This window comes from Gymnogyps californianus, chromosome 3 (genome assembly GCF_018139145.2).
Source record: "Gymnogyps californianus isolate 813 chromosome 3, ASM1813914v2, whole genome shotgun sequence".
Taxonomy (NCBI): domain Eukaryota; kingdom Metazoa; phylum Chordata; class Aves; order Accipitriformes; family Cathartidae; genus Gymnogyps; species Gymnogyps californianus.
This window is the reverse complement of record NC_059473.1, coordinates 74325647-74469825: the sequence shown is the minus strand read 5'-3', so window position 1 is coordinate 74469825 and position 144179 is coordinate 74325647. Positions and strand designations below refer to the sequence as shown.

General features: G+C 39.8%; 1 protein-coding gene across 1 annotated transcript; it reads right to left on the bottom strand.

Annotated features, from left to right (window-relative positions):
* Nucleotides 1-43996: 43996 nt before the first annotated feature.
* On the bottom strand, nucleotides 43997-140306 carry HS3ST5 (heparan sulfate-glucosamine 3-sulfotransferase 5). The gene is made up of 3 exons (XM_050894481.1): nucleotides 140280-140306; nucleotides 49652-49790; nucleotides 43997-45028 (listed from the first exon to the last, which is right to left on the bottom strand). The coding sequence occupies exons 2-3, from the start codon at nucleotides 49756-49758 to the stop codon at nucleotides 44098-44100; spliced, it is 1038 nt and encodes a 345-aa protein (XP_050750438.1). The 5' UTR covers nucleotides 49759-49790; nucleotides 140280-140306; the 3' UTR covers nucleotides 43997-44097.
* Between the last annotated feature and the right edge of the window lie 3873 nt (nucleotides 140307-144179).

Here is a 144179-nt window from a genome sequence, read left to right as displayed (position 1 = left end):
ACAGCCATAAACTTGTAATCACACACACATAAATGTAAGGAGAAAGTCACAGACAATACTATTGACTTGTCCCATTTTCTAGTAATGCTAACAATCTCTTGACAGCACAGAAGAGAGTTAACATGGAAAAAGTAGTTTTCTCAAGACATTCATCGACCTTACAAGAGTTCTAGAAAGCATAAGAGTAAATAGGGATTTGGGGCTGCTTTCCTGAGAAGGAAACACAGGTTTTATTATGCAGATACCTTGCTAATGAAATCACTTTGTGCAGAATGTCAAAGTCATTAAAGAACAAATAGATAAAGAGAACTAAATAGAAAATTAACTGTGAGGTTCAGATTTTCTCCCTTGCTTATTTGGGCAATAAGCAATGGCAATATTGCTATCTACTAATTGCTTTTGAACTTCAAGAGGGTAGACTGCTGAATATTCTTCTTAATCATTGCTGGAAAGTGCTAAGACTCATAGTGGTTTTGTATTAATGCTATACAATAGTCGTTACTGTCGATCTGGGACCTAAGGGAACTTGCCCTGCTCCTGAATGCTCATGTCAATAGTAAAACATGGCAGTGATTTCAGTTTAAGTGACAGGCCAGTATATTCTCTTACATGCCTATCATTTCTCTGTGTAGCGTCTTCGTCTCTGTGTGTCGTGTGTAAACATAATGCATCAGTAGTATATTCTGCCTGGGGCAGCTGTACCCACCCATTGAATCTCTTCTGTAATTGCCTGAAACTGGTTCCCTGTGCAGTTGTGTGCCTGGCAGTCCGATAGCCAGGAAAAGTCTGTCTTCAGTGCACGTAAACACAGATGCAGTTTTTATGCAAAGTGGCATGATATAATGCAATAGCTCTAATGTTTGTCTTTAAAAAAATGGCTATGTAATGTTTTTAAAGCACATAATCATCAATATTCAAATATTTTCTTTTAAAAACTTACTTTTTTAAACAGGGAAACTTGTACCCTGGTAGTGGGAAACAGTCTGTTGGTAGGAAGTCCCCAGATGAGGAGCATATCAAGATGCAGATGAGCAGTGTGCAGAGCACCACTGTTCTCCAGCAACTCCTGAAGAGTGAGTCCTGAACTGCTATAACCTATAAATCACTTCCTTATTTCTTCTCTGTCTCAGGGGCTGAACAGGTCACAGCTGATAAGACATTCTGGTCCCTGCATGATTCACTCTCCCTCATGATTCCTTGATTAACCCTTGATATCTCAAGCAAACAAAAACCAGTGAGCCACTAGCCATCTATGCAAACACCCTGCCAGTGCTAGTTTTTGCATATCAGGTGTACCATGTGAAGTGTTCTTAAAATAAAGCTGTACCTGCATAAGGAAAATGCACCAATTTCTCTTAAATCGAATTTAAAACAAATTTATACTGTAGTGAGGCACTGTATAAGCACCATTTCAATTTGACAGTGGTGGGTTAGCTTCAATATAAATAGGTTCTAATCTTTGCAGACTAATCTGATATAAAGCAGCATCCACATAGTTATTTGTCTCAATTAGAAAACAATTTAAGGTAAACAGGGGCAAACTTCTCATATAACTGGCGCCTATCAGTTTGAATTTCCTATCTGATTGAGTCTTGGCAATGAATAAATTGCCAATGAATAAAAACAGACAAAATAAATGGAATTCTGGAGTGTGTAGACCATTCACTGCTCAGAGGACAAGACTGCTCGCTACTCCGTTAGCCATACCAGTGCAAGGTTAAAAAGCAAAAAGGGTGACCTGAGGATGGATGTGTCTGAGGAGACGTGCAGTTGGCAGCATGCAGATGAGATCCTTGGCAATTCTCTTTGGCTTTATTTCCGCTGTGCAGGAATTACCAGCAGGCTGTGGATCAGCAATCTCATTATTGCAAAGTCATGAATGTTCCTTCTCTCCTCTTCTGTTCTTAGCGTGGATCTATCACAGGTGCAATGTACCACAACGTTTCTTTGCAGCACTGCAAACCCAAGTGTCAAAGAACAGAAGCAAAGGCAAGCAAAAGCATTTTTACAAAATGGGTCCCAAAGAAAGATTTTGTTGTTACTTCTCATAAACCTAGTCAAAAAAGGTTGTCATTTAGAAGTTTTTAAGCAACTATGATTTTTTTCAGGAAGCCCACTGCAAAAAAAATCATTATCTCTCCCAAATACCAAAATACCCATTCTACCCCACTGACCTAGCTTAATATTACATTCTACAAACCATATTAATTTTGCATTTTAGGACCTGTGATTTATTGGTAGCTGTCTGCAATAATGTATCATATTGTACCCAGATGAAAATACTGCATTGTGTATACTGTGCATATTTTGTCCTTTTACTAGTAACACTGCCTTTAGTAAAGGAAGCAAGTTCTTCTCTACACCTTTCTGCCATCATTCTTCCTGGAGGCACTGATGTTGATGTGCTGGCTGTACTCTCACTTCTCTGCCAAGATTCCTGTTTCCTCACCTCACCACACTTGATAAGCAGATTTCTTCAGGAATATCACATTCATGCAGGTGGTGGTTGGGAGATCAAAACATTTGAAGGGCAGGCTGAAGCATGTTTCTTGGCACTGAAGTGATAGAGGAGCAAACTAAAACAGAGGTGTCTGTTTAGACATCTTAGAAATAACAGACATCTTAGAAAGCTGTCTGAGGGCTGGCATGGCTGCTTCTGTCTTACTGGCCCCTACAGCACTTTCCTGTTTCCAGATTTGGCTGTGCACCCCAACAGCAGGCCAACTGGACCAAGAAAAGTGTCTCCTTCATGTACCGTCCTTATCTCCTCAGTCCCTTGCTTGGTTTCTGTGCAGGTCAGTGGGTCCCTTGGCACATCCATCCGAATGCCATTCTGGGCAAAGATCAGACAGGCAGGGGTGTGAGAAGTGCCGCAGGGTGCTTCACCAGTCAGAAGTCTGTGGGGACCAGTGTTCTCCAAAGGGAAGAGCAATACAGTGAGTCAGATCTGCTGCGTACTCATATGGTATTACAATAAGATGTAGTGTCCATTAGGCTGAAAGCTAAGAAAAAGAGAAATATGAAATGTGATGGCATAAGACAGCATAATAGAAGGGTTGCCCTCTAAAATGACCAGAAGGAATGACAAGGAAGCATTCTGCTTTAGCAAGATCATAGCTGAGAGTCTGTGACTAGTTACGTTTTACATATACTCTGACTCTACAGCTAGCCTGATTCTTTCATATCTTCGACCCCAAATGGGGTCTGTCACCCTTCCCAGCATCACAAATTTCAAAGTCTCCAGGTAGGCAGTCACTTCTGTATTTTAGGTTTTCCGTGATACTTTCTGCCTGAAGAGATGAGGCAAGTCAAAAAGATGCATTGATCTGATGAGAGATGCGGAGGGAGAAAGCTGGTTCAGGGCCTGAGAATGAATTCTTAAATTCTAAGCTTTAGCTAGCTTCTATCAAGCATTTTTTTTCTCCTTTTCTTCAGATGTGATTTACTTAAGCCTAAATGTCTACGCAGATAGATGGTTTAGCACCTGAGCTAATTATACGAGCTGAGGATCTGGACAAGTTACATTCCAAGTGTTTCCCAAACTACCTACTTTCACGGCAGTTTACTTAAATAGCCAAACCTATTTTGAGAGCACTGAGTACTTATTTCTGCTACTGTACTTATGTCAAAAGTTTTAACAGTTCTAAATATATCTTCAGTCTCCCAAGAGACCTAGGTTTTAAAAGCAAAATATAGCAGAAACCAAAGGCTCTAGTTCTGACATGAAAAGCAAATAACAGAACTAAACCTCATATCTTTTTTCAACTCAGGTATTTAATATTCTGTCATGGACAATATGAAAACTTGAGGTTACTTTGTCATATATAACCTGATGGCCTAATTCTCCTTTACTCTTTATGGAGTGCTGAATTAAAGCAGGATTTAATACTGTCCATGAAGTGTCCCTTGATTCAGATTTTTAGATGGCAATGATTAAACATCCTGAGGTATTGATATGTAGCCTTCACACTGTCGTGAACCATATTTTTGAACCATAGGATAAACACATGAAGCTGCATCTGCCTACCTTCTATTCCAGGAGTGGGAAAGAAGTAGCTACAGATTTGTTTAGCAAGAAGCTAAGGAAACAAGTGTTTTCAGATTCGGCACTTAAAAAGAGGAGACAGTGAATTTACCAGTTAGGAGAATCCACCCAATGCAGTTGCTGCACTTTGGGCAAGTGACAGATTCTCTACATTGTCTAATGTTCAAGGAGTTTCCAAACACTCACAAAGACTTATGCCAAAACATGACATTTTTCAAGAGAAGAAAAAAAAAATCAATTCACATTTCTTGGTGCTTTTTCAGAAGAAAAATATTGACTTCCATTGCATCTGAAGACAAGTCCAGTCTTATTTTAAGCTGTTACTCTAAGCTTTGAAGTGACTTTCTCAGGGGGCTATATTTCACAGCAAGTGGATATATATAACTGAAACTTTATCGGTGGGAAGTGTTGGGTTTTTTAATTATTGTGGTGTTTTTAGCCATGGCAAAGTCTGTTTCAGCGTTCAGTGTGCATTCTGGAGTACAGGAAGAACTCGCTGTACTTCTGTCCCTGCCGACTCTTGAAGCAGTACAGACAACTAGCTGAGTCATCTTCCAAAAAAGAGAAAATGCAGTCACCAATTGGATGCCACTAACCAAATTCAATAGATGTTTCCCCCAAGTCTGCAGCTGAAAAAGCAGAGAGAAGGAAACCAACGGTAAAGACTATTGCAGTTTCTCAGAGTCAGAAAATAGGATGAAAGGCCAATAGGTTTCATGAAGATTATCCACTCCACTAACCTTCTTCTTTCTATTTAGGGAGATTTGGAAAATTATATTTTGTGTTAGAATTTGCCCAAGAAGCCATGTGAACTAGTTCTTTCATTTTTTCAAATCCTTACCTTTTTTTTTACTCTGATGAGTAAAAAGTGGTTGTTGTGATATAGTCTCTACAAATTATGTTTCCTCTCACTTAATACTGTAACATCATGAGCAGATAAAACACTGACACATTTGGACTGCTTTGCTAGATTACTTCTGGGGTGTGTCCAAATGAGAGGGCTACAGGCCGTAAAACCTTGCTTGCATCCATGTTCTAGCCCCAAGGGATGATACAAAACACTTAATTTATGAGTAGGTAACTTAGCATACAGGGTATCCTGAGAGAGGAACTCTATCAGTGTGTCTGGAAAGACTTTCCTCAGCCCTTTTTTTCTTTTACCATGCATGCTCTGTGACCCCTCTATTTAGTGCCACCCCCTCATGCAGCTCCTCAGCACCTACTCCAGTCTCAATGCATCAGTATCTTCTAGCAAGCACACCGATATGGTATATGTTGTAGCACATGATGATGGGAAAGATGAGAAAGGAACAGAAGATTTCAAAAACCTCAAATGAGGGAGCAACATACTCACACCCAAACTACTTAAGCTCATTTCGAGGTCCATGTCACCCTGTCAGGTACCAGTCATGATCTCAGGTCAACTGCTCTGACATAACAAGAGTATAATCAAGTCTTTGCTGTCAAGACTTGGTTCACCATCTTTGACATTTCTGGAAGCATGTATTGTGTGATGACCAACAAGAGTTGATTTCTGGATGGTCGTGACTCACTGCTAAGTGAAGGAGCCTGGCTGGTAAGTGGGTGGGAGGAGATGGTGGAGGACAGCTGGTGGCAGGAAGCAGTGTTGCCTGCTGACTCCCATGGAGAAGAGCTTGGAGAACTGGACTCTCTGGGGAAAGGGATCTCACTGCTTGCGCCCTGTTGTCATCTTTAAGGTTTCTGTGGTCAAGGCTATGGCTAGGGAAGGTCTCTGCTGCACAAGTTTAGTGCCCCATCCGCTGCTCTGTGGATACTCTAAATTATTTTCTCTGCCACCCAGCCCGGAGTTTGTCACTGACTTTTTTTTTCTTTTTCCCTGCTCCCATGCTCGTACATAGGCTGCACAAATTGCCCTCTGCTGTGGATCTCCTGAAACACTTCATCTGAAGTAGGAAAGCCCCCTTACCCTGAGCAGTTATTTTTGTCCTTAGTCTCATTACAGCCTTTTTCTCCTTCCATGAGCACTACCTCCATGTTTGTGTATATCTGACTGGGACATCTACACATCAATAAACTCAGGAATGAACCACCTCAGGTCTACCTTGGCAAAGCTAGGTCCTTACAAAAATCTCCTCTAGAAAGAAGCTTTTATTAGAGCATTTTAGTCTGATTAGCAGGCTGAAGAGCCACTTCCCGCACATGTGGCTCAGTGCCAAGTGAGTTGTGGGGGTTTTTAAAAACAATGTCTCATGCTTGCAGTGGAGCTTGGTCTGAAAATGCAGTGACCATATTACAGCGCCTTGTGAGATGTATAATGGTGAATTTGAACCCTTTCTGGAGAAGGAGACTACACTTTCAGAACATATCTAGGGGTTTCTGGAAGCACTGTGAGGACTAGGTGACCATCAGGTTTGCCCTGCAGATAATAAACAGATAATAAAGAAAATAAAAGATAATAAAGAACCACTCTATGATGTTCCCAAATAGTTTTCCAAAAGTTAGGTATTTCATCTTGAAGCCATCATAAGGGAACTTTTACATAGCTGTATTCATCATTAGGTTAACCACCACAACTCTCCTGTCTAACATAGTTTCTTGATTTAGATAATGTCCTTGGAGTAGGAGGGAAAAGCTCTGAAAGAAGCTATTGCAAGAGAGTCTTTGAAGTACGCTTCTGGCAGTACTTTTGCTGTTAACAGACATGTAGAATAGAAACAAAGGACTTCTGTTTGTGTTTCATACAAATCCTGAGGTTGCAACTTTATTGGATGCCTAGTTCTTCAGAGAGAGAGAGAAAGAGGGAAGAAAAAAGGAAGAAAAGTGGAAAATACCCCCAAATTAAAAAATAATTTAAAAAAAACCCCAAAATCAAAAAACTCGGTATTTTTTCTTCCACCCGTAACAACAGTTGCTAAATATTTGCCTCCACAGCTCTACTTGAGAGAATTTGTCCTTATGTGTGAAGTAGTTATGTTAATAATTGATAGCATTTGTTATTTATAACACAAAAAAACCTTTCGTAAAAAATATTTCCCCAGACACAGTAGTGTCATACGAGCAGATGACCAGGCATGTGAACGACACATGCATGGTCTCGTGAATATGCCCCCCACCGTCCAAATTAATGTTGGGGTTTCTGAGCCCAGTCCTGCTGTCTGAGCTTCATGTGTCCTTGGCTCAACCTCAGCTTGCAAAGGCGGAATATCATTGATAAGTATTTTAAGGTTCTTTTCGGACTGGAAGTTGGGGAAATTTGATGGTATATTGCAGTCATTCCTCTTCTGTCTCTGATAAGCAGTGATAGAAGGGTGTTGACATTTAAAGCATTATCAATGGGTAGCTAAGTTGGTGCTCACTGAGAAGGATGCGGGAAATTGTTCCTCAGAACATTTTTAGTTAAGGTTCTGAAAGTGCAAGCAGATGCCACTACATCTGTTACATCCTCTTCCCGTGTTTGAGTGCATCTCTCCAACCACGTTAGCTGGAGATTTCATTCTGAGGGAAGGAGAAACAAACAAGATATTTCCCCTCACCTCCCAAGTCTTTAGGATCTGGAGAACAAAGAAATAACATTTAAAAGATGCCAATATGTCTTACTGCTGACTTGCTAAATCTAAACTGTCCATATGTTAACTATTAATATTTATGCATGTGGTGTAGGAGAAACTTATTTTAATACATTTTGGGTAAATGGCTAAAAATGTGTGTGCTAACAACAAGGTGGCTGAGAGACCTAGGAATCTAAAGAAATAGCTTTTCTCCTACGTGACAAACATAAGGGACAAAATGCATTACATGGTTTATATGGCCAGTTTCACAAAGAGAATAGCAAAGCACACAAACAGTAAATGACTAAGTAGGAAGCAGCATTTCTTCATAATACTGCTTGCAATTATGGAATAGTTATAGGTCATTCATAATAAGAAATGTTATGTGTGCTTTGTTATTTATTTTGTAGAAACAATTAAACCAATTTTTATGTATATTTGTTTAGCATGTTGAATTAGTTTTCCTGGCTTTGAAATATTTCTGTGTATCTATTAGTAGCATTTTTCTCCTCATCACATGTTTAGACCATACAGAATTAGGGCCTAAGAGCTGTGAATCATAATTTAAAATAATATTTAAGTTCTGTTGCTGATGTTGATTTATCAAGGCAATAATTTTCAAAGGCTGCACAAGTTCTCTTTTTTTCCTTTTGTAGCATTGATACTACAGTAAATCCCAATGGAATAAATTCTGTGTTGCAGCCAATGGAATAAAACCAGCACAGTATTTACAGTTATTTAAGTGCCAAATATCAGGGAATCTGTTATAAAAGTCCCCAAGAAGCTCTGTTAGGCGTCAGGAGGATAGATACATGATAAAAGAGAGCCTGGGGAAGGGAACACTTATTTCATAGTTACACACTGAGCAATACCTCCCTGTTTAATTCCTTTAAAGCAAGGTATGCACACCAAGAAAACAAGCAATTAAATCTAAAAAAGGGAGACTGGACTAAAGAGACAAAAATAGGCCCAGCATAGGGCTCCTCCTTATACTCGCTCTTTCAGGTTCAGGAAATCCTGAGTCCCTTTCTGCAGAGCTGCAACAAAAGACTTGAACAACGTTGCTTTTCTCTCCTCCAGACCCTTCCTGTGTCTATAATTTAGGTGGCTTCTGGTGGCTGGGAAGACGTGGGAGAGTCTCGGAGGAAGAGGAAGGAAGCCTCTGCTTCCTACAGGTGCAGTTCCAAAGACAGATCACCCCTGCCAAAGGCCACAGCCGCCACCTCCTCCTCGCGGCCTCGGGGCATGCTGATTGTCTTGAGCTGCCACTGGACTCCTCCACAAGCTGATTCACATCACTTAGCAGAAAAGTAGGCTTGCAAAGGCAGCAGGTAATTTTAGGTTGGATTTATGAATAGAATTCGCTCATAGGAGAATCCTGTGTGCAGGAGAATTGACACAAAAGATGGGGTCACGCTGTGTGCCTGAGAACGGGGAGCGCAGCATGGTCAGGTAGCATGAAGAGAACAGAGTAATGGAGGAGATCAGGGGATAGAGGAGGAGGGAAGAGGAGGGGAGAGGAGGAGAGGTCATGAGACCTAATGACAAGCAGCTGTTAGTGTGATAACTACTAAGCAGGTCACCACTGGTGAGAAGACCATCAAGATAATCAGAAATGCGACTTTACTGCCTTTGCTTATCAGTGTCTCCAGTATCCCAAGTGTTCTCTCACCTTTACTAATTTCAGGACTGGTCACACACCTGTATAACTGTCTTGCATAGGAAAAGTGTTATGTCTCAGGATTTGAGCCAGGCACCCTCTTTTGGTGGCGTGAGAGCCTTCTCTGCCTGTCCACATGCAGTGAATTATAGCTTCCCAGCGAGGAGATTAATACCTTGTGTCACAGCTCACCACCAACCATGACTGGCTGCTGCAGAATCTGTTTTTAATTTCACCACTTCTAGGATGAAGGAAGAAATCACAAAGCTTAACTCTGGCAGAGAGCATTGTAGGGCAAGCAATCAGGGACAAGAGCTGCTTACATTTCCATTGCCATCAAAAATTTGCTCCCCCATAAACGTTCTACCTGCTAAGCTGTCATACAGATGGAGAAAGGCAGCTCCAGACATGCCGTAGAGGAAAGGTTCAGGAGAAGCTACAGTCAGCACCAGCTTTCAAGAGAAGGCTGTGGCTGTGGGTTCCAACCAGGCAGAGGCACTTTCTTGGAGATCCTTCTGAGCATAAGGTCATATTTCAGGCAAAGCTCTTATTATTTTTATATTTCTTATTAGCTGGCTGTAGGTGGCTTCCCATCAAACTGGTTTCCTGCAGACAGCCCCCGTTCACCATACAACCCAATATTAATCCCAGTCCCAGCTACCCTGTTTCTCTGACTCACAGTGAAGGAAGTCTTACTCAAGGTTCTGGTTTTCAGAAGCTTTTCTGAGCTTCTGAGCTGTCATAAACACACCAAGATTGCATGGCAAGCCTTTTGTGTTTCCTGTAGGATCGATGTCTGCAAAGTCTGTGTCTATAGCAGCAAACCAAACAGTTCCAGGGTGTGTTCCCAGACACTGCAGCTCAAGTGTCTGTGCTGTACAACTGCCAGTGGTTGCAGTTTTGACCCAGCCTGGTCATCAGTCATCCAAACATTGGCCTTGGGGATGGGTCAGAAGTTAGTATGGTTATGGACCATTTCCAATAGGCAGTTTGGATGAAGCCATCCAGTTTTGAAGAGTAAGGTAATTTTATGTTATGAACGTGGGCTGTATACTTCCAGTTGACTTCAATGCCACAGAGCTGTCCTGGGCTTGTTTAACTTCTAGCAGAGACACAGGAAAAGAACTGGTTGTATTTTGGGCTTCCTGTCTTGATGCACAGTGTTTAGTATTAGTGCTTAACTTGGACAGAACCAAGCCTAAATAAAGGTCTCTCATGCATAAAGTCTGTCTCTGCAGGTTTTGTTTCAGAAGAGTCACAGCAAGAGTTTATTATGTTGCTGCCTCATGCATTACAAGGGACATTTTTTAATTCACTTGACAACACAATTAAGCAAAAACTTTCATGCCAGTGGGGCACAAAATGGTGTATTTTGTGTTTCTTTTTTTTTGAAAGCCGTTCAAAACAGAAAAAGCTAAAGCTCTCCTTCTTTCTTTGTCATTAGGAGGAAGAAACATTGTTTCATTATTTTTTATTCTCTTTGTTGTCCTTAGTGTCAATTCTGAGTTTAAAGTCAATGTCTTCCATAAGACTTTGCTAATGATTTTTTTCCCTAGACCATGCAACCACTTCTTTAGACTGTACTTCTTTTTAATTGACTTGCTAAGCTTTCTTCCAAAAGCTTCTTTTCTTTTCTTCTCCCTTTCTTTTGGAATTCAGAGGAGGCAATTTCGACTGATTTCAGTCTCTTATAGATTTTGGAAAGATTCCAGAGGCAAAGATAGGACTAAAACAAACTGGCAAAATCGATTATTTTAAAGTTTTAGCTTTTAGTTTAGACAATTTTGACAATAATGCTGAAAGGATGTTGGAAAATGTCACAGTTCGGTCAGGAAACTGCAGTATAATGTGTGGTGAATAAATAACACACCAAGTGACACTGATAAAGGAGTTCTGGGGAAAATGATACCCTCAAAAATGTTGTGAAATTATTATACCCCAATTTCTACTCCCACTTACATCGAACTAAATCTGCAGCAATTTCACTGACTTAACATTAAGATTGGATTCTTTATTCCCATACACAATTTTTTCACAAAAGGTGAGCCTCATTGGAGTTATTTCAGTGAGAAATAGAGATAGCTCAAGCTTTTAGTGAAGGAAGGGACACCAGAAGCTGAGGGATCACTGTGACTGTGTTTCGCCTAAGCAGTGGGTGCATGGCACAGACTGCTGGCACATCTCCCCTCGTGGCAGCCAGCAGCATGATCCCAGGTATCGGAGGTCTGGGTGTTTGGGCGTCTTTCCTGTGAGAGCTATAGGGAGGGGAGAAAGTGGGCTGAGGCATTTTGACATCCTCTGATACCCATATATTTACTAGTAAATATATTTACTAGTGCTTTGAAAGATAAAAAAGTAATTAATCAGCTCAGACTAAGCATTTTACGTACATCTTGCATGAAAAGAAAAGGATTCAAGTATGAACCTTAATCCTGAGGGTTTGGATGTAGTCCTGAGATTACCACTTTGTCTGTAACCTACATCATCACTGTTCTCTGCCTGTGTAATACCTTTCAGCTTCATGAGCGATGTAGTGCAGCTGTGAATCAGATGCAATGTTCTCCCATCACCCAACTATTCCCTGGGACAACCAGGGAATCAGTCAGTCCGGGGAATCAATCAATCAACAGACAGTCAGTTCTCCTGGGAGGGAGGCCAAATTAATACCCTTCAAAGATGATAATGTTCAAAGACTGTCCTATCCAGTAGTATTTGGGATAATTACGAAACATAAAATTACATTTTAACAGACTTTCTGTAAAGGAAGGTGGAGTGGCATTTCAGTTTACCTGCATGCTTCCCAAGAGATGTGTCATTTCTTCTTACCTCTGACTTTGCTGTGAATTTCTTCAAGCATCACCTCCCAATCAAATAAACAAAGAAAAGCCCAGGCCTCAGTCCCTGATTTTCTGTTCCTTAATGCATGAATATGCTAGAATACATTGCCGGACATTTGTAAAGCCAGGAAAATAGAAATAAAATGGCTTGCATTAATCCCAGGTGAAATGTTGTTGGCTGGCATGAGAACTGAGTTTTGTCAAAGGCAAACCTTGGACCAACAGGATAAATTACTGAATATCCATAACTGGCCAATTCCATAGCAGAAATATGTCATTACTTTGTAATAAACCTAATTTGATCATACTTGAATCCTTTTCTTTCCATGCAAGGTGTACATAAAATGCTCAGTCTGAGCTGATGAGTTACTTCTATATCTTTTGCAGCACTAATAAACGCAGCAGCTCTTTTTCTTTCTGTGTTTGCCCCCTAAAAGGTTCCCTATCACTACATGCTTTCCTTTATTCTCTGAAGATGAAACAAGTATTTGATTCACACTGGCTGAGGCAGCAATCCTAAGCCTAACATTTTTCCCAATATAGGCTAACCCTGCATTGATGGTACTAAGTAACAAAAACCTCTGATAACATAAAGTGCAGACAGCAAAAAATGGTAAAGGCAACACTTCCTCCCCAGCTTTTGAGGAGGGCAGTGGGTGCTGTTTTCTTGCCTTTGTCTCCTCATTGTTCACAAGCTCCGAGTTTGTCGCCTGTTGTCTTTCACGGGGCACGAGCTTGGCAGAGTCCAAATGCCACACACCGCTATTTTCGCCAGCAGGAGAACTCCTGGGTCTCTGAATGGATATCTAGAAAAATTGCTTTTTATGATATTTTTGTTCAGCTGGCTCTGCGGTGGAGGCCTGCTGCAATTGTTTGAACAGTTTGCAATGAAGAGCGCATAAGGAATAAATGTTCACTGTCTCCCCTGGGAATGTAAGGAATGCATCTGCCTGTTAAATGTCTCAGAGTTTAATTCAAAAAGTGAAGCGATCCGCCCAACAGTATGCACCTTATCCCCAGAATTTAAAATACATAGTCCCTTAGGTTGTTCAGGTTATGCATTTACTTTTGCTTGTTGTTCGCTCTTGACTCTCCAAGGATTGTTCACCATCCAAATGAACTCCTGAAAGAGGTGTAATATAATATCTCCTTCTCTCTCCCTGGTAAGTGGTTTGGACAGTTTATGCATTGATTAGCCTTCCAGCACCATTGGGATTCTGTGGGAGATGGCTGAGTTCAGCTACACAGGGCTAAGGGAGCCCATTGGATTATTTTGGGTGACTTCAGCCTTCACATGGCCGTATGGTTAGCTCAAGCAGCACCAATACTTTCCTACTTGGTTTATGGCTTGGCATTCTAATAGAGCAATGAGGCAAATCCTTGACTCATCCTTAGCTGGCACAGCCCCTTTGATTTTAGTAAAATAATGGTAAAGTGACAAACTGTCCAATACTTACCCTACCTTGAAGCTGCCTGTGTAGCTCCAAATTACATTTTCTCACTCTATCAATATTCCAATCTAATGGATTTGAAAGAACTAAGCACAATTCTAGTGCTAAGCATAAAACTGATTTTTCAGGGTTTTTTTTTAGATTAATGACTATTTGGATGTAAAATGTTACAAGTACATCTCTGCAACTTCTTGCTGGAAGAGGTACAATTAATAGGCCTGCCACACATTTAGATCTAGAAAAAAATACCATTCTGTATCCAAAATAAAACACTGTTACCAGTGGCAACCTCATTGGCTGTTTTAGCAAACAGACCAGGTGCTGGAGGAGCAAACCACTCTCTCAACATGGGAGAGGACTCTTCTTTGTCAGGACAATGTAGGAAGGATGCTCAAGCTATACTTGCTTTGTGCAAAATTGCAGAGCCACAGCTTCTAACGCAGATTATTCTATAGTATATTACTTTTAAAGCAAGCCAGAAATAATCAGAACAAAGCAGGCTATAGCTGCTGTCACCTGCTTTCACGCCTCCAATGGGAACTAAATTCACTAAAATGGACTGTAAGAAATAGCAGAGGTGGCTCTGTTCCTTTTCACCTATGTCTAAATAGCTGGCTTCACCCTTCAGCTGGGTTCAGGCAAATTAGCCTGTTGAGGGCAACAGCCATCTTCCCTTCAGGCTACTGGGAAAAACTTTAAATCCCTTTTGTTTAGAAGTAGTGAAAACAGCAGAGGCCATTCACTGCCAAAGCAGTTCTGTGGGGGCTAAAGGACTGGGAAATAGGCTAACAAATGATAAGAGGGAAGCATTGTCCAATGGAGCTCTTTTTGTCCCCAAAATGCCTCTGGCCTGAATTCAGAAGAAGGAAATGCAGGATATCCTGAGTGCAGCCCTCTGGGTTCACCTGGATGCTAGCACAGGAGACAAAGCACACTGGATGGAGATGCCTGTGTTCATCCCATGTACGCTAGTGCGACTAATCCACATGCACAACGGCCAGACTGCAAGCTGAAACATGCAAAGGGAAGGAGCAGCAGCACTAGGCTGGAGGTCCGCAGGTCCAGCAGGACCCTCTGAACTGGCCAGTAGCCAACACTAGAGCAGGAGGCTTTAGGTGTCAAGTACTGAGCATCACCTGAAGCCGAGGAGAAGCCAGGCACTGCAGCTACAGGAGGGATCATGGGGGCAAAAGCAGGAACACCACGGCAATGAGCCCTGAGAAGTCAGTGTGTCACCACAGCCATCGCACATCTGCCCAGCCCAGTCCAGGATGGACTTGGACTTTGCTGCCAGCACAGACTGCAGTGAGGAGTTGTGCTGGTGCTCAAGAGACCAATGGCCACTGGAGAGCTGCAATTGCCGCAACTGCTCCTCCCTCAACACCCCCCCCCTTCACCCACCACAGACACGCTAATCCTGAGTAGCCCCAGGCCTTCAGGCACCTGCTCGTGCTACATGCACCCAGGCAGAATTTCTTGGTCATTACTGCCATTACTTTCTTTCCATCCTTGTCCACCTCTGGTCTGACATGTGAGCCAAAATCTAAACACGCTTCCTGCAGCACAACATTCCATATCTTTTTTTTCCCCTTCTTTCTTTGGTCTTTGCCACTGGAAAGAATGGCAAGTTTCTCTTCAACAGCATTTTGCATTATTGTTGCACTCTACCTACAATTGTCTGTATTTATTGTCTGTATTTTATCTTTTCTCTGCTGTGTCTCAGAAACACATGCCTGAGAGGTCATCATTTACTCAAGACAATGATAAAATATTTTATTGTGTTTTATTTTAAAATTATAATGAAGAAATGGTGCCTCAGTCCAGACGTGCTGGAAGCTTATAAACCATGGATTATTTAGTGCAGTAGTTGATGCAGTAAATTATTTACCTCTGAAGATTCCAGAATGGATGAGGGATCGTTTTCTGGGTTTATAGTAGGATGGCATCAATCAATGGGAAAAAGTCATTTCATTGACAAGCAATTACTTAGCAGGTCTTTGACTAAAAGACAGGGTGAGTGAGAAAAGATAACAGCAAATTTCTTCCCCCGAGGAAGCTTATTAATATGAAAACATTTCAAGTAAAATAAAGCAGATGGGAGTGGCATAGGTAGGATGCTGAGCTAGGCTCACCTGTCACGGGCATAGCCACCCTTGTCTGAGACAACTGACCATCAAGTACTGAATCACATACCGACCAGACCCAAAGTCTTTTTTAAGTATTCTGTACTTGCTACAACCACAGGTTGTTCAGGAATTGTACAAAAGAAGGACATTCATACACAGTATTTGCTAATGTTACGTATGCCTGTACCTGCAGACATTGCTCAATCTGCAAACTTGATTTTGAATAAATTATTTAGCAGTAACCAGTCACATTCAATCAAGAATAAATCACTGGTTACATATTTAATTTTACTGTCATAGTTCATCTTGGATTATAGATAATCCAAAGGCTGAGGTACAGTCACATTTCCTCCTCAACGGAAGCAAAGACCACTTCACTGCATTTAATATTCATAAGGGAGAAAAATCCTCTCACTTTTGTGGAAATTTCACTCATAAAGTAAAAAAAGACTAATGGCAGCTCTCACCACATGACAATACTGTAACTAGGGGGCAATCTCTGAAATTAGGAAGAGATTGTTTTAAAACAAATAAAAGAAGTAGTTTTTACACAGTGGATAGAAAAAAATATAAGAGGAAGGTTGACAAACTGGAGTGAGGAAAGGGAAACGAGAAATTCCAAATAGGAAAATATTTTTCACAAAGGCCGTGGTTAAATCCAGGAACACGTTGCCCAGAGAGGCTGCAGAATCTCCATCCTTGGAGATTTCCAAAGTTCAGGTGGACAAGGGCCTGAGCATCCTCATCTAACATTGAAGTTAACCCTACAATGAGCAGGGTGTTGGACTAAGTGACCTCCCGGCCAACATGCAATAATCTATGATTTTGCATACTTCTGGAATTTGTTGCTGAAAGGGGTTGAGGGATGCAGACCACATCAGCAAGTTCAAAAGGGGATTAGACAAATCCATTGACAACGTGTCCATAAACAGATAGTAAGGAAACAGGCAGGGATGTGCCTCTGACATCCCTGATGGTTATGGATGCTGAGGGTGGACAAAGGTGTAGTGGATAACACTATGCTCACAATGTCTCCCTAAGTAGCACCTCCTATTGACATAGCCAAGGGGAAAATACTTGGCAAATGATCAGTTGGTCAGATCCACAGGATATATCTTTTTATCATTAATTCTTCTTATTTAACTTACTTCTTGGCTGCAACATTACTGCTGCTGTGTCTCTGATACATTTCCTGGATCCTTCACTGTAGTCCTTCCACTCATATGACCTGTCTCAAGTCCTTTGATCCCTCTGTTTCCTAAGTCTTTTCTGGTTTTCCGGAAAAACTCTAATGAAAACTAGACCCAAGTGTCTTAAAAAGCCTGTCAAGTCTGACTATATTGAGTACACAATGAAATTCGTCACAGAAAAAGAACAGCTGATGGATTCACCTGTGTTGTCTTTGATCTCATGATAATCTAGCTGCTTTTTTTTTTAAACTAGCCTCTCCTTGCATTGAATAAGTACCACTTACTGCCCTCTGCTAGTGCCTTGGAAATAGTATTGGTTGTGACTCTGAGGATGATTTTGAATCATGGACTCATCTGACATCACACCAAATTATCCAAGGTACTTCACTATGGGCCTCTGCTGCTTATCAGTGTACTCAGATATGGAGCTGCCAGAAAGCTACATATATGCTGTTTGAATGCAGAAATGGAGGGGGCCCTATGCAATAAAGAGCTACAATATGAACTCATCACATATAGAATTACAAAAGACGTTCAGTGCAGAAGATATGAGCATGGAGATACAGGCTCTGGTAGACTGGAATTTACTGGGGGACATCAGAGCTCTGTATTTTGGGATTAAGCCTGTTTCCATTTTACTAAGAGAATAGTTTGCAGTCTCAGTTAAGAAGAAATCTGGACTGTACCTCAGAAAACAGGATCAAATTCAATGTACATTTAAAACTTTGCAAAAGATTTTTCATACTTTGATGGATTGAGCTAAAAATTGAATGAAAATCTCAGGTGGCAAAGAAATACCTATAAGCATATCTCAGCATACATTTAGTAAGAAAAGCCTATAAGCAAATGTTTATATTTAAACTTGTGTGTTAGTCAAGCTGACTTAACTATTCAGCAGGCCTGAAGTGCCCTCCCTAAGAGGCATTCTTTCTTGAGCTGGGATCTAAAGCCTGCACTCTTTTAAAGAGTTTGGTCATACCCAGGTTCCTCCTGCCCTGTCGGAGACATTGCAGTTATCCAAGCTATGAACGCCTCCTGGAACTTCTGCTAGGCTAGCATGCAATCACAGCCTCTCTGGAGTAGTCCCATCTGTCTATAGCATAATGATTCACACATTATTCCTTAGTAAAGGGTAGGGAAAGTCATCACTCTGGGAATTTACAATCCCCTTTGGTCGTCCACTGTGCCAGAACCATAACAACAGCTTTCATTATTGTGCTCTAGTTTTAATGGATTATCCTTTTATTGCTGGCTGCAGTTGCAGTTCTCAGAAATAAACCAAAAATTATTCATTATATTAAAAAATTCTCCAATATTCATTAATGTTGCTCTCTTTAGTGTTATTTATTGAATGATTAAATTACCATTAGCAGATGGAAACTGAAGTATATAAAATGCAAATGCCTACAATATCAAGCAAGCATATTTTACTGACAAAATTTAATATAAGTGCACATCATGATTGCTCTTTTTTGTGCATAGAATGGAAGATAATGGGGATGCGTACCATGTCTCTCTTAGATTAATTAATCTATTTATTCAACAAATCAAGCTGATGCCAGTAGTTTAGCTAACAATACGGAAAGATAGGTGATACTGGAGCATATGGTATGCAGTTAAAATGAACTTTGTTGCTCTATAATAGAACTTTTTCCATGTGTTTCTTAATTTTAATGGTACACCACCAGAAGCTTAAGGCATATTAGAGAACAAGGTTGTAAATTGTTTTTCAGTCTTATTCTGAAGCTTAGATAATCCCATTTTATAGACGAGACTCAAAGCACTGAGATACGGACTCTAAATACTTGAATAATACAGAAAATGTTCTTTTTCCGGTCACCAGGGTCCTCCAGATTCCCCATGAAGTTTGTTTGAACTTGTACCCCAAACTGCCATTGAATTCAGTGGGAATTAGACAAGTAACATATATTCAGAGCTGTAGCCTTTGCAGACTATAATATGAAGGTAATGGCAATCATACAGAATATCCCCATTGTCTCATTTCCTGATTCAGCAGGATTCGTTCTTCCTTTATGCATCTAATTCAGCAGGAGCTATCTGAAGCATCCTGAAAACATTAGGGTAACCGCACAGTGGGGACCCCCCATGCACACATTCTTTCTTAATGTACCGGGGGCTCGGGAAGGCTCCCTCTCATTACAGAGACAAATGAAAAGTGCTCGCTTTGGTGGGGGTAGCAGTAGCAAAACCAACCGCATTTTCTGCATTCTTCCTTTCTTCTCTAATCAGCCCATGATACTACAGCCTTTGCAAACCACAAACCCAGCTGACACAGGGCACAGAATTATTTCTTCTTGCGTGAATAGAAATTTGTGATGCAGCCTGGATGTTACAAGCTTGCATTTGCTTAGTCACACATTGTTTGTGACAAATCAGAGGCTAGCAGTAATGAGAAGACGGAGTATAAATATAATGATAGCATAACTGAACTGTTTGCAAAGTCTGTATGTTGCATACCCATGGGAATAAAGCTGTAGGTGAGGAAGAAAGGGATTTAGTTAGCTAACAGGAAGACAGTAAGAAGAACCAGAGCAAACATTCTCTAGAAAAAATATATATATACATATATATAGTGTTGCTGTGTATAGGCTATTTCTACTGTTTTAAGGCCAGACATGGATCCCTTTACTTGAGGGAATTCATTTACATTTTTAAAAAAACCCTACTGCAATTGCACTGCTTTCAAGGTATGAAGTATGGCTTTCTGTGGCTGTGAGTAGAGACATGCCTGGCTGCTGAGCATTCCCTCCAGCTCTCCTTGCATCGGTTGAAGCATTTGGACTTCTCAGGTCATATCCCAGAGTCCATAGCATTGAGAAAAGATGGGCAACACTGATTTTTTCTCAAAAAAAGTGTGGGTGGGCAGGAAAGGACTATCAGCTGTGGAGAGGTATAGATTCTGCTGTCCCCTCGAAGTGGTATATTTGCCACTTGAAATTTAGCCAAGAGCCTGAGGGTCCATACTGCCACAAGGAAAAAGAGCTGCTGAAGAACTGCGGAACAGGTTTTTGTGCTGGGTGATTATAGAAAAGGGGTAACATTACAGCTGGAAAGCAGACTGAGGCCTTGACTTTGGTGGAGAGTCATATTAAACATTAAGGTAATTCTTGGGAGAGTTGGGAAATGTAAGTATTTACTTTAAGTTCTACAGGGTTTGTTGTAGTATGATAGAACAGTAGCTTTGTTTGCACCAGCTGAACAATAATTAACTATATTTGACATAATTAAGTCAATTAAATCCCTTCTGTCCATTTAACTGCAGCTTGTTTCACTTTCAAACATTTGCTACTCATGTTCTTTTAAACTGAGCAAAAGCAACTTTTCTGTCTCAGCAGACTCTACAGCTGTATGTATCATACCTACAGGTAGGTAGGTACAGCAGGTCCCAGGAAACCCTCGGGTTACACTGGCTCTGTCTTCCCTGCAGTTTCAGTTGAGTAAATAAGCATAATTTACCAAGATTAACTATTAGATCTCTGGCAACCTGGCTCCTGAATGACTGAACATTCACTCTGGCTGCTTAGGAGGAATAAGGGGCAATACCCTATAGCAGAGGTTCAGTGTTGAGCAACCAGTGCAGGGGCAGATGGTTACCTCTCTCACAGCATGGCTGTATGTGCAGCACCTGCTGTAGGCTGCAGCAAAACTGTGAGGGCCTGCAAAATACAAAATCTAATTATTGTGCAAGAAAAGTAACATGGCACTGTAGCTTTTAAGGGGTTTGCTGGATGAACGGCAGAGTGACGTTATTGGGGCCAATAGTGTGTGGTGTTTTGCTCTCTATCTACTGTACAACATTAAAAAGAAAACCAAGTGATAGATACCGTGTCAGGTTAAGCTTTGTGACTTCATCCACTTTCTGGAAGAAGTGAAATTAAAACCAGCTTCTGGTGCAGCTAATCATGCCATGCTGAGCTGTAACATGGAGTGCTAAGAGTGGGACCGGGTCCCTGGAGAACCTGAAAAATGGTATTTCCTAAGGTGTTCTCGTAGATCTGGGGACTCCAAGTGCATAATAATGTACAGGTCAGACGTAAGCTTTATTAACTATGATCATAGTGAGCGAACATTCGGCCAGTATCTCCCCCTCTGCTTCCGTGTTCTCTGCCAAGTGATTGGAGAGACCCAGCCTATATGCTGTTTCAGAAAAAAAAAGAAAGAGGTGAGGAAAAACAATCATTTCAATGTTAACAAAACCAGGTATCCATCTGTCATGGTTTGACCCCATCCAGCAACTAAGCACCACGCAGCCGCTCACCCCTTCCTCCTCCCAGTGGGATGGCGAGGAGGATCAGGAAAAAAAAAAAAGTAAAACTCATGAGTTGAGATAAGAACAATTTAATAACTAAAGTAAAATAAAATATAATACTAACTAATAATAATAAAAATATAATAATAACAACAATTGTAATTAAAATGAATATAACAAAAAAAGGAGAAATAAAACCCAAGAAAAGACAAGTGATGCACAATGCAATTGCTCACCACCCGCTGACTGATGCCCAAGCAGCGATCCACCTCTCCTGGCCAACTCCCCCCCATTTATATACTGAGCATGATGTTCTATGGTATGGAATATCCCTTTGGCTTGTTCGGGTCAGCTGTCCTGGCTGTGCTCCTTCCCAGCTTCTTGCTCACCTGCTTGCTGGCAGAGCATGGGAAACTGAAAAGTCCTTGGCTTAAGATAAGCGCTACTTAGCAACAACTAAAACATCAGCATGTTATCAAAAGTATTCTCACACTAAATCCAAAACACAGCACTGTACCAGCTACTAAGAAGAAAATTAACTCTATCCGAGCTGAAACCAGGACACCATCCCTGGGAGGGATGGACTCCTTAAGTATCTTTTCTAACTGCCACAATTCGAAGAAGAGATCAAACAGTAAATAATGTGACAATATGGAGAGACAGCTGTAGATGAAGCCTATAGGAGTGGCACACCCAGTATTATCTTAGCTCAGAGCGGGGAGGTGGAAACAGTCATAGACTGTTGGCTTTTAGTTGACAGGAATGTTCTTTTAGTTAGGATAAACTTCTTAGCCTCTCAATCTTAAATATTAATAATTGTACCACCACAGTGTGACTGAATGTGGACAGGCAGAGAAAGCTCTAATGCCACCAAAACTATTGCAGAGGGTATCTTGGTCAAATCCTAAGAGTCATGGACATCTTTTCCCATCTAAGATAGTTTTATAGGTGTGTGACTGCTCCTATCATGAGTCAAGGTGAAGGGACACTGGGGATACTAGAGGCACTGAGAAGGGAATAAAGTAAAGTCCCGTTCCTGATGATACTGATGATCTTCTCACTCACACTTACCTGCTTAGTAGTAAGACACTAGTAGCTGTTTGGTACTGGGTATTCATTCTTCTCTTCCTCAGCCCTCCCTGCTTGGGTGTCATCACACTATATAATGATGCTGCAGTAATGAATTCAGCCAGGTGACTAACATTTGTCATATATGACTCATTCCTCTCCTCCACCCCAAAATAATTATGTGCTGTGTTTTGTTTGATATATACTGTTGTTTTGATAGGATTTGGGTTTCTTTATCTGCACTGCAACGTGTCTGTATCAGAAAAGTCAAGGCTGAAGAAATGCAAAACTTAAGGCTGTAAGATTTATGAGGGTCTTCATGTCTTGGGAAGAATTACTTCCACAGTTTTGACCAAACCTAGAGAATATTTCGGGACATCATGGCCTAGACCTCCCTGACAGAGTGTGGGTGTCTTGTCCTCCTGTGTCCTCCCTTTTTGCCACTGGATATTTTCTGGCCCATCATCTCTTCTGCATGTACTGCCTTGGCAGACAGTGGGCAGTGGGGCTGTTGGAGAGGTGCTCTGCTAAGAGCTCCATGCTGTGACCCATCTAGCAGGTCTCATTTAAGTTTTGCTGAAGTGTGAGGGACAAGGCTGAGCCAAAACATAGGCTTTTTGTACTACAGCAGAGTGTGGCTATCAGCCATTTTATGGTACAAGAATTGTAGTTTGAGTAAAATCATACTTAAGTCCCCAAAGTTACCGGATCAACGTTCTAATCTTTTCTGGCCTAGGTTTCTTTATTTAAGAACAGCCTCACTTCTGCATGAAATTGTTTAGCAAACTATATATCAGCCGTAAGCGAGGAAATAAGCTGAAGAAAATATCTAAGATTTTGTAGGTTAGGATATCGGGTTTGTTTTAGTCAAAATGAGAAATCTGTCTCTTTTATTGCAAAACTAGTTTCCCATTGTATTCCTTGAGGGGGAGCTCCAGTTAATGAAAACGACTCAGAGTGAAATCCACTGAAGAAAAAACCTACAAAGTAAAGGAATGTTTTCTAGAGATGCTAATAATCCAATTGATGGAACGAATCTCTCACTCATATGTAACTAGCTTAATTTTCTAGCGGATACACTGTTTTTCCAGCTGTCCCCCTTCAATTAGTACACAGTAAAGTTTTGTAACCAGGATTTTTGTGTCATCTTCAGGGGAGCAAAATGGTCCAACTGTCTCCCGTCCTTTCAGGTCGTGCTCCTTGTGTGCACAGAATTTCTCAGCCTCTCCCAGCCCAGAGCAAATATATTACTTGTTGGTGAGTTCCCAGCTACTCTCCAGGGAATAAATTTTTCCATTAAGTTAAATTTATAAAAATTATTATTTTATGACACACAAAGAAAAATCAGTTAAATCTTTTATATTTTAAGGAATGTTATTCATCTCAGCCTTTGAGAAAAAGGTACAAAAGTGCTACAAATTCTGTATGGAGTACTAACCCTGGTATTTTTGAATGTACTACTGCATTTTAAGCTGCAGGATCAGAGGTTCTCACAGTAAGATAGAATCTTCAAGCTGTAATTTTTCTTCCTGGAACATCTTTCTCTTTTACTGAGAGAGATTGCCCTGCCCCGCCCCCCCCCCCCTTTTTTTTTTCCCCCTACTTTAAGGTTCATTTTAACATGGAATTATAATTGCTCTCTAAGAGTTAACTGCTGCAAATTTATTGACATGCAAGATTATTAAAAAAAAACTTACTGCATTTGAAATGGAAATACATTACCCTCACAGGTGTGCCTGGGCATCAGTTTTGCCTTTTATGCTTGGGAACAGGATAATTTGCTAAAAATTGAGACCTCAAGGATTCCCATCCTGGTTATCCTATATTTCAAAATAACAAAAAATCCTAGTATTTGGATAAGAAAGTAATGAACCATCATACTATTGACTTGCCTCTACATCCTCTGCGATACAGAATCAACAAGTATTTAAATAATTTTACAGCCTTTGTTAGTCACATGGTTGCTGAAATACTGGACAGGCTTTAGGCATCAATGAGCTTCAGTAAAGCTGGAAAGAAAGGAATCTTTATTTCTTTAAGACATACCTATTCCTATGTGAATAAAAGCAACAAGATTAACTTACCTTATGACAACCTGAGTATGCTCTATTACTCCTTTATCCGTTTTCACTTGCTTTCCATATGCAAACATAAGGGAGTTGTGCAGTGATAAGGCAGTCATTAGTCTTAAGATGCGCTTTACCACCATTCTTCCATTGCGGAGCATATAGTCAAACACAGTCATCGTTCACTGTAATGAGGAATGCTTTATCACAAAGGGCAGAGGAAGGTTGTTGGGCTGAAACAGGCCAGACTTACAGGACTACCTAGCATCATGAATCTTCCCACTCGGGCAAGTGTGCCCAAAATGAGGAGCAAAAGAAAAGCAAAATGCTCATTTGCCTATGCACAAATCAAAAGCTACCCACCTGCTCAATGGCAGCCTTTCACAGGCACCATGTATAGCTGGGGCAGCAGTTTCCAGCTCCTACTGGATTCATGAAGTTCATCACGGAGCAAGCTGCCCCCTACTACAGAAAGAATTTCCCCTCTGGGCAATGCTGCAGTTCACTCCCTCCTGCCCACCAAAGCTCAGCGGGAGCAGAAGCTGCTGCCTGAAGGAGAACAGCTCATCATCAGCTGCTTGCTGCAGTGGTGGCAATGGTCACTGCCAAGGTCCTGCAAGTGCTTTGAATGCAGCCGTTTCCTTTCAGAAAGTGAGTCGTGGTGATAGTCATTGCTGTCAGTTGTACCCATGCAGCTAAGGGACAGGATACACTCCAAGTGTGGCGGATATTGCCAGTGTTGACAAGAAGAGGGACAGCACAGCGTTAATTGAAATGAAAACCTTGAAGACAGCTTTGTGTAGACTTTATAGCCCCAGACTGATCTGAAGCTGTCTGGACTTGACGTTTTGCATTGAGTAATAAATAGCAGCATGTTTCTAGGCTTTATTTATGTCTCAGTAAAGTGCTGAGGCTCATGAGCTGGGACAAAGTGGCTCACACAGGTCTGTGAATATACCTGGTTTTGAATGAAGGTAGCCTTATTGCTGCTTATCCCAGTTTTTCAGCACAGGATGGCTCCACCAAGGGATTCTTGGTTTTCCATCTCCAAAGCAGCTCCTTCCATTAGCTCTGCCATCTGTTTTATGTTGAACTACTCTTAGTTACAAAGAGGCTTCTGGTGTTCCACTTGGGCACGGCCAACAGACTCTCGTGTCTGGAGTGTGGGAGAAGGCTGAGATCTCTCTACTTCATCTGTTAGGGAATGTAAAGTGGCAAAGTTACAGTTAGCAAAAGTGAAGGGAGAATCCATTTGGCTTAGACCTGAGAAAAAAGGCTGAGTGTCCTTAGTTGTATATGTGACATACATCTTAACTTAAGCATATTCTAGGTTTTCTGTATGCTTCACACCCTGGTATTATAGGCTACATATATACTAATAAATAAGACATCTGGAGAGTGCTTGTTGCCACAAATCACTGCCTTGCCATGAGGAGTGCTAGCAATATGGACCATGGTTAAGCAGTGCTCTAGACTAAGACCTGACCCTGATTAGTTTACTGATAGAGATGTAGCCATAGTGCTCAACAGGTTGTTTTCCTTCTAACGAATTCTTGATACACCTATTATTGTATCAATACCCTTGTTTAAATGAGGCATTCTAGTTCTCCAGTCTTATTCTTTAGACTTACAGAATCTAAATAAAATTAAGTATAAATGTATAATGGTTTATTATTTCCTTAAACTGTATTTAAATGGTACTTAGTCTGTATTGGTTGTTTTTCACCTTTTCCTGTACAACTTTTTCTGATTTCTGCCCTTTATGTCACACAAGGATAGGATGTTGCCTGTAAAGGATGTATCTTGCTGAACCTGGTGCTCTTCCACATTTGCCAGTATTTCCTGGCATCAGTTGTTTCCTTGACAAATGACTCAGAAATGATAAATTGCTTGTCTCGCTTGCTCTATAACTATCATCTTAAGTAGGTGCGTGATCCAACTCTTGAAGACTTTATTTTCAGTTAACTTAAACCTTTTTGTGTTCCTCACCCATGAAGCTCTTTGAGACTTTTCATTTCACTACTAGGCTGTAAAAAATGGCAAGTGAGTCTTCAACCTCAAAATCCTGAATGTCTTTTGTGCAAGATATTGGAAATTAACATAAGCTCCGTTGAAAGTATCAAGTTTTAATGAAAGATCTTGACAACCATGCCCTTGAGAGCAGTTATACTGGGGATACATTTTACAGGCCTAGGACATTTCTTTCCACAACTATAACAGGACAGAAAAGTTTCCTGACAACACTCTCTAAGTAAAAGCATGAAATGATTCTGTGATGACAGCATTACAGTTCTTGCAATGCAAAGCTGGACCTAGTCAGGTCCTGGCTGTCTGTGGTGAAGGCTGGAAGACAGAATAACATGTTAATGCTGACTAAGTGCTCACTGTAGTAGGGCTGGTTACAGCATTCAGAAATCTGGGAGCTTTTATCCTATGGTACATATGCAGCATGGACAAGGTTTCTGCTTCATTTCTATGGTTCTGTATAATTACACCTTGATAACCCCACCTGTGAGACCTTTGAGCACCTTCAGTCCCAGAGTGCTAGGCGTACCTAGGATCTGGCCCTACCTCCTTGATATTTCACTGACTTTGATGAAAAAAGTCCCTGTGTACAGTTCTCACTGCACAGTTAGTAAAGATCTCTGGACCATGAATTCCTGTATGTATGTAGAGCCCAATAATAGTAAAAATCAATAAACAATAAACCTGGCAATTGGGAATCTAGCATCACTTACAAACAAACATAAATCAAAAAGAAACAAAAGGCAGCAGACAGAGCTGAATTGTTCCTTTTCTCTGCAGATGTATGGTTCATTAGGCATACTGTACAAATTAGATTTAAATGTGCAAATATGAAAAATGTAAATATTTCTTTGCTTTTACTTTCAGTATAAATGTATATTCTTTCTGTGGATTAATACTTTCCTCATAAAAATATGCACTGGTTACATCGCAAAAGACTTCTAAAAAATATTTGAGCTGTTTTTCCATGTGTTATGACTGCTGCCAATCTTCAGATTTAGGTATTAGCATGCTGTTCAAAGATGAGCAGAAACAGCTGGTTACATAATGGTACATAGCATAGAGTGGAACCACTTAGCTTGATTTTCCTGATACTTCTGGATGTGTTGTTGTGGTTCAGGTAGGTGATGCCCGTATATTCAGACAGGATTCATTCAATAAAAAATTACTTATTTTTCAGAATATATGTGTAACTTCCTTGATAGTATGTGTTAGTTATTTCTTCCCAGACTGTCTTTGCAGAGATTACTTAAGTTATAGTTCAAGGTAGAACACTTCTGGTTTGGATTTTTTGTTATTGTGGGGGTTTTTTTAATGCAAATCTGTTTGTGACAAAACCTTTTTTTAGAATAAAACATTTTGACCAGTTCTACTGTTGATTTTTGTCAACATTTGACTTTGGTATCATTTTATCCAGACATTAGTACCTTTACTCTTATATTTCCCACAGTTTGGTCCACAGAATGTTTTCCAGACATTTTCCTTCATTCCTTTCATTAAGAAAGAAAATGTAAGGACCCACAACTGCAACTGCTAAAATGTTATTGCTGTATCAGAGCAACGCTTAGCATTCTGCATGTTCTTTTGCTAATAATTATATTCTGTTCTCCAAATTTCCCTTCATTCATGTTTTTTTATATATCACCTTGATCATTGCTTTGGTTCAAGTTATCTGCTTTAAATGGCACAATAATGACTAAATCATCTTTGCTTGGGGGAGCCGTAAAACCTTTGGTATCCCAAAGAATTTTCAAGTTCTTAGTTGCAAACACGAAAACTTTATATTCTCATTCTTTACTGTCCCCAACTACTGATGTGGTAGTAGAGTTACCATAGAAAGAAACTCTATTGCATTTGCAATTACACATGGAAAAGGAGCCTGATGGGAAAGAGACCCTTAAGCACCAATGGAGTCTCTCTTGACCCTGATACTCTTCAAATCTCATTCTTCTAAAGCACTGACCACTGTGACTGAGAATACAACGATATGTTCCTAAATTCATAAAATAGAGCCACCTGCAGAGGGGACCATGACACTTGGGTAGTTTATGGCACGCTACCTCAGGGAAGCCAGATGTGTTTGATAAACAAGTGACTGAAAAGTTGACATATTGGTAAAACAAGCTGATGAGAGGAAAGTTGAGATTACTACAAAGTTAGCAGGAGTGTAAATCCTCAGCTAAAAATTAAAAGTGTTATCATCTCCATTCCGAGGTATGAGCTGTCCCAGTCAGTCACGCCCACTAGCTCAATCAATGCTATTGACTAGAGCCAGTTGTAGTCTGGGACCAATAAGAACAGAAAGCAGAAGATATCAGTGACAGATCGTTATCTCTTTCCTATCCCTTTTGCAAAGTAGCAGAAGTACTCCTGTGTATTTCTTTTTGTGGTGACACTTTCTGACCTAATGTGACATTTTGGCATTTCAACCATATGTCTGTTTGACCTTATGAACTTTTCAGTTTATAATATTTCACCATCTGGCTCCAATTCATTTATACAAACATGAGCTTTCTGTTACTGCCTTATCCACCAGTTTCTTGAGGGAAAAAAAAAAATGTATCTATGAATCTATAGATTCACACAGAAACAGATGCACACACACTTGTAGACACACACACACACACACATTTCATTGAGGAGGTATACTTTGCTGTAAATTCATTCAACACACTCTCACTGCCTCCATGAGTAGCTCAAGATGTTGACAGAGGTAATGGTTTGACTTTTAGGGGTTGCATATCTAAGTTGTTTTGCACATAATTACCTAATGCGGGAAGGGTGCAGAACAGGTGCCTTCTCTCATGTGGCATCTGCTACTTTATCAGGCTGAAGCTAAGCTACTGAAGCTCGAAGGCGTTTTGCAGTTTGGTAAAAGTCCAGCAACTCTAAATGTCAAGGGGAAAAAAAATCATAAAACATATTTGTGAAATTGTTTTTCTGTCACACTAACACAGATTTTTGTAGCCACGGACATCTCTGATACATGTCTAATTTATTTGCTCCTTATTGCTGTGCATTGTCAGGCTCAGATGTTAATGAATTTACCTGATATAACCTCTACACAGCACAGAAACATGATTCCCACTTTGTTGAGAAGAAACTGAGACACAAGTGACCTGCCAAAGGTCATACAGGGGGAGTGAGGCAGAGCCAGAAATTCAACCCATAGCGCCTGCATTTTCAGGCAGAGCCTTAATAGTAAGATGAGCCTTCGTTTTTATCAGATCCTATATGTTTCTTAAAAGCCACTAATTTCTAGCTTGAATGCCTAAGGTTAGAAACATAAATCCCTATTTGTGTGTACTTTCATAAATATCTTGCTTTTCAGCTGCTTTTTCAGCTGCTGACTCGCTGCTGCTTTCGAGATTTTTGTTGATGTTTTCTCTAAGTTGTAAAATATATTCTTGAAAGTGGGAAAGCCACCTGTAAAAATAGTCTTCCTATATTTTCATTTGCAGTTTAGAAACTGGCACTAATATTAATCTTGTGGAACAGTTTGTTTTCTAGCTTTAAACAGGCAAACCCATATAGATATTCATAGAAGTATCATTGTTGCCAAAAGCTTATACTACGTTAATGCCAGACAAATTTCTTCCATTTTTCTCACAACTCTTAGCCCTTCACAACCACTGTGAAACTTTGTTATGCACTCACTGAAATTTTAATTATGCTATCTGTATCCTTTTGATCTACTCAAGATTAATGGGAGTCAACTGCCTCTTACTACCTTTCTCAGTGAAACATGATTATGCTTCTCTTCAGGAAGGCTGCCTAACCTTACATCAAGACATTTTCCTTTTTTTAAAGTGTTCCCATCTGATCTCTAAAAAATGGTACCTAATGCTTTACTAAAAAATAAGTTAGACTAACTGTTCTATAATCTCTGGAATACTCATATGATTTTGTCTTAATTATGACATTAAACTGGTCCATTTTCAGTCTTCAGGGATCTCTGTTGAACTTTTATTCAGTGATCTTTGTTTAAAAACTACCACTAAAATTTTCACCAGTTAATAACTACTATTACCTTTAGAAACCTTGGCTATGACAGCTTATGCCCTTATTCCTGGCTCATTTTACTGAAATAAAATGTTTGAGAATCTAAAGTCTTATTCTCTATGAATAGGAGACCCTGTCACATAAATCAGCTGAAAAGCGAAGGACTGAAAGGGGCATGAAGACTAGATCAGTCTCTCTCATCTTGTCCTGCTTTGTCCTGCACTTATTGGTAACTAAAGAGAAATTCATGCTGCTCTTGCCTATTTGGTGCTATTCACAGCAGCTTTCAGTCACTGGGGCTGTCAAACAAACCTCTTTCATGGGCTCTGTGGGATAAGTTCTGAGGCTTCTTCATGAAATAGATGAACTTGCTATTCTCCTAGAGGATGTGCACTTTTTTTTGGCCTAGAAATTTCAACCCAGTACAAGCAGTTTTGACCCAGCCATGATTTAAGGGTCCTGGCCGTTGGGTTGGGGTTTCTGGATGTCCAGCATGTCAAGTGGAGCTGTTGTGCCTAAGCCAGTTGAGCCACCAGATGTTTGGAAATCCTAGCCTTTTCAGCATAACTGCTGTGCACAATGGAGATATCTCATATGCTGAAGACATTTGCAAAAGAACAGAAATATAGTAACCCCCAGACAGCTATGAAAACTGCCTTGCATCCTGATAACTCATCCTGCAGATGACACAAAAGGGACTTGTGCACTATCGGGTAACAAAATTGGAAGGAGGGACGGTGATACTGAAGGAGACATAATGTAAGTGGTCTTGACACTGATGGAGCAATTCTGCATAGAAACTGATCTTGATCATCTCTTTTTGTCAGGTTCAATAAACCAATGATGTATTTTTGGTCAAAATGACAATAAAATACAATCATTGGGTAACAGTAGCTGACTTCCTGATTATTTATTCTCTCACCAATTTTTATGTTATCTGGAAACAGCTGGGGAAAGACTTTTATGCTCATCAGTGTTGGTAAAACATTAAATATCACAGAGCCATTGAAATTTCTGTGTTTAAAAATGTAATTAATTATTAAATAATAATGTATTTAAAATATCATATTAAAAAGATGCACCACTGAAGTTATGTTCAATTTGATGAGCTTTCCAGCAGAAATACCCTTGGACAAAATCTTAAGCTGCGGTGCTACTTGGCCTTATAATTTTTGGACAGATTTTTAAGGAGACATCCATCCTTTTCTACAGGGAGATTTGGTGGCTTGAAGCAGATACACAGCAGTACCCCATCACAGCTACTATTATTAGGATTTATGTTGCAAACTGAAATTCTAACTTTCAAAGTATTCAAGTTTGCTGGACAAGGAATGATCTGAAGCTCTGTGGCACGTAATGGGTCAAACAAGTTTCTCTCAATCCTAGAGTATTACATGGCACTTCTGCAGTGGAGTTTGAGGATAAGATCATAGTTTGAAGTCTTAATGGTTTTTATTTTTTAGTTTATGGGTTATGCTCTCTTGCTCCATAACTTGTCCTATTGCTTACGGATTTTCATCTTAGTTATAATTCTGGCCTTTGAATAGAAAACTAACATCTCTGCTTCAGAGTGATGAGCTGATAGCTCTCCCCACTGGTTTTGTTGGATAATCCAGCTCTCACACTATTATTATTATTATTATTATTATTATTATTATTATTATCATTATCATTATTACTATTATTATCATTATTACTATTATTATCATTATTAACATTACAGCTGCATTAATTCTTCAGAATTAGGACTACCTGCCTTTGTAACAGCTTAAAGTGACCCAATTATGAATCCAGTTTGCCAGGCACTAAGAGCAGAGAAGCAAGAGGCAGGTGCTATTCCAAAGAGACCTGGGTTCAGCACTGCCACACTTACCTTTTCTATGAAACACTGATGGTGAGAGCTGCAGGTGGAGACAGAGACTTCAGATTCCGCAAGCTGAGGAAATTCAAGCCTCAGTATCCAGCTGGTGGAAGATGCTTTTTGGTCTCTCTGCTGGAGGTGGGCTGAGGGCGGGAAGGTTTGGGAGGTTGCTGGGAGCAGGGGAGGAAGCCCAGCTCTCACATCTGAACTGGGGCACTCAGCTGAGCAAGTGGATCCCTTGAAAGTTTGGCTTATAGAGGGAAAATAGAAAAAAATATCTGGTATTAAACAGAACATGTCCACTTCAGGTAGGTCGTTCTTATTTGCAATAGGAAGGAATGAGACTTTCGTAGACTGCTGTATTCTTAAATGGGAAAGCAGAATAGTTGTGCTGGTGGGCCTCTGCCCTCACTCACACAAACACAAGGGTGCAGAATTCAGCTGGTCTCATCAGATAGCACAAACCTGGCACACATACTCAGAATTATGTAGGGGTGCATGACCTACATGGCAAAGGTATATACATGGAGAAAAAGCTCTCAGAAAATGCAAGCTACAATATGTGTCTTCAGTTTATTTTAGTTCTTATTTTTCATATTAAGTTTCACTTTCAAATCTTTCTTTGGTATTTTTCCATTCATTGGGGAATACATGTCCTGGTTTGTTTATCAAGTTATTTTCTCTATTATTTTCTTTCTCCAATATACCTGTAAAAGCCTTTTTGATTCCTCTTAAATACTTTGACTGGCATTAAATGGTTTTGCTTATTTCCATCTCTTATATTGTGCCCTCACATACAGCAACTGATTTGTTTTATTCTCTTTTCCTGTGTTCAATGTAATTTTTTTTTCATACTTACAGCCACAGTTTTTTATTCCTATTTCTTGTCAAATTACATCTGTGTTTGCTTCTATGTATTCTTTCTTTCCAAAGAAACTAGTGCCTTTTGTCTATCACTTTTATTTTCTCCAAGGTTTTTTTGTGCAGCTTTTATTCTGAGATACAGAAGCTGTTTATGCTTTCAAGATGCAAGCTGCAGGGTTATAGCAATGATTCATTTGGACAATTCAAGTTGGCTAGCTCAGTGTATAAAATTTCTCGTCCACAACTTCTACAGATTCCTTTGCATCCTGCAGCCTAATGGCATTCCCTGTCTTGGAGAAATAACATAATCCTTGCCTGAAAGCTGTGCATGAACTGTCCCTGAGTAAAATTAATGTGGGTCAGGAGTCACAGCTTGGCCATGCCTGCTTTAGAGTAGCTCAAAACATATGCAGACATCTCCCTTCATTTGAAACATTGAGATGTCAACTGGAATTAGCTCCTTTTTAAGTAAAAGTGGTTAATTTATCCTATATTTTGGTTAGGAGAGTAATAACCTTTGTCAGTCATGCTCATAGTACCTTTGGCTTGACATACAGAGCTGCCCTTTCTGCCCCCCTGGAAATTTGGTGAGTCATCAAGCAAGAAACCCAGCAAAAGGGCAAGATTTCTCTCATGTGAGAAATCTGAGCAATTACATATCTATTGCTTTACAAAAGGACATAAACCTAGCACACAAAAGTCACCGAGTCCCTTCCCTAATGCAAAACCACAACAATATATGTGAACAAACAAAGTCTCACCAAAGCAAGAGATTTTTTAAACAGCCTTAGGGAGAGACTGAGAGAAGACCCATGCCAGATGTCTGTTTCCCAAGTGGAAAGAGCTCAGATATGATGGAGATGAGCTCTGGAGACTAGGAAAGAGCAGGTATATATGAAAGATTTAGAATAAGGCTTGCTCTGCATGTACATATACAGAAAGGTTGTGTAGCAAGGGAGAGACCTGCCTTATATCCCCAAGGAGAAGATGAGAGCAGCCCCCCCAAGAAGCACACCTCTTTACTGAGTGATCGGCCATGGCGCATCCGCAAACAAACCTGCTTTCCCCCTGCCCTCCCACCACTGCAGATTCGGGTTCCAGCAGCAAAGCCAAGCATCCCTGCCACCTGGCAAGCGTAGCCCAACCCTGGGCTACTGAGGCTTCTCATGAGCTGTACGTGGCTCAGGAGCTTCCCTGCTTTCATCCGTTTGGTATGAGTCAGCACCATCCACAACCGCCTGCACGGGAGACATTGGATTAGTCATTATTCTGGATTTGTGTTTCCTTTTGGTAGAGATTATGGGGAGCCTAACGATGTGAGACTCAGAGTGGGAAGGTAAGGGGATAGGTAAGGCAGAGGAGGAAGAGGAGAACGGGTGCACACGTGCTCCCAGGGGTGCTATGTCAGTCCCCCAGAGAGGTTGCTGTCGATTACCTGACCATACTGAGGGCATGGCAGTGTAACACCAATGGAGTTTTCCCAATCTGCGTGCAAGCAGAAAATATGCTGGAATACACTGGCTGGATATGCTAGGACCAATATCAATATAGACAAAGCATATTTACTACACAGCCCTGGCCTGTCTTTGAGGATACATTATTTTGAACAACGCCTCCAGCAGCTGTGATGCTCCCCTCTTTTTCACACCTGAAACTTCCCTCTTCTCTCTACAGGATCATAAAGTTAGGTTTAACAGAGCTATCTCCCACTGATTTTACTGTAGGTGTGGCAGACAGGGTCTCTTAAATTAAAGGCAGTGGTATTTCATTCCTGTGGGCTCTGGTTCTATCTTGCATTTGACTTTTATTTCTGTGGGAGAAAATGAGCTCCTAGATTCTCAGAATGCACTTCCCAAAAGCTGCAGCAGAAAAACTGGAATTAATTGAATATAAAGTGCTACTGCACCTTCAGCTTGATTACACAAAAAGCTGTGCAAGTTAAAAGGACGTCAGATCTGCTGAATTGTAACTAACAAAGAGCTGTAAAGGAAATGAAATGAGATCACCAGTGTTACTCAAATGAACTCCGATGCTGTTTTCATAATGCATTACTAGGTTGGAAGATTGCTTGGTGGCTAATAGAGCAGCTCTACCACTCGACCATTTGACAAAACTAGTCAGAGTAATTAAGTTTCCCCATCCCGTGTGAACAGCTACAATGTCAGCCCTCTAGTTCACTATTCAAAGATGAAATATTGCAAAGTACCTGGTCTCATCTTTCTTCTGGAAACAGTGATAGTGTTAGTTTCACTGTGCAGGCTGCTATGGTGTTCGTAAGCTTAGATGGTTTTAAGCTGGCTGCTAACTTGCAGACCTAGAGCCTGGTTTCACATATGAGATTTTCTAGTTCAAGTGTGTCACTCCAAGACATTTGGGGTAACTGGAGATCATTTTTTGCAATGTCTAAACTTTGTAACCACCTTGCAGAACTTGAAACCCAGAAGTAGGTGCTAGGTTACCCTTACCATGAGTAAGGACAGTGCCTTCTAACGACTGAGCAACCAACACAGTCCACGCCAGAAATATCAGTATAGCCTCTTACATGTCCAAGACTTCATGGCATCCATCCATTAGGCTTCCTGAGGAGGTTGTACAAGATCAGCTGGTGCTGAGCAAGCCTAGAAAACATTCATAGCACACAACTCTGCTTCTCCAGCAGTTCTGTTTTGTACTTGCCCCCCAAAATGGCTACCTTACATTACAGAGTTTCCTCAGCTTGGGGGAATTTGAATGCTTGCCTCATATATTCAAAGAATATCCTAGCCACGGTGCAAGTAGAAACAGCCTTTGGATGTAGCTCAGTGTACTTTTGGGGTTGAACAAGAAAGCTGGCAAGAAGAGTCTTGTAGGCTAACACTTAGGGACAACTAGGAAGAGAAGGTACCTACAATTTTAGCCTACTCCTCTGATTGTTTCTACTCTTATGCAATATAAAAATGCATTGCTACTACTTTTATTTATCAAATAACTTAACATTTTGTGTCATTGTTGTTATTCTAATCCATTAAAATCGAGTAAAAATAGAAATCTGGAGTGTTTAGGTAGCTCCAAGACTTGATAAGATGTCTGAGTAGCTATATTCTGGATTTCTTTCAATGTCTAAGTGTCAAAAGTGGAAGTGAACATGACAGGTGTGAAATACTCAATGTCAATTTACAATATTTTAAAATAAGGCCTGTGTGGTTTTGCAAAAGGAAATTTTACTGGATCTTAAATATAAATGAACTTGTATAAGTAGCTGTACTTGTTCCCCTTTTGTTATCAGTGGATAGAATGGCAGGCCACTGTACAAGGGCAGATCACATGCATGCAGGTGGCAGTTTTAGACTCCAGGATGGAAACACAGTCAGACTTTTTCCCTAATCAGCACTGAGTGCAAGTTTCTCCTCCATTTAATCCTGTGGGCTTCAGAGCAAATTGATTTAAATGAGCCTGAAGGTGTAACAGTAACTGCCCATTGTATAGGATATGCATTGCTAATTACTACTGATGGCAATGATAATTACATGTGGCTACCTCTTAGAAGACTGGCCTTACCATTCACTTAAAAAAGGAAAAAAAAAACCAACCCCACTATTATTTCCTTTATCTCCTTGATGCAGGCTGGCCCTTTCAATGCATAGCAAATGTGGCACTTTTTTAAGACAAATGATGGTTTTGCTTCACCAGCCCTATAGGTCTGGGCTGCTTCTTTGCAAGGCACTGTGATGCGCCACAGCCATCCAAAGTAAAAAGGCTTTTTTCTGTTCCTGTAAAGCTGTATTACTAGTGGAGCTACACTGAGGAGCTTGTAACAGCTGGAGCAATTTTGTGAAGATGAAGTTAGTAATAGTGCTGCTGCTAGTCCCACCTCTTATGAAATGCCTATCACTTTTTTCATATAGTAGGGAACTGTAAATTAATTCTGCTATCTATCTCCATGGTTCTGGAATAGAAACGATGCCTTCACAGTTCAACGAAGTGGAAAGTCTTTCATCAGTAGAAAATCAGCCACGAAATTGGATGGCAAAGGCCTCATACATTACAAAACAGTTGTTTGCAATTAAGGCCAGGAGTAAGATGTGCATGAGTCTGTCATGTTTCTTTTTGTTTATTTAATCAGCCTGAGGCATAACATTAGATGGTTTGAAGTGGCATTGTTTCCTTGTCATGTCCTATGATTTGCTGTGTGTTATGTGTACAGTATATGTACTGTATCAAAGGACTGCAATCTGTTCAAAATAGACACATTTCATATTTTGCCTGAATGCTGCTCAATAATCAGGATATTTTCACAGAAGCATTAACCTTCTAAATAGTGACCACTGCTGCTGGGGGGAGATTATTTTGAAAGTCGTTAGAGGGAATCAGCTAAATACAAGGACATCAGCAGATTGAAATTGGTGTGCCACAATCTTTCTCTGCAGTCACAGGGGCAAAGACTGTGACAGCCTCTGCTGATGTTTCTTTTTCTGTCTCAAAAGACATGCATTTCAGGGAAAGCTGTGGATCACTATGCACGGTGACAGAGAACTTTGTAACTGATATGAAGTTGAATGGAGTCAAAGCTGAACTGAAAGTAACCCAGATATAAGCTAAAAAGAGTCAGGTAGCTTGATCAACATCAGCTCCTAAAGTCATGCTACTGCCAGTTTTAATAGGGATCTCAAAACAGCAGGTAATCTTATTTACCATATGCTAAGCACGGTGCAGCAGATGGACGATGGCATTCTAGTCTTTTCTGTGCTTTCCTTGCACTTGTCAATTCAAGCCCTGGGAAAAAGACTGGTATCCAGATTGATAACACATGGATGCTCTCTAAGGGCTTGACTCTTTCATTGGTGCACTATTGCAGAAAGAATTGAAAATCCTTTCTCTATAAATGTAAATGCAGTTAGCGATAGCTGGTAGTTCTGAAGATGGGTTTATTATGTCTGTCTCAAAGTTGTCAGAAGGTAAATCAGGCTTTAAAGAACAGATTAGCCAGAGCTGATCTGCTGGTAGAAGTGTACTATGGAATATCAGACACAGAGATCTCCTCAAAGAAACTCGTAAACAAAGGAAAAATCAGCTCATAGGTAGTAATGATGATTAGCTTGGGCATATCACTATTTCAGTGACATGCATGAGCCTTTGGTAACAAAATTAAGTCCTTATATGGCAATCTGAGAGTCACTAGATCTATGTTGCCATGCTTTTTAAATAATGGTTTTTTTCTCCTCTATGAAATAAATCTTACAGGATAGACTCTAAACCGTGACACTGAAGTAGAAGACTAACAGCACTGTGACCCAGTAGCCAGTCGGTCTCCTTGGAGTTGACAGGTACAATAAAAAAAAATGTTTGAGATTACTAGTAAAAATGTCTTTAAAGCATTTACCTGAAGTCCTTTTCTCTGCAAACAAGCTCTTTAAAAAGTAAAATTTACCATAATTTAGTCTGTTTCTGCAGTCTTTTACAAATCTGAGGACCAAATCTGTTCAGGGATCTGCAATAAGTTTAAAGTAGCGTGGCAAGTATTTTTTTTTGAGAAACTAGTAAAACAAGCCATAGCATTTTCAAAGTGAGTTGGGAAGGAAAATAAAATTTCTATTACCATATCAGTATATTCATTATTAGATTTTAAAGGTACTACCCAAACTTCTCTGATTCATTTTATATGTCTGTTCTTGCAAATTGATAACATACGAGGGTTTAGAGTGCAGCTCTGGAACACCTTGTCAGTGGGTTCAAGGAATTTCTGGGTAAGTACACAGAAGAGGAGGGCACTCAGTGCTGCTACATCTGAAAATTGTGCTGTCCCCCTGGAGACATCCAATGACTGCAAACTATTGGAGCCTGAAAGTGTCTTCGTGCTTTCCTTGTCTTTATGTCCTTCCTGAGACATTAGCTATTGGCCACTTCTAGGGACAGATCCTGGTTTGAAAAGACCTTTGCTCTGACCCAGTACAGTTTTAGTAGCATTACTCACCTTTTTAGGTCAGGTTAGTCTTCTGTTTGCGTAGTGAACTGAAGCAGCTCCATGTGGAAGGAGCATGAGAGTCAGTGCAAAGAAGAGGGAAAGAGCACATTGTGTGGGCAAGGAGGTTGGGACCTTGGCAGGCATCAGCTGGGTTGACTTAAACTGCCATGGGATTGTAGGCTCCTTCTGTAAACCTGGTTTCTTTTTTTACACAGAAGAGAAATAGCATTTTATCCTATTTTAAATGAAAGCAGAGATACATTCAGGTCCTGACCTCTTCTTCATCAAGAAGGGTAATTCGTGAACTTCCTGCTTACTGCAGGCATTGTACCAAAAGTAGCAGCAGTGATTTGTTAGACTGTCATTAACAAACGAAGCTTCTGCATGATCCTTGCTCCAACATTAGCTGTCTTAGGAGAAGCTGAGCCTTGAACTTTTTCTAGTGGGTGTTAAAAATCCCTTCCAGTGATGGCTCTATCTTTGGCCTTCTCCAAGGATGCAGATAATTCATTTCAGTGATATGCTATTGCTGGAACAGTCTCTAGCACTGCTGAAACTTCAGTGAGATATATCAGTTAAACTGCAAGCAAACACCTTTAGCTAGAGCACTCAACCCTACCTCATGGGAGATAAATCAGTTGCATGTGTGAAATCATGTCTGCAAAATAACTGGATGCAATGACTTCAGCATGGGATTTAGGTACCCCAGGTTAACAATAAGTGTATTCCATCAAACTGAAAATGCCTGGAAACAGAATTGTGGAATTCAGAAAAGCCTAAAACTCATGAAATTTCTGAGCTTACCACCTTGGACAGGTACACGAGCATTTAAGTAGTAAAGTCTCATCTGTAACAAAAGCATCATTTGAAATCCTCACACAAACCAGCTCCCAGTAATTTCAGAGGAGCTTTATTCTCTCACTATTGCTAACATTTGATTGTTTAGAGTAAAATAGATCTAGCTTGCTAAATAATGATTTCAACAAGTCTCATTAGTATCAAGGAGCCTATATGGAGGACAGGGAAAGGAAGTTTCTCCAAAACTTTATTATCATGTGTTTGTGGGTTGATTGAACTTTTGCTTTTGTTTTCTTCAAATTATGATCTACACTTTGGTCTTACATAAAACTCAAATCAAAACAGAGAAGCCATATAAGTTAAACCTTTTCCACATGTATTCAGACATGAATCTTTTGCATTCACTCAGCAGCCCACACATTCTGTATATATCCCTATATGTCCAGTATAAGTAGCTGCTAATAGAATTTGGAACTGCAGAGAGATTAAATAACATGTATCTATGAAAAATTTTAATGGCTTTAATGTCCTAAGTTTATGGGTATACCTCAGTGTCTTGCTCTAGAGAATGCCATGCAAGAAACATTGCTCACTGTGAGCTTCTTGAAAAGAGCTTCACTAAACTCTCTTTTCTGGAAGTTTACCTGCTATGGACCTTGTATTACTATATCCTCTGTCACTCAACATCACTGCTGAGGTCATCCAGGATCTGAAAAAGAAACTTTTCTCTAAGTTACTTCCTTATCTTCTCCAATCAGAGGTTCCAATAAGTTGAACAGGCTCCCAATATGAGTTAGGTCAGCTAGCCAGGGAATAAACGTGTGCACAGTAGTGCTTCCACAGCTTGGGTTTGAAAAGTGATTGGACTGGCTTGTGAGACTGGGCTTGGACCTTCTCTGAGGTCTGTGTAACACTGAACTGATGGGCAATATTTAAGAAGAACCTTAATGATAGAGGGAGGTCTTCACAGAATGGTTGAGGTTGGAAGGGGAGGTCCAACCCCTTGATCAAGCAGGGACACCTAAAGCCAGTTGCCCAGGACCGTGTCCAGATGGCTTTTGAATATCTCCAATGATGAAGACTCTGCAACCTCTCTGGACAACTTGTGCCAGTGCTTAGCTTCACAGTAAAAAAGTTTTTCCTGATGTTCAGACGGTGCTTCCTATGTTTCTGTTTGTGCCCATTGCCTCTTAAAAACCTTAGACTAGGATATTCAAATATGTGGCTAAAAATGTTGTCTCTCTTGTATTCTTAGACATCATGGCAAAAAAAAAAATTCCATTAAAATAGGGCAAATACATTTTCATCATGCTTATTCTCCTTTTCTTAAGAAAAGGCAGTACAGTGGGTTAATGGTAAATGAATTACTGATCTCCAAATGTCAGTCCTTTATCTACCTATATACTGATTTCTGAAAATACAATTTCAAATTCACCTCTGATATTCTTTTATGCTGCAAATTGTTGTTCTATGTAGTTTAAATAGCAGCTGGGACAATCTGATAAAAATGCACAGAAATATTAGCAGTTTTAATCCAAACATTTATCAGAGCTGTGAAGCCTGCAATTTTACGGTACAGAAAATATGAAAGATGCAATGTCTTTAGAGAACTTGAATGCCATAAGTTAACAGCTGCAACTTCATATAGCTGTGCATCACTCTGCAATCATAAACTCAAGCTATGAGCGCTCTTCCCAGTTTGAACACTCATGATCAATTTGAATAGAAATGATTCACTCAGGATTTGGGAAGCAAAGCAAAGAGGCTGAAATGAATTATTCACAAATTGCTCCTGAAGAGGTAAATACCATAAGGTCAGAACTTCTCAAACTGGTTATGAATACTGCAGCAAAATCCCCATTAACCTAGGAGTGTGCTTTGGGTGGTGTGTTGGATCTATGTATTAGGAGCCAGTTTTGAAATTTTCTCTTCACTAGGTAATGTCAAAAAGACTTGAGGATGTTGCACTGAAGGATCAGTGAAAGTGAATCAGTGTCCTGCTCTTTTAGGCTTCTTAATACATTACAATGCCTCTGAACCCTCTTTCCTCCCTTGCTATTCCTGACTATTCATCTGTGCTTTTTTGAACCAGATTTGTCTAAGATATCGCCTAAATTTATCCATGTGTCTCCAAAATTGCAAATGATAAGCTGGAGTTAAGCCAGCTGACTTTAACAGGAATGTGCGTAGTCGTGCCTGTTAGATCACATTCTCTGTGATTTTTCTAATCAATGCAGAGAGCTATTAATTTCAAATGCATATTTCATGCTTAGAGGTAGCTTTGGCCTAATTTGTCCCTTTCATTGAAAATACATCTCAGCCTTTAGTCGTAGTTTGTAACCAGGACTGTATGAAGCCAGTAAGTATCACCCAAAGCTGTCTGGAATCTGTCTGCTCACCTGAAGATTGTGAAAATGTTAAATTGGATAAAATCTCCTCATTGAACACTATTAGGTGAGTTAAATATCTCAGCCTTTATGTCTGGAAGTGAGCAGGATAAATGGCTCTCATACAGGAAAACAGTGAGTAGTATTGTAGCTACTGCGGAAAATTTTGCATATGCTCTACCGCGTTGTGTTGGCAAGGCTCGGAAGCAGCATGAAGAAAGGGCACATTGCTCACAGTGCTAGCACATATGATTAAAGATACAGCAAGACAAGTAGCAATCTCTCACAAGAGTTTTAAAAATCACTTATTTAGAAAACCAATGCTTCCAAATCACTGAGCAAGATAAACAGCCCACAGGGAAAACTTGATCTTATTATAAACTGAACTACCAGCTACTCTGCTACCGTAGCTCAGAATATTCAGATGTTCTGGGTACCTTCCAAAATCTGTGTCCCCATCAATCTTTAGATGTTGGTTTTAAAGTGGTTCTTTTTTCTTTTTTTCTTTCTTTCTTTTTTCTTATTTTAAAAGACATTTTCCAATTGCTTTTATTCTTTTGCTTATGAATCTTTAAGAGCCATACAATGTATAAAGCATGAAAATACTCATTTCCTGAGCTAATTTGTTGTCACTTACTGAATGGAAACATGAGCTAAATGTTTATAGCAGTAATAACAACACTGTGGTTGGTTGTTTGGAGCAGGTGCCTACGTTACCAGATAAAAGCAGAGGTATCACAACTATTTTCTTTGACTTCTGAAACATCACCAGCTTTCAGTGATGAAATCTCTATAACTCTTCTTCTAATCTTGTTTGTCTGTCTGTTGTTTTGGTTTTAATGGCTGCTCTGCTTTTTTGATATACCTGGTTACACTAAGCTTTTACAGTCATTCTTTAGCCTCACGGGCTACTGCAACTGAATTAATTATAGCAAAGTGCTGCAACAGAACAGCAATAATGTTCTTTGAGGTGTGCATTACACCAGATTCCCAGATGGATGAGTTTTTTAATAAACTCAGCTTCACTGCATGTATCCGTTTTCTCAACTGTCTAGTAACCAAGTTTACACGTGCAGCTCTCTTTCACACACATGCACATGATCTGTCTGGGCTAAGGGACTACACTGATGTACATCAAGCAAAGGTGAAAAGCCGTTACACATATAGGTGATTTTAATCCATTCCATTTTTAAATACCACAATAAATTTAATTTTCACAATAAATTAAATAGCCATATTCAGTTTACAAAATAGAATTACTTAGTGTGAAACCAGTATTTACAAACATTGTACACTATGTACACGATGCTTAGCTTTGTCGACACACAAGCATAGAAGAAAAAATTATTTGACCTTTTTTTGACACATGATTGACATGCTACAAGTGACACTATGGTCCATACAATAAAACAATAGTGCAAACTCACCACAGGAACTCTGAAGCAATGTAGTTTGTATGAGATAAGATATTAATTTCAAATAATAAGAAAATAGTACTATCCACTCTCATTGTAAAAATTCAGCACTGTGTTTAAAGTGTCAGTATTCCTTTAGCAATATACATACCAAATATAGCCTGAAGATTATGCTTTCTCACAGCTTCACAGACTCTTGACATGAATTTTTATGGCATAAACTAACGTTCTGCTTAGATCAATAAGTATGTCACATAAACACTTCACTAAGCGAGAGGAACACTGACCCTTTTAACGGTGTCTGACTTTATTTCCCTAAATACCTCCTTTCCCTTTATTATTATATCTTAAAAGATGCAACTATGCTGACAGTAAATTTATGTTAGTTACTACTCTGTAGAAAAAATTGATCCCAGCGTATATTTGGTCACACACTGCATATGTACACGTATGCATGAAAAAAAGTTACTTTGATAGCCGTGTCTATGAAAAGTGCATATTTTAGCAGAGACATTTATTGCATGTCTCAGGTGCAACAGAAAGTGTTGTATGAAGTTTAGTTTAGGGCCAGTTAAATGTCCTCCCAGTGATCTGGTAGAATTTTTGATTAAAAGGATGAAAAAACTTGCGCAATTTGGTAATGACAGAGGTATCCACCTCTGGATGGATGCGTCCCTTGCTACCTGCCAGGCACTTGTTGAAGACAATGTTAAATCGCAAGCAGTAAAACCCTCTGGTGGCATTGAAGTATAAATTGTACTGACTTATCCTCGGAGGAAGATTTAGGAACTTCTCGACCAGCTGGAGTTCTGGCAGTGGTTCTGTGATGAGCCGGTCTCCGTCCACGATATGAAACTGCTCGATTGGGAAGTATTTTAACCATCTCTCCAGATGTTTTGTGTAGATGCTGGTTCTCACTGCCTTATACTTAGTGTTCACTTCGCAGGTATTAGGATCAATAGCCAGCTTCTCAAATTTGTAGTAAGTTTTGTTCTTTCTTTCCTTACCTTCCAGCACCTGAGTGTAATCAGAAATAGCTCTTGTGGTAGGTTCCCTGACAATGATCAATAATTTGATAGATGAGTTCATTTTGTAAATCCTTTCAGGTACTTCCTCAGTGATAAAATATGCGGGGCTTTTCTCAATTGTTATTTGATGAGGGTAAGAAAAAGGCATTTTTTTCCGGTACCACTCAATCCCCTTGGCATAGTTCTCGTCATTGTCAAAGAAGTGAATTTCTTGAGAAGCTTTGACCACTGCGGGGTGAAGGTTCAGCATCTCCAGTAGTGCTCGAGTGCCTCCTTTCCGCACCCCAATGATAATGGCCTTGGGAAGCTGCTGAACCAGATTGTGCAGTCGTATTTGTTCCTTGGTGGCATTGCCCTTTCGGAATTCATGGAGCAGCCCTCGCTTGAACTGCAGAGCTCGCAGCGGGATTTCGTCCTGGCCGCGGGGTCCAAATCGACCGTCGATGGGGCAGAGGGGCTGCAGTCTGCAAGCAAAATAAGAGGTATTTGTAAAAAGAGGATCTCTCTTATGGCAAGTTTTCTGTATAAGGTAATCATGCTCTTGGAAGCCTTTTGCAATGTAATATGTGATGTGCCCATCTTTCAACTTTTATTTTATTCTGCCAGTGATTAAATTGTTTGGAAATAGTTTGATTATTTATTCTGGTATTTTGCTGTGATTTAGCTGAGTAACTCCTAACTCCACCCTTCTGCTCTTTGCAAGCATAGGCACTATGATTACTGTTCTCGGGGCTTCTTGAACCTTGCCTCATCTCCCACATTCCTCATTACTTTGTGATTGCTTTGGCAGCTTTTAAAGCATTCTAAGATGAATTTTATTTGGTCATTTTGATCTGAAAATCCAGTTCATTTAAGCTGTCTCTTTCCAACACTTTTCCTGTTCTAGCCTGAATTCTTTCCTGTGCTTCCCATTGTGTTGACTTTATTAGCTGCTGATCCAGAGTTGGTCTTTTTAGCAAAGAGGAGCAAAAGGGATGAAAAATAGCTTTCTAGGCATCAGCTTTCAATACTTTTCCTCCTCTTCAGAAGATGCCCGGTGTTTTCCTTGCGAATCAGAATCAGAAAGACCAAGGTTCTGAATCAGACATGATTAGCAAGGCACAGAAAGAACGGCAAGAAAAGTTTTTAAAAATGCATTTATTGCATCATTACATCAATGATTTTCTTATCATCACTTATGTATCCTCCCACCGAACCTCATTTTGTGCCTTACTGTTTCTTCTTTTGCCCCTGCATTTTTGTGTTAGTCTTTTATGTTCACCTGCAATTATTTCACCTATTCTCCACTTTTCTAATGCTTGCTTCCTTCTTGTATTGGATGCCACTGAACGCAAGAAATGATTCATTAAGAAAAATGTTAAAATTTTGCTACTACACAACCTTGAATAAGCCCTCACCTCCACTCCCAAATCAGTGCTTTGGTCATTATACAGGCCAATATTGCACTGAAGATGAAATCGGTGTGTAGAGAGAGCTTCCAAAGTCCTACAAAAAAAATGTTATTAATAATTTTGTGGAGCCATGCTCTCCAAAATTAAGGATATGTAAGAACAAAGGTTGCCTAGGCAATTTTAATATGAGCTCACTGTGCATATATATTATGATACAGTTCTTAAATTACACGGCCACATGCTATTATTTTTCACAGGACCCCTGCCTCAGCCAGTACACCAGATGGGCAATGTTCATTAATAGCTGTTTAGGTATTCAGTATTTATTCTGGTTTCTCAGCATGTGGCCCCTCACTCATTTACTGTATATTGTTCAAACCCTGCTTTCAGGACATAATTATTTATTTCTTTATGGCTTTTCCATCCATCACTGCTTGTTGGGGTCTCTAATTTGACACTGATGCTAGGACAATGGATGGTTGGGACAAAGTGAGTTTGATCCCCCTGGCTGACCTGCTAGCTGTTTCCTTGATTATCCAGATGCTGAGAGATATAACCTGTCCAGGCAGAGCCAAAGAAACAACCCAGATGACATTGCTGGGTTCACATGAGCTCTAGCTAAGTCCTGCAGACTAAATAGAAGGTGTGATGAGAAGTGAGTTGCTGTTGTTATTTCTTTTCTCAAGTTTCTAGTCTCTTCTTTTCGTTTACTCTCTACCACCTACTGAATAAGAGCCTGACTTGGTGGCAAAGACTGAATCATTGAAATGCTGATGCAAAAAAACCCAAACAAGCGGAAAGAAATGTCTTGACTTAACAATGGTACAGTTTGGACAGACTGTGGTGTGGCTGGTAAGACACTCTTTCTGCAGCAGTGAGGTGGCAGTTAAAAGCATAAGAAACAGAAGCTGCAATTGCTGTCTCTGTTCTTCTCTTCCCTCTCCTTCTGTGTATTTGTTATTTGTTTTCAAGCAAAGAGGATTCCACAACAGCAGTTCCAGACCCATCTCAACTAATTTTATCTCTTTTGCTCAAAAAGACAGTTAGCACTGCCTTCAGTGTAACACAACAGCTTGTCAAACAGGGTGGTTTCCTTTAAAAGTAAATAAATACTCAAGATATCCTCTAGCCTAAGGGAAAAGATTGGATGTTGCTAAAAGTCCTTCCTCCACACTTTACATTTCATTTTTTTTACTCTTTCCCCTTTCTTCTCCTCTCTCTAAACAATAAAAGATATCCTTTAAAAGATCTTGGCAGTGGTGGTATTAAGCAGGCTGTCAGATCTTGGTAGTTGAATCCCCAGATGTAACTATTTACTGTTATATTGCAACATGTTAATATTTTTGATTCTCTGAGTCATTTTTTCCATTAAAATAACAATCCTTTGCAAAGAAAGAGTATATGACAGTCATTATATCACTGAAGTTGCTCTCCCAAAACAGGCAATTTCTCAAACCACTACAGTAAAACTCCACAAATATTCTCCTTGAGAAAACCCACCATAAAACAATTCGTCTCAGGGAACTGTATTATTTTTGACAAATTTCGGAACAGCTAAAATAAGGCTGGGCAATCTTAATGACAAGTAGCAGTGCTGTCTCTCCTGATCCAGAATACTTGCTAATTTTCTTCCAATGGAGGTGTCACAGTGGCAAAAGATTGTAAGCCTAGTTCCAGCAGGAGCAGTTTGGAGCATGGAAATCAGGTGCAGAGGCTCCCCGTACTGCCAGTGAGGGAGTCAGGCAACTCAAAGACTGATCCAGACCTTCTCAAAATTGCCAGGCACAGAATCTGTTTGAGCTTCCACATGTGAAGCAGCTCCATGCACTCAGGATCTGAAGGACGGTGGCCGCCTCTGGAGGGAAGTGCATAGTTTATTGGACTTTATGACTCAATGAATCAGATAAGCTAGTGGTAATTTCCCTTCGGGCCTAAGAAAACTCAAAACATTCCCGCTGAAGAGCCTAATCTGAGGCTATTAAATGTGGGTCATCCCCCGCTCTTGTTCAAATTAGATCAGCATAAATGACGCATAAATGAATCTGGATTTCTTCCTGAAGAATTAGTTATTCCAAAGTCTATTGAAGCCACTCCGTGTCCTTTTACTGACAGATTCAACAAGTTTGGATTGTGCCCTAGTGCTGAGGAAGAAGAACATTTCCCGTTAATTCATCTGTGTCTTATCCTTTCTAGTGCTTCTTTCTCTCTCTCTTTCATAACAAATCCAAATAAAGGACTACTTTTTAGCAGTGTGGTATTTTTCACACTGGGTAATGCAAGAGAATGAAACTGAATTTTACTGCCATTGGCAACATTATATATGAAACCGGTGGAATTCACTGCCGCAGGAGGTCAGCGAGTCAAATACTGTGGCAAGATAATTTTATAGCCATCAGTAAATTCTGTAGATGTGCAAGTGTAGATAATAGCATAAGGTTAATTAGATTTCATGCCTCTGAGCATAAAATATACTTTTGCAGGGACCAGTAAGGATTTCTGCCTCCATTTACAGAACCACATTAGTCTCAGTGAAATTTTCACCTCTGAAGCATCAGAGATGCTTTGACCACCAGGGGAAAGAAAATGTAAATTCTGGGGCTTAATTTACAATGCATGTGGTCCTAGCTGAGTACACGGTCTCCCTCTTCTTCTGGAGTGGATTTAAGCAGCTGAACAAGGCACCCAGTGACCTCAGATGGAGCTCAACATTACCTAGCAATGGACACTAGGTAGCTCTGTTTTCAATTCATTTTCCATGCACTGCATATTCACACAGCATTGTGTCACAATTTTGAACTCAACTGATATTTTCTATCATTTAAAAGGACACTAATAGACCATTAGCACTGGCAAGCTGTCTACCAGCTTCTGGAAATCTTGAAGTCTTGTTTCATTCATTCTTTTGGAACAGCTTTTTTTACCCTGTCTTTGTGTAGCACCTACCAGAGCAAACCCAGGCCATTTTGAAGGTGACAGAAACAGCAGTGTCAGTGCAGGTAGCACTACTGTTGCACTGTCAATAACCAGTCAAAACTCAGCCTAGTCAAAAGCGCCAAATACTCTTTGATTTCCTCTGCTGGGTTTTCTACTGCTCTCCAGGAAATCACTTGCAGAGAAAACCCACTTATTTAGCACATTCAGCTCCAGAAAATACTGGCTAATTAACATAGTTAAAAATTCTCAAACCCTGAAGCAATCTTTCAAGTGAAATAGTATTCAAAACTTGACGAGCTACTCTGCAGGCTCATACTTAATTTTAACTACCACTGTAGCACATTAATTGCTTGCTCATAAATTTAGAAAAGATGATATATAAATACATCATAACTGTTTTGCTGAAACTAGAGGTCAATACACAGATGCACACAGACAAAAATGAGCTACTGTAATGACATTTTTACTGGATGCTGTTTTATTTCTTCTCTGAAAACAAGTGTCAATGTCTGTGCTTAGAATACAAATGGACAGACAGAAATACTTTGACAAGGATGACTTGTGACTCTATTTTCCTTCTGTCTTCTCCAAAGGGAAGAAAAGAACAATGAAAACCACTACTAGAATAGAGAGTCTTTCTGTCTTTGTATACATGAGTAGACACTAAAAAACCCCCCAAAACCAGAAATCAGACCCTTGAAGCAAAAACTCAGACAATCTTAGCCCATTTATAATTAAGAGAGCAGCTTCTTAATGACTTACCTATCCAAGCTCCCAACTCTGGCAACTAGATATAGGAGACTTCCAATAGCAAGGCTGCCTAGCACAAAGAGCTTCTGTCTCAGCAACGCCTGCTGTTTGAATAGCATGGCCCTCCATCAATCTTCAGGACTTCTTCAGTCTGCAGAGACAAGAACACATAAAACACTAATCAGAAAGCAATGTGCAGGGTAATGTTTAATCAGCTGTTGCAAGTGATTAAGCCACACTTGCAAAATCTTTTCAAAATATAAAATGAGTAGTTAAAACTTTTTTGTTTGCTACTGTTTTTCTGTCCCACATGGTAACACCAGGCAATGTATCTGGGATAGGGTGATAATTCTGGAAGTGACAGTTCAGCTACACCCACCATTACTAGGGCTGTCTGATAACCACACTGTGGGTTTTGACTGTGTAGAGGCTTATATTGTAATAGGATCTCTTGTTAGGTAAATACGTTTAGACTTTAAGCCCTTCAGAATCAGCCTGGGCTAGATTTCAACAGAGATTTAAATGCTCTGCTGCCAAGTGAGGCAGCAGTAACCGGGAGTTAGGCTTGCAGGTCCTGTGCACACAGTGTATGGGGGCATGTTTACTGTGTCTCTATTATTATTAGAGTGTAAGGTGGAGAGAAATCTAAAACCGTGTATTTCCTGATCTGTGCCAGCAAGCCCATGATGACAGACCTGAGAAGCATGTAGGTGGGGTGGGTACAATGATGATTTTTCAACACCAACGCATCCTATCAGCTCTCCCTGTGCTGAGCGTCAGCTTGGGCTGTTCTGTGGAGAACCTCTTAAGCACCTCATCTGCCTGGCACCAGCCTTGGCTGTCATGTCAAGACCTGATGGGACACAAACTGGCATCCTTGAATTGAGCATGCCTATATCCCCAGATTTCAGCAGCAGCAAAGCATAGACTTAAATTTCCCTTTCTGATGTGCTCCAGAGACCATCTAAAGCCCCCAAATGAGCTTTGATTCAAATACTTTAGATATGAGGCAGGCAGAAGTCAAAAGATGTGACCTTGTGCCAAGAAGATTCAATGAGAATAACCAGGAGGTCCCTAGGTAAGATAGAACGAAGTGCTGAGTAAAACTGTTTGTCTTTAGCCTGACTCTTCCCTAGGCATCAGGTTTGTGTTCAGGACTGCAGACCTGTTTAGGAGACTCAGAGCTGCATGCCTAATACCTTCTTACAAGAACTGAGGAGAAAGATCAGGAATCACCTGAACTACTCATCCATAGTCTCACTCCCTTGACCAAGGAATGTTTAATGTATTATGGAGTAGTTTCAACAGAAACAGCTTTTTTTCTGAATTTTGGCCGGACTTTGAACAATCTTTGATGTCAAGTATCTTATGTTTTACTACTAGCAAAGCTCCTTTTGCAGCTCACTTTCTTCTTTTCCAGCCTTAGGATTTGTATCAAGCAAGACTGGGATAGATTATTATACGCATATGACTATATACAGAAGCAGAATGGGTAGTGACAGTGCAAGGTTTGACTGGCCACTGTTAAACAGAGCCTGCAAATCTTTCTTTGTCCTGCCCATACTGTTAAATTTTTGTCCCAGAAAGCTCTCATGAGACTCCAGGATACAGTTTGGGAGCTACTACAAGCCAGAGATCATTCCCAATAGACAGCAGGCATGCAGCCTGCCTGCCTTAGAGCTGGCTGAGTTTAATGCTATGGATGCGGGTCACTCCATAGTAGTTGTCTCAAGGGTGGTAGAATAGTCATTCCCAAGCACATTTATTTTACTGCTATAGAGAAAGCCTTTGTAAGACCAGCCCATCATCTCTTGATAAAAGAGCCATGCAACATTGAAGCTCTGAGTCTAACTGAGTCTCTAACACACTTCTGGTGGGCTAATAATAATAGTAACTCTTTATACAGCCAGGTCATAGCTCAGAATAACCTATCATACAGAATATGTTGCTTTTTACATAGATAAAAGCAACTCTATAATAAGAATTCTTATCTAAGATCCTTATTGCAACAAGACTCATATAAAACACAGAGTAAAAGGAGTTTGCAATGTAAAACAGAGACAGAAGTATTATCATCCTTTAAAAAATAAATGAGGAGCAAAGGTACAGAGAGAATAAGTAAGTGATTTGCTCAAGGTCACAGAGAAAACCTGTAGCACCAGTGGGGTTCAGTGTGAAATGTTTGAATTCCTGTCTAGTGCCTTAACTACATGATAAACTTTTGCCTTTTTTGTAGTATACTTTTTCTTAACGTTGAAAAATAAACATGAAAATGACATATAAATGAGGAATTCTAGACATTGAGCAAGGCAGAAAACCCATAGCTGAAGCTTAATTATTAAGAAAAATGCACAAATATTATATCTCTATGTTGATATGCTACTGCTAATTACTCTTTTAATTAAGTTGTTTAATTAAAAAAGAGGAAAGAGAAGGACATGGTGATGATGATGTTGATGTTGATGATGATGATGATGATAGCAAATTTTCATAGGTTTCCATTTTTAAATCCTTCAGTGCTGCTCTCTATCACTTCAGCATTACAACAATTGGTTCTGAACTTCATCTCTCAGAAAACATATACATATGCAGCCCACTGTACATGAAACTAAAGTGCTGTCCACATGTTCTACCTTATACAGGCTCTTGGACCCCAGTTAAGTCCTACCTGCAGGCCTCACTAAGGCTGTGGAGGTCATCAGGCCATAATGAAATCAAATTAATGACAAGCTGTTTCCTGAAATAGATTCCACAAGGGCTCATGACCTCAATATTAATGTTTGCAATAAGATTCAACGCAAAAAAACCAAACCAAACCAACCAACCCACCAAACAAAAACCCCCAAAACCCAAACCAGTTCCATTTGCTCTTTGTTTGTATGTACCTGAGTACAGAAAAGTTTTCCACAGAATGACAAGTACTAAACACCCACTAGAAATGCAAATATATCATTATTTATTTGCTTTTTTCAGTTTTGCTATCACTTTCAGGATCTAATTTAAAGTCCATGGAAGGAGCTTTATTCCAGAGAGGCTGTGACCTCTATAATACTTTCCTCAGATGTTAGTTTTTTTCATGAAAAAAATGTAGAGAAATAATATCTCGGCTTCAGAAAAGGCTACATCTTGCAATGGATGTACTGAGATAGCTCTGTGTGACAGAGGAGAGGACTGAAGAAATATTTCTATTTAAGCCACAGAGTTAATACAACCAGAATGTGATTAAGGTGAAGGTCCCTAAGGCAGAAATGTTGCTGGGGGCTAACATGGCAATACTTAAATGAAATGTAAAGAAGAAATGAAAAGGAAGAAATAAAAATTCTGGGACATATTACAAGCTGCACAAAGTTTTCTATAAGGAACGCATACTTTTAAACTTAACAAGAAGCTGGAAGGCAAGATAAAATGTAATCCAAAGTGACAAGATTTTAGCAGCTATTTGAGGCAAATAGGGGTGTTTTTTAAAAATTTTTTCTCTCTGTTAGGGACGACAGCTGAACTGGCACACAGTAGGAGGAGGGTTGGGAAAGCTGCAGGCAGAACTTTCCCAGTAGCTGGCTGCTGAAAGTGGAACCTCACACCGAAAGAGATGACAGTATACTGTTGCACATCTCCAGTGGGCTTACGTCAGAAATATCTATCTTGAACAATCTAGTTAAGTATGTATATAAGGAAAGTCCCTTCCTAAATATCCAAGAGAGTCACAATGCACAAAGAACACCACAAACAATTCACAATGTGGAACGCATAATTTCTAGAAATGAAAGTGTGTGCAACATCATGTAGAGAAAAAAATGTAATGTGCTTTGTGATTTCAGATGCACACCTGATCTAACTTGTTAGATTGACGTGGTAAAGTTAAATAAAGAAGCTTCATTTAGCACTAGAAAGTAGCCTTATCAGCGTATTGATGTGAATGCCTCACCCAGCCCCATTCTCCATGTTCACATCCTTGCTGGTGAGAGGACTGGGGTTATTGAGTGAATTGCCAAGGCAAGACAGTACAACTGTGTAGAACTCTGATTATAACACCAATTGAAAAACAGATGGACTGTTCCTGACAAGATGAAATGATCATGGGTGAAGGAAGATATTGCATGTGCTGGCCAAATAATGTGAATTTTTGGTGAACTCTTGTAAAAGTTAGTTTTAGGTTCAAGTTAGGTCAAAGTCAAATGAGTAGGATAAAACCAGAAAAAAACGTACCAATAATGACGGTATTACTGATAAAAGTCTGAATTTGATAAGACCACAAATTGTGCAGAAGCACTGAAAACAGAAGCTGTTGCTATAGTGACCTATTCCAAATAAACAGACAATGAGACAAGAAAATTGCCAGGAACTTGTTTGAAAATGATCAGAGGGAAATTTTTGGACACATGGAGCAGAGATGAGAAGATGCTATTGATAAATGAATAGCATGTGGTTGATTATGGAGAGAAGTGTAAGAAAGGAAGGCAACATATAATCCTTTGGTAAACAGACTGAAGAGATACAGTCTTGATGGAGTGATGTGATTAATCAAAGTGAAGTACAAATCACAGGCAAATATGCATAAAGGAGGCTGGAAAAAATAATAAATAGGAGGTGTTTTTTTAGTTGAATTTGTCAATCAGTTGGGATAGATTTTTTTTTTATTTTGCACACCAGCAGGGGTCATCTGTTGACCAACAAATATTTGTTTTTGTACACTGCAAAAAGATCTTTGAGTTTATGTGGAATTTAAATACAGTGACTGAGAAAACAAATCAGAGAACTGATCACTTGGCACGTTTCCATTTCTCTTGATTTTGCATTGTTTCTTGAATGTTGACTACAGCTTCTTGCATTTGTCACTGTGAGTAAAATTCATACAAATCAAGCACTTAGACTTCTTCTGGGGTGGGAAATCACATGCCGTTTGGAAAAGGAGGGAATTGTGTGCATTATCTCATCAGCTCATGACCTTCTTCATGATCTGGCTGGAATAGCCAGTCATGCTCCTACTCCTTCTTTAGCCTCCTCCAGGTCCTCCCCTTCCCTTTGTGCTGTCTCACCACTAATGAAAGTCTAGGCTAGTGGCAAGGAAAAGATACAGCCCCGCTGTAGTTTTTCCCCAGTACCCTTCGCTTCGATGGGTTAATTGCAACAGTACTACTGCACCATGTGGACTGTATTAAAGAGCTAGAATAATCATGATTTTTCATTAGAGAAAGGATTTTTCATTCCTAATAGCATTGAATAGCTTAAGAACAGACAAAATTCTTCCCCTTTTTGACACAGTAAAATGAAATGGATAATGGGAATTGAAAGCTTTGAAAATACCATTTTTCTGAAGGAATGGTGAAGTGCTGAGCCTGCAGAAATGGAATTTGGATTTTTTTTTTTTTATTTTCCTTAATGGTTCCTGTTTTCAATATCAAAAAGAAATTTAATTCTCATGAGCAATTACAGGGTTTCAATTTTTTCTTTCTAGCATAAGAGTGAGACGGGATGAAATAAGATTAATGCACACTTGCTCAATTCAGGTTATGAAGGAAGAAAAGAAGGAAATATGTTCACAACATGGAACAAGTTCATAGATTCAGGTAAATATCCCTGTGTACTAAACATGTCCTTTTCTCCTCGTGACTCATATTGACTGAAACAGTGGAGAAGAAAATGTTAGCAAAGCTGATGGAAAACAGTAAATAGTGCAGATAAACTCCAACATAAAGATTTCCTATAATCTTATGCCACAGCTGCAACAATAACTTAAAAATACCTTTTTTTGTCTGCTATTATAGAGTTTTGACATTTAGGACTGCCTTTAAGCTGCCCTTGAAGCCAGTTCTTTGTGAAGTGGTAAGACTCTTTCTCCAGAAAGGCTGCTTTACTCTGGGAGACCATCCACAAAATCAGCATCTGTATGTGGATACTAGATAAGAAAACATATGTTCATTTCACAGAAGCCAGCACACTGTCAGTGCTGAAAGAGCATTTGTGATTCGTAATCCCAAGCCCATCATGGCTGGCTTGAGTGGTACACCCAGATATCTGGGTTCTCTCAAGCCTATAGAGAGTGGTAATAGCTATTTATTTAGTCCACTGCCCACAGGACATTTAACTCCAGACACCCTCAAGACTCATCTATCCGTAGTTTTACTATCTCTAGATAGCTGCTGTGTCAAGTGACAACAGTACAGAAGGCCATAACCAGCTCTTTATCACATTCCTTTCTCAGCCTGACCCCTTCTGGTTTTTTTGCATCTTACTGAAAGACATTGAGCAAGATGGTGTTGGGAAGAGAGAAACAACTCCAAAGCTTGCTATTGCCTTTGCGGTGCCCTGTGCCAAACAGATCTGCTGCCAGATTGTCAGAGTAGTTAGGAATCTCAGATGCTTTGATGCCCTTGAGGTCTCAGACACATCTGCTTAGGAAAACTGCTTTATTGCATCTGAGCCGGCGAGGCAGGCGGCCACGTTCTGCTGAATGATGACTAGGTTGCCATGATCCACGCTTAGCTACAGTGCTCTAGGAACACTTCCAAGCACATAGATCTTAATAGGACTTCATTAGTCCAAAATACAGATGCCTGTTTCCTTGCCAGCATCCTGAGTATATTACCCTGCACTGCTCTTCATAGAGCATGAGATTAATCTGATAGGGTTGGCCCTTTTCTTTTAATTAATGGTGTTTCCCCAGCTACTTCCCTCCTTTTCTTCTGAAATAATCACCTTTCTTGTCTGCTCCATTTCTCAGGAACGGTGGAGCTGATGACCCTAAGATAGAAAACCTGTGGAAGAGCAATTCTGACTGTAGAAAGTTTATAATAGATACTAATTTCACAGTTTTCAAAAGAGAATACCAGCCTCATTTCTTCCAGCCGGCATTACAACAGCTGCAACCAAAAAAAGCAATCTAAAAGGAAAAAGGAGGTTGAGGACCAAAATGCAGTGAAATGGAAGAGAAGGGAGGAATGACTGCAAAAGTGAAAAGAGAAATCATAAAGGGAGGCCAATAGCACTGTCACATTAGGAATAAACAGTTTGTTTTTCAGCTCTGGGAAAGACTTAAACAAGAAGATTATGACTCCTCAGAGAGAAAGGTAAGCAAGTAGATATCCAGAGCTTTCTTCTTCTGTCCTTCATTTAGAGTCCAATCTTTGTCATGAACAGTTTCACTGCATTGAGTAGGGAAGTGCATGAAGGCAGGAGGTATTTCTTAATATGATTCAGCGTGAAATAAAATTACATCTTTTCACATACTTGTAATTTTAAAATGTTCTTTTCCACTACTTCGAGTCATGCCTGCAGACTACTGCTCTTTGGTTTTTTTCCTGGAAAAAGTTGCCCTTTCCCAAACAATATCACACCTGAAATAAGACATATGAAAGACTGTTTGAAGGTTCTTTAATTAATTAAAACTGGCAGACAATTTAAGTTAATTCTCCTCTTAGCTATTATGGTGGCAAAATCTAGATGGCCTCCTGCAGCTCCTTACAGCTTTGTTTTCTGTGACTTTCTTTTAGAAAAGTAGCAAAACTGACTTAAATGTAAAATATTACCAGGAGTCAAAAGCATTGATGGGAAAACTAACAGCAAAAACTTAACCAAGCTGCAAATATATTTTGCTGGTACACTGCATTTACCGTGAAAAACACCTAAGTAGATTTTTGCTCATGGCTTTCACTCCCCAGTGGGAAAAAATTCCAATGTATGAGTTAACCTTCCCCCCCCCCCCCCCCCGTATATGGACATGTTATAAAAAAAATAATTTGGGTGATTCTAAACATTTTTTTGCAGCCTAATCTTAGTCCTTGCTCCTCAGGGCAGATACACTGGCCTAGCTACACTGCTGCCATCCACCATGCTATGTGTGGTGCAGTAATACCTACTGCCTGCACAGCTGTGTCTTGCTCTGGCTGCTAAACTGGAGTAAGCAGCAGTGATAAAAGTCCTTTTTCCTATTATTGATGCAAATGACCAGGTGCAGTGAGATGATATTGCAAAATACTGCAAGACAACTAAATATGATGATGTCTTCTTCTGGTCCTGTTCTCCTTCAGCTTCTGTGACTCTGTGATCTGCTTCTTACACAGCCTCAGCTTTTCCTGAGTGTCCTGTGGAGCAGGCAACTCTCTCTTGCCCACCTGCATATCTTTATGTAGTACACTTGCTCATCTCTTTTCTCTTGTCCAAACTCGTATTCTGGACTGCCCCATTACTGATGAGTAGACATCACACTGTCTAATACGGGGCACCTACATTCGTTCTGGATCAGTAGCATCTCTGTCTTTTACTCAGACCCTTAATCTGAGACGTATTCAACTCAGACTACTCTCTGAAACCTCATATGGAGGCTAAATTTCATAGCTTCTTTCTGCATAAATGTTCCAAAGATACAGTCTGTTACATACCTATATATCTAAAATTTTCCCATGGGTTCCCTTCACCATTTTATCCGAACTACTGCAGTGGTCTTTGCTCTGGCCTTGACCAATATAACTGTGCTCCATTCACATCCATGCTGAACAGTGCTGCAAAGAGCATTCTTCCAGCCTGTCTCTCTGACTACACCACATCTGTCTAGGCACCATTTTATTACCTTCCCATTTTCTCTGTCATATCTTTCTGTATATTTCTATGTCTTGGTATTCCATGGGGTTTCTACTGGGGGAACAGCGAGAAAGGGAGTTTAAAATCTGGACGCCAAAGACCACTCAGTCATTTTTCAGAATGCAAAGTCTAGGTGCTTCCCCTCTAAGTCCTGACCACAACACTTCCTATTTTAATGTGGAAATTAAATAGTGCTGCCTATTTTAATGTGGAAATTTAAGTGAAAATATCAATGCCAGTTTAACCAGGAACTTGTTACAATGGTTCCATGAGAGAGGGAGACCTATTAACAGTTTTCTCTGAAAATGAGAGAGCTGTGATTTTATGCTGTGCATGTGTTTTAAAGGCCAATATTACACTGCTATACTGGCTGGAGTGACAGCTCACAGCCCCCATCTGGGTGGAAAAGAAAGGGGAAACAAGGACAGACAGCTCATGTCCGCAGCAGCCAGGTGTTAGAGAGCTGCACGGTGCCAGAGAGTTCCCCATAAATGAGCTCTCTGCTTGCTAAGCAGTCCTGCTTCTCTTGCACAGCCCATTCATCTTCCTCCCATTGGGCAGCATGAGCTGTAGAAGTAACTGCTGTCTTGGGGCTGTATTCACTCTCTTACATGTACCCAGCTTGGCAAATACACCTGCTCCATGGTTTTAAATTAAAAAAATAAAAACATAAAAAGTCAACCAAAACCTCTTTGCACATGCTTTACTGGTGGGTCTCTGTGGCAAGAAAGATGGCAGCAGAGAGAGATATGTGCTTCTGATCCTCACTGGCAGTCACACCTGAAAAATTACAGAAGGCATGAGATGCCTTCTCTCTTTGTCTCTTTTAGAGCAACTTTTTAGAGAATACTTTTCAGTGTACTATTGATGGTCTTGATACTGATTTCACGCTAATGCAGCTTGATTGACTTGGTGGACTTAATCTAACTTGAACTCCATGGAATAGAGAGGATCTAATCCTTTCTCTGTGGGTGCTTGTGACTTAGTATCACTTTCCTAGAGATGTATTTATTTATTTATTAATTTTAATTTGGTTTTTTTTTCCTGACCCATCATAATGACAGTCACCACATGGACTGTCCATATTTTTGGATATAGACACATTTTGTCTGCATGGTAAAATACGCTAGAAATGATGCCACTAGAAGATGCTATCACTTGTCTGCCGCATAGTTAGTGGTGAATCAGCGAAAGAAGAGAGAGAAACAATGGATTTAGCTAGATGTAAAGCTCATGTAATTTATCCAGGAACTTGAAATAACCTCTGGCCTATGCAGTTCACATTTATAGTGGCCACTACTCAAGGTATCTGTCTGGTTTGGCTTTGCTCCTGATGCTCATTTACAGAACTTACATCCTAATACCTTTTGGGATCATGGGCTGGCTGCAGCCTCAACACTGACTATTTCGTACAAATATAGAAAACTGTAAAATAATCTGCACAATTCAAAATATATTGGTTGGGTGAGAATTAACTGCAGAATATCTCAGCGTTTTGTTTAATTGGCTTTGAAATATACAAAAACACCTCCTCATGTTCTAAAGAACCTCATATTTAAAGCAACTGCCATATAAGTATACAATAAAATTAAACTAGTTCTGTTTGTCTATGAAAACATAGGTCCTAAAGAGTCCTGCTTACAAATTGTGTAGCTATCAGTGAGTGACATCTTATAAATGTCTCAATAGATGGGAGAGTTGATCTAATAATGAAAAAAAAGAATACTCACAAATAATTTATTTGTCATTTGATGGGGGAAAAGACAAGTGAATAATTTATTTGGTCAATATTATTCAATCATCAATAGAACTGGTAGAATAATTTATAAATTTACTCATGAATAATTTATTCATCAATTGATGGTAGGAGGAAATTAATGAAGTAAACAATATCCGAGTAACACTCAACAGGCTCTCAGAGGCAGGCAGGACAGCCAGGGAGGAACTGAGGGAATGGATCCCTTTCGTCAGCCTCATGGCAGCCTGTGCACTAGCACAGCGGATCACCAAAGGGCAGCTGCCCTGTAGCCGCTTCTGTAGCTTGCTGATAGTAGTCACCTTCTTTCCCATCTACCCACCCAGGACAACAGATCTGCAAAGGTGCCCTGAGAGCACTGTGTGATTTCTTTGTGTCTTTGATGACCATGGGAAGCTGTTTGGAGATTCCTTCTCTGGTGTTCCACCAGCTTCTGCTGTGATCGCTCAAGCCAGACGCTGCTTGCTCTGACACGTGGCAGCAGAGGCTGCGGATGCCATTGCAGCCTTTCAGCAGCGTGAAACTTGTCACGCAGCTGAGAAGTGTGCTGTGCTCTGCTTGTGTACTTCAGGTAGGAAGCAGAGGGTTTCCCTCAGAAAGCCACAGGACACTGTCCCCTGTTTCTAGATAGACTGCAAAAATAAAAATTAAAACTCCAAGGCATCTTAGAGAAAAAAATCTTAACAGCTTAAAATATTTCATGTTGCATCCTTAAAGGGCAAATCATCAAGCTACTCAGATCCACACTAGATTACAAAAGTCTGGCTGTGCAACTGAATTGTGCTGTGCCTGAAATCAAGCAACAAATTGCTGATGTGCAAAGAGTTAATGCATTCAGAAACACCCCACTGCCTTCAGATGGCATCCACTGGTTTGCTCTGAGTTTGCTCTACTGTCATTGAATGAATCCATAACAAATCCAGTCTGAAGGTTAACCAAGAGCCGCGACAGAATACTGTTAATAAAAACCATCTCGAAATGGCTTTTGTTGTGTTATAATCTCACATTGTAATAGCTGTCATAAAAATACAGATATAAAGTAGACATGAGGATGTGAGCAGAAGTTTTTTTTTTCTGTTTTCAACGTGCTAAGTTTAATGGTGGATATATGTGCAGTTTGGGATGAAAACAGATGCCCTTTATGAATAGAATAAGTGGAGGAATCAGCTGGCTTATGTTCTTCTCTCAACTGCTACGTGGATTTTTCCACTCTTTGTTCCTTTGTTAACTATAAACTGTAAGCACTGAAAATCAAAAAATGAGGGAAAGTTTATGAATTATACACGGTCACAGAGTTTATTAGCGGTCTGTGCTCATCCTCTTGGGAGTCACTGGAGGAAGAGCTTTGAGCAATTTCCAAATTTTCAAATGGGTTCTCCATTTCTTGATTTCATTCAGCTTTTGATATGGTGCATAAATTATTTATCAGGGCTACCATTATTTCGTTAGCTTGCGTTGTCCTCTGGCACCATGTCTGCAGAATGATATTCATTTTGCATTTGCAATTACTAAACTTAAAAGAAATCAGTTAATTCTTCCTCTATTCAGCTCTCTTGTTTTGCAGAATGATGTGTGAAGGACTGAGATGTGAACAGAATTTCATTTTGACCTTGAACCATAATTACTTTTTTCATCCTGCCATTTCACCAGAAGATGTAACTAAAGTTTATGTAAGAAATATTTCTATTTTCCTTTCTCTCTCTTTTTTTTTAGGTGGGAAGATGGGATAGGAAATAAATTTTTCCACATCATAAATTCACCATTAAAGCTTAGTGAATTACGAGCTATGCTGGTTAAGTTCAGAGAAAGATCCTCTTTAATATACTTTAAGTCTGTCTCCTTGAAGTTAATTTTTGAGGCAGTTCATCTCATAGCTTCCCAGTTGCAATAGCATCTGAATGGAACAGCTTCTCAATTACTTCACCTTACAGAGTGTAATGGAGACACTAGTCTTTTTCACGCCAGAAGGTACAATATATTCTTAAGCAAATGTTTATTATGATTGACTTCCTCCTGTTTTACTCGCATAACATGCTTACATCCCTTCCTGCCATCCCTCACCCTGCTCTGCTGATGCAATTACCAGGTAGCAGGCTACCAGGCAGATTTCCATTTAAAAATATATATAGGTAGCTTTACACCTAAAACAATGTGCTAATGGACTGGAGCCAGATCACAGCTTAGCCTGGAGGAAAACTTTATCCTCACTGTTTGGTACAAGAGCAGACTCAATTACACTGGTCCAAAATAATTTCCCCGCGTGCCCATGTGGCACATCCATTTCCTGCCCCTTCCCAGGGCTCCTCGGCTGAAGCCCTCTTGCAAAAGAGGAGGAAGAAGGAGAAGATCTAGTGGGAGAGGGCTCATTTCTGTCCAGCTATGGTTCCCCTTATGCAAAGAAGACCTGGGGATATCTGCTTAAAAATCCACGTTTGTGAGGTGGTAACTTACTGAACAGCTGGCTGTGAGAGATGGTGACAGAGCTGCCTATGCTGCAGAGCAGTGGCACATCCCCACCTGAGGCCCCTGTCAGGATGGAGGATGGATGGCAGTGCCACGCTCCTTCCCCTGTGCTGACAGCCATTCAGGCAAACGATTCGCCTCCTGGCATCTCTGCAACGGGCCCCGTTTTCTGCAAATGCAAGATCACAGTCTAGAATAAGGAAACAATATTACAGTATTACCTAAGATTATTTTTCTAGTACCAGCTATGGATTAATTCACTGATTTCTTTCAAGTAGCACTCTGTCCTATCTGCAGGTTCACTTTAATCCTTTGGTCTTTGAAGATACTTCTCTCATGACTCCGCGAACATTCTTGCTGCTAACTAACCGCCTTACTTTTCTCTAGAAATATTTGTGGTTTTTGTGGGCATTAACATGCTAATGTCCGGTACTACTTCCCTGAGCAATTCTCATTCTTGAGAATGGCAGGCACTTTTATTCTTCTAAGAGCATGAAGTGTATTGTATTTGATTAAATTTAATGTATTTAGTAGTTCTGTGGGACTGATCACAAATAAGAATCCAAGCAGGTGGGATGATGTCAGTGGCCACATTATTATTATCAACAGAATCAGACTTCTGGAGAGTAAGGTATGAGATAGGGCACTTCTTACCTCCAAGTTAATGGTCCTAATGCTGTCTATTTAATAGTTAGCTAACAGACTATGCGGTTGCAGAGATGTCTTTATGTTGAATTAGGTGAGCTAAGGAAGCTGCTAACTTCTGTTTTGTAAAACACAGGTATGTAGTAGGTACAAAGGTACCATGGAGTTGAAGTTTTATATGTGCAAAGAACCTTGCTTTCCATTGCAAAGGTTTGTTATTACATTTAAAGATGCTTCTGTCCTTCCCCTTTGTGTTTGTAGGTATATTTTTTTGTCTCTGAAAGGTGCTGGTTCAGTGCTCTCACCAGCTAAATCTACCTGCAGAAAAGACACCAAAATATCCTCAGCAATAGTAGGTTTCTCAAACTACCCCGTGTCAGAGGAACCATTCCCGTCATCCTGCTGGGACTCCAGGCGCAAATTTTTTGTGCAAGTACATGTATCCTAGTCAAACAGCAATTCCCTGCTGTGGGGTGACTGCTCCCCGCTGCTCTCTGCTTCTCCCCAGTTGCCTGTTGGTAGGAAGCCTCTCCCAGGGAGAAGCTGTCGGGCTCCTGCCCAATCTGCCCACACTCCCAGGCCCCCAGGGACAAGCCATATAGCTGGTCCCCCCTGCTGCCAAGTCCAGCCTAGTAAGACCCAGTAAGAGGGCATTTCCCTGCACCTGGCCATCTTGAGATCCAGAGGGGCTCCCTGTGCTATTTATATATGCAGGTCATGGATCTCTGTGTGAATCCTTAGTCTAGTACTACATAATGACTGGCACTAAGCATCATTCTGCTTAGCTTACCCCCAAAGGTGCTGATCCCCATCAGTTTTCACAGTGCCCAGCTTCAGGCTTTATTCACACTGCTGTGTGAAGAACAGGGCTGATTAAAAAGAAACAAACTCTCCAAGTACATTCACACTCCTTGTCCTAAATCCTCATAGCTCTACCAGGGTATGTTGGAGAAACCAGCCATAGAACTATGAACGTGTTTGTACCCTTTGATACACCAGGCAAAAAAAGGAAAAAAAAATAAATCTCTTTTATCTCTTAGAATATTAACAGCTTCTTTCCATCTATGAAAATAACAAATACTTGCTTTGAAATTAAGTCTGTCAGCTGAATATTAATGGAAAACGCTTCTACAGACTAGTATTTAGTCTGCAGTGTAAAGGTAAAAAAAAGAAAATTAAGCCATCCACCCAATTGCCTCCTGTCAGCAAGGGACTGCTCTGCACAGGGCTGTGCATACAGCTCCTTCTGAGGTTACCGAAGGGGCCAGCCCCTGCACATGGAGCTTCCCTTGTTACTGCAGCCTCTGTAAAGATATAAATGTTACACAACAAGAACAGCTGCTAGGCTTATCCCTTGAACAAACAGAAGATAATGCAATTGAGTTTGCTTTTGGCCAAGGAAGGTTTGTTCAGAGGGGTGCCTAATGCTTTAGATAAAAATGTGGATCAGATTGTTTGACACCAGTTTAATACCTGGAATTCTAGAGCAGGCTCTAGCCACTACCTTACTGCGTTCCTATACATTTCCCTGCAGTGTCCCGGCATCCAAGCCTTGATGGCTGCAATGCTGTGAGAATGCCGCAGAACCTCCTGCCTGTAGCTGTCTCTCAGCTTGCAGCTTGGAAAAGGTAAACTTGTTCCACTGACAACTTCTTCCTCTGTTCAGGGTTACCATTTTTTCCACCAAAGCCTTCCCTTGCCAGCTAACAGAAGTAATGGAGCTGAGACCTCTGCTGCAACTGAGAGTGCTTTGAGCTGTACCAACTGTCCGCCTTACATGAAGGCAGATCTGTTTGAAATTCCCGTAGAAGAACAATACTATTATTATTGCTAATTAATAGTAGGCAAGGACACAAACCCATTCCAAATCAAATTAAGTTCCAATCAAAAAAGTCAACTGTGATTTCTAATTGATTGCATTTTAAAATCAGTCAGGTTATGTATGTTTTTTTCACAAGTTCCGGCAGCTTATTGATACTTGTCTTTCTAGTGCAACTGAGATTGAAGCAGAACTGTGGAGGTTTTTTTTTAATGGAATCGACTTTTTTAAAGGAAGATCTATTTTAATTAGAATTGTACAGCAAGATTTGTCAAGCTCATGTTCCTCTGGAAGTTTATTATGAAGCTATGTGGAAAGAAAGATGCTCTATGTGTTTACTCTCTCCCAAAAGGCCAGCTGAAGTTAAAATGAACCTCTGTGCCTGCTAGCAACAACAGACCCCATGGGCCTCCTAAATTCCTGCTCAGCAAAGGCTGCTTCACACTGAGAAAAGGAAATATCATTGCCTTTCTTCAGAATGGCAGATTAAGTTTTCCCTGGTTTCCCCTTTCTGAGGATCAGACTCCAACATAACATATATGGATGCTAAAGAACCCAGATAGCTGGTTCAGCTTTAAATTAATAACATCAGTACTCCAGTCAGATGGGGCATGATACAGTTGTTAAGTTTGTTCACCCCGACTCCTTCTGTGTGTTACACTAATAGTTTAATGTAGTGCTTCTGCCTTTCCTCTTGCCCAAGTTTCAGGAAACTGTTGTTGAATAGCGGGTGCCTGCGTTTGGCCATGAACATTCAGAATTAGAAGGAGGGACATTCCACACCGCACCTCGATTCAGACTGTGACACTTAAACTCATGGGAAGTTGTAATAGTATAACTAATAATATTGGAGTTAAGTCTTTTGATGCTACAGGGGAGAGCAATTGCAAAAGTCTGAGTGTCCAAATTCCTGGGTTCTGGGTAGCTCATGACTGTGTTTCAAAGAGAGGTTAGTAAAGAAAAAACACAATATGGACCAAACACTCCATATTATGCAGGATGAATGAAGGAATCCCAAATAATAATGATCATGGATCAGTGGAAATCAGTACAATAGGACATGCAACAGTGATGCAGGTAAATCTGTAGCCGAGTGAGTCTTTGGAAAAACAAATCAGCATTAAACCAGTCATTCATCAGTAAGGAATGACCATCAAAGTGATGGGGTTTCAGTATCAGAATATAAAAACTTTGGATAAAGACACACTATATTATCAGTAAAAAAACAACCTACATTTCATTGAGACTGAACAATTCAATTTATGTCTTGGGCAGAACCAACATCAAACCCTTTGGGACTTACCTAATGGAAAGAGTGACTTACACTGGTACGTACAATAACGGAGAGGTCTTTGCATTACCTGGGACCCCAGACAGTTGTCCCTGTTTACAATATACATTACTTTTTCTCCCATTATTTCTTCTCCGATTATTTCATGTTCCCAAAGGACAGTTAAAGTTGCTGGGGAATTAATATATATCTCTTCCTTGCTATTTCCTTCTAAATATGAGGAAAGACAGAAACTGGCTGTGGTGTGTGTTATGTTCCAGTGTTCCTGATCAGGTGACACCTCTCTGCTGAGAGTCCCCTGCTCCTGCAGGACAGTACGGTGCAGGGGAGTGTGTAACTTCAGCGTAGCTCCAAGACCCACCCTCCAGAGCACGCTTTTCCTCTCTGAAGAACATACCTGTCAGTCAATAGCTGCTCTTCTCAATCCTTGCTTTTAGGAGAGGTGGAAAACTCATTATATTCTTCTTGCGCTCTCTCTGTTTTCTTTAACTAAATTATATTTGCCACTGTAAAAGACCTATTGATTAATTTAATAGATCTTTTGTTCTTTCTACAGATTAATGTCTTACTTTTTATCTTATTTTCTTGTGCAATCTTCACTTCAGTCTATTTAAGCATTCTGAAAGCTTTATAGCATTTTTTAAACTCTTCATTCTTTTGTCCCTTATGTATCAGCCCGGGCAGGGGTGAAATCGCACAAGCACTCAGCAACTACCAGCCACAAACAGGTCCCTTCCCCCCTAGGGTGGTGTCTGGTGCAAAGATGACAAGTGCCAAAAGGATTTGTCACTCAGAAAGCTGACATCAGGATCGCTGGGCTAAAAGTTGACTCCAGTCCCCAACAGGGCTGGGTAAGAATATATATAATTTTCCTCTGTCTTTAGCAGAAAAAAATCTGACACCACTTCTTGATTCTCATCTCTCCTCAGGCTAGAGCCTTGGGAAGTCAGTCTGGGTGTGAAGTTGCAATAAATCCTGAGGACTCCAGCAGAGGCAACAAGAAGACAACTAATATACCAGTGTGATAACGTGATGCATAAAGTGACGGGGTAGGAGAAGCAGGACATAATGCTTAATGATACAAGTTCTCCTCGGTCAGTGCCCTAAATGTCAAAAGTCTCACCAGACAATTTAATAGACACAGCAATCTGGCTTCAGAGCTATATGGTGGAAAGTCACATTCCCCTGGATATTAGTCCTAAATCATGATCTCGCAATGTGCACTGTTCACACTGTACTGAATATCTAGGCTTTTTTAGAAATTTCCCATCTGCATACAGCAATTTGCTTGTTGATGTTGAGACATGATTGACATAATTCAACAATCTGTCTTATTAGTTAGCTTTGTAACTATGTAAAACGCTGACAATGATTATCCCAGTTGGCTGAGGACATGCTTCCTGTGACACAGTAAACAAATGTAGCAAAGGAGGCATTTTCCAAATGATTGCTCCAACCCCCTAATGAGAATGTTAACTTATTTCATCAGGGCTGCACTACACCAAGCGTCTTAATGAATCCTCAAGTCACACAGCTCTGTTTCTTGAGCCTGGGGTACAGTAGCTAGAATTGTAAGCCTATGGACTTTTCTCCCATCTTTAGCTGCATGCTGCATTATAATGAACCCATTTATTATACTGCCTGCAAAAAGACATTTCTTTGAAAAATAAAGTATTTCTGAGATTTGGTTTCAAAACCTACCAAACTCCTTAGAGGTGCGCTTCTTCCTATAAATCAGTGCCTCTTAATGGAAAGAACCTGATGAAAGAATGAGTAATGATAGGTAAAAAAAATAAGAATAAATCAACCTGCTCATTAACCTGCTTGCGCAGTAAATTCTCTGTGCTCTGAAGGCCAGGATTTAAGACAGTTCCTCTAAATCAGAGGATTCTTATGAATCCTGTTCTCCAGATCCCTTCTATAAGTTATGCTTGGGTAGTCAATGGCCATTTGTAGGGGATGTTTTTCAGGTGTTCACAAACATCGGCACTGATTTATTTGGAGAAAATAACACATGGTGTTCCCAGGGGAAAAAATCATTACCTTAGTTTTGGTGCATCTGATTACAGTAAGTCTCTATCATACTCACCATCTACCCAAATTATCCAGGGAACTGGCAGTGTTTAACAATGAAGGAAAGAGTGCTCCAGTGTCCAATTAAGGTTTTCTTTGAGGATTAATAAATCATGTCTCATCAGCCCCACTGACCCAGAGGTGTTAATCTTCACCTTATCACTCTAATCTTAAAGCAAAATTTTGCAGATCAAGAGCAGCAGAATGGTTGAGTTAATTGTTCCATTAGGCTGATGAAGTCTTTATACCCATGTCCAATAATACACTATTCCCTGAGTGTCTTTACATGCTCTGCTACAGAGCAGAAAACAAACAGTAAAAAGACTGCCACAGCTATTCAATGCAGGTGACCAGTAGCTTGGACTCTGCTCCATACTCAGCTGTTTTGATTTAACTGTGCTGCCTTCACATACTGGAGCAAGGCACTGAGAAGATCATAAACAGTCAAGGGAGGTTTTAGCACATCTAAATGCAGTTGCAAGAGGAAATAAATCATGTAGTCAATAACGGAAAGAAGACTTAACAGTTATCATCTGCCCTGTAAACAATATCCTTGATTAGAAGGCATAAACAATACAGTTTTATTTAAGGACAAGAATCCAGATATTTCACTGGAAAGAGTTTTTCTCATTGACAAGCCTACAGTAATCACGGAGAGCGTGGCAAATTGAGTTAAAATATGCTCCTAACCACTACAATAAATTAGAAATCACATTTTAACTGTGTTCCCAGTCTATCTGTATTTGCTTTTGTTTCTAAGTAATCAGGCAGGTTAAATTCTTTTGGCACGAATGTTCACAAAAAGCACGGAGCTCACATTAAAAATCCATTTCATAACCATTGCTTTTCAAACAGTTCCTCCTCCTGATCTGAGTTAAGCAGGAAAGGAAATGGGAATTGATACCTTTCAGGGCATGGGTCACATACTTGTGTGTCACTGAACAAAGGGGGAGAGAGAGAGATGGGATCAAAGCCAGAATAATTTCATGGGGTGGGTAGAGGGAAAAGGGAGGAGGGCTGGATTTCTGAAAGGCTTTTGAATGCATAATCTTTATTCCTGTTCACACAGTATTTCCTTCCCCATGTCTGTCTCCTTTTCTTCTAAACAAAACACAAACCTCTGCTTTCTCTCTCCCCACTCTGTCACACCCCCAAAGCAATGGGACTCAGACAGACTCTTCCCTCTTCCAGGGCTGAGAGACTAAGGACTCTGTGTTGGATTCAAGAGGACAGAAGCATGTGCTTGAAATAAGGCAAGTGTTAAAAGAAGGTTAAAGAGTTGGGTTAGAGGAGAGAAAAATGAGTAATGTTTTTTCCCTCTTCTCTTTTCTCCAAAATGTGAGTCACGTATTATGTCACTTTCTGAAACTCAGGCACAGCCTCTTCTTTTACACTCTGAATCCATTCCTGAATGTAACAACTGAACAAGCAAAGGAAACATTAAACAACACAATTGTTTATGTTGTTTTTCATAAAGCTTTCTCAGAGAAAGTGGAGCTCTTGGACAGCTGCTATTTCATCCATATTATTATTTCTTTTTTTGCATCTTGAAGATATTTCAAATAGATTCCTTTTAAAATAAAAACAGATAAGCTATTATCATGTTTACCCTCTGTGTCCTGTGCTGAGAAATGGGACATATCATTATACTGACTTCAAAGCATTTAATCTGTAAAAAAGACAAGTGACTTCTTACACATAAAAGTGTGCATCTTATAAAGCACCCAGATCGGATCATTTAAATGATTAATTTAACCAATACAGTTTTGAGATAAATTGATTTGCCTCTTTTCCCCTACTTATCATCCTCTTTCCCCTTCAACAATTTAGCATTCAACCCTATACTACCAGGCATACAACATTCCCAAGGTCACTCTAACTATCCTCCTTCAAGCCACCCGTTAAAACCCTCTTCTAGTATAAGACTATGAACAAAACAAAATTAATCCTCCCTTGCCCTCCAGCCTAAGAGGATTCAAACTCACATATCTCACCTCCCAAGAGAATTGCAACCTCTCCATCTATGGACTGGTGTCTTTATGTATGCACATGCATATGTGAATACCCAGAGACAGAGAGAAGGACAGAGCACTCTGTGCCGCTCCTAAGAAAGCTGTTTTATTTTACATTAAATAATTAAGGATTCCTTGGGCCAGAGAGCAGGACAGAACATGACCATAGGGCACTGATGAGGGCACTCAGCTGGGCAAGAGACCTGTTTTCTGCTCTTTGCTTCAAAGACTACTTGCTATTTAAACCAGTGACTGCTCTGAACGAAAGGCATAACTGAGTCCTTCCCTCTGCCCCGGCTGGTGAAGCGTGTGAGCCTTCATCTTCCAGGTGACTGGATCAGGAGGAGTGCAGCAGGAGGACTCCCAGGAAAAGAGGTCTTCCCTCGTTTGCTGCAGCTTGTGTCTGCATTGGGGCAGCTTCTGGTACTGAGTGTCTGCTAGGTCATCATCTGGTCAGGTCACTGCCTGGCCGGGTAGCCCCAAAAGTCAAACAGTGTCTCAGAAAGTTCAGGACTCAGCTACAACTGTGTTGCTTTTATGCCGTACTGGTGTTAGATTGGCTTCTCCTCCCATGGGGTGGAGGAGATGCTAGAACTGTGTCAGTACCTCTTTTTGGGCAGGCTTAAAGAAAAGTGATGGCACCTCAGTTAAGAGTCCTAGCACAAACCAAAGATCCCGAGTCCCTAAAGCTGAATTCTCAAGCAAGGCAATTCTCCACCCATTTTTCTAGCCATGTTGGATCACAGAGGTGCCTTCAGAACATGTCTAAGGCTGGTGTTAAGAGTTACAGAATTAAGTATTGCCAACAGCTAGGTCACTCAGCTGGGTTATCAAGATTCAAGTCCTTGCTCCAGAACGAATAATTAATCACAAGTCTCTGTTCACACTGGGTGAATGAATGAATGAATGAATGGATGGATGAAAGACATATCAAGTAAAAATGTGAAATATCATTGTGTCTGCTTCATCGAATACAGAAAGAAGGCTTGGCACCTAGCTGTAGGGCAGAGTTTGCAGCCAAGAATATCAAGAGAAAGGAGATGTCCATCTGGCCAGAGGCAGATGCTTCTTTCCCCTTCATTTCATTCCTGGTTAGTTCAGGTGGCTTCCTGTGCAGGTCCAAGGTGGAGCACTGCACTAGAGATTGAGCTGTCCAGGAGATACTACTTAAATCCTCTACATGTCAGTACCTGTCTTCTACATGCCTGAGCATCTAAGGGCGTCTAACCTACAGCCCTTGTCCTGTTTAGTTCTTAAGATGCACAGAAGAAATAGGTGTTTCCAAAGTTGACTGAAATCACTCATATTATATTCAATTGTTGTGCCCAGAAAAGAAAAGTGTGAGACAACACTGTAAATTGTGGTGTTGACAAAATAAAATCATCTACGCAAAGAGCATTATTATGAGACAAGTGAAATGTTTGGAAAGTAGTTAATGTCAGATCGTTCCCATTCATACATTTTTAAAACAGATTTATAAAATGCATCCAATTCATAAGTGGTTTGCCTTTCATATTTCTTGTTAATTTCTTTTATTGTAGAATTCCACTGAGTGAATGTCTCTGCACATTATGTATAGAACATAGCAGTGGAATAATTTTATATCTTCTTCTGTCTCCCTCTGCCTGAATTTTAATAATAATAAGTCTGAATGGTTATAACACAAAATTGAAGGCAACCTGCCTGACAAACCAGGCAGAATGCATGAAGAACCTCAGTGTTGCCTTATTTTTCAGATTTGTGACAAATTACATCTAGTTTATACAGAAGATGTTATTATCCTCATGTTTTTTCTCTTAAAAAAAAAAAGTTACTACATCTATGGTTCTCACTCTGTTTGGCAACAAAAAGTTTAAAAAAAAAAAGAAAAAGAAAATAATAGGATCAAAAACCTGTCTGAGATGATGAAAAATAAAAAGGGAGCCACGTGTACATCTCTCATTCAACTACTGTCAGTTCATCAGCCCAAATAACCAGACATCCATTTATAACTCAGTTGCAGCCTTTACTAGAAGACCAAATTCAATTTGCCGGAGTCTTAAAAATGAACTTTTATTTTAATCAGCTGGAACCTGAACCTCATCAACATGAAATCGACAGGAGTATTTCCACACACTTAATATGTTTGGGGTTGCACCTTTGATTTGCCACAGAATTTTCCTAGTCTGGGGCACCTTTTTCTGCCAGTAGCTGGAAGACTGCCGGTTTGCTGCTGTGGTACTTGGTCTGGTTCCCTATACAATTTAGAATTTAATTTCTCCATTTCTTTATTTTCAGTTTGAAATTGTTCTTTTGTCACCCCAGGAAAACTACTGTTGAGGTGAGGATTTCTTGGAGGTAGATATAGAGTCAGGAGAAATGTTTTTCTTTCATGGAGAGAGGCCAGTAGAGATGGATGAATGGAGAGAAGGAAGCCACCACCATAGATGGAACAGTTTTTCTTCTGTCCAGGAGGCAAAGCTAGGAGCTGTGGAAATATCCAGAGCCTTAAGAAGTGCCAATAAAGTAAAAAGCATCTCTCACAAGGCTGCCTCCACACTAAATACAACCCTCCCTTGTGAGTCGTTGTTCATTCTTAGAAGATCAGAGCTGCAATGGGCTGTCTGCCACATCCTGTTGTCACCTCCAAGTGAGGTGTAGACGATTAGTTGCCAGATTTGATGGCACAGATTGATAAGAGCTTATTTAGGCTACAGAGGAGTCTTTGTCAAAGACCTGGAAGAATATTACTTGCTAAGAGGTAACAAGGTAGAAATTTTGGTTAAAAGAGCCTGGTTGCAGTTTGTAATCTAATAGAAAAAGCTGTAACATTGATTTTGAGAACAGTGGTTATTGCAGTTTCCATCTGATTCTTCAGGGGAAAAAAAATAGGCAACTGCTAGCTGTATTTTCCTAAAATGCTTTGTATATCCCTAGCTGAGGATGGTGCAAACTCAACAAATAATATATTTGGATTACCCTTCAGGGATCACCCATTTCTCTTCTGCTAGCCTTCACTCAAAAGAGAGACTCTTGTAGGTCTTGCTGTGGCCTCCATTGTTCTGAAGGGAAACTCTTGCCAGGTCTACTCCAGCTGAGTGCACACCTCTCTAGGGACAGCAGGACTCCCTTTCTACCCTTCCCTTGTCCTTGGCTTTTGCTGAGTATAATTTATATTGTTACACAAATTTATTGCAAGCAAAGATTTTTTTTAAAATTGGGTTTACTCTGCAAGTATTAGACTGCAAGCTCAGCCCAGCAAATTTATCTTCTTTAACATTTGATTTCTTCTCTTTGCCATTTCTTTGTCTTCACTGAACAATTTTCTCAAAAAAAAGAAATTTTGTCAAAATAGCTGCTTTCAGCATGCTGTCCATATTACCTCAGTAAAAGAAGGAAATTTGATGTCTGGACATATGTAGTCTTGTGGAAAAGGGTCTTACTTCACTCACTGACAAGCCTAGCAGTATAGCTAATAGTATTTCCCCAAGGGGGTGGCCTTACTTTAAAAAAAGAGAAGAAGAAAAAGAAAAAAAAATCAATATTGACTCTTGACACATTTTCATTTACATCACTGCATGGCTTTCAGTCTGGGCACAAATCAATAGGCAGCTTTTAACACTGCTCAACTAGTTTGTTCTATGTAAAAGAAGAGAGATTTGCCTCAAGTGGCTTGTTTTTCCCTTTGGGCTCCAGGCAGACTCTTCACCATTAACAGTGTGTGATTCTTCGAAATGAAGTTGAGTTTATTTGACTGCTCTTTCTGTGACTGATCAGAAGAGCTTGAACTGTAATATTAATCACACGACGTTTTCTTCATCACCACTTACAGTCAATTGACTTTGTACTTAGTGAAAGCGTCTCAAGCAGCCAACTCAATGTACCAGAGGGCAAGAAGTCAATAGGAGGAAGAAAGATTTAGTTTCAAAACACAAAGTACGCAGGCTATGGAGCTGCTGCCACACACACACCGGGCACTTTATCACACTGCAGGTGTGCTGCTATTACATGTTTTTATTTGCATGATGAAGGCATCTGCATCACCTCAGTTGTTTTTGTTGAATAAGCCTTCTCAGTCAACTGCAGCTTTTCCTTCAATTTCAGGTTTACAAAGTGGGTTTAGGGACCAGGTAGTTTCTCCAAATTGCACTGGATTCAGCAACTATTTAGTTTCAATTCAACTCTCTACAGATTTCAGCAGAGAACTGACCCATGAAGCAGGCACCTTCTGTTTCAGATATACTGATGACTGTTACTCAAATGCCAGGCATATGTCATGCTAATAATACTGCCCATATGCTTAACAAATGCCAATTTGCCTAAGATACCATTAATACCATTTTAATAGCCACTTGCATACAGTGGGCCTTCTAAAACCACATCTTTGTCATACATTGATTTTTGAATATAGAAGAGCGGGAGTACAGATGCCCAGAGGTACAACATTAACAGTTTTGTTTCCTAGAGTCTCAGCACCTCACCTCAGAGAATTTTTAGCTCATGAAGCCTCCACAGAGGTTTTCACACTAAAGAAGTATATGCAACATTGAAAACAAGAGCCTAGAGGATTCATTTATTGCATGCAATACCTTAGAAATGTTCTTTGCTAGAGGCAGACTCCGTGTGAAGTCCAAAACACCATAAAATGGGCAATCATGTCTTTTCCTATGGCACATTTTAGACATGCATGACCAGAGTCTTCCCACTTGTGTAAAGCAGCTCGTTGACTGCCTTCATTGCTTTCATGGGGATTCTCTGTAAATAAAGTAGATTCCTCAGTGGTGCAGAACTGATGTAACACCCCGCACAATGTTGACTCTCCCCCTCTGGGCTTTTCTGGATTAGGCCTCTAATTATCTACATACATAGATACATGTAATAATAAAATAATGTATGGTAAATGAGTACCTGCTCATCCTAAATAAGTTTACTATCACTTTATTAAGCAAAAGTGTTGGTTTCTTTTCTGTGAATGAACCAAGGTTTATTCAAGACTGTTTTCAGTGGATAAAATTAGTATCATTTAGATGGAACACACTGAGCATATTTTACTTGAGACAGATTTTGCTGGTTATTAATTTTTCAAAATTACCATAGACTGGTGCAAACTGTATGAAACAGCTGTCAGTCTCAGACCATGCAAATAAATTTTTATTTAACCATCCAAGTTTTCTTGACATTTGTCTCTTAAGAGTTTAGAGTTACAGGACAACATGTGTTTCCCAGTGGAAAAGAACAGGGTTGTAATAAGAATAAAGAAGGACTTTCAAGGACACTCACAGAGATCAGTCAGCCAAGACTCTCTTTAAATCTGTATTCTTATTCTGTTGGGGGGATTCAAACCAGGTTATATCAAACCAGTGAAGAAAAAAGTAAAATTAACTATCTATTCAAATGCATTCAAACTTTAATCTGGAAATCAACTCTGCATACTATCAGTTTTACACAATTCTTTAGCCCTCAGTTCCTGATGCAAATACAGCATGCACTTGTTCTCAACTTTGTCCCCTGACATTTACAAAATAGTAGGCAAAACTCAAATTAATTGCTTAATTAGGAAGCATAAGGTCATATTTCCTGTGGAACGGATCCATTTCAATACGGCTTGTACACCATGTACCCGTACCAGATCCATAAGGCTTGCACCACTACTCACCAAAAAGCCCATTAAATGCCAAATCCATAAGCACACTCCAGCTGTTTTATACTGCTCCACCAACAGGAGTCGAGGTAAATTATGCCTGTATAGCGTGATGGGCTATAACCCAGGGGTTATAAATGCAGGCAGTGCACAGCCATAGCGGCCAGCGCTCTGCGGCGGCGGCAGCGGGAGGGTGAGGGATGAGGGCAGGACTGCTGGGCAGGCAGCTCTGCCCCTATCAGGTGACAAACAGCGGGCACACCAGAAAGGTTGCAGTCAGGCTGCCCAGCTCCCCCCGCACCCCTTCTGAAATTCACCCGCTACTTAGCTGCAAAATGCGAGCAGTGCTTTCATCCCAAACTTACAGCAGATGTAAAATTTCACACCCACTGTAAGAATACTCGCAGCTCCTGTGATTTCTTTTATAGATCTCTGATACTATGTACTTTCAAAATTCATTCGGAATACCTAGTAGACAAAGTGACAAATGGGCATTATATAGCTGTTGATGCAAACATAAGAAAATCTGAGGTCAAAGATATAGTATCACCTAAGTAATTTTAAATTTGGCTTTCCTGTCAGTTAAATAGGCTCACCCTAATTACTGAGAAATAGACTGTCATTGAAGATCTTTCACAAGGATAGAAACTAATTACAGGGACCTCACCGCTATCATTTCCCCATTTTATCGAGGCATAAGTGTGAGGGAGAGGGAGCTGAAACATCTTGTCTGAGGTCATCCACCAGACCAATGACCAAGAGGTCACAGAGCCAGCCACACATTATTTTCCACTAGATCAACAAGCAGATCCCACTAACTCTGCAGCTGACATATCACTAGGGAGACCTGAGGGAAGTGACAGGCACATGGAGCTGAGTATAGAGGACAGGGAGAGACTGGAATTGACTTTTTGAAGCTTGCAGCTGTATTGGATTAAGCACAGCATGACGGACTGTGTTTCAACTCTGACTCTTGTAGTTTAGCGGTATAGTCTAGCAGAGATAATACTAGCAAGGTTTCAGTGGCCTTGGGGTGAGAATAAATTGTTCTAAACCTCCTGAAACAGAGCCTAACACTCTGTCCCGGAGACCACACCACTGAAGTGCAACATACGTTTAAGTGGACAGTCAGAGTTCAAACATATGCAGTCATGCTGGTATTTCACAAAGGACTCAATTTGGAATGAAAAAGAACATGAGGATAAGGCCATGGGAATTTTTCACCATCTGTGATAATAATTCAGAAAAAGCCTGGCACGCAATCTGCAAAAGCAAATTCCCTCCTGGGGTTGCAATTCCAGGATTTACTTCCAGGATTCAAGTATTACATTTTTTAATGCCTTATGATTGTTCACAGAGGCAGATGATTTCTGTACATGGCACAACTCTTGGAATGAGTTGCCATTCGATATAAGACGTTTGACACAATGTATTTGGCACAATACTTGCAAATGACCAGACCCAATGACATACTTAGGCTAATTTTCCAATACAATACTCCACTATAGGTTGTCCGGTTCTTTCACATCACATTTCCTGAAATGAGAGATTAAAGACTGATGTAACACAAAAAAATTTACGTCAATTGGTTTTCTTAGTCAATTGGGTTTTTTACACCTGTTTACATGCACAAAAGTTTAAGAATTGTTAAGCAACAAATCTGTACAGGTACACATGAATTAGGATTATCAAAATTGATTACATCATTGTTAAAAAAAACAGAAATTGCCATTAGGAAAAGCCGTATTACCAGACTAAGTCAGACTGACAACTTGCCTAGGTAGTGGTTCCCTTTCTGCGGTCAGGGTAGGGCTGTGCTGTGGACAGGTTGGAAAGTTTAGCCAAGCGGCTGCCAGCACCCCAACCAGTGTCCAAACTGCCTGATAAAACCTGCCTCTGGTACCTGCTGCTCCCTGATGCCATTGCCCCTTCACAGGGCGTGCCTGATGCAGCGCTGGCTCTGCTGCCTCCGGCCATGCAGGGTTGGACCCCTATTTTCAGGACTATTATTTCCCCCTATACTGAGGGAATCTGAGCAAGTTATTCCTAGCAGTTTCCAATGGAGTCCAAAGTCTGCTGGCTTTTTCCTTTATACTCCTTCTCCCTCTCCCTGGAACCGAATGGTACAAGATGAATAAGAAACAACACAGTGAAATATAATCAAAGTGCACATTTGTAGAAGAACCTGCTTAATGGGGAAGTTAGTTCCTAACCCTCTCAGTCAGTGATTGGGTTATGCTCAGTATATGGTACTTTTCTGCTTACATGCTTTAAAATTCTGATGTCAAATGTATTTAATCCTATTCAGTTCATGTCCTCAATCATTTCTTTTGACAGCAAGCTCCATTGGCTAATCATTTATTCCTGAGTCAGTTGGGGCTTGCAACACACTGGTTATTAATCAGATCAGGTTTTGCATTCATTACTGGTGAAATGCAGCTGAAAAAAAATCACCCCATCTCAACCAGTCTGATCCCAGTACAAATGTGAATGTGGATTGAACTGAAACCTCCACAGAGCTGAACACTTCTGGCCTCAGCGGGAACATCAGAGAACCCAGGACAAAACCCTGCTCGTGACTTGTTCTCTGGTTTGGCTTTCTCTGAAGGTCAGAATTGCAACAACTCTGATCCTGAGACCATAGAATCCAAAGGCAATAAAGACACAGCTAGAAGAAAAGTATTTGGGGAGCATCCTCTTTTTCCTTTCTTTACTATTATTAAACAAATCTCACCTTTCAAACTTTTGCAGTAGACTACCTTATGTTATATTGGTGTTAGAAACAGGAGTGTTTTGTGTGAAGCCATGGGCGCTTTAAGGCTTAGGCAATGTTGGACATTTGACACTTGTATTGGCCTGAGCATCTGGTTGCCATCACTGACGTCTGCCACTTGTTCCTCTCCGGCCAGGCTGCCATGTCACCCTTTCGCAGCACTGTGCTACAGCCCCTTGCCTGCTTTGTGGCCCCATGTGTCAGGGTCGGCCTCAGGTACCAACAAGCTGCGTTTGACACATAGTGTCCTGGAGCAGGAGAAAAGCTGCTGTCCTTTGCTGCTCAGAGGTGCACGCTTGCAGGACCCTAGTAGCAGGCCTGCTAGTCAGCAGCATCTCCCTCTTACCTCTGCTGAGATGTTGCTGCCTTGTGTGTGGAAAAGGCAGACAGGAGATGTGCATTTGAAAAGCCAAGCAAGTGCCTGCCTATTTATATTTATAATGCTGGCCCAGACGCATGATGGTAAGCAGGGCTATACGAGTGTTATAGGTAGGGACATAAACAGATAAGTAGATGCAAAGGTACAAATGAATGTTGCATATCCTGTATCTGCTGAGATATCTATGTCCTTTTATCTCAAGTAAAACTTACAAAGCAAAATAAGGATAACAGACATGGCTACCCAGCAATGTAAAATCTATAAGGGGAACATATTAAGGTAATATTTCAACCTACTTTTATGCAGAAAGGGAGTTTTTAAAAGACACACAATTAACTGAATTCTGGATTGGTTTGGAACAATTAAAAATCTGATGCTGATGAACAGGTTTCTGTAGAGTAGTGACAAAATTGCAATGGCATCTCTTCAGAGTCCAGGCACTAATACCGATGGCTTTATTTCCCTTATGCTTCTCAGGAATAAGAGATTAGGAGAACACTTTTCCTGCCACAAACAGTCCTCAGAATTAGTAAGCACAACATTGCATCTTTATACTGCTAAAAACCATTTTAAATAGCCCTCTAGACATACAAGATTAGAGAGATGGATTTTCCACTATAAGGTGCGCATGCTTACTTGTCCTAACATGAGCATTTCTCCCATATGAGCATATCCATAGCAGTCACACACACATCCACCCGTGTGGCTAGATGCACAATTCCTTCCTGTTAAAGGCAGATATTCCACCATGTAGTAGCACTGCAAAGCTGAATGTACATGGTACCAAAAGATGTTAAAGCCATGAAGTGTCATCACTGTTGTGGTATCCATCACTACATGTGGACTAGTAAATAAAGCAGGCCATAGCCTGCTCTCTGGCCTTAGAAGCAGTTTGCACCCAGACAGCTAAATACTCTTTAAATAAGGTTGACCGTATCTATTTTGCTTACAGCCTCCTGAATGGTGCTGGAGCATTGGCTTAGGGAGTGCTAGCTGGCCTGAACTGACGTGCATATCAGAGAGCACGTGAGCAATTAGTGAACAACCGCAGGGTAGTGTTTGAGCCTGTATCCTGCCACTGTCTTACTGGTGTAGGTGCAGCCTGTAGTACTTGTGTGCCTGGGGCTGTTCTGCTCCGTACAGCCCAGTGCTCCCACCGGTGCTGCCTGCTCTCAGGGCGGCTCTGGCTTCATCCCCAAGGCTTCCTTGCAAGGCTGGGATGCTGCAAAACAGTTCTTCCCAGCCAGAAGCTTTCTTTTCTCTCCCCAACAAAGCTGTTCTTGGAGCGGGAATATTGGGGGTGTGCAGGTCCTGGGAGAGGGGTAGGAACTATGCTGAGATAGGAAGGCTCATATGCTGGAGACAAGCATTCCCACAGCTGTATTGTGCTAAAGATCTCCCAATGAGCTAAAACATCCAGCCACCGGTCCAAGTCCTTCACTGAGATCTTGGACCTTTACTGAGATCAGATTATCTAGGGGCTGGGGCAGGTGGGAGGGAGAAAAAGAAATGGACTCTCCATCCACCTCTCCACTCATTTCTTGCCTGATGAAGTTATAACACAATTACCAAGTACTACAATACTTGTTTTATCACTTTTTGGCATTGATTTAGTGAAAGATTTGCATTGTGTTGCCTGCCACTAACTTTTACACAGATGGTTGCTTGGTGTATGGGCATCAGGTATTTATATTCATCGGATAAGCATAAATATACATGAAAGAGATCCTTTTGAAATAACAAGGCTATGGTTTTGCAGTATTAATGCCCCACAAAATAAAAATCCTCCTGTGTTTATCAGGCCTAGAAACAAACTTGTTGAGGATCATCAAATATGTTCCTATAGGAAATAAATTTGTGAAAGTCAGATAATTTTAATTCAATTACTGAGCTATTTTCTAGGAGGGAAAGATTAAAGTGACGTGTTAGTTTGTGTTTTTCCCATACAGGCTTTCTGCTAACAATCACTTTTTGATGAAGTGTCCAATCTAGTTTTGAATAGCTCCGGACAGAAGATTTACCCAGCTATTTCTGAGGAAGGTGCAGTAGTGTGAGAATTACCTGTTGTTCTTAACTTCTTGCCACTGTCTCGATCCAGAGATGGATCATTTTTAAAAGTAACGTGCAAGGAAACCAGCTGTTTTATTTTGTACACCCTAGTGCTTGTACAACTACTGTTGTACCTGCAATTGTCACTGTTCATGCAGCCACTGACCATTTTAGACAAAGATTTTTTTGTTGTTGATATTACAATTAGCTATTTACAGAGGTCTGTGAATGTAGCCTAGCTGTAGAAAACATACAAGATATGGTCCTTGTCTGTAGAAAGATATAAATGAGGCATCATTCCCTTCATATTGGTATTAAACCTTGCAAACTGATCTCATTTTTCTGAAGTTACCAAATTACCAGATATGCGTTGAAGGGACTGAGGTGTGCGGGGCCGTCAGGATAAACTGCTGCAGAGGCTGCTGAGCGGAGGCTGGTTGCACAGGTGCCCAGAAGCGCTCCAGCTGCAGAGCCAGGGTGCTGCCGGCACTGTACAGCAGCAGCCCCCATTTCTCTCGACAGCCTTTATCAAGAGCAGAGTGTGTGCTCTCTGAGCCAGCAGAAGGAGCTCCACTGGCAGCACCCTGGGGTCTGTAGTTTCGTACTTTGCTTTTTCCTCGGTGCACAAGGGTGCTGCTTTCTTTTACTTCTCGCAAGGAAAACGACTCCTCCAAACACACTTAACGTGCTGCTTTCCCACAATAGTCTCTGCCGTTTCTGTTTCCCTCAGCTCCTGAAATTGCAACTGGGGCCAGAATTTGGAAATTTGCTGTAAATAAATCAGGTATCCAGTTTCTACTGTCCTCCTTTCTTTGTGTGTTCTTTAAGGCTCTGTCCCTCTCAGTGAGAGCAAATGCTCCCCCGTGCCGCTGCGGTCAGGATCTCAGTGAGTCCCGCGCTATGCTTGCCTTGCAGCCCACCGCAAAGGCAACTGGAATAGACTGACTCATGTGCGAGTGCAGAATGTAGTCCATAGCTTTGGATTTTCAAACGACAGCTGTTTTCTAGGAAAAGTGTTTTAATAAACTAGTGTGTGGTGGGAGGGTGAGATTAGGATTTGTAATGGGTCAAATTCCTAGAGTTTTTCCTCTGTGAAAAGTAGGGAGGTCACAAAGGACTTCATATATGTACATAAATACACACACATATGTAAAGAAAGATTTGTATATATTTAAAAAATATTTGCTTGGAAAATTATATCTGCTTCTGTTGAATTCTGGAGACACCTCATTCCTATTTCATAACAAGATCTGTTGCAACAGTATCATTTAATCTGGATATTTAATAACATTTTTTAGCAGGTAGCAGTACTTAGGAAGAAAAGAAAAGGGCTCCTACATTTAGTTTTAAGTGAATAGCTCTGCTGAATTCCTGCTCAAAGATTTCAACCTGTGCTATTTTCCTCTTAATCTCTCATGTCATTTAAAATGGTACATCTTTAAAAAAATATATCTTACTACAAAAATAATGTAGCAGGGTTAGCTTCTGCTAACACAATGACAAGACAAGTATTCTGTTTTCTCCTATCAGTCTTCAGGTTCACGCTTACTGCCCACCTTTTTTCTTCTGCCCCTTCCCTTGTAATTATTTTCCCCTGTACTTCCTGACATGACATGTGCTTACACTAATTGGACATCTAAATCACAGTGAAAAATTTGCATGCTGTAGGCTCTAGCTTTAAAAAATGCCAAATGTTACTAGTTAAAATAACAAAAGATGTGCAGACGAGGGAGAAAAGAAGGTGTTTTAATAACACGACATGGAAACCTTGTTCTGATCCGTTAGTATTGTGACCATTTGGATGGAACAGATTAATGGTATTTGGGTAAAACACAGCTGGGAAATAAGGTCTTTCTCAAAAATTCTGCAGGAAAAAAATATTTTTGAAGGTACAGCTCCATTTGAATCACACCTGCTGCCCTTATAAGCATAACGTTTCTGTTTCTCTCAGTAAGGGCTGTTTTTTTCTCTCTCTATCCCACCTTCATCTTTTTACGGTGCATCTGATAATATTCAGTGATTTATTTTTTTTTTATAAAGCCTCATTTCCTAGATCCATGTGATTAAAGAGGAGAAACAGAATAAAAGAAACCCACCCAATGTATCAGCAGCCAATTAACCAGCTTTGATGGCCATAAAGAATAGCCTGCAAACATTATTGAAGTGTTGTCCAAAAGCTAAGCTAAAGGCTGATAGAAAGCCAATTTTTTTCAATAATTTTTAGCAATATCATGATTTTTGGGGCCTAACTAGATATTCTGGCTGACGATGCTGAGTCCAAGTAAATCCAATGTGAGAAGGCAGCTATTCAGCAGGGCATGACTGTGAAAAGCTTGTGGTGGTGCTGTTCTGGGCAAAGGAGAACGCTGTAAAGCCTCTTCCTTGGTCCTGGTGCCCGAGGGTACATCTCCAGTGCACATCCCAGAGACTAAGAGGACAGGAGACCATTGGGAGGGACCTCACAAAAGACAAACCTGCAGAGCACTGGGGCTGTGAAGATGCTGAGCAACGGCTCTTTAGCCTTTGCGTAACATCAGTCCAGCTTGATGCCCTTGGCTTAGTTGTTAAATCTTCTGGGGATGACTCAGGGGAATATAAGTTCCCTTTTAGTTTTCTGTTGACAGATCTGCAGTTTTAAATAAACAAATTGGTAACAGCATCTGACATCATCAGCTTGTTAATGGAAGTTTTATCCTCTGGCACCAATATTGCCTTTGACCATTGTATACTCTGGCTGAAAAAGGAAGTACAGCGCCATGTAAAATAAGATAAAAAGGGGAATAACAGAATAGGATGGACATCAGCAGGAAAGGATGGTCATTGAATTTAAGAGACTTCATTAGGACTCAGGACATCCAAGTCCAGTTTCCCCTTCGCCTAATGACTATCAACTGACTAGGGAAGTGATTATGTATATGTGTGCCTCAGCACCATGTCCTAAAATATTTCCTTTCTCCATTTCACCTAATTAGATTCAAACTGTTCAAGTTAGGGACTTTCTCTAGCTATGTACAGTGATTAACATAAAAAGATGTGTTGTACTGAGTGCATTGGCTACATATGCACTAGTAAATTAAATAGTTACATGTATATCTTCAATAATATTAACCTCTAATAGTGGTCACAGTGTACATAAATCATATATAAGATGAAATATTGTCATAAGCGTGTATACTCATACTTTTTTGTGCATTGCATATAAGTACATATTATACATATGTATAAAATTGTTTATTAAATGAAGAATATGAAACAATAGACTTTACATGTAGCCTCTTTTTTCTGTCTCAAGATACAGAACTAGCTGTTTAGCCATAATACTTTTAGTTTTGTAAGACAGTGCCAGTTTAGCTCACTCCAGAATATAAACCAGGGTATTTAACTGCATGTTATAAATACTACATATGTTATTTTCTTTTATATTGTTTGATTAGTACCATATTTTACCTTTTAATATTTATTAAACTAGTGAAAAATTTCCTGTCAATAAGATAGTGCTGGACATAAAAAGAATATGTTTCTCCCTTTCGTTAAATAAGGCTTTGACTTACACACAATTACATGAATTCTCTCTCCGATGTAAATAAACACATAGTGGTTTCAAGGAAGATATTGTAGGAGCTCCACATCAAATTTTGTGCAGTCATTTGGGGAAAGAATTGAAGTAATCTTCTGCCCTGTAAAAGCGACTTCTGTTACTTCTAGCTACTTCTGGAAAAGACTGGGTAGTGGTATGGATTTGATAGCTCATCTCTTTTCTTTTGACTCAGGGACAGGGAAAATAATGAATGACTAATCACTTCAGGTTACTGTTTTTTACACTGAGGCTATTACAGAACCAATTAAAAAAGTCATACAGAAAGCTATATAGATGTGATTAGGTTATAATGCTAATGCAGGGAAATGTGTATAGATAATTATTCTGCAGTACAGATAATTCCAACAAAGACTAATCAGAAGACATATCAAACACCTAAAAATCACAATTCTGTTTGAATTCCTTTTAAATGTCATTTAAAAAACTGCAGATATATTGTGACTTTTTAAACAATAGAGGGGAAAAATTACCCCGGGCTCTTTCCTTCCTTGCCTTGCACAACATAGCCCTGCAGTTTTTACAGACGCCCAGTTTGCACTACATTCCTGCATTAATCATGGCTGGGGTGTAATTCAAAGCAGCTCTGGACCTTCTCTAAATTCTACTGGCTGGTAATAGTTTCCTAGGGACTAACCCACAACTGTGGACTACAACAGCACAGCACATGGTATAGCTCAGCTGACAGGGGATTACACCTCTGCATCAGGAGCTGCTGAATTAGACTCAGAGGCCAGTAGTAATAACACACTTGCAGCAGCCCAGGTGCAGAAGGGAACATGACAGACAGTAAATTGAGGTAGTGCTGTGCCACCCTTTGTGTCCGATTTCTAGGAATGGAGAGAGGGCAGGAACAAACTTGTTTATATTGTTATTTTCAAATATGTCTGCTGTGTCAACATCACATTTTGAAATGCAGAAGAAAAGTGCTTTCGTGTATGCAACTTCTCCTGACCTTCTGCACTGTATCTCCTTCTGCCCTCCCTCATCACCTCTCTCATCCGAGTCCTCTCCTCTGCAGCTGTGCTCAGAATAGGTCCTGCATCTCCCTGCCAGCAACTCGTATCTTATCTCAAAACATATGACTCAGTACTGTGTCTCCTTCTCTTTTTCATTATTTATGCCACGTGCCCTACACAAAGTTGTGTTACTCGGTTCTGAAAACCCCGGTGCAATTCAATTCACTTCAAAGCAGCCAGTTTGTCAGCTTCTCCATCACCTAAAAGCTCTTTATTCACTACCGGACCTCCCTGAGCATATCTGCTACTTTCCTGCCTTCTGCCACATAAAAAACCCCAACACTTCTACTATGCTACTTGCAGGGAATTGACTGATTTGAGATATAAATTGTCTTTTGTCTTCCCTTTTTCAGTGTCTGATGACTATTTAGCTGTCTCCTCTTAGTGTGTTTGTTCCTCAGGGCAGAAACACTGCTCAGAAAGCATTTAGGATGCACGGAGCAGTGCTTAAGTAATAATTACTAACTTCATTGTGTACCTAACTGCACAAGCCACCACCTATAGTTTCTGCTTTATTCCAAAATGCATTTTTATATCAGTCCTTGAAATGTTTTGTATAACAACATTTTCCCAGCAAATGATGCCCTGTATGTCAAAGAAAACCTTTGAAACAAAACCTTTTAAGAACTGCTCATTGAGATCCATTAATCAAACTATGCAATGACAATTTGAAAAGCTTCTCAGCACCAGCCAAGCCCCTGTGAGCTCAGCCATGTTACCACATCCTGCTTCTTGAAGTGTTCAACTGGAAATCCGTTTCTGGATGAAAACAAGCTGTAGTCTGAATGGGTTCTGAGGGTGATATGAGTTGCAGCATGAGGTACAGTAGCAACCTAATAAACTCTTAGAAAATTGCAGTCTTATATCTTCCTAAGGTCACCTAAAAAGATAAATTCTAAATATAATTAAGCCTTGATTTGACCTGTTTCATGGACTTTCTCTTTCACTATTTTTTTTTAATCTTAATTAGTATTTAGCATTTATGCAAGTCTGTGTGATTTAAGATGCTGAATGATATATGAGTTCAACAGAGTCCTCAGCTGAAGGACAAGTATTTTAGTGAATGTGGGACCTGACCCAAAGGCTATTTCCAGCAGTTTGTCATTTAGTACAGGGAAGGTTAGGTAGGTTACAGTGATATATGATCTTTCATGCTCTGAACCTAACAGCACAGTTGAACTGCTCCTATGACTTTCATTAACTGTATGCAGCTCTTTTCTTATATAGAGTAAACTGCAAATGTGACAACCTTTCTACCCGTGACTGAAAGAAAAGTGAAAACTTGTGATAAGTTTGGTCAGTCCATCAAAACTCCGTGCTCATTCCATGTAAGCCTGAATGCAAATTTCTTCTGAGTTTATTTTGCACTCATTCATATACCAAGGGGGAAAGGGGGGAAATCTTGGTGAGGGCTCCATGTGGAGCCCTGCCAGCACGCTGCATTAAGCAGTCACCCTGGTGTAGGAGCAGCCTGGGGAACGCCAGTGAAAAACGGCACCTGCAAGTGTTCTGCAAACGGCACGGGGCTACAGAGGGGGTGGAGAAAGGATGTAAATGGGCAAAATATGATGAAAAATGGCTAAGAGCCATGAGCAAGCAAGACATATGGGCAAGCTTTTCTGCTTAAGGGGACAAGTTAGTGGAACTATTCTTCTATTCGTTTCATGTATAAATATGAATTAGAGCTGTTAAAATTTCAAGGAATGAGAAATGGGCATTTTTTCTAAACAAACAATATTTTGAAAAATGCTGCTTTGTTTTGCGTTGTTGCCATTTTTCCTCTCAACATTTTCCACCAGAAGACTGACAAAAAAATAGACAGAAAATCTGGAAGATACTTATTTTTCTCTAGCCAGCTGGACAGATACCAGCAAAAACAAATTAACAATCATTTCAAGAGGCAGTTCATAATGTAGTTTATAATCACAAACATTTTCATCAATAATGCTCCTGGTTTTTATTGAAAATCTTTTCAGGTGAAAAATTTCCAGCAAACTAAATATAATATTGAAGGCCTGAATCTGCCTGTAGGCTGGTGAAACAATTCTGTTGAACTCAAGTTGTCTTGCATATAACTAAGCTGAATGGAGAGCTGGGAGTCTGTTATATGCTCCTACGTCAGCTTGGGGGTTAGTATATGAAATTCCTCAATAGTGATAGCCCTTTTAAAAAGCCTTCCAATGTATAGCTATGAATCAAATAAAAGTTCAGGTACGTATGGATATGAGTGAAAAAGAAGCAAACTTATACGAATCTTTCAAGGTAATTTTATAACCCCCCTGGTAACAGCTGAAGAGAGAGACCACTTTTCAGTAAAAACCAAACCGAGTCCCCAAGGCAGAAAACTTCTAAGAGCTAGAAATTATGAAAATCAACAACTGGTTTATAGAAAGTGAAGATATGTGCAAAAAACCCTTGTGTCCTTGCTTTCCATTCAGGCCATGGAGGGAGTGTGCTGCCCCTATCTGTCCCTTGCCCAACTAATTTCCATTTCCATAGCAGGGTTGGGTGGAATGAAAGAGGAAACACATAAGACTTATCCCATCCATGCCTACCATAATGTCCTCATCAAGGCAAGACTGAGAGTAGCATGCTAGGAGCAAGTGGTAGGAGACTACTTTCTCTCCTACAGGAATGCACCAGTGAGTATACTGTCTCTGGTATGCTCATCACGGTCTGTTATCACCACCAGCATGGATGTGTGTGGTGGAGCTCTGGAGGGCATCCGCAGGGCAGGACTGCTTGTCATTCAGGCAAGCCATGGCAGTGAGAGCACGATTCAGGCACAATGTTGAGGAATAAGTCTCAGCTTACAACCTCTGCCCGTTGCATGACATCCATTTGGTAATGGAAGAGTGTTTAGAATCCCTTTAGTCCTGGGTAACCTTTTTCCATAATGATTTTACTAAAGTGACTAAAATAAGCTGGGCTTGCTTCTTGCTACTGTAAGGCTGATTGATTGTCACTAGTTGCAAATGACCTTGCTGCATGCAATCCCTCCTTTGCTCTAAGACGCTGACTCAGTGCCACGTACAGATGAGTCAAGCACATTATTGCAGGCACCTTAACTTCTGTAGCTTTGGAAAGCAACTATTCTGCGGTGCCTTCCACGCCCTCACAACAGACATCTGCACTTCTTCTAGATATAGACCAAAAAGAAAGCCTTTGAAGGAAGGAAGAGCCCCAGCATAGTGAGCAGGTGCGGGAACTCATGCTGGGAAGCTCCCCTTTGCATCTCTGACTACTCCCGATGTCTGCAAGGAGTTCTTGACTGGCTGCACTTTTCTGATGGCAGTGGGGATCACAGCGGCACTGACCGCACCTCTTGTTTTCCAAGAAGTTGACACCTGTAGCCAGCAGTGGCCTGAGGGGTATTGCCTTTCACTTGCCTTGCATCAAGGTAAAGTTGGTGGGGTTTTTTGTGTGTTTTTTTTAACCGTAAGGTTAAGGTACATTAGACAGCATGATTTCTAGCTTCCTTTCCTGGCTCTGCTAATTATGTTATTGTTACTTGGGGTATATGATGCCCTGCTTATAAAGGGGGGATAGTATTCTTTTCTTTCATACAAGGCAAGTCTAGAGCCTATAAAGACTTCAGCATGAGACTTTCCATGAACAAAACCCCACATGCAATTCCCTGCATACTGCACCAGAATCTTAGACGAGAAATGACACTGGGCAGAACAACCTGTAAGTGTGGTTATCTATCTATCTGCATTGTTTCAGGCAATGTGCCATTCAGCATGGTCGGGGCCTCTCTGCAGTGCTCAGCACAGCAGAGAAGCATGAGAGCCCTCCCGCCCTGCCCAGTGTGCAGAGGGCTGTGGTGCTGCAGGGTGAAGGGGAACCTCTCCACCTCCACAGCATCCTTCTGGGGGGTCCAAGATGTTTTGTTAAGGGAAAAGCAATTACATTCATGGAAATCTGGAATATAACTGGGATGTTGCTTATTAGATTTCATGCAAAAAGTTGTTGTGTGAAGATTCAAAGGGCCATGGTCTTATTGGTCTATCTAAGGAAGTTTTAAAAATTAACACTTGATTGACAAGGCACCTTTAAGAATAATCTTTAAGAAGATTGACAAGGCTCCTTTAAGAACAATACCAGTAACCCAAACCAGTGAAAAACACTTTTGAAGTCTCTGGAAATTAAAATCTCTCTCTGCTTTACTGCATCAGTCCTCCACATTGCTCCTAACATTTAAGAATCCTCTGAATTTCCTCTACCAATTTCTGACATTTTTACTATTTGTATGATATATTTGTTATTTTTAACCTAAATCTTCAAGACAGCTATGCTGAGAAAATTCTAGCAAACAGAACAACATCATGAAATTAGAATGGCCTTCAGGAAATAACAAATCTACAAGGCTTTAAATAATGTATGAAACTTTCTGTTTCAAATTGCCTTTTACAGCTGAGTGATAAGACAGTCCATTTGGGGATTTAAGCTACTAAACATTTTTCAAAATTTCAGCTACTGGAGAACATGCAAACCTAAAATATTTTCTTTCTTTTTTTTTCCTTCACTAAAAGAAAGTGATTTAGCTTTTGCCAGAACAAAAAATAGCTTGTTTTCTGCTAGATAGAAGGAAAAAAAAATAGTCTGAATTTATCAGAGAAATGAATCCAGCAAATTATATTGCAGAGAGAGCACACATTATCTAAGGCCTTCTCATGTGCACACACAAAATGACACACCTGCATCCATCAGACCTGCTGAGCTGCACTCACTCATGACACCTGAGAGTGAATCCTGGTATCGCTGTCCTGTCCCATGGCACACACTCCTGCAGAGCATCACGGTCACCTCAGGTGCCACCCAGGCGGTCTGTTGCAGGTGGCTGCACTGGGCGCTTCAGAAGGGGATGGGGTTGTGGTGCTCTAGCACAGACTAGGGATGTCTTCTGAGGAACCACACTGCCCAGCCTCAGGGAAGGGACCTGCTCTTTTCCCCTCCAGAAGCACGCCTCTCCTCCTGCCTGGTGATGCGGGTCTTCACAGTAAGGGGGTGGGGAGAAGAGGCTAGATTGGTTTTGTCCTTTCTTCAGTTTCAGGGAGTGGGAGCCGGAGAGGTGCGCAGCAGGATCCAGAGGACCTGAAGGCAGCCCTCAGCAGCTAGGGCAACTGCTGGTGAGGGTGAAGCTACCCCAAGCCCCGCAGCTGGCCTGATGCCAACACTTGTGCTTACAAAGGAGTTTTCAGCTTTCCAAGACAGCTGTTTTCCAGGGTGCCAACCCTGAGGCAAACCTCTCTTCTCCAGGGAGTCGGGATACCTTGGTTAGAGGGATTTCTCCTGTAGGTCCTATCTCTGCCTGGCCAGCTTATTTGTTCATGCTCACTTGTGGAAGGGGCTGAGAGTCATTAGCTCCCTTTGAACTCAGTATGAATAAAAATAATTCAGCATCACAAGCCTGAAGTGATTTTGAATGAAATCCTGGCATTAGTCAGGCAATGAAATGAATGGGTTGTTATTTGGTCTTTCGTCCAACAGATGCACGTTTTCACCGCCTGAACATGACCCTTCTCTTCTCTCGCCTCTTTAGGCACATCCCCTGCTTCACTAGAAAGGAAGGACTTAAAGGTGAGGTAGATATTGCTGGCCTTAGTGAAAAATTCCTGATATTTCTTGACACTAGAGCATGCTTTTTGTGGCTTCAAACTTTCTCAGATTTTGAAGAAGCAGGTTTGAGTTTTCTATGTCTGGTGTCTTTTTCAGCCTGAGTTTTGGGAATGGAAATTTCATAGTCAAAATAATTCAGCTGTTTCAGAGAACAAGAAGAGAACCAGTATTGAACTGTGCCTCTTAAAAAAAAAATAAATTGGAAAAAGCACAGGGAAGTTACGATGCAGAGAGCAAAGAAAGGGGCAAAAGTATAGAAGCCAGCAAGGAGAGTAAGTGAAAGAGTGAGTATGAAAGAAATAAGTATGCACAGAGGCAGAGGATAGGATCTGAATTGAGTGCTAGGATGCTCATAAAATGAAAATTAATCGTGTTGCCATTTTCTGACTGTAGTATATGTCTAGGAGTTATTTCATGCAGTCTTTTATCAAACTTGTGCAAGGTGACTTGCAGCCGCAAAGGGGTAGGCAGTAAGGCAGCGTTGTCTCATTGTCATCTCTTCCTGATTACATTTGAGAGAACATTAAAGAATTGTTTCTTTCGCTAGTAAAACACATCTCTGCTCTAAATCTATTCAATTTATCAAGTCTGTTGAAATAAGAATGATTACCTGCTTTTTGAAAGTAAAAATTATTATAGGTGTGCAAACCATTCATTTGGTTTCAGCATGACTTCAGACATCTTGGGGAGAACTCCAAATACGCAGACCACCCCCAACCTCCAAACCATGAACTGACTTTCTGGTATGAAGCTTTGAAAAATAGGGAACAATCACATGGAAGACTGAAATATTCTGTTTAAAAAGTGTTGAAGAGAAATCTTTTTTTTTTTTTTTCTGACTGGAAAAGACTTATGTTAATTTTTGAATTACTTGCAGTTACCCAATATTAAGCTCAAAATTTTCACCTGAAAACTCTTACCCAATTTTACTCCACAATGTAATCTTGCCAACTGTCAATAGCAGTTTTTAGATGAATATTTTCTCTTAAAAACTTTTTTTTTCCCCCTTACTACTATATTTTATGTGTGACCTACAAATTAAAAAGGTGTTTGCACTTGTACGGGTAGGGGAAGCTGAGTCCCTTCCCTCATCACAGAGTGAATTCCCCTTGTTTATCTCCATCATATTTTACTTGCCTTGGAGTATTTTGTGCTAAGGGATGAAGTCAGGAAAGTCCTTTCTCTTAGCATGAAGCAAACTCCTTTTTTAATCCCTCATGGCATTGAGCAAAGTCATTTCCTTCAGTGTGGGCTTTCTGAGAAAGAAAATTATCTGAATATTTGCTTTCAAGGAAAAGCATTTTAAAAGAATGAAGGTTGTCTGAAAGGATATCTGAAAGGATTGCTGCGAAAGCATCTGTAAAAACACCTGTGAAAGCAGAGTAATTAAGTGGTTATTGTTAAATATGCTGTTAAAGTGCTCCATATTCATGGGCAGCACACATACATACCTATCATAAGAACCTCTCTTTCCTTCACCTTTCATTGTTTCTATGTTAGTCAGTCATCCTACAATTATAAATTTGCTTTTCTTGTGTAAAGCATGTAGTGACAACACTTTCAGGATTTCTATCCATACAAAGCTACAACGAAGAGATTAGAAGAAACACAGGGGCATAGGAATTGCCAAAGTAGATTAAATCAGAGGTCTATGTAATTTGTTGCCTGCAAGAAAACTACCAGTATTAGATAATCTACAATCTTTAGGTAACTTTTCCTTCATGGAAAGTTGATGTCTGAGATCTAACTTGTGAAACGAATTGAATCATGAGAATTGTGACCTCTTTTCTTGAAATAACAACCAACATGTGAACAATGAGTATTCTTTCAGGGGATATTATAATGTACACATTTTTAAATATGCCAATATCTAGCCTCTTGAAAGAAAGTTTTCATTCTTTAAACACAAACTCACACACATCATGCTACGTACTATCAAGAAAATGACAGCTCTCTTCACTGACATGTGTTAGTTGTGTTTCATACTTTACATGAAAGGAAATTCAAAATATGTCCCCATCTACCAGAAAATACAGTATTCAGTTGATAGTATTTCAGTATTACTAACACAGAAAATACGTGGAAGTCTTTAATAAAGGCTATTCTTAAATGCAGGCTCTGTTACAGTCTTACCAATTTGAAACATTTTTCTTCTCATTTTTTTGTGGCTGTTGCTGCTTGCACCTACAAGGTGGAGTACACAGTACAATCTTGTAATTTGTTGGAGAGAAGGATAAACTATCCCAGAGGAAATGCTACAACACACCTGGGACATCTAGCTGTTCTTTAGATGTAAAAATTTCACTGAGACACTACAGAACATGCAGTCTGCACTGTGCTTTCTGTGTTCATCTTCATGTACAGAAAGATTTGTTTTGAGAAAAATGTGGGGGGTTTTGTTTGTTTGTTTTTTAAAAACAGCACTCTAAATATCATTCTAAAGCAGATAACAAAGCAGATAACAAAATTCAATTAAACTTTGATATTTTCATTATAACTATGACTTCTAACACTTTCCATTTTAATCCAGGCACACAACCCTTCCACATAGTAAAAGAAAATATTCTAATAATGAAAATAGCCACTTTATATACCCAAATAATAACTGTAACGAAAACTTAATTCAAGTATTATTTTTCTTTTTATAGCTATCACTGAGACTTCTACCTTCTGTCAAGTTTGGTCAATGGGTTCAAAAATTAATAGGAAGGTATAAGAGCCTGCCAGACAAATATGGACAGCATATTTAAGTAAATCACATTTTCTTCATAAAAAAAGGATAAAAAAGCAGATGATTTCATTCATCTCATCAAGTAATTCACATAGCCTGCCATGTTTGGTATCAGTTCTCACTCAAGAGACGTACTAACATATATGATGTTTTTTTACTCAAGAAGTGTACCACTCCCAAATTTCACATGCATATATAAACTAAAAAAAGCCTCACTACTTTTTGACTTTGGTCCATCCCTAGGAAAGAGATGTTTCTCATCTGTTGGCAAGGCATATTTGTCACATTTCAGGCAAGAGCATCTGAGCATGTTTTAGTTATCTATTTATTTGCTTGCCAGAAAGAACAGATGATGTTAATCACAGCGATGATGGAAGAGAGCATCCAAAAGGTCCACATGGCTTTTGATTAAAGCATGTTAGATAGTATTTTAACTTCAAGGGTTTTGTTGTTGTCACAGCTCCCTGCAGGGATGCACCTAATATATCTTGTGCTTTTTCCCCAAGTAATGTATACGATATGCTAGCTCTCTCGCTGTTACTTTTCATATATCTTTTTCTATTTAAATCCTTTGATGATTTGGTATTCACATCTAAAGCTTTATCCAAAGCTTTAAAATATTTTGGAAAGCCCCATAACTGAGTTTGCCTACTGCTTATTCCACAACTCCTTAACTCAAGAGATTCAGCTCCACAGTTCCTCCTGGAACATGGGGAAATCCTTCATGCGCAGCAAGATTTGGCCTCACCTTACCCCCTGATTACTACTCCCTGTACTGACATATGCTGTTTTCCTTTACGCACCTATATTACTGCACAGGCTTCCATGTGGCCTGTATTAGGAACTATTTGGACAGTTCTACAGATGCAGAAAAATTGTTGTGCCTCGGCTATGCATGTACCTTTTAAGCTGTACCTACGCAAGGAAAATATTCTTGTATAATCCAAGTTTTGATCTGAAACTAATACCCTTGTATACTAACTCATATGAGCACTTATAGATCTGGCACAGGAGAGCCTTTTGTTCAAAAAAGGTTACCAGAAACAGTTTTGCACAAACCCCAAAATGTACTACCCAGACTAGAACGTGTCAAATGCCTTCCTCAGACAAGCTCTGTTGCCAGTACTAATAGGGCTCTCGGAGGCACTAAAATCTGCATGCTCAGTGCAGAGAACAGAGTCCAGCTTTGCTGCAGGATGGGACTGTGGCCAGTTGGAAGCCTTGGAGTAAGGGTGGTTGGACTGGCTGGAGAGCATCACCCCTGAATGCTCATAATTGCCATTGAAAGAAGTAAACACTGGTTTAATCCAAAATTAAAAATGTGAAGGCATATTCACCTGCCTGGGGTGAGGGAATGGGTGAGGATATATCAGAGAAAGGAAACTTTGAGGAGTTGGGATTCACACAGAGATGCATCTCGGAGGATGCATTTCCACAGACAGGTGGGAGGCTAGGACACTGTAAAACTTCAGCTCAAGGACTACATCAAAATTCTGGTTCTTTCTAATGAACAGTTTTAATCACTAATGAGCAATAACCATCTCTCTAAAAAGTCTCTGTTGTGATTTGTCATTACATGTAGACAAAACTGACCTGGAAACTGAGTTGAATAGTAAGCTGAATAGTGAGGTTGAATAGTGAGGTTGAACAGTTGGTATGACAAAAATTTCATTAGTCCAAAAAAACCCCTGATTGAGAAGAGTTACAGAAGGAATTTCATGGTACCAAATGACAGGAAAATGAGATGGCAGACAAAATTAAATGTTGAAAAAGGCAAACTAACTTGTGTTGGTAGGAACAACCTTAAGTATACATGTCAACTAAAGCACCGTCATGAAAATCAGCTCTTGCCCATCAGGAGAAATGGATGCAAATAGCTCTGTGAAAAATGTCAGCCTAGTGCTCAGGGCAGCTGAAATAACAAAGAAATGGCAGAAAAGGAAGGGATAATAAGAGAGGAAACATCATCTTGTCACTGTGTGCATTCCTGGTGTGCCTACATCTTGAATTCTGCAGATAGTTCTGGTTGTGTCACTTCAAAAAGGACAAAGTAGAACTACAAATTCTTCAAAGAAGAATGATAAGGTTGGGCAATGACCTCCCTGTGAGGGCTAATTACATAAACTGGAACTCTTCAGGTTGAAAAAGAAATGTTGGTAGAAGGAAAATATGATTTAAGTCTATAAAATTACAAATTGCATGGAGATACTGAACAAGAGACTGATTATCCATTATTTTTCAGGATGTAAGAACTAGGAAGAACCAAATGAGATTATCATTAGGAGGTTTAAAATAAACAAAAGGAAGTACTTTTTCAAATAAGGCATAATTCAGTTGTGGAACTCTTTGTGAATGTCAAAAGTATAAGTGGATTCAAAGGCAGACTGAAGACTTTCAATGAAAAATCCATCAAAAGCTATTAAACACAGTGAAGTGATTACAACATACAGCTCACAAAGTCTCTGAAATGCAAATTACTGGGAGTAGCAAGGGTACAAGTTAAAGTATCATTCTCTATTTGCCCTGTTTCTTAGACTTCTTCCATAAGCGCACTTTCTTTATTTTTGTCAGAAATGGGATACTGGAGTGAATGCACTTTTGAGCTGATCCTGCACAGCTGTTCTGTGTGTAGTATATAACTCAGCTTTCACTTAAGCCAACAAGGTACTTTCATTGACTTTAACGGGAGCTGAATTAGGCCATCTGAGAGAATGAGCCTCCCAATATGATGTTTTGTTAAGGATATGAAAGCTAAACTTGTTAGATTGGTAAATGTAAATTCAAAGGAAATGACAAAGTTGGCCAAACCACAGAGTGCCTGCAATGTAGCTGCAAAGCAAAACCACTGTAAGGATTTATTTTATATCCGTATGCAAAATCTATAGGTTTATGATTTATACATTCTTGAATTTAAGTGACTTATCATCTGGCTGCTTTTGCTCTCTCGAGTGGTAGCTGATCTGGTTGCATAACTGTTCATCTGAGCTTATAAAATGCATGGTCAATTCAAGGTCAGTCTATAGTATTATGAAATTAAGATGATAATAGATATGGCCAAACTACAAACATGTCACCTCCTTTTCCCGCATTATTTGCTTTCCTGAGACACTCGTTAGTAAGTGCACAATTAGATCAATATTATTTGATTTTCTTTTCTTCTAGAGAAAGAAGAACTCTTTTAGAAAACAAGTCATGTGTATGCAGACAGAACAAGTTCTTAAAAAAGAAAGAAAATAAAACCAGACCAGAATAATTATTTTAAGAGTGTAAACCACAGAGTTATTGCTTTAGTCCTACTACCATGACCAAGTTTGTTACGTAGGGCAAGCTAAATACCAGTGGCGTATAAGGGTGGATAAACATGCAATTGACTGACAAAAAATATTTATTTACATGAAAGAACAGTATTTTTAATTTTGAGGAAATATTGATTTTGTATGTGAAAGCATGTTCTCAAGACATCTCTTGTCCAAGCGCTGTAACAATGCACCTGTGCATAAGACTCACTGTATGCTTCATGGGAAGAAGGAAGAATGCCTTCAACTGCAGTGCCCTAAAAATGCGAAGAGTAATTCAGATACCTAGACATTGGCATTTAATGCCAATTGAGATGCTCTGTGATAATTCAAGATACATGCATGGTGCTAACAGATATGACACAGGAACGATGGAGGACTCCCACCTTTCAGAGTTGTGATACTCTGGGGCACCTCAAAATGTATTAGGGACGTATATTTAGTTACTTGATTAATTCCCTAGGTTTCAAATTTAAGCAAGCTATGGGGGGCTCTCTCGATGGAGAGTAACAGGTATGTCCTAAAGGCAGTTCATCTCAGCCTATGATACCATTTTAAGACAGATAGTACTTGTCACTTGTGGAAGGTTGCCTTTCTCTGTAGAAGGCAGGTCTTAATGGATAACCAACTAACTCAGGCTTGACTCCTAGTTCTTCTTCAGCCAGTGTCAAGTGAGATGAATCCCACCCAGTTATTCTATTGGGGTACCATTACACTATTGCAACACAAATATTAATAATGCATAGGGGTTTTGCTCCCCAGAGCTCAGAACAAGCTCTAAGGACTTAATGTTAAATGTTTCTCTTTCTTGATGAGCGAATGGAGTAAGGGGAGTGAAGTGACTTAACCAGGTTCACTTGGCAGGCTATCAGCAGAGCTAGCAATGCAGTCCTTGCTTGTGCATGGCTAAATATGGTATACAAAAGCTACTTTATCCTAATAATGAATTGTTAATAACCTGGCTGGAAACAAAGATGGAACTAATTAGATTTGTTTCGTGTTTCACGGTGAGTCAAATATTAAATATAACTAATATAGGTGAACAAATTAATATGGTAAGAACATTAACCTTCACAAGGATGTTTATTGATAGACGAAGGTAGGAAATTGAATGGGAAATAAGAGCAGTAGGTTTTACCTTTAGTGTCTGGACTTACTGGGGAGGTGTGAATATGTATCACCTCAACCAAATATCACAAAGAAGAGAGAGGAAATTCATTACTGTCAGAGGGGAATATATTAACTTTACTGCAGTCTTCCACTGCTCAGTAGACTATCTCTCTAGGGAGGTATTGCAGGCCTTCTGCATGCTGGGAACACCTTGATGCCCTATGTACAAAGGAAACAGCTTTTTTTTTAAAAAATGACATCCTGTTAAAAGGAAGGCTGGGAGCATGAGAACTTATAAGTAAGTGAGAAAACTATTTCCACCTTTCTCTGGGTAATAAAAATATATTCTTCAGTTTTACATTGATTAATGGTTGCTTTGTCTTTAACTTTTATATTTTAGTACACAGTAAGAATGATGTTTTCAAAAAAATCTTTTTTTTTAGAATTAAAGAAAGAGAAGGATGTGTTGGAAAATGTCATTTTTTAAACAGTGGATACACATACAAAACCATACAGTGTCTATTAGAGAAAAAACCTACTTACTATGCATAGAAGTCTCAATATGAATATGCATGGAGGTGATATGTACATGACAAAAGTGTTAATACTTCCATCTGAAGTTCCAAGAGGTGCCAATATGATATTTAAAAGCAGTATGTGCCATATTTTTACCAATTTGGGGTTCACTAAATGTATGCTTTGAATATATTCATACATTGCTCAAAAAGGGGCAGGATAATCTAGTTTCATCTCTATATATGTGTTTCTTTATCTACACACACACACATGCAAACTTATACCTTACCTATCCTCAGAAAAAAAATATATAACAAAATTAAAACACAAAGAAAGGAAAATAAGTGGCTTCTCTTTCCCTATTGTCTCTTCTTTTCAGGAAAAAAAGAATTTGAAATAAATCCTGTCTAGAAACATTATCATTTTGAATAAAATGCCCCAATTAACGCAAAATATTTTAGACACAAAACTTTGAAAAACTGTTGCAGAAACCAAACTATGTCTTATTTTCTGTAAACTTAATTAAAAACAAACCCAACAACAATTTCTCCAGTTCTAAAAGCTGAGTTCAAATATGACCTGGCACAGTCCCTTTGAATTCAAAACCTGAAGGCTACAATCACTCCAGAGTTCTCAACAGGCTGGGGAAACCTGGACAACAAAAGTATTGGCTCTCCTTCTTTAATTCTTGAGTTTTCCAGCTGTTGAGCTCTTCTGGATCCATCTGTCCTTCTTGGCAAATTTTTGGCATCTAGATGCCTCCCTGGGTGATAGATGAGACATGATCTCTTATGTATTTGCTCTGGAGTCTCACTCAGATGATGATGCAATATCTCTGTATTTTTTAAATAACTTTGTATTTGAACATGTGCATCTGTATAAACAGTTCTTCAACTCAGTTTTTCTGCAAGCCCAGAAACCCATACTGCTTCACACCAATAATGGACTTTGCCAGCTCTGAAGATAGAGTGGAGCTCCTCTGCTATTCTGATGCATCAATATGTAAGTACTCAATTGGCAGCTGGATTAGTGCACAGCATGCATTTTCTTCTTTGTGAGTATTTTTTTTTTAAATTCAAGGGTAAATGTCAAAACAATGCTGTAAAACCAATTAAGGAGAAAGAAAACAAGATTAGAGGTGCTACTTGAATTATTTATTGTTGTTCACTGTTGCCAAGTCTTTAAATAAGTATTTAATAGACCTTACTGTAACTCTCTGAGCAATACAGTAATTTATTTAATGCACAGTTCAGCAGTTTCTTAACATTAAATTGAAATAGTCCATATAGTATGTTGTGAGCCTTTCTGAAGCCTCCTAAATTTGGACTGTTCACCATTTGTGAAAATCTTCAAGCAGAGCTAAATTTATTAATTTCATTCAATCATCTGATATACTAAACAGATATTGATTTCTGTGGAAGGGAATACCAAGATTTATTGACCAGAAAGATTAATTCTGACCAATTTAAAGCCAAGGTCAATATTTATCTTGAGGGGAAATAAATCTTGATATTCAGAAAAACAAGAGGCTGCTATGTAGATATTGTTATTTATAGTCTCAGTGTTTTAATCAGAAATACCTGGATATCGCTCCTCCATGGATTTGAGTTTCGGGTATGTGATCTTTTTCATTGATATTAAGATGATAAAGTGGGAAAAATATTTATAGGACTGGGGAAAACCATTTTTCCTAACTCATCTCCACCAGCATTTCTAGGGAATATACTGAATAGAATCCGGAAGCATTCACTTTTAAGAATGAACAGATTGGTCAACATAGCCACAGATTTACTGATTTGTGGTCTGGTAAAACCAGGAACCTCATGATGTACACACAGTTCAGCACTGTTCAGCAACATCGTGCGAATATTCACAAAGGCCGTATCTGAACCACGTTGAGGATGAAGTGGGTGGCACAAGGTCTGGATAAGCCTGGGGCACACACCTCATTGTGGGGCCCAGAGGCAGACCAGCTCCACGGTCTCACACACAGCACCGCCAGCTTGTCCCAGCTAAGCCAGGAACCATGCCCTGTTCTCCTGCAACATAATCTGTTTCTTATCCATAAAACCATACTGCCTTTTGTGAACTATTGTGTTACATAGGACCTGTGGCTAAGGCACGAAGCAGGAATCCAAACATTACATATTATAAACTTCAATTATTTCTCTACATCACACAGAAGATAAATTCATCAGGGCCTTACCCTCCATGCTGCCGTGCAAATCAGCCTAATGAAATGGAGGATGAATATCAGTAATACCCGTGAGGTGCTCAGATTGTACGGTAGGTTGCCCTTTACACAGCTGACAGAAGAAGGGTTTCTGACGGTGAAGGGGAAGAAGTTCTGGTTTTGAGGGAAGATTATTTTTGATGCCATTATCTGACTATTTGAGCTGTAGGTGTCTTACTCTCAAAACATTTGGGCTGAGTTCCAAATCTTTACCTATACATGTACTTGCTTGAAAAATAGTGTCAGACACTCATTAGCAGTAACCTACAACTTTTGAAATTGACACCATTTACCTACAGGAAATTGTCTTTTTGAAATGGTACTTTGTACTAAACCGTTTTGAGATAATTGTTCCAATTAAAAAATACATGGGACATTGCTGTGCACCTCAGGATGGAAACTTTATTGTGCTGTGAAAGAAGTCAATGGGAGTTCAAAGTATTCAGCCACCTGCAGAACTTATGATAGAGAGCCAAAAATTTGTAATTCATGCTGGAAAAAGAAACTATTCTACATGCAGATACAACGTCGAAAAGGATGAGAGTTTTAGCTTTGCTCCTTCTCCTCCTCCACCCTGGCTCCCCCTCTCCCGGCTTCCAAAAAAAAAGAAAATGAAACGATGAATTTCTTATGTCTTTGAGTATTGCTGAGCTCTACATAAATAGGAATATGCTCGCTGTAGGGAAACAGTGAGATTCAACTATTCCCATTAAAATGCTAATTACTGTCCTTTTATAGATCAGTTGGAGAGGATTTGGGGAACAAAAATAGCACCCAGAGATTATCACAGAAAGAAAAAAAATCAAAGAAGAAAACATGACATTAAAAAAACTTGCTTCTAAATTTAGAAGCCCACTGAAGTGAGGCTAACCATTTATTCTCCCTGGAGCTGCTCCATATATTAAAATGATATTGAGAAGTCATGAATTGCTATGCTTCCAAGCACAGTTCACAATTTGGATTATTGTACTTTCATATATTTTGTGTCCTGTCCAAGCTATCTTTGACATCTTAAAAGAAAGTCCTCCAGTCCTTACTACATAGAAATAAATAATGTGGGACAACAGCATTAAGCAATATAATCATAAAATTACCTGTTATTAAAAACAGAGCACAATTTTTTACAGGAAATATATTACTCAGCTGTAAAATAATATGTTTGCCATTCACTCTAATGTTTCAACATTATGATTCAATCTTCTAAAAAGCTGACATGGAAAATAACGGCGTAATAAACCAATTCATCATAATGTGTAAAAGAAACTACTGGAATAAATTGTAATAACCTTTCAAAAACTAGCAGCTTTTAAAAGTATTAATTTCTACTCCAGATAATTGGAAAAGACACCTGGGTGGCCAGGCAATATTTTTTATGGGATTGCCCTGTCAGGAACTCAGATTGTCTTCTGAGTCAGGAGCGATCGTTTAGCACTAAGTGACAGTGAATCTTGCAAATGGGTCTTCCTGGATGCTGTTTGCCATAAATTACCAAACTGAACTCCCCTTCAAGGTCAACCATGAAAGAAGGCAGTTATCCAATGGCCTTCACAGAGACCCAAAGTAGTCTTCAGGCCTCACGTAAGCAGGCGCTGCTTGTGTTGAATCCTGTAGAATCGACTTAATAGACTGACAACATAAATTATTATCAACCTTTGAAGATATTCTTGGGAACTAAATAGCTGAAGAACATAATTGGGAGTTGTAGTTCACAGGAAGAAGGACTAACACAAGTTGTTCCCCACTATGGAGCAGTATGTGCAATGATACTAAATTAATAGCATTAGAATTGAAGATACCAATATGTTTCAAGGCACACGTGCAAAACAACTTCCTAAAGAAAAATAAGACATCCTAAGTCTGTCAACTTATCTTACCTTTTGCCTTTCACAAAATCTCTTGGCATTTTTTCTCCAAATGAATACCAAGGCCATCTGTGTTTACGTAAGCATTGTTAGTTCCAGTGTTTCTGCTTTGAAATCGTAGTTCTGGATTAATATAAATTCAGTCAGTGGTGTTTATAAAAGCAGCCAGCAGTGGCATAAACCTATGCTACAAAAGTGATTTTAGTACTTTTTTCTATGTGAGACAAGAAAGGGTTATAAACAATCTGAACCCTGATGACTTGAAATGGCAGAAAGTTCTTTATTGCCATCCCCTTTTCTCCAGTATGGAAGCTGTGTTCCAAGGGTAACAAATGTTAGTTCACATTAAAAAAAAAAAAAAAAAAGAAAAGAAAAAAGTGTAGGCAAATTTTGTGACCTGGCCTGTTTTGTGGCATCTGCATTTAAGTGGAGCTCCCTGTCACTTCCCATTGGAAAGTCTGCGTACAGACCGATGGTGTGTTACAGAGCGCTGTCCTAAAGGCTGCTCACTTGAGCTTCCATTGCCATAAAGGCAGAGGAAAAATCATGCTAAGGTGTGTGTTTGCAAAGGAGGGGAAAGCAGGAGGGTGTGAGGAGGCTGAATGAGTGGCACAGCGTGGACAGCACCCGCTGCAGGGACCCCAGCAAGCCCACAGGACCGTGGTGCCAGAGGGAGCGCTGAGGACGCCTCAACCTTTGAGGCGTGTTGGGTCAGCTCATGCACAGGGATGTCACAATCCCATTGTAACCCCTCCTGGCCCCTTCCCACTCCACTGAAATGTATCCTCATGCTAATGTGCTTTTAAACAATTCTGTAGTGAAGTATTGGCATGCAGCAGCCTATTGGAAATCTTTAAGGAGCTGCTGCAGCGCACAGAGCAAAGCTTCACCTAATGCAAAGTGCTGACATGTTTTTCAGAAGCCTCTCAAAATGACAAATTTCTCTTTGCATATGTTATACTGTTTAGCCTTAAAGCAGCAACAGATTTTATGTTAAAAATAAATCAAAATAAAAGTTTGGGGATTTATAGAGTGAACTCCAGCTTAACTACACCACCTCAGCCGAATATCCCCAACAGCGTCCCTGTCATAACCGTATAGTATATTGTTTAGTATGAAAACAGGGCTTTTTAAAATTAAACTTTTGATAGTTTTGCAATAGTTCTGCAAGAGCCCATGAAAGGATAGAAACTTTACTGGACAAAGCAGAGGCTTTTGAATTCCTGCGGTTACCCATATGAATAAAATCACTTACAAAATTTCATACTGCGTATGTACCTTTCTTTGCTCTGCAGTGCTGTTTGCCTCCTTCCCTCCCTGTATGGTGAGCCAGTCCTTCTTGTGTTATGATAATACTTTTGTGTCTGCGACGACCTCTAGAACTGAATAGCTGTTTCATATAATTGCAAAGGTACCCCACTCTTTCCCACTAGCTTCACCTCGATCCTGAGAAATGAAACAAAGAGAGATTCTCCTCACAGCCGCTCTTCAGTGAGCTCAGATGTCTGAGCCACAGCCAAAACTAGGTCAAACAGCCTGTTTCCACATCACATACTGACCTCTTAACAATTTTGCTCTGTGATATTCCTAGTGGGTCTTAGCACAGGCATTTACAAGAAATGAGAGGAATAAAATCCTCTCCAACACTTTCTCTAATTTCAAAATAAATTGGTGACATAGTTTGAAGTTCAGACTAAAGATGTGCTAATTATACAGGGAAAAACCTAATTAAGCGAATCAGGAAACCCATAGCAACTATTGTCACATTCTTGTATGACAGAAGCATCAATCTGGCAGTCACTGGAGCATACGCTCAATAACTGCCTGAACTCAGATCCTTTTTCATCAAGACCTGCAAAGTTAAAATGAGATACCAGCTATGACAACAGTTCAGCTTCACAGACCATATTGCATGAAGCAGCATTTCCTTCTCTCCTCTTTTCTTTCATCTACAAAATAATTAAATATATAAGAAACCTCCCAAACAAAATACGCTTAGCATATTTGTACACTGAAAGTGTTGAAATGTTATGAAAATGACATTCCCTGCTAGTGAAAGGGGCTGAGGTTGTAATGTAATGTAATATATATCTTTTTCTTTCTGCAGCACTGAATATATTCCACTGAAAAACCATGGAATTCCGGGTTAGAATAAAATGGGTGATTAAAAGAGAGAGTTAGAAAGTGCCAGAAAGACAAAATCCCATGTCTGTAGGAGAGATGAAAGTGCACCACTGATAAAAATTACCACTTCCACTGGAACTCAGCTCTTCCAGCACTCATTACTCTGTCTACATGGAAAAAGATAAAATATTATGGTCATTTTGAAGGCCCTTCCCTCTCCAAAAATATCCCTAAAAATAAGAGGAAAAATGCTAGTCTCAGAGGCAGGGAAAGATACACAACTTGTAAGACTGTAAAGGAGTAGGACCTATTTAAATAGGTTTGGTACATATGTCTTCCCAAAGCTTTTACTTTTAAAAGGTTCATCCAAACAATCTCTGGCATAATTAGCATTGCTGGTTAAAGACCAGAGGAGGTTTTTAGGGAGAGCAAGATCTTTTTTTTAAATCAGCTGATATAGCAAGAAGGAATAGACCAGCTTTCAGGCATAAAAGAAAGTCAACACACTTAATGGTATGAAAAGAATGATATAGGGCAAGACACAAGCCCTCAGCCTCTGGAGGTGACTTCTGTCAGGTGCGAGGGAAAGGTACCCCTTCAAGGAAGATGTTGTATGTCGCTCAGGCAAGTGGACCACCATGGAGAGAGGTATCCAGTACCTGAGGGAATTAGCTGTGCGGGAGATGGTTTATTATGACCCAGACCATGCGCAGTTACCCACAGATCCAGATGAAGTCCGCTGCACTGTGGCGGAAGTTTGTACGAAGCGCACCATTGTCATATGCCAATGCCTTGGCAGTAACGGACTGGAAAGATGAGGAGGGACCAACAGTGGATGAATTGGCTTGCTGACACTGGCAATATGAAGAAGTCTCACTTCCTCCCTCATCGCGGCTGTGGAGAGACTGCCAGACATACTAGCCGAGAAATGGTCCCAAGAGTTCCAGCAATTTGAGGATAAGTTTGGCCACCCACCTGTACGAACCAATATCTCAGCTATTACAAGCAGGTATTCCTCTGGGCAAGAGAGAGGAGAGAGAAGGTACACACCACGGGGTACCCTGTGGTTTTACCTGTGTGACCACAGAGGACAGGAAGAAGTGGGATGGAAAACCTACCTCGGTCCTTGATGCACAGGTACATGAATTACAAGGAAAATAAATCACACATGAGGGTTCTTCTAGGAAAAATGCTGCTCCAGTCTCCAGAGGGTAGTGTGAGCAGTGTGCCAGACAGAGTGGAAGGGCTGATCTTACTCCTGATCATATGAGAAGGTATTCTAATCCATTTTTGCAAAAGGTGAGTGGAGAATCCTATAACCAGGACTAGAGGGGCCCTGCCTCCAGTCAGGCGGAGGAGAGGGACAACCAGGTTTACTGGACTGTGTGGATCTGATGGCCTGGCACATCAGACCCACAGGAGTATAAGGCTCTAGTAGGCACGGGTGCACAGTGTACCCTAATGTCATCAAGCTATAAAGGGGTAGAACCTATGTGTATTTCTGGGGTGACAGGGGGATCCCAACAGCTAACTCTATTGGAGGCTGAAATAAGCCTAACTGGGAATGACTGGTAAAAACACCCCATTGTGACTGGCCCAGAGGCTCCATGCATCCTTGGCATAGATTATCTCAGGAGAGAGTATTTCAAGGACCCAAAGGGGTACCGGTGGGCCTTTGGTATAGCTGCCTTGGAGACAGAGGGAATTGAACAGTTGTCCACCCTGCCCGGTCTCTTGGAGGACCCTTCAGTTGTGGGGTTGCTGAGGGTTGAAGAACAACAGGTGCCAATCACTACCTCAACGGTGCACCGGAGGCAGTATCGCACTAACTGAGACTCCCTGATTCCCATCCATATGCTGATTCATCGACTGGAGAGCCAAGGAGTGATCAGTGGCACTCGCTCACCTTTTAACAGCCCCATATGGCCAGTGTGAAAGTCTAATGGAGAATGGAGACTAACAGTAGACTATTATGGCCTGAATGAAGTCACACCACCGCTGAGTGCTGCTGTGCCGGACATGCTAGAACTTCAATACGAACTGGAGTCAAAGGCAGCCAAGTGGTACGCCACAACTGATATCACTAATCCATTTTTCTCAATCCCTTTGGCAGCAGAGTGCCAGCCACAGTTTGCTTTCACTTGGAGGCGCGTCCAGTACACCTGGAATCAACTGCCCCAGGGGTGGAAACACAGCACCACCATTTGCCATGGACTAATCCAGAATGCACTGGAAAAGGGTGAAGCTCTGGAACACCTTCAATGCAGTGATGACATCATTGTATGGGGCAACACAGCAGAAGAATTTTTTGAGAAAGGGAAGAAAATAATCCAAATCCTTCTGAAAGCCTGCTTTGCCATAAAACAAAGTAAGGTGAAAGGACCTGCATAGGAGATTCAGTTTTTAGGAATAAAATGGCAAGATGGACGTCGTCACATCCCAATGGATGTGATCAACAAAATAGCAGCTATGTGTCCACTGACTAGTAAACAGGAAACGCAAGCTTTCTTAGGTGTTGTGGGTTTTTGGATAATGCATATTCCAAATTATAGTCTGATTGTAAGCCCTCTTTATCAAGTGACCTGGAAGAGGAATGATTTTAAATGGGGCCCTGAGTAACAACAAGCCTTCGAACAAATGGGAGATAGTTCATGCAGTAGCCCTTGGGCCAGTCCGGGCAGGACCAGATGTTAAAAATGTGCTCTATACCACAGCTGGGGAGAATGGCCCTACCTGGAGTCTCTGGCAGAAAGCACCAGGGGAGACCCAAGGTTGACATCTAGGGTTTTGGAGTTGGAGATATCGAGGATCCAAGGCCCGCTATACTCCAACATAAAAGGAGATATTAGCAGCATATGAAAGAGTTTGAGCTGCCTCAGAAGTGGTTGGTACTGAAACACAGCTCCTATTAGCACCCTGATTGCTGGTGCTGGGCTGGATGTTTAAAGGGAAGGTCCCTTCTACACATCATGCAACGGATGCTACGTGGACTAAGTGGGTTGCACTGATCACACAACGAGTCGAATAGGAAACGCCAGTCGCCCAGGCATTCTGGAATTGATCACTGACTGGCCAGAAGGCAAAGATTTTGGAATATCACCAGAGGAGGAGGTAATGTGTGCTGAAGAGGCCCCATTGTATAATAAACTGCCAGAAAATGAGAAGCAATATGCCCTGTTTACTGATGGGTCCTGTCACATTGTAGGAAAGCATCGAAGGTAGAAGGCGGCTGTATGGCGTCCTATACGACAAGTTGCAGAAACTGCTGAAGGAGAAGGTGAATCGAGTCAATTTGCAGAGGCGAAAGCCATCCAGCTGGCTTTAGACATTGCTGAATGAGACAAGTGGCCAGTGCTCTATCTCTATACTGACTCATGGATGGTGGCAAATGCTCTGTGGGGGTGGCTGCAGCAATGGAAGCAGAGTGACTGGCAACACAGAGGTAAACCCATCTGGGCTGCTGCATTGTGGCAAGATATTGCTGCCTGGCTAGAGAACCTGGCTGTGAAAGTACGCCATGTAGATGCTCATGTACCTAGGAGTCGGGCCACTGAAGAACATCAAAACAATCAACAGGTAGACAAGGCTGCTAGGATTGAAGTAGCTCAGGTAGATCTGGATTGGCAGCATAAGGGTGAATTATTTATGGCTCGGTGGGCCCATGACACCTCAGGCCATCAGGGAAGAGATGCAACATATAGATGGGCTCATGATCGAGGGGTGGACCTGACCATGGACACTATGGCACAGGTTATCCATGAATGTGAAACATGCGCTGCAATTAAGCAAGCCAAGCAGTTAAAGCCTCTTTGGTATGGAGGACGATGGCTGAAATACAAATATGGGAAGGCCTGGCAGATATTGACTATATCACACTCCCACAAACCCTCCAAGGCAAGCACCTTGTGCTTACAATGGTGGAAGCAACCATCAGCTGGCTGGAAACATATCCCGTGCCCCATGCCACCACCCGGAACACTATCCTGGGCCTTCAAAAGCAAATCTTATGGCAACATGGCACCCCAGATGGGACAGAAACCAAAATTCCCTGCAAGGCTGATGTATGTGTTGCTGATATTTATGAATTAGCGAGCTCAGGTGTAAGATATATGTAAAGAAGAGACTATCAATGAAGCATTAAATTCTCAGCATTGTTTGACCAAAGAACTAACAAAAATCCAAGCCTAGAACACTGCAACATCCAGAGAGGAAAAAGAGAGATCTGAAAGAAGGGTCGGTCTGTGGCAAGGAGCACACAAGGTGTTGGGTAGGATATGAGAAATGCAAATGAAGATTGGGTAGAATTTTACAAATAAAATCAATGAAAGGAGACACTGGCTAGCCAAGATTTTTCAGGACTGATATAATGGTAATGGGAACAGTTTGCTACACAAGGAGGTGAACTGTGTTAAGCTTTGACTGAGCAGCCACATCCTTCTGTGGGAAATGGCATGCATAATACACATTTTCTGGTTAGCAATATTGCACTTATTGCACTTGCTGTTATTCTCCAAAAGACTCACCTGCACTTTCTATGAAGAAGCTGAAGTGAGATAGGTTAGGGCAGTTTTCTGGATAATGTATTACAGAAGATACTATCACAGACTCGGTAGATTCAGTAGTACTTGCTGCGCTTTAGATCGTTCATGTATTACCTACTCAGCTAAAAAAATTCATAACTTAAAAAGCATTAGGTGCACTTATTTACAGATGGTCTTACAAAATAATGAAGCAGAGAATACAGAACTAAGAGTTTTTTGCTGTTCTATAGTTAGACAGATTTTATTTCATCTCCATGTGATACAGAAGTTTACTGCAAAGTATAGCTTACAAAATTTGGCCCGTAATTAACTGCTGCCCAGTTTTTTGGTATCATGGATAAGGCAACTGAGTGATCCATCAGATAAAAAAGAATACAAGGTATTTTTTAATTGATAACTACATTTAATACTTGATAAAAGAGAATATAGTCACTCATGTTATTACTTAATGTAGATTCAGCCCAAGAAGCATTTCCAAAGAAAGTGAACAAAGCCAGTGCTTGCAATCAAGTGACTGGAGAATTGTATAAGAATGTGTTGCTAATCCATGTACCGTGCTCCAGAGGAAGAAGTTAAACAAATGTAAATGCATTAGCATACTGTCGTAAAAATTAGGAGGTAGCAATTCCATATGAATTCATTTAAGTATAGGCATGAGACTCTCAGTGCATGAAAGGGAGAGGGTCATTTACATATTACTGCTTCTCAGGGACACCAAGTCTTGAAAAACTGTTGCAAGGGGTACTTATGGCAGTACATAAAATGGAGGCAAGACACTGAGAAGCCTTTGAAGTCAATTAGAAAGAAAAATATTTGTGACGGTATCAGCAAAGTCACCAAGAATAGTTTTGCACTAGTAGAAATCCAAGATTGTCAAAGGCAAACCAGAAATGTTGTGGCAGTTGCCAATACTGGACACAGGTTTTCTCTAGCAGAGGTGACAGTATGCTACAATCTTCTAAAGTATGAGTTAATTTAGACGTAGACACTCTGTATGTGTCAAACAAGCAGGTAAAAGCACTAAGCTGTTTTTTAACTGAGGAGATACTAACTTACGTGTGCTACTAGAAACAAAGATTGCTGGTCTACCAAGAGAAATGCTTTGTTTGCCACAGTGATGGGGTCTCAGTTACTTGTAAGGAACAAACACATGTATATGAGCTAATTTTAGAGGTGAAAGATGTGGTACCATGGTCACTAGAATTAGAAATAATTATTTCCATCCTTTCCTTCACTTTTTTGGCTTGGTCTGGATGAAAAAAAATCAAAATTATTATGTATGTAAGTTGTCCTTGTTGATCACAGCATCCCCTGGCTTGATCACTTTGTCAAGCCTGCACTTCTACATAACAAAAGGTAGCATCAGTTCGTTTGGTTTTTATATTACAAATGAACAAACCCCTTTGAATTGTATTGGATTGTCACAGTTATTCTCTGGAACCCAGGTCCTGAGAAGTGTGAAACCCTCTTAGAGTAATTTTTAATCCAAATGATGAATTTGCTGCTGAATCCCTGGTGCACAGAATAGCTACCACTCAGTACCTGAGACACCGCTCTCAGGAGGCACTTCCCATTACGACCTACAGGACAACAGCTCCTGTTATTTACAATCAAATGAGCAAATAAATGAATATTAGTGAAATGTTTGCTATAAAACAATGACATCTGTAGCAAACTAGAAAGAAAACAAACCCATGAAATCATTCCTTAATCAAATGAAAGAAACCTGATCCTTGCTGTATGAGCTTGTACCCAACATACTCATGGATGACAGGATCATATAGTTTATTAATTATACTTTGCTACCTGATTTCAGGGTAGGTTCTTCCCAATTGTCAGCAAACCCATGAGTTATCATTCCAGTCATCAGCTGGGGAAAAGTTTATGTCTAAGCAGGTGAGCCATTCCCCCACCTACAGTGGTTAAAATGACACACTGTTTTCTTCAAGTTAAAAAACACATTATTCAATATAGGCAGCACCCCTCTATAGGTAAGAGTCCTTAATGAAGTCTTGACTCCTAATCTCTTGTAAAACAGCTGTTAGGTTTCTCCTGCAATGTTTTCTGTTGTATCATGTCTCTCAGGACAATTTTTTTCACAGGGGACTCTCCCAGGAGATCTTTTTGTAATGCTGTATGCAACACGTTAAATTCATTCAGCTTTTAAGATATTTATTTGTGGTTTTTTCCCAAGGTTGACTCCTATAGCAAGACATGATTATCAATCTCAAACATTCATACCCATGATTCTGGAATATATGCAGCAGCTGTTCTTTCAAAGGAACTAAAAGCTCATTAGAAGACTGGAAGCAATGACCAGCTGCAGTAATGCTTGTTTTCTTCTAACCCAGACAGGGAGAGAGAGGGGGAAGGTGAGAGACAACATGTCTGGATGACTAGCAAGTGGCAGTAGAAGGTATTGCTGTGGCTCTTAGGAGGAATACATCTAGCTGTAAACTTAGAGTAGAACTTATTATCTGAGATTTTAAGGACTTAAATATTTAAATAGCTAAGTTGTCCCTTTAAAGGTGTCATCACATGTATGCTCTGCTTAGCTGTATTGTGTGAGGCATCTTCTGTTCTTGTTGTACTGGTATGTTTTTGGAACAAATTTTAGCAACAGTACTCTAGAGAAAGGTCTCGTTTGTGACATTTCTCAATGCATTATCATTTTTATTTTGGTTAGAGCTGTTCTTCCTTGGGCTGATGAAATAGAAGGTAATGCATCACAGGGACCCAACAGCTGTGAGGTTTTAAAATAAATATGCACATCTGTGTAAAAGAAAGCCAATGACAGCAGAAATACAAAGCCAGTTCCATGTATCCCCTGATGAACAGGCAACAAGGATCAGCCACCTTCTTTCATCCCTGCTGTCAGGCAGACTCAGCATGCTCAAACTCTCACACATGTGGTGGAAGTGACAGAACAGTCCTTTCCCTCCAGAAGGGCCCACATTTCTGGGCATAATGTCTTTAAATGTCCATAGGTTGTTTCAGAGACTGTGTGTGGTCTCTCATTTCAATCATCATTTTCCAGGACGTGAAGACAGGTTGGGTGTTGTGCTTCAGTGGTTGTCGTTGAAAAATACAACATTTTAAACCAGAAGATGCCATATGACAGGCCTGAAGGAAGAAGTTTTAGCCAGGGTGTGGACACATCAGCTCTGGAGGCACTCCCAGGGCACACTAACTCAGCACAAGAGATGAGAAATTGATATAAAGGGCCACTGGGAGAAATAACTCAGGTACCCTGTGGGCCACCACGAGAAATCCCCACAGACCTGCCAGAGCAGCACAGAGCTACAGAGGCACATCCTCGCAGCACCAACGACTCCCACACCGGAAAACTCTTCAGATCTTCATACCGAAAAATTCATCACATCCCAACCAGGCAACATTTTTGTTCTGATTCTTGTCGCAAAAGAGAGACTGAGATTCAATTTGGGTTTGAGGAAAAATTATCTGTTGAACTGTCCTTTAGTTCAGGCTTGATGTTACTATTACAAGTATGTTATTAATAAATGTGTAATCAATTTAAAGCAGCTGCAGCCCAGAGGACTTGTTTTAGACACCACTCTCAGAGTGATCATAAGAAAATGTTCAGAATTTTCTTGGCCCTGAGGAAACAGGCTAGGGTCAATCAACACCTTTTTGCTCTGTTGCAACAAACGCCTGGAAATGAAAACCTGTTTTCTGTAGCTGGTCTGTCAACATATAAACAGGCTGCTAATATACAGAATTGTTTCTGGTAATACCCATAATGGGCTGGGCACTGCCTGAGCAGTAGAAGGCACCTAGCCTGCCTTGTGGAGCACTCAGGAAGGTGCTGAGAAAGCAGGAGACAAGTGCCTCCAGCGCAGTAGTGGGGTGTTCTGGCGGACACATGCTACATCTTTCACGTATGCTGTGTTGACCTATATTTTGTAAAGAATCTGTATAGTGTAGCCTTAGACATAGGCAGCTGAAGTGCACTGTGGGAGTTTATTGGACCCCTGCCCTGTTGTTATTCCCTAAAACCTTCCTGTGATAAACTGGTAAGTATGTGATCTATACCCGGAGATAATTTTGTTTAGCAAAGGCCTCACATAAAATAGCAAGGAGGTATTCAATGAAGAGGAATCCTGGGTTTCTTTCATTTCTCTGCAAGGACTGAAAGCAGGAATAACAAGCATAAGCATTTTCAGGTGTTGAATTTGAATGGAACAATGCAGACATTGCACTGGCCGGTGATAGGTAAGTTATAGTATCCTAAAAGGGAAACAACTGGGAAGGGAACAATAGTTCCAACCATAAAAATAGAAGGCAAATGATAATGGATTTTTAATTAAAGCTTAAACCAATTTCCTTAAATAATCTAAAGTTTACACATGTAAGCTGTTTCTTAATTTTCCCTAAGGAAAGCCTATAAATGCTTTGAATTAAAATCTGAATCGGCTGCAATGAAAAGAAATCAGGAAATTAATTTTTTTCAATTTTGGAAGGAGGACCTTTCTGTCATGTACTGTTTCTAGCAGCATGGCTACTTACCATATTACCAAAAGAAAAAAAAAAAGGTAAAGTAATTGACATTGTCATTGAGCTGAAGGCTTTAGATCAATATTAGCTTGAGAGCCCCCATAATTCTTGCAGTTTTAATGTTTAAATGACATTGCTGAATATAAAGTGTATCAAGTATAGATGATTTGAAAATTAATTCCTCATTATTGTGGAAAGGATGATTAACTTTATTGAACCTTCACCTGAATTTCTTTGGCAAGGCATTGAAAATTTATCTTAATTTTCTTTTAGTTTTCTTTAAAAGTCCAGGTAAAGAAAATACGAGCAAGTTGAGTGTTCAAACTTAGATGTTGTTTACTCATATAGTTTATAGAGATAAGGATGCCTATTTTGTGATGTGAAATAATAAGGAATTTTCTGTATTCCAATTTGAACAGTTGGTATCGTTGCTGCTAACAAAGTCTTTTTAGTTCACAGAAGATGGTATGCTATTTAAACAAGACCAGCAAAATACGTAAATCAGCATATATGAAACAAAAAGGGGAAAATAAATCCTGGTGCTAGCATATTTCCTTCTGAAGCTCTGCAACAAATTAGAAATAATTCCAAAGAAATGGTTATCTTTTACTAGATGACACTTTTATGATATTGTTTTAGCTTTTCTCTTTAGTGCAGGAAAGGAATCATTACAAATAGGATACAAGTGACCTACAGATGATGAATCTCCTCCTAGATATTTCTTTGTGTGTGGCTCTTTGGGCTTTATATTTAATAAATACAGTCATTTTAAATACGTTTACTTATATTTAATTTTGAAATAATTACTACAAAAATACATAAGCCTTAATGTTACTGCCACAACCATCTCACATTCATTATTTATGAAACAGCATATAAAGTGTATTAAAGTTTTGATCATCAGAAGGCCTAGATATAATCGGGCCTCTTGTTTTTGGCTGGTGGTTGTCTACAGTAATCTGTTTATACTTGACACTATCATAATGCTCTAAGATACTAATATACAACAATATTAGACAACTACAATAACTGTGGGTTGGAAATTTCCATTTGCTCCAGAAAATATTCATCAACTCTGCGATGACAAAAACCATAATCACTGTAATTAGGTTGTTCGATATACAATGAATTTCGACTCATCATTCTTAGCTGGATTTTCTCCAGTTCCCCCTACTCTAGCTCAAATGTATTACTTTTTTTCTTCTACAGACGTCTTTGTTATTTCAGTGTTTCTGTGGGTTGCTTTGGAAATAACTGCTAGTCATACTCAAACAACTAGATATTCTAATGTCAAAAGTTCACTAATTCTTAGTATCATTACAACTACTTCACTACTGTGATTTGAATATCCATATAGTTTCATGGGTTTGGTGGATTAGAAGATGTTTATTCTGGTTGCCTCATGGCATTCAGAGTTTTCTCTAGCAGAACTTTCATTGACATTAATGAGCTTTGGATCAGGAATTTTGGACTGTCTTTGAGAATAGCATGAGGATATCTGGACTGATTTACTAGTAATGTCTACACTTGGGAACTATGGGGCAATGAGAGACAGAAATGGAGAATTTTCTGCTGAAGTTATTTGAAAAAATTACTTCTCAAATGCCACAGTCCCAAGGTCAAGGTAATGGCAGTGGCACAAGAAGTCAGGCAGAACAGAAATTTAGCAGGTCCAGGAGAGACTCTTGCAGGGAAGCAAAGAGTGCCCAGACAAGAGCAGGCGGCATGCCTTGGGCAGCAGCAGCTTCTGGCTCTGCTAACATCACCTGCTCCTGGGCTGGCTGGCAGATTTTGAAAGGTGTAAAATTAAAAAAAAAAAACACCAAAAACCCGACAGAAAAACATCTTCTTTTGGATTAAAATACCCAACAAACTCAGCTTAAATTTTAATTCTCTGCTTCATCTTCAGCACATTGAAATGTGGTTAACAGTAGCAAGTGTTCGTACTAGATAAGGGAATTGTTGCTACTCATATAATTATGCTGTTTCTACAGCTAAGCCTGGCAGTGAGACAGAGCAAGACATAGCATCACACTGTTAGGACAGTTAGTGCCTTTGACAAGAATCCATTTTCCAGTGATCAGAGATGCAGTTTCTATTACTTCTATGCAAGCTCAAACATCAATGAAACAAACATTTTCCAAAAGACAAGTTGCTTTGAAATCCTTTTTTGCAATGCTGATGTTTTTAATGTGTTTTTATAAAACTCCAACAAAGACGACAACTGTGAAGATCAAGAAGTGCATACAAATAGCATCTTTAATCTGTATCTGTAATAGGAACTGAGCTTTATCAATACTGCAGATATATTTTTTCAATGACTCAGGCAAACCCTTTCCTAAATGTATTCATCAGTTTGGGTTCTTTTGCTTTTTCCTTACCTAGCATAACATCTTCAGAAATCTCAATTTTCAGAGTAACGTTCAAAAGTTGTGCACAGTAAGTCATCTGGGGTACTCAAGAAAGTTTTGTTGTTTCCCAACTCCTCCCCCCCCCCGTGAAAAAAACAGTGCTGTGGACTCATGCATGCCATCTGCTGGCACTTTCTAAACCTCTTATAGGCACTTGTTTCGTGGCCTCTCCAGTGTTTCTCACAGTGACACTAAGCACCCCCAGTACCTGTTAAGGTCAATCACGGTTATAGGTAGGTGTTCCTAAAAGGCAGCATCTCCCCAGTTGGACGCCCAGCTCCTGAGCTGTCCAAATTTAATAGGCACTTTCAAAAAGATTTCTTTGCCTGAATTTCTTTCTCTTTATAACATGTTTTTTAATAATGCTGGCATAACTCTTGCGTTAGTGGGAAAAGTGTTTGAAAAATACTGGTTAGTATTTACATGCTCCTTCATGAAAAATATTTTATTTCAGTCTGATTCAGTGTCATACATATACATCCGTCTGTGTGGGTAAACAGTTTTTGGTATATAGAACATGCACGCTTGGTGCCAGTGATTTATAAAATCTTGTAACAGTAAGAAAATGTTGAAAAAGGCATGCTGACATAATGGAGAATTGCATTTGCAGACAGTAGTTGCTTTCAAGACTACATTTTATGTCTTTTCAATCACTTTATTAATACGGCAGTTAATTACAATTTTAAATGTACGCACTTGCAGTTAAAAAAGTTTTTGTGAATATGTACAAAAATATATGTCTATGCATGAATATGCAAATGCATGTGTGTATATGAAGATAGATGTGGATGTTTGCGTGTCCGGGTGTTTGTGTAAGGCAAGTAAACCAGCAGCATCTGAACACATTTTGAGCACCACTAGAATTTTCTTGTATTTAAAGGTATATGTATACACACATGCACATATATATATACACGTGCACTCATATAATATCCCTCCCTGTGTCGGTAGGCTGAAAAGTAAGCAGCTGAGTCATGTGTAATAGCAGGCAAGCAGAACTGCTTGCTGCTGTTTCACATATACCTGACCACCACTCTTCAGGAAAAGATTGAAACCTGCCTGATATTCTTGTTCAGTAGTGACAGTAATCACTGGTACGGAAATTGTTAAGAGGCTGAAGTGATAATCTAAAAGAGAAGCACTGCATAGCAAAGGTCCCTTTGGATGAGGAAAATGTATTGTGGTAAGATCAACAAAATAAATGGTCTCCTCCATCCTGTCTGCACAAACCGATTGCCTTGTCCTGGAGACGGGGACGACGGCTTGTGCTCTCAGCTTCTACACAGATGTGCCAATCTTATATAAACCATTTGCCATATATTAATTTCTGTCTCATCAGAAATGGTATCAAAATAACAGAAAGGCCTCAGTTCAGCCAACAAATGGAAGTGAGTTAAAGCAATAAAACATCTGTCATTGAACCGTCTCTTCTTTGTGTCTGTTTTACGGAATCTTTGAAGGAGGAACCATGCTTATTTGCTTTTTTGCAAGGGGCTGATGAATTTGCTAGTGCTAAGCAAGGAGAAAATAAAAAGGTGAACAAACATGCAAGGGTAACTCTGTGTAAAGAAAACACTGCAACTCTCAAAGCAATGCAAGGTGGTTTCTTGAAATGTAAGACATGGCTTCCCTGAGCCAGCCAGTCACTCTACCTCTAACCATGTCAATCTGTGGAAATTCAAAGCTTAAATGACAGACATTCCAGTTTAGAAAATGTAATAGTGATTAAGCAGAGTAAAAAATTATTCCAAAAATAATCTCTTAAAATGCTAACACATGAGAAATAAACAATCAATAAATTCTATAACAAGGCACTGAAGAAATAGGGCAAAAGCATAAATCTTCTAATCTCTGCCCCTCACTTTTCCTCCCACACCATTCCAACAATGCAAGTCTTACTTTGTGGATTTGCTTGTTCTACTTAGGTTATCTCTGAAATGGAAAAATAGCACACATTGAACTTACACTGGTTTCTGAAAATGAATATATTATATGTTTTTAAGAATTGGTTTGATAATCTTATGAAACTTTTCAAGGCATTAAACCATTAAAGTTAAGCCTCTTATTAAGACCATATTTAGAAAAATGTCACAGTGACACATTTCTGGGAATCATAATTAAGAGAAAAGGGACTGACAGAGAAGACATTATTCTTCACAGAGGAATAGGAGAAATAACATAAAATAATTTTTCTGTTACTTATATAAATTATTTGGTGCAATTATAATGGTGTTCAAGGATTAATATTGGAACATTAGAATGATAACATTTAAAATAATTGCTTTTGTTCCTTTAATCTCCTAGTTTCATTGTTCTTTCATCTTCTGCTTAAATCCAAATGTCTGTATTTGAAAACTTTTAAAAACATTTCACCAGAAAAGCTCATGGAGATATATTATCTCACTTTCATTTCTGTCCTGAGGCTATTGTGTTTGACAGTGACAGAAAATAGTTTCAAGGACAATATAATGACAGAGATGGAATAAATTAAAGTATAAACTACTTAGTTGCAGAAATAATTTGCTCTTGCTCTAAAACTGTAGTATGGAATAAATATTTTAGACTGAAAAAATACCTTTAAACCATAAGCAGGCTTTTAAAAAGCTGCTACTATTTAATTCACTGATAGCCATGTTTTGAAGGAACATTACTAACATTATCTAATTACCACTTTCTCTGCAACCTACAAAATTTGAGTGAAAAGTTGATTACATATATATTCTGAAAGTATTTAATCATACCATCAACAGTGTCTTGCTAATCAGGCATAAATCTGAGGGATTAGTTAAAATACGGTGGTTGTTTTCTCAGTGCTGAAATACAGCAGATAATCCTCCAGTTGCTACTTCTACAGGGGCTAAAGCTGCTTCCACATGCCACAGTGGAGCTGAGGGCAGCACACTTTTGCCTCAATAGCTGCAGGCCTTTTCCCCCGCTTTTCCTCTCCCCTTCATACCACATGCCACGACCTTCTCGTAAAGTAGTCCGTATGGTTTTTAGGTGACGGGAACCTCTCCTGGCTGAAGGACGTGCCGCTTGGTTATCACTGTGCCGACTGACACGCCTCTGCGCCACGGCCAGGGCTCTTGCTGGCTCTCTGCTAGGTTGTGTCGTTGCTCTAAATATGCCTGTTAATGACTTCCTTGTAGCCCAAGAGCAGTCTGAAGGAGGGTTTAACCATCCACCTGGAAAACCTTTAGGTGTACGTGGGGTTTGCAAAAGCAGAAGCTTCAGTACCTTGGGGCTTCAGATGCTGACAGAGTGAGGCTGCCAGTTCTTCTAAGATAAGGTTAAATTCTTGCTTTACCAGCCGAGGTCAGTGCTTTGAGGATTTCCTCAACTGTGGCAGCACTGTCATGGGCAAGGACTTACTTCAGTTAGGAATTTCAATGCTGGGCCCATAATACAGGCAGAAATACCATGAATGATCTGATGTGTAATGAAACACAGAGACAGTTGTGCACCTGGGGATGAGTTGCTTGAGCAAAACAGAAGGAAACACCAAGCACAGGGGTAGGTGCAAAATCTTAGCCCCAGCCCAGGGTTAGGGACCTGGCTCATGCGATGGGCAGGTCCCTACAAGACCCTGGGACTGAGAAATCAAAGCTAAGAAAAATGACTCAGAGTTAATGAGATATGTACCGATAGCCAATGTGTATCAATTAGGTCTGAACTCACTAATAACTTTGAAAGGTGCTGCTTTATTTCAGACCTGAAGGTTGGCTTTTCCAATTTCAGTGCTTTAAACAATCTGCTGACTGTGTTGTGGCTACATCAAAATAAAACTAGAGGTTGGTGGTTAATGCGCTCTCCTGTGTAGAGCAAATATTTAAATTCTCTAAGGCCAGATTCCTTTGGTGCCTGTGTAGAAACATAAAAAATGGATCAAGAACTTTAAAAACTGAAATAAACAACAACTACTGAAAGACTTTCAGCACCTCAGAAGTGGCAACAATAATGTAGACATCCTTTTTTTAAAAAACATGGGTGTGGAAGTCCCCATGTCTACTTTCTGAAATTCATTCCAAGTCCTTTATTGTTTCTAGCTTTCATGACTGAGCAGATTTAACCGAGGGTGTCTATTATCCTTTAGCTCTTTTGAAAGTCTCAACCGTAATAAATATTTTGTATGGTAACAGCAAACATGACTGTTTATTACTTTAAAAACAGATGTAAATATTTACGACCTAATATACCAAAATTGATTAATGATGTCAGGTAGCTAAGTTTACACACTTAAAGAAACCTGATATTAAATGCTGATTTAATAGTCAGTGTTTTCTTTCTATGCATATCAAATGGAGCACTCAGTGTGAGTTACTGACTGCTTTTGAAAATGTAAACCTATATGTCTTTCAACTCTCTGATTAATACACATAAAGGTAGCAGTACACAATTCTTTTCAGAGAGGCTATGCTTGCAATGCCTAGATTAAATCATTTTGCAGATGTTATGAAGAAAAAAAAAAGACAACAAAACCAAAGCAAAACAAACTCTGAATCTGGAAGAGTGTTTCAGAAATAGTTATTAATTTCTTTATATGTTTATATTTTTTCTGCTTTCAATAAAAACACCAAATACAAAAGATAAAGGATAAAGTAAAAAACTTTCATGAAGACAAGTTTATTTTGGGGAATCATGGCATAACTTTTAGCTACTCTATGACTACTGTGTCTCTGTAATAATTACATAAACGAATCCTGCTTTATTTCATACTATATTCCCACAATGCTTTGCCGTTTTCTCAAGTGCCATACCCTTTCTATTTTTCTTAATACTTCCCCAGTAGCAGCCTACTAAAAGGCTTTTAAATAACTTATGCAAGCCTTTTTTTCTTTCCTCTTTCTTTTTTTTTTGAAATTAATCACCTATAAAACTGCATATTCTCTAGGTACTATGAGATGAGGATTGCCCCCATTTTGCATAAATTGCTTTTTTGTTACTATTACAAGGCTTATAGGCTCAGCTCCTTGTTAACATGGCTCACAATAAAATTGAGTTTGCTCAGGTCACACTAGAGACTAACACTTGCCCAAAGATATTTCTGTGCTTATTGCCTTTTATCCCTGAGAAATCCTCCTCACTGAGCAATAACATTGTTAATTTGCATCCAGTTCACCTGGGTTTGCAATCAGGGGGCATTTCTAATGTACTTCCTTCTCATGGTTTCACATTGGCTGTAACTTTCACTTTCTAATTCCTTTTGGCTGACTGATAGCTCAGCAGCAGAGGAAAAAGAGGAAGCTTTTCTCCATCCTTCCCTCCCTCCATCCATCCATCCCTCCATCCCTCCATCCCTCCCTCCATCCATCCATCCATCTGACGAACTCTCCATCACCTTCAGGCTTTTTTCCTTTTAAGTCCTGATGTAATTTTGGTTATGATTGTCCTTCCTGAGCAATGACAAAGGTTGAAATGAAGCCACTGGCAGGGGTAAGGCTAGGTTGGACCCTGCTCAGGGGGGACCTGCCTCCCTGGCTGCTTGGTGGAGGGTGGCAGCAGGATCCGAGAGGCTGATGTTTCCTTCCCAAAGCTTGAGGTATCTCTGTGGCTTGCCCTCCACCATCAGAAGAAAAAATACAGAATGTCACCTAAAATAAAGAAGGGTATAAACATTCCTCCACATGTGGCTTCATACAAAAGCGTGTTTCCTAATTTGTTTTTCTATTCAAATAAGAGGGGCTGCAATTCTTGTAGAAATCAGGCCTTTTGATTTTACTGACTTGTTACTCTGTTTTCTAATCAGTATCCTGGTTTAAATGACTATCCTTCAATTCTGGAACAATTCCGTTACAGTGACAATTCAGTCATGCTTAATATCGAGTGTATGCTTTTCTCCAACTTTCCCCTTATTTACAAAATGCAACACATAAAAAATTATAAATTCCTAATTTTAATATGCATAACACTAAAATTCCCACCTCTCACCCTCCTCGGTACACGGGGTAAGCTCTAATCTCTTTCTGAACCAATATGTATTACAAGAAGAAAGTACAGTCAAGTGAGAAAAAAAAAAATCTCGTTGCTCAAATAAGCAAGATATGTATATTCATATATTCGCAAAGAAATTCAGCAATGTTTTTAAAATGAGAGAGTTCTGGAGATTTTCCAGCTTTCTTCTGGTACTATCAGTAGGGGATATTTCAAACTGCTGTTTCTTCATCACAAATGCAGAGTCACTATTAAGCAGCACCCAGGAAGACAACCAAGCCGATGGGTCTTGCTTGGTTCGCTGTATGATGATCAGATCATAGGAATGTAAACAATTGTTACATCTAGTGATGATGTAAGGCAAATTTCCAGAAAATAAATCAACTGTGCATTTTACTATGTTATCAGCTTAACTAGTATTGAGAAAACGTGTCTTGTGGACTGAAATCAACACATGAAATATAGCATGTTAGTAACTGTATCAATTTCCTAATCAACACTACTTCAAGTTGACAGAATAATGCTAACCAATGCAGAAAACAGGGCACACACAGAAAGGCACTCTGTAATATTGGGAAAGGAGGCATTCTACGCTCAAATGAAGAAAAAGAAAAGAAAAGGCAGACAAGTCTCTCTATACATCCTTTCACTCACACATTGCAAGTGTGAAAAGGATATCCGAGCATCATTTGCCACATGCTCTGAAGAGCAACTTTAAAAAAAAAAATTGCCATTTTTTTTGTCACATTCAAGGGTTTTACAAGTAGGAGAGAAAAAGCTGAAATGGGACAGCGGTATACAACAGATGGGGTGAATTTCACTTTATACCTCTAATAGCAATGACAGTTTCCTTAAATGAAGACTTTCTGTAATGAAGGTCTTTACAAAACCCAATAAATGTATGTTAACAATGCCCACGTGAGGTGAGAGTATTGCTAGTGTTCCCATAAGACAGGGAACTGACCTACAGGGGTTGAAGAGGAATTGTCAAAATATCATCAGCTAACTTGAAAGTCAGTCCGAGAAGGCTGCAACCTGGCCCTATTCTGCTGGCATCCTCAGAGGAGGGTACCCATGAACTTCAGCTGCAGTTGGGAGTTGTTCACCATTTCTGTCAATCAGACCCCAAGTATTTCCTTTCGCTTAGCCAAATGGAGTGAACTAGGAGTAAAATGCACTTAGTGGACAGCAGTGAAAACTTAAATTTTAGTCACCTGCCCACCCTCACCAGGAAGCCTGTGGCAGAGGCCAGGAGAAACCCAAGGTAGAGCCTTCTCTCTAGGTACGTCTTCTTTGGGATAGACTTGAAGCAATTTAAGAAGTTGTCCTCCCCTGCTGTTACAACATCCACAGCTACACTGTTTTAATGCCCTCATAAAGAGTTTGAGTCCACTTCAACACAAAGTCAGTGGACTTGTTTTAAACTGTCAGCAGCGAATGCAACTCAGTTGTGGAGGCAGAAACCTCCACCTAAAGGATAGTAATGAACAGCTGGTGGGTAGTAACTGCTAAAATTGCTATACCGACTTTTGAAGCCTCAGGTGCTTTAATTTTTTTGTTCCTGCATTTTTCTGCCTTAGCTGTCATATAACTTCCATTTTTATCACATATGAGACAGGCATCCTACAGAGATTAGCATATTTTTTCTGTGTGTTGCTGGTTTGTTCTCAGTGCATAGTCCCTCCTGTGCAGTGAACGAAGCAGAGGTCTGAAAAAAATAGTATGTAGTCATGAACTAAAGACTGTGCTATAATGCATACACTCAAGGGGAGCAAATTAGTGCTGCATTAGGCTACCCTCATCCCTGGGTGTCTACCTTGGCTACATTTCAGGACAAAAACCTGTCATTTCTCCATGCACCCTCACTTTTCATGGCAGAAAGCTTGGGCTTGTAGGTAAGAAGGGTGCTGTAGCGTTCTCCCCTCTGCGTGGGAGTGCCAAGAGGTGCACTGGAGCACACAGCAACATCCCTGGGTCACCACAGCCGAGGAGCACCCAGACTGGTTCCCCATGTGGCATAAGTCTTTTCTCCTTACTCTTAAGTGTGTAATGGAAACCAGACTGTGCATTACTTCATGGAGGTTCCACCAGGGAAGAGGGAGCAAACACTTCACTAGGTGGAACAAATGATTTAACTACAAAGAAATGCTGGACTAAAAAATGCTGGCTTTAGTTTTTGCTGATTGTCCTTCTGCTACTGTCCCCTACACTTGCCTTCAGCAAGCCCTTGCCTCACTCTGTAGCAATTCTCCCATGGGCTTCACTGCTTCTGCCATTTTTAAAATCTACCCTTTTCACTCTCCCCTGCTCATCATGCCCCAGATTTTATTCCCTGTAAAAGCTTGTTTGTGTGCTCCCTCATCATTCATCTCTGTTCAAAATGATTCTTCACAATCTGTAGTAAATAATAAAAGGAAGAATGCCCTGTAAGCAGATGCCCATTCTATTTACGTTTTCATATAATTAAATCACAGTCCTTTTGTGCCTTGAAACTTGAAAAATCCACATTAATAACACATCTATAGGGTTACAGAAGTAGATCTGAAAGTGCCAATTCACTTTTATTTGCACACTATACTGGAGAAGCAAAAGGCCAGAGGCAATAGAACGAGGAAGACTGAAATGTTGTTTGCAGTTCAGTCTGCCCTTGTCTTTTCAAAAGGCTAAAATTATTATTATTCTCTCACACAGTAGCCCTATGGATTTGTTTGTGTCTGACATTGTGAGCTTCCTATTTATGGCTTTTCCCAAGCTTTGTCATTTGCCTTGCTTGCAGAGTCTGACTGCGAAAGCTGCAACGTGCTTCCTCTGTGGAGCAATTGCAAGAGTTGCTAAATATTATGAACACAATCCCACAACACATCTGGCAGCACACTACACTACATAAGCTTGTTACCTCTTTGTATGGGAGAGACCCTGAGGAAATCATCATAAAAGTGCCAAAAGAATATGTTCCAATGACATCTGGAAAAAAAAAATCCTCTAATGAAACTAGGACAACTGAAAGACATGTTGAATGGAAGCAAAGGTCTTCATGCAATAAGCGATTCCAGCATCTGGGGCATTAAGAAACCCATCAAGTATCACGGGACTGAAGATAACATTGCGGGGATGGCAGAAGTGAGCAATGGATGAGTTGGAATGACTCATGTGTTTGTAAGCCCCGTTCCCTGTTAGCGGTGTACTTACTCATACAGAGTTTATCTTATGTATTCTTTGTTACTTTCATTCATTTTAACCTGCAGGCTGTAAACACATTTGTTATGAAACGAATAAAATTACACAAACTCTGTGTGAAGCCCCTGAAATCTTGCTACAGGACTATTCATCACCTTCCCATTCTCATCACAATGGCACTGCACCATTTGTTATTATTAGATAACATGAGAAAGAGAGGAAAACAGGGAAAAAAAAGAGAGAGACAACACAGAATGGAGTTGGGAAAATGGACAAAAGGCAGAAGAGGCATGGTGGTGGTGCTGGAGGACAAAGAACAAAGAGAGGAGACATGGGTACGACAGAGCAATGAGACTCAATTCAACAACAGGCTTCCTTTATAAAAATATGTTTTCTCTTACCTCACTACTTATTCTATTGTGATAAGGTGAGGCTTTTGAGTAATTTTGAATAGTGCTGTGGCAGTGATTATCAGAACAGTCTCATGAGTACTTTTAGCCAAATAGTCTTCAGAAGTTCCTAAGTCCATTTTGTCAATTCAATGGGAATTTTAATTGACTATTAAAATACAGCATTACACAATAAAGACATTACTGCACTGCTGTAGAAATACCAGCAAATGTGCCATCAACAGAAAAGGCGATTCTCTTCTGTGGGTTTATCATCGGTACTGCTACAACAGCATAAATAGCCTGGAGCAGCAGTAATTGAGGATAGAGAAGAGCTTTCCAAATATGCTTTTCCCCCAAACATAAGCAAAACAAAGCAAAAGTCCAATCATTAAAGCATTAATTTTACATGATTGGGCAGTTTCTCCCTTCCCATTACTGCATATGTAATAGGTCATATTTTACTGTGTGATATAGAATGACGGGCTGCACATCAGTACAACAAAGGGTAAAAATTACGTGACTAAGCGAAATTGCCATATGACGACACTGCACAGTACCCAGCCTCTTTGAGCTTATTTGCTCTCTTTCTGATTTCCAGAACAAACGTCCCAGTAACTGCACCGCTTTAAGACACAGGGATTTTTGTGTCCTCAGCTCCGCAAGCTCACAGGGGTGGGCTGAACCCGAGTTTTGCCAAAGCCCTGTCTCAGCTGACGGTTCCTTCCATAGCAGGTTCCTCCGAACACGACCACAGCTGGGAACGTGCCTCACCATTCCCTGTGAGCTCTCTCACATGCACAGCACAGGGAGATGCGACAGTGTGCCAGGCATCATGTCAGTGACAGTCTGTACCAAGATCAGCTCATGGCTGAGGCCAGCAAAGCTTACCATGGCTCTGCTGTCCTCAGCGAAAGGTGTATACCACAGTCTGAAACAGCGTAAATTGTAAATAGGCAACTTGCATTTTGAAGAAATGATGTGTTCACAGGAATGTACATATCACAAAATCACATTAATCAGCTGAAATTTTATTTCTGGAAATCACATAAATGAAACGGCATTTCTCCATGCTGTGTTTGTACTGAAGTTGTGTAAAGAAGCAAGTGACCTTCCATTTAATCGTAAGTTTGCTCATTAGATAGCAAACAATTGAGAAGAAAGCGAGGTAGACTCTGTCGATGAGCAGCATAAAGATCATATACAGACCAAAAGAAGGATTAATATTACACACTGCTGCTGGTCTCAAAGGGCTTTATTAAAAACAAAAGCATATAAAGTACTTCCTGAACAGGGTGATTTTTAATTGTGTCCTCTTGGGAAAACTGTACAAGGCAGACTTGCTTGCCTCCCTTGTAGTCTAGAGGGACCTAACAAGCTCTCAACAGATTCCCTTTGGTCTAAGACGAGTTACTGCTGAGTTTCTGGACTTCAGTTAGGTCTTACTGACAAATTATGTTTAGCTGCCTCTGAAAAAATTGCAATTTTATTGACATCTTTTTTACACTAAAAGAAAAAAATTAAACAAATATATAAAGGGTTTGATGTGACAGCTTCTTCTAGTTCTACTTTCTTATTAGCATAAGTCTCTGAGCATACACAAACAGCAGTGTAAAACTAGCAAATAGTGGCCATTAAAACAATACCTGCAACGTGCCTGACTGCAGTGGGACTGGTGATCAGCCTGCATTGCCTTACAACTCTCAGGAAGCCAAGTTACATATTTTCTTTGGCCTTTGTACAGTCCAAGGCTTCTTGAGCTGGATCCAGAGCAGGCAGCTGGGCACAGCACTGCAATGCCACGCTTTACATCCCTTCATCGTCTACACTCTGTTCTGCGTATAACATAGGTAACGCATGAGGAAGGTTGGGAAGAGGACAACCTGTAATAACTGTGGTAGCTGAATAACACAGGGAAAAAAAAGCTCAAACCCTGTAGGAGAAACCCTCTGCAGTTAACCAAGCTAAACAATAGGAAGCACCAATGGAAAGGATGTGGCTTAAATTTTGATCCCGCCTCTGTGTCATTCCAGATTTTTTCCTGGGCTAGCAGAGGGTGCTTCCCTCCCACTGGGATTTACAGACTAACATCTGTAGCAAGATCAATTATTTATCACAAAAGATAACCGGAGGAGAAAGAGCAGAGCCCTCCTCTACCATCCCTGGCTTATTTCACAGCTTTATAGCTAGTGCCAGACAAAAAACACGCACCAGACAAGCAGGACTCTTTCTCTAATGATTAGGCACCCACTTGGAAAGAGGCAAACCAGGCTCCAGTGACTACTTGGCAGAAAACGGGACAAAGCACTCTAGCAAGGGGGCCTGGCAGTCTTCAGTTTGTTACCGAAATCTCTGTGCCAAGAGGTCTCAGTGTGACAGCCTGTAACCGGCCAGCTTCTACCGAAACCGGGGGAGCTCCGCTCACAGGCACCGGCTGAGGATCTGTTCCCCCAATTATTTATGTTTGCTGTGATATGGTAACGATGTGGTGCATTCCCCTACCATCCCATTGCCTTACATTGATCTCTCAGATGTTGTGAAAGACGATGAAAGTAGCAAGATGAAAGAAAAAGGAAAAGCTCAAAGCAAGCTTACATTAAATATTCATAACTGGTAGTAATTACAAACAGAAAATAGGAAATGAAGCAGTAGTGATTATGCAGTGTCCAAATCATCTATCTGCAACTCCCTCTAGGAATTTTTCTCCATAGATTTCTGTTGCTGGAGTTGGAAAGTGAGCCAGTCTTTTTGGCCTGTATCTTTGGTCAGATTTTGCTACTTTATTTATCTGATACATAAGCATAGGCTAGTGTGATGAGTTACAAGTAAAACTAAAGCTTTACACCTTATTTCTACTCTCCACTAAAACCTATAATGAAACTCTGTCTTCAGTATAAACAAAGTGGCATCTCAACTGCGCAAAACTTTTAGATTTCAAGAGCTAAACTGGTGTGTCTGTCACTTCAGATGTTAAATGTCTTCTTTTGTGTGTTCGTAAAAGGAACTGACTTCTAATTTTTTTTCATTCTTATAGATTAGGATTTTTATATTATTTCTGCTTATGATAACTCAGGTGATTCTGATTGGCCATTGTTATGTCTGTTAACAAAATCTTTTTAGAAAGCACATGCTTAAAAGCTTGCTTTTCAAATGTAAGATGACAGCAAACTAAGAACTTTATCTGAAGGCTTCTTACACATGTAAAGCTTATATCTATTTCATGGAAAAAGTGATGAATGTGTTGACTTTCTAGGAACTACCATTTTTTCAACTACATAAAATCACATGTTTATTCCATTCTGTCTATGTTTCTGTGGTGTAAAAGCTGGTGTTGCTTGACCAATGTTAAATACCAATGCATGTAGAAGAATCATGAAATACATCCCAGGATATTCTCACAGGTTAAGATATGGAGAACTGCGGGATTTGAATCTCATGTCAGTGCTAGAAAACTAGGTGTTCAGTCAGATCAAGGGTGAAAAAGTTCGTCAAACTCCAGTATTAGTTTCCTGAGCCATAAAAGTCCTCTCAAATTACAGAAAATCACAGATAATTCACCCTGTTACTACTTTGAATCATTTTAATGTTCCCATGATGAAGCTTCTCCCTCTGATAGGAAACAGCAGTTCATAGAAAAAAGCATGAATTCTACTTCCATGGTGAACTTGTCAGTTTTTGCCATCTGAGCGCTCCACTCAGCTTTGGAGACCACAGTAGCCTTGTTAGGTTTCTAAGGCGCCCTAATTACATATATTTGAGATTGCAGAATGGTTTAATTTAAGCCAGCACACAATCAGATGCTGTACTTTCACAAATATTCAGAAACATCATCTGCCAGGATCAAGAGTAATTGAACTGATATCTACTGGGTTTTATCTGCAGCTTTGCTGCATAATTTTTCATTTTCTTTAGAAGGCTTTAACACAAAGAGAGAACATGCCTAGAGTCCCACAGAGGTGTTTTGACATTAGGCTTAATAAAGCATGAAGAACTCATTAATAAATAATGTTCTGCTAGGTTAACAAATAAAGCTGAATGCATTCGCGAGACCCAGAAGTAAATCACATCATGCATGCAGCCAAATAACTTGTTAAAATGGTTGCAATGGTCCCATTTCTTCAGTGTGTTTGGCACAGCCCAACACAACATTGCACAAATAAAAAACACTGCAGCATATATGCATGCACCTTCAATTATAATGTTACCTGTCAATTTTTATTTGCACTCTGTGGGCTTGAGGGGTTTGTAAACAAGCATTCATGACAGTGACAAAGAGATATTTATATGTTGTTAAGCTTTGCTGAGAGAGCACTGCTATCTGGAGTTTCAAAGGAAAAGACCTCTTGTATTCATTGAGTTATGCATCATCCCATTCCTGTGTCAAAGCTACAAGCTTGATACATTTTACTGCAGACACATTTGAGTTACAGCTTTCAAGGCTGTGTCAATATTTCCATATGTCCTTATTTTCCAAGGTTAAACATTCTGGCAAGTTTTGAATCAAGGTCTGAGGAGAGCTTCTAGCTGCCTGGGGTCAATGACACAACTCCCGTCAACTTCAGCTACACCAGGATTTCATGTAGAACCTGGAGTAGGATTGTGGCAACATTAGGGTCTGGATTCACCTTCCATCATGATGTCTTTCTCAGTTAAGTGCCTAAGTTGGGAGCTGAAGTCACCTTAAACTCTCCCTATAATCAATGCCAAGAAATGAACGTTTCCAGAATGTGATTCAGATCTGGGCTGCTGATTACAGAATCAGCTTAAAATGAGCAAGTTCTCAATTTAGAGACTTCTGCTACACGCTTATGCTTCTAGGCAGGAAAACTCCTCAGTCCCTCCAATGAGGCCAAGGAACAGATTGTACAATTCAAGTTTGGGCCTCTGAGATCTACGCAGTTTGTCAGAGAAAAAAAAAAAAGGAAAATGTTTCCTTATTTTATTTTTAGTTTATATTTGAGATATAGTCATATTCTAAATAAAGGAGTCATGATATTCAGAAACAGGGACAAAGAATCCAAATGTGTGTCTTCAAGTCTCTACCACACTTTCTATAAGCACAGAAATGCTACATTCCTCTATGTTAGTTCACTGTCATTTGTAAGTAATGCAACTATCTTGGAATGAATAATGACAAAAAAAAAAAAAAGTATTTCATGTCATCTATTTACTGAAAAACCAAATTCCGGCATATTTAGAGTGCTTATAAAAATGAGATTATTTTTCACACCTGACTGAGCTGCCAGGTTGCAAGAGTTACTGTGAATAAGAGGATCAGATGAAGCTATAATATCCTCTGAAAAGGACTTAAAATCTCTGATATATTTGATGAAAGAAACAGCTATTTAGGTGGGGCAAACCCATCTTTCCAGTTTGGTTTTTTTTTTCAAGAGAAGATATTAAGAAAATAAACTTCAAATCCATGCCATTTTTAGAACACAAAATTGAAAAGAACTGAACCTTTTCATCTGAGCCACAAATGGGGTGATTTTCATGTGACCTTTTAAATTTTGCAAAACAGGACAAAAGTAGAAAAACTTTTTTTTTAAACATGCACAGATTTAAGCTGTTCAGGGATTTGAAATGCTAAATAAGCATCTGATACGGGACAGTAAGTAGAGGTGGATAAATTGCATGGCCCATTTATTTTCCATGTTTTTCTTCCATTTACCGTTGAACATCATTTCTGTCCATGATAACATAAGAATACACATCCATGAGCGGAAGTCAGTGAAAATTTAAACAGTGAAGTATTTTAGTGAATACACTTTCCATATGTTATCCTGTGGCTTCACAGCCTCTGCTGACTTGGTGTTGGGAAGCAGATTTGGTGTCAGTTACCTCTGAAAATGAGACACACGTAAATTTTAGAATTCAGTCTCTGCTCCCTTTTTTTTCCTAAGTAAAGCCTAAGTAGTCAAACTAGGAAAAACTTGCCCATGTTCTCAGGTGAGAAGCACGAGATTGCTGAGAAACTTTCAGTGTCTGGTCAATGCAGAACGCAAGTTTTTGGAGGTACCCAGCTTGTAAGATCTGAACTGCCTACGGAATACAAGAGTTAGCCGAATACACAGCACAGCCAATACAGCAATGCTTCTGGGTTGTGTGATATTCATGTAGCAATACATGTATATTACCATGTGATGGAATCACACAATACATACAGTTGTAAAAGCAAGTGCTTTATGGAAAGAAAATACTATTGCTACCTCATTTCGATGCACATTAATCTGCAAGGAGAAAAAATTCAGAGAATGGTATTTGTGCCACACAATATAAAATTCAGCAAGAACAATCAATCAAAAACAATAAGGAAAAGAAAGCTATTTTAATATTTTTTTTTCCTTTTGCATTACTAATTTAAAAAGAAACTTGCAATTAAATTTTTGTAAACAGTGTGTACATAGTTTTGTTATATTTGAAATATTAAAAGGTAGCACTATGCAATAGCTGTTAAAATAGGGATCACTTTGTCAGGCCCATTAAGACAGTAGCTTTCTTGATCTCAATCAAGATACCAGCATATTAATAAAGGAGAGAAAATGCCACCCTCTATCAGAACAATGAGGAAGGACACAGAAAGCGTTTGGCGTCCTTCAGTATACACACCTTGCAGCTGAGTTTGTAATTCTATTTTAGGGAAGGAAGGAGGATTTAGGCTTTAAAGTAGCAGTTAAAAAAACTAGAAAAAGCCACCAACCAAACCAACAACCATAAATTCCCAAGGAACCCAGTATTTTTAAGGCAGTATTTCCTGTGATTGTCCTAGCAGATCAAAGCACATCAGCTCTCATTACACCCTCTCGAGAGCAAAACATTCACACCCCAGCTTCTGGTTTGCAAGGAGGCAGAGGCCAACCAAGAAAGTGTTTTGGGGTGTTCACTGCACCCAGCTCCACTGGGAATCCCTGCAGCGACAGGGCATTTTGCGGGGGGACAACACAAGTAGACCTCAAAGTGGATTAGTTGGCTGTTCATTCCTCAGAGGAGCTGAGTTACACAAACGGTCAAGGAAAAGAAATTCCCAGATTTCTGGAGGAGTCCCCTGTGCCCTTTTAGCTGGTTGGACTGCAGTCAGGATTTATGATTATACCTTATGATTCGAGTACTGAAACGGGAGAAATTCTGCATTGTTTCCATGCCTTCTCTAACAAGCTCTGTCTTTTAAGTACCCCTCTAGGAATATACACACAATTTAGAAAAACAAATGCTTTATTCATGATAGCAATAAGTACAGCATGGCTGTACACATACCAATTGAATAGTAGTTTTGCATTTTTTATTTTATTCCTCCCAATAACTACATGTTCCTACAAGTGCCTTACAAACGTGCACTGAGTTTTCTACACAGCTTTTAATGGAGAACATTTTAAATAGTTTTCATAAAGTGAATGAAACTGTGATAAGCAGCACAGCTGGTGAGCCAGTGAAGAGACTACAAGGAAGGAATTACCAGGAGGAAAATGTTCAAGGAATGTATTTTCCTTATGAGGCCCAAAGATTAACCAATTAAGATTAGTGCTCCAGTTCATATATGCAAAATATATACGGAAAATAAACAGGGTGACTTGAGTACTGTCTGAAAACATCTTTGCCTTTGAGATAGAAATTTCTCTGACAAGTCTCTACCAAGAATCAAAACCATGCAATCACCAGTAAGAAAAGCAAAAAGCTAAAGACCTGTATTATCATTTTACTCTTGCTTACTCCTGAAAGTGAACTGGAGGAAACACAAGAGAAATATTTAGAGGAACATGTCTTACTTGGGTCATGTTGTGACCTCAGAAAATCCAGAGGAATAAACTGCAGGTGACTGCTTACAAAAACATAATCCTCACAAGTGAGACTCCAGGATGCCTTTTTTCTGCTCCCTGTTGAGGGAACTGAGTAAAGCAAAGATAATGCTGCCAGGGAGAAGGTTCAAGATTTTCACAGTGAACACCAACAGTTTTACGGTTATTTCCCCTCCATAAAGATGCTCGTGATTTTTCATTAATACTTGGGACCGGGCTTGAAGACCTCTTCCATCCTGAAATTGGACTCCAGCTTCCCCAAGACTATTGTGTGTGGCTTCTCCAATTGTGTGCTTTCATAGGGCATTATTTGCTCACAGCTTTCACGTATGCTTTCACCTCTACCCGCCAGTTATTCATTCCTATAGGCTAATACTGTTGTGTCCTGGTACTTCACAGATGAGGGACATTTGTATGATCTCCCAGAGTTTAAATCACCTGTCTTTCACCTTTCTCCTACTAAGAGTAGAAGCCTTAATTTTAGCAGATGTACAGAACTTCTGAAAGTCAAATTCTTTGTTGAAAGGACTCTGCAGTGTGTACAGACCCTAAAAGCACACTGCATAACCAGAAGAGATGCATTACGCCTCTCTCAGGAGCCCTCTTTGCTCAGAAGGTTTTAAACTGTTTCTTGTAGAAGCTGTCCATTTGTGGAAAATGAAAAAGTAATCGTGGATATCAAGAGACCCCAAATGACCGTACCTTTGAGAACAAGATTAGTGCTTTCTATCCAAATGCAAATAGGAGCCTCAGAGACACTGCAGTTCAGGAGCAATGTTCTCTTATTGTAAAGAGTGAAACAGCCCTGGGTACAATGAGTTATATCAACCCCTTAAAAAGTATGTAGAGATCTCTGCAGCTAGGCCTTTGTCTTGGAGGCATGGAAGAGTTTTCTAGACTTTGTTATTTTTGCTGCCTCATTTTCTAAGCTCAGTGAAAAGCTAAGAAAGACTGAAAACACTTCTGTTGCAGATGCTTTTAGCTGGAGTGGGAAGAGTTCTTGGTTCATTCTCTGGGGCCACAGCTGAGCAACATGCTTATCCCCGCCTTTTTCCAAGGATGTGAGCAGCCTCTTTGCAAACTAATGCTTAAAGGCACGCGCCTAGGAACCTTGCTCAACTGGCTGTCTGGATCATTTTTGTCTTTCAACCAGTATTGTCTGGATCTCACCCAAGTTCAATCTCAGCCAGATGCTCTTCTCCAGGAGCCACTTTCCTCTAGGCAGTGCAACATCTTTGTGATGGCTCTGGTTACATTTGTGGAAAATGAGATATACACTTGGGTGTCATCTGCAAAGCCTGTAGCAACTTAGCCCCTCTCTGAACAGTTTTCTGGAAGTGTTGGAAAGGGATGTAGGGAGAGGATTTATAGCCCTATGGTCAGACTGCAGGTGCAGGATACTGGGAAAAAAAAAGATTATACCAGTGTTGTTTTGGGGTCTTATAGAAACCAGGTTTTGTGTCTGCAAGGTATACAAGATTGAGATATATTCACTTAGCATTTAAAGGAAGAAGAAAGATAAATAATTCCTTATCCACGTCTGAAATTAAAAAGTCCTTGCAAATTAATACAGCCACAGGAAGCTGGATTAATAATACTAGCAAATGGAAACATGGTGCACAATATAAAACTCTCTGGATAAAACAGATGGAATAAAGACTATTGTTTCTTACTGCAATGTATTTTGGCCACTGTGTATTTTATATTTAATTTTACGGTGCAGAAGACATTGCTGAAAGAACAGCTTTACTTGATAATTTTCTTGTTTGGAAGAGCTGATGTATTAAAACTGTTAATGTACTAAATTTACATTTTTCTAGACTGATTATTTCTTACTCCAATTTCTCCTTCCTCATTTTTAACCTCTTTAAAAAGAAATGATATAAAATAGGACTTCTTTTTGACAGTTTTAGTCAGAAAACCTTACTTTCCCTGCCGATTTTCATGCTCTACAAGCTTTGCCATCATAAACCACTTTGCATGTATTAAGAAGGAGTATTATATTAGATGAGGCAATTTAAGTGTATCCCATTTCACTTGGTGAAACTAAGCAGCTTTGCATTATAACTAAGTTGAGCTAATGAGAATATGCTTGAAGCGTGTGTTACCTGGAACTGAAGTTAGCTAGTCATTCAATACTGCAACCTGTGAGTTTGCAAAACGATGGCAGGAATCCTGCTGCGAGGGAGATAGGAAAATTATTATAATCTGCATTCCTAAATTGAATGAGTATTTTGCTCAGCAGAGGCCTCTTGACTGCAAATAGTCTGAAATTACATCCTGCTGTTTAAAATGCTTTTTTTTCAAAGTGAGTAAAAATGCCCACATTTTCTTAAATCAAATATTTTTTAAATCTTATGTGAGTAAAATTATTGAGAAAGAGAAAGTCATATATCCTTCACTTCCTCTTGTAAAAGCTGTTTGATATTCAAATTTTTGATGGCAGGGACAAAGTGTCTAGAATTCATGGGTTTATACTTTTATCTTAATTATCTGCTTATTAGATTGATAATGCTTATCATCATATCTCCCTCATCACTTTATTACTGAAAAAAATTCCATGTTTACAAGTTTCTTATTTTGTACAAAAAAAAATTGTAATATAGCTATTTCATCAGAATCAGCTAATAGATGTGATGCTCAACATACTAGTAAGCTAAAACTCATATGCAAAGTATCCAGAAAAGACTATACAAACATGAGCAAAAGACCATGAACTAGCAAGCAGACACAGGGAATAAACTTCCCCCACAAGAGTAACATTATCTTATTAAAGCTAGAAATGATACCAAAAAAAGAAAGAAAAAGGCCTAGGGATAAGTATTAGAGGTCACTGTAGTTGTTTGAACAATTGTGTTCTACTGTGTAAAAGCAACAAATAACTGCAAATACTTTGCATTGCATCCTGCCTGAGAGTCCAAAATGGAAGAGGGGGTGGCTCAGCTTACCCTCCTCAAATTCTCGATCCTTTAAGTAGTGACCAGTGAAAAGGTTAAAGATAAAGGAAGATGATGGAACAACTTGTATGGACAAGTGCTCCACTGATAAGAGTCAGAGGAGGCCTCAGCTTTGCAACACTCGGCTGTGTGCATGTTTGTAAGTTAAACAGACCAGGGCTAATAATCCTCTTGCCCAGATTGTGGGTGACCCAGTCTGTCCACCCCAAAAACAAGCTGGCCGTATTCTTACCTGCTTCCTGGAAACCGTCCCTACGCCATGCTACTCCCTGAACTCTACCCTGGCGTTGCGTGGGATAGTGGGGCAAAACCATACTACCGAACACGTGAACAGATGGGATGGATGAGCAGGAGCCAGGGATCAAACTCATGCCCAAGCCCTATTTTGCTGCTATAGATAAATGCATATAGCTTTAGGTTTGCTGATGAGGCAAAATGGTTGAGAGGAAGATGCGGTTACTCCTGTGTGAAAGATGGTTCTCAGGAGAGCCAGCAAGTCAGGCAAAGGTGATGACAAGGGCAGAGGCATATCTTAAACACAACCCATTTTTCTGGAACTTAAGGGACCTTATGCTGAGTTGCAGTCATGTTGCTTTGGATTATGATTCACAGCTCTGACCTACTTCTGAAGTGGTGGATAGATCACTTCTGATTTTCCTCCTCACAAAATATATCTGACAGAAGACATCTTTTTTTTTGCACATTAAGTCAACCTCCCAAGACATGGAAGGGCAGAATTCAGTCTTCCCCATGTCAGGGGATTCTCCTCCCAACCTCCGGGAGGAAGTTGGAACCGTCAGGACTTAGTCTGTATGCTGCAGGCTTAGCAGAAAATCTCCAGGATCACTTTTAAATCTGGGGTTATGCCAAACATTCCCACTTCATAGCCATCTTATCTTTTTTTTTGTGCTTCTTCATTAAATGCACAACGTTTCTTTTGACTTAATAAGCTAGGTACTCAATTCAGTATAACCATCATTTATTCATTTACATCAGGGTAATTTCTTACTTTTACTACCTAAGCTTCTGCAGGCCTTGTGGACAAACCCAGCTGCACTTGTGTTCTTGCAAAAGGTAAAAGTCAGCCAGTAACAAAATTCATTGTGGAAAATTTGGACAGGTGAAACTCCACTGGATTTGCAGACAGTCAGATAATTTAGCTCATTATTTTTGATTTGCGCTGTTTAAAAGAACATATCCATTACCTATCAAAGAAAGTTTGTTCTCCAGTCTATCAAATAATGTTTGTAACATTTGTCATAGCATAAACTACAAAATTCACAAAACTGAAGAATAAAGCATTTTTTTTGCATAATTTTCCATCCAAATCTATATATTGGTATTAATGAATGTGTGCTTTAGTAGCAATACTGTAAACAAAATGAAAGATACGTAGGATCTTCCAGCATTACCTATCCTGATACAGCAAGGCTCTGTCAACAATTGTACTGAGTTTGCAGAACCTGTAACCCTATATATTACATATATTTAACAGTCCACACAAATACATATTACACAAATCCCCCAAGAAGTACAAACATGCATGCAGTGTGAGGAGGTGGAGTTCACAACACTTCTGACATTTGAGGTCTGCATCTGTGTGAAATATTCACCCCTTAGTATACACACGTGTATAAAAGATGTAATATTATAAAAAGCAATCTACACATTAAAGCTACAATCTATGCCCTACATGAATTTTACCTTCTTGGAAAATATTTAGGTATTACAGTGAGGTCACCCCACAGAACTAACATAGCTCTCCTCCATATGGAAATCTTTGCAAAATCTTGCAACTCCTCTAACCTTCTGCTTTCAAATGGAGTCTGTATTTTTATATCCATGTTCTTGTTCCTACTGAACTCTATTACAAAAACTCTCCATAACTTCAATAGAACTTAGATGAAACAAAACTGTGTTGTTACTTTTTTTTTCTCTTCTCCTATCTGGAGTAGACATTTGGTGCCAACAGGGAAACAACTTCTTTTGATGAGGGATGATATTTTTGTCTTCTATATTTACTTTATACAGGGAGTAGGCATTTAGAATGCAAACTGAAATGCTAGCTAAGGTAGCAGACAGAAAGAGATTGATTAGAAAGCTATTATTCAGATGATATCACTAGAATCCCTCCACAAAAATGAGAAAGCAGAACTCAATTCATGTAATTCTAATTGCATCAAGTTTGAGCTCCATCTATTTTAGCTAATAGGTTTCCTGAAACCATTTTAATAGGTTGTGGAGATGTTTAATAAGAACAAATAGTATTTGTAAAACTAATCATTTTTTAAAAATGGCCAAATCAAATAAGATGAGGTTGACAGAGTAAAACTGAAAAGAATTTTGCCCCCTCCTCCCCCAAACCCAGACAGAGCAATAATCCTGAAGAATATTCTGCAAAAGATGAAAAACAGATGGCAACCATAGAATAAAATCAAGGTCACATGACTGTTCACTTTTCTTCTCAACTGCATGTAGCATTATCCACATCATTATAAACATAATTTTTTTATAATGTTATGATTGGTGTTGAAAATCCTGATGTATCTTTATGATCTTGCTACTTGCCTTGTCAATTATGTGTCTGAGACATGACTTGATGTGCACGTATGCCCACACACATTCCACCACCTTTCTGAGCATGTATCTGTTTGCAGAATGGTTTCTTCTACATTTTCAATCACACCACAGAAAAATGATGGCAGTGGATTGTCTGATTGAGGACAGAGGCGGCAGAGTGGTGACAGACTAATATCCATAGATTATATAATATTTTAACAGAAACCAAGAGATAGAAAAAGCATTTTATTAAAATCTCACAGCTTTCAGGAAGTGAGTAGCTGCCATTAGGAAGAAATTAATTTTTTCCAACGTTATGTATGTTTTTGGCATTCCCCTGAAGCCCACATGCCATTTAGAACAACTAAGCACATAGGTGGACAAACATCTACCCTCTCATCCTCATTGACTGTAAACAAGGACCATCTTGTGAACAGAGGTAAGTAGAATACTCTTCTCGTCCCCATTTTACCAGTTGTAAATCAGATGAGTGTGATTCCAATGCACTAAACCCAAGCTTAGAAGAAATACCACAAAAATGGCTAATGGCAATCAAGCTCAGAGCATGGGCAGAGCTTGCTTTTGTCAGCTAGCAAATCATTTAGAGGGCTTTAAGTTGCACCAGATCACTAAGTACATTTAGTCTGTGGCAGTTAAAAGTGTGATCTCAATTGTATATGTGATGTCAATCAGCATTTTATCCACCTGTGGCTATGTTTAAGCAACAAATTGAAACAGTCTGCACGGCTAATGGTTAAATGAAACAGTCCTGAAACTTCAGGCTTTTAAGGAATACACTAACCTTTGTGTCCTTATGCACATCCAGAAAGTCCAGTACATCTACTTTTGATGAAGAACATTCAGGAAGAATTTAACTCATCTGTTCCAGTGCTCAGTCTCAAGAAGTCTTTAGTGGTTACTGAAAAGACCAGTCAAGGGATAAAGCAACTCCAGGTATGCAGATGGAAAGATCAGACATCTCTGCTGAAATGGTGTACAACTCGCTGAGCCTGTACGAAAACAGAAGACGCTTGCTGCATATTTGAAAAAAAGAACCAATAAAACAAGCACTCAGTTTCCCTCTTTAAGACTGAAAAGAAATTTTGTGCAGTAGGGCCTCAGAGGTAGTACTTGCCAGCTCAAGTTTTTGGAACTACTGTCTCAGTATCTTGTAAACATTGGCAGCCTGGAATCTGGAGTGCAGGTTAGGGAGGAAGGGGAAGGGGAAGGAAAATTACAGCAAATGTGTTCCGCAATAATAAGCCCCAAACAAAAAACAGTCCAAATAACAGAAAATTGCTAATTACATGTATTTTAAGTGGGCTACAGTAAAAAGAATGTTAGAACTTTACTGGCAAGAGGCGATACACTGCATGTGCTACTGCTACTCCGCTGCATTTTACCCTTGACATAGATCAGAAATGTATTTTACAGCCATTTTGTAAATCACTGGAAAAACTACTTTTATACTGAGAACAATGCCAGACCCATCTGGAGAAAATGTTAATAGTATTTAGTGAGAATTGTTTGACTGTTCTTGTCTTTTTTCTGTTTTCTGTTTTTTTTATAATCTACCTATGCCTCCATATTGAAGAAATGGGACATAGACACAAACATGAATATGGTATTTAATTGCAAACCCTGTACTACATTTTCTAGCTTTAGGCATGAACATATCTACTTTCTTTCAAAGTATATCAAGCCCCAAGGAATTTGGAATACAGTTAAACCCTCAAAATCATCAATGTCAATGTGACCTGCCAAAAGACATTAACTGTGTAATTATTCCTTTAGTCAGGAAAAAATACTTCGAAGTGGAGAAGCAGAATTAAATCAAAAGGTTTCCACAGAAATATTACAAAGAATGACCCGTCTGAGCACCTTACAGTATGGTCAGAGTCTAACAAGTGCAGATTTGCACACTTGAAACTAAATTTTGTTGTTGTATGATGCACCAACAAAAGAACGTAGAAATGTATAATGCAGAAACTGCAAAATCTGGTATAAGTCTAGGAAAATAACAACCATCCTTTCTTTGCAATGAAGTGTTTATTTCACTACATAATTTCCATCTACATTACATAAACTACTTACTTGGCTCAAGAGCAGTTTACTTCTGACTGCTGTTACCTGTATGATACATGATTTACAGTGCTGAATTATTTGTTTTTCCATCAGAAACAATTATTTGTTAAGAATTTATCAGATCAATGGCTTCTGATTGAGCAATTTAAAAATGTAGGCAAATCAATGGCAAAAGACACCAAGCAGCATATTAAAATGATACAATAATTTGACCTCCTACATTAGACCGAACTGATAATGTCCCCAAAGCCCTCTTTAGATAACTCAGTTTCACAGAGTAAATGTTCAGCTGAAATAACTAGTAAAACATCTCAACTACTACTCTGTGAAATCATGCCAGCATCATGAACAGTATCTTTGAAAACTAATAGGTTGGCTCCAGAAAACAAACAAACAAACAAAAAAACCCTACAAAACTTCTCTGCAAGTATACAAGCTCTCTCTGGCAATGAGATTAATAGTCACATGAAGAAGACAAATTACTCCCCTCTCAGATGTGTGAATGGGACTTTGGAAATCAGAAGGGTCAGATTCCTTTGATGTCAGTAATACTTAGAGGTATAGATTGTAGCATTAGATCCAAACAGTGTTTGCCATCACTCGTATGTGTGACACAGACAGTGAGGGAAGCAAATGTGATAAACCCCTTAAGAGGGAGCTCTCAAGGGCTCTTGTCGTATCACAAATAAGTCATGCTCTGAGTTACAGGATTTTCAGCTAAGTTGATCACAAGGAAAATAAAATGTATTCTAAGGGCTGTGTTTTGACAAACTTCACTACCTTTGTGGTTTTAGAGAAAAGGAGGGAGATTTGAAAACACTTTTGGAGGAAAGCTGCATATATACGTTTTCCCTCTTTCCTATAACTGTATTACGTGAATTAAATAACTTCAAATTTTCCAGGTGTCCTGGTTTCAGCTAGGACAGAGTTAATTTTCTTCCTAGTAGCTGGTATAGTGCTGTGTTTTGGATTTAGTAGGAAAATAATGTTGATAACACACTGATGTTTTTAGTTGTTGCTAAGTAGTGTTTATACTAAGTCAAGGATTTTTCAGCTTCTCATGCCCAGCCAGCAAGAAGGCTGGAGGGGCACAAGAAGCTGGGAGGGGACACCGCCAGGACAGCTGACCCAAACTGGCCAAAGAGCTATTCCATACCATATGACATCATGCCCAGTATATAAACTGGGGGAGTTGGCTGGGAGGGGCGGATCGCGGCTCGGGAACTAACTGGGCATCCGTCAACGAGTGGTGAGCAATTGCATTGTGCACCACTTGTTTTGTATAGTTTAATTCTTTTAGTATTACTATTGTCATATTATTATTATAATTATCATTGTTTTTCATTCCTTTCTGTCCTATTAAACTGTCTTTATCTCAACTCACGAGTTTTTTTTTTCCTGATTCTCTCCCCCATCCCAGGGGTGCAGGGGGAGTGAGCGAGCGGCTGCGTGGTGCTTAGTTGCCGGCTGGGGTTAAACCATGACACCAGGGCAGTACTCAAGCTCCCTAAGAATAATGTTGCTGAAAGTCCTATCATTTTATAGGCATTCTGTAATTGCAGAATGGACTGGTTTCCCATCAGGCTTAAGGAGACTGGTCAATAATGTGTTGACAGTATGTAGACTTATTTATAAATGGATACTCTTCAGTTTGAATGAACACACATATTCTGCCAAGAATAGATTATTTTCAAACTTAGTAATAGATAAAATTTCTCTTCTGTTATTTGATGAAATCTCATATGGATTATAAACAATAAGTTTCGGGAATGACAGATCTACCAATAAAAACCACAATCCAACATGAAATATATGCAAATATCAATACATGTAATTATATATAATGATCACAAATGTCATCAATTTATTTATTGTAAGCAGTTTAAATGAATACATATGAAGTGAAAAATCAAATTAAGTGGGGTAACTTTTTTTTTTCTTATTTGATTTCTAATTGAACTCTTTCTTCTTGTGCTAATGAGAACACTACAGATTTTTGTTTAGTGACTGTCCATTACCGATGTGCATTTACCCGCTACTACCTAAGACTAGATTCTTTGGCCAATGTGTCCTTTCAGACTCCATGCCCAGGATCCATAGGCATCTCCACGCCCCACAAGAGGGCAAAAGGACATCGTAGATCTAACCACTTTTAGTTCTTTCCCAGAGTAAGATTCCTTTCAACAGACTGCTTTTCTTGTAAGGGTGCTAGCGTTAGTGTCAACACTAGTAATCAATCAGTAAGTTGTGTCACTCTTTTTGCACAAAAAAACCTTCTAGGTGCTTTCTTTATAAGCTAGACACGCTCAGACATATCCAGGGGCTTTATCAATAGAGAAGAAGCAAAATTTTTAGGGATCCAGGCAGTTCCTACATGCAAAGCCTTAGCTACTGTTTTGGTCCATGAATTGCTGCTCAGTCCTGGTTCTCCGACTGTTCCCACTTGCCTCATGTTACTTTGCTTCTGGGCTCCCTTTTGAAATGAGCCAGTTGGTTCCCCACATGTCCTGGGCATCACCCTGGCCATAGTTCACATGGACATCACTCCCCATAGGCAGTAGGGACTAGACCTTGCCAGGCTTGACACCTTCTGTCCTACACAGTTGTTTGAGCGTAA

Bases quoted from the DNA above. Each gene is read 5' to 3' on its own strand.
- HS3ST5 (XM_050894481.1), bottom strand. From the start codon at position 49,758: ATGCTATTCAAACAGCAGGCGTTGCTGAGACAGAAGCTCTTTGTGCTA. The intron at 45,029-49,651 runs GTAAGTCATTAA...TTTTGCTTGCAG, and splicing joins AGAGTTGGGAGCTTGGATAG to ACTGCAGCCCCTCTGCCCCA.